This window comes from Pelobates fuscus, chromosome 3 (genome assembly GCF_036172605.1).
Source record: "Pelobates fuscus isolate aPelFus1 chromosome 3, aPelFus1.pri, whole genome shotgun sequence".
In the NCBI taxonomy this organism is placed as follows: Eukaryota; Metazoa; Chordata; class Amphibia; order Anura; family Pelobatidae; genus Pelobates; species Pelobates fuscus.
The window spans coordinates 17146570-17290748 of NC_086319.1; the positions used below are offsets into that span (position 1 = coordinate 17146570).

The following is a 144179-nucleotide window of genomic DNA, read 5'->3' on the forward strand; positions in this document are numbered from 1 at the left end:
GAAGGGAGATTGATCACCTCCAGATACACGGTAGAGACTTCTGCAGAGCCACCGGTACGTTCCGGCCCCTTTGATTGACCCGTCCACGTGTCTGTGACTGCTTCCCGGGAGGACATCAAAGACAGGTAATATCTTGCCCGGTGTCTCGTTACTCATTTGTTTACCTGCATTTTAGTCTATCTGTTGCCTGGGTGTGTTTGAATTGTGTTTGAATTGTTTGCCTGTTTCCCCATTTTGAGATAAAGGGGGGGTGGACCTGCAGGGGATTTGCCTGGGGTTCTGTCTTGCTTGTTTTCCCCTTTTTGGGATAAAGGGGGGTGGACCTGAGGGGATTTGCCTGGGTCTTCTGTTTTGTCTGTTTATCTGTTTGTATTTTACCTCTTTTGGGATAAAGGGGGGTGGACCTGAGGGGATTTGCCTGGGTCTTCTGTTGCCTGTTTTACCCCTTTTAGGAACCACGGTGCTGTGGTTGTAGGGAAAAAGGGGGGTTGACCTGTGGATGTGTTCCTGGGGGTCATCTTTTCCTGTTTAACTCTTTTAGGAGCCTCGTGGCTGGGGCTGTAGGGAAAAAGAGGTGTGTTGGATCTGTGGAGATTGTGTAGACTCATAGTTTCCTGGGGATCCTTCTTGTGTCACTTTGATAGCCTTGCTAGCTTCTCTGTGCACGTTACTCTGCTTGCAGAGTGGTGGTACCCTCCAGCTTTGAGCGCTGAGCTGGAGCTATTCCACTTTTTATTTTGTGGTGTGTGAATTCGGGCAGGCATTGCTGTCTTCATCACCACGGAGTAGTGGGACTTATAAAGTGGGTTTTTATAGGGGCACTACAAGGGTGAGGGTAGCGCAGACACCATTAGTGGGCTGCTGTGACGAGGGAGGCATATGGATTTCGGACCGGTGTTAGCTGTTATCCTTGGCCGTTGGTAGTAAGATACTACGGGATTGAGGGAGGTGACTTTGGAGTAAGCACACGAGTAAAGGAAAGGAATTACTGTTGATTTTATTTGAACTGTGATGCATGCACTGTATTTCAACTGTATTGTTGTCTTGGTTGTTTAATGAGGAGTCTCATGTACTCCTGTGTCTGTCTCTAAGGATTTTTCCTTGCCTTTCATCTTTTCTACACTTTCTATATTATTATACTATCCACTCCCATTCCTCTTAAAAGAGAAGTGATTGGTCACACACTTCTCACCTCGCTCCAATCCGTGTCTACCACCCCGGGTAGGCGGATTCAGTGACTAGTCTACGTTTTGGGAAGACGCACCTGAGAAAGTCCCACGATTCTCGGGTGGCAGTCGAGCATTGTAGACGTTCTTGTTCAAATTTCCCTCTCTCTCTCTATATCTAGGACGCTGGTATAGGGGTAAAGGGACTATGGGACAGGATTTAGATAAGCCCAGCAAGGGCTGGTTAGCATGTGATTTGGTAGAGAACAGAGAGGGTGAAGAGATGGTTAAAGGTGTTGAAAAGATTGCAAAAGTATGTAAAATTGCTGTACCGACATGTGGGAGATTGCAACCAGAAAGTTGGCGCAAGTTACTAGCAGAAATGAAAGGCAAGCTTACAGATAATGGTTTATTAAAGACTGCTGAAGCATGGTACAGAGTAGCGAAGGCTATTCAGTTAGAAGGTTGGGTTGAGGAAGAAGTAAATCACAAAGGTGTAAAATTGTTTGTGTATCATAAAAATTGTGTTGCTGGGGTTTACCCTCAGCCAGCGCCCCAAAATGGCGCCCAGGGGATGTCCGTCCCCAAGGTTCAGTCAGCCATAGGTGATAGCCAGCTGACTATGTTCCCCACTCCCGATCCTCCCGAATCCCATCCCATCACCTCCCCTGTCTGCCCGGTCCTGAATTCTGATGGATCTTTCTTTACCCCTTCCCTTTCTCTAACGGTCCCATCATCCTCAGCCATCCCCACGCTTCCTTCCATGCCTAATCCTAACATCTCATCTGCCGCCTCCTCCCTGCAATCCCTCTCTATGGTTAATCCCCTTCCATCAGCACCCGTCCAGCTAACTACCCCTCCCTCCCATGCTACGACTCCTCTTTCTGCATCCATCCCTACTAATCCTGTCCTGTCTCCTCCGATAACCAGCTCCGCCCCAGTCCAATATCCTACCTCCTTAACCGTACCTGCCCACCCTACTCTTTTGCCCTCCCCTGCCTGGCCCTACCCCTTCCCATATCCCATGGCCCTGCCCTACCCCGGTTACCCTCCCTTTCCCCAAGCCACTCCCCAGGTTCCGGTCATGCCCAGTCCGGCCCAATCTACCCCGGAAGTGCCCATATCAAATATGGCCGCCGCTCCTTCCCTTAATCCTGAAGCAACTCCTTTCCCCGCCTCCAATATGGCGGCTCCCAGTTCAGCCCTGATGCCAGTAATTCCCGGCGACTACCTGTCCCCAGGTTACGACTCGCTAGCCACCCCTGCATCTGGGGCTCATTCCCAGCCACCGACCCTTTCACCTCACGCGGGACCTGCACCGCGTAGAAGAGTCAATATCATAGAATTCGATGATGACGAGATGGACAGGGTGTCCCATGTCTCATCGGAACTTGCTGCGGGAGCCCCATCTCATCGTTCTATCGATGATCCCTTCGGCCACAAGGGTCGGGGAGAACAGGCCCCTCCTAAATATGTAGCTTTTAACCCCACTCAAGCTAGTGCTCTGATGAAATCACTCCCGGACCCAGAAAAGCAGCCCATGCCCTTCTACCGAGGGATAGTTCAAATTCAAAAGACTTATTCAGCCGCATGGCGTGATCTATTGAGCATTTGTGCTATTAAAGCAGGGGATGCATATTGGCCAAGTATGGCCCGACACCTCAGTACAGATCAGCTCAACAGTGATGTTGATTACCCCTCTGGAGTAACTTTTTGCACCCAATTAAAAGAATGGGCTAAGGACAAACTTGCAGATCAGGCTGCTGGCCTTACTGATGTTATTCAAGATAAAGGAGAATCAGTGGAAAGGTTTCATGCAAGACTGTATCAAATGTTTACAGATTTGGGGTTTGATCTTACTGACAAAATTCATTCACAAATGCTGTCAGGTGCGTTTGTCCAAGGTGTTAAGGACTCTATACGCAAGGGAATCATTGCTGCACGCCCTGAATATAAGGTTGTTCCCCTGGATACCCTACTTTTAGTTGCTAGGGGCTTAGAATCTGCCCAGACCCCCAGAAGGCCAAGCTCTGCCCCTCTTATGGTATCACGCAGTACCCCTGTCCCCAGGGGCACCAGACCAGAGGATGGTTTCTGCTTTAATTGTAAAGCCAAGGGACATTTTAAAAGTGACTGTCCAGAACCCAAGAGAGAGCCAAGAAAGCCATCCAGGCCTGCCCCGGCCCCTAAGGCCGAAAAAGAGGTTCCGATAATTGAGGAACCCGATGATTAGGAAATTGGCAAGCCTGTGTCTGTAACCCCTGTAATGGCAGTGTCTACAGGGGATAAAGGGGGGCCACTTGCCACAGTGACTTTGCCCATTGAAGGCCACCCTACCACCTTTCTAGTTGACACAGGTGCAGCCCGTAGTGTTCTCCGTGAACAAGACCTGCCAGATCCATCCTTTCTGTCAAATATTGATGTCTCTTGTGTCGGAGTGGATGGCCAGCCAAGACATAGCCCTTTAACAACTCCACTCCGAGTTGGCTCCAGCCTGCTAGCTCGCTTTGTGGTATCCTCCACATGCCCAATTAACCTGTTAGGTGCTGATGTTCTCTCACGCCTGCAAGCATCCATTACCTTCACCCCGGATGGGCAGGTAGAAATGTCCACACCTCTATCTGAATCAGACACCTCAGCCTTGTGCTCCTTGCCTCTAATGCTGCATTTAGAAAAGCCCCGTGAGAAAGCAGCAGAATTAAGGTCCAATTTCCCAGAGACATTAAAAACACAGGTGCCCGCCAAGTTATGGTCCTCAGGCCCAGAGGACATAGGTCACCTAAATGTTCCCCCTGTGGTGGTAAAGCTTATTCCAGGGGCTAAATTACCAAGAAAACCACAATATCCATTAAAACCAGCACAGGCTGCTGCCATTTCTACCCACATCAAGGCACTCTTGGAGAAGGGTGCCCTAGTGAAATGCAAATCTGAATGCAACACCCCATTATTCCCTGTGAAAAAGAAAACTCCAAAAGGTGAGCCAGAGAAGTACAGGATGGTTCAGGATCTCCGTGCTGTTAATGAAGCTACCGTCCTGGACACCCCTCTTGTACCAAATCCCCATACTCTGCTCTCTGGAGTCCCACCATCTGCAAAATTTTTCACAGTCATTGACCTAGCAAATGCCTTTTTCAGTGTTCCACTGGACCCATCCTGCCAATACCTGTTTGCTTTCACCCATGAGATGCAACAGTATACCTGGACTGTCATGCCCCAAGGGGCACAAAATTCACCAAGTCAATTTGCAAAGGCCATGGCCACCATCCTTGACCCATGGCAAGCCGAGCACCCAGAAGTTGTTCTGCTTCAGTATGTGGATGATTTGCTGCTCTGTGGAGATGATATACCCACTACTGAAAAGTGCTCAATTAGCCTGCTTTGTTATTTGGCAGAACAAGGATGCAAAGCTTCACTCATCAAGCTACAGTTCTGCCAACCCTCAGTAATTTTCCTTGGACATTGCCTATCTCAAGGTACCAGACATCTTACCCGGGACCGGGTAAGAGCCGTACTGGATATTCCAACTCCAAGAACTTCAAAATCTCTCCATGCCTTCCTAGGCCTCATTTCCTACTGCAGAGCATGGATCCCAGAAGCCTCCCTGCTCATGCAACCCCTCTATGACGCACTTAAGTCTGACCCTTTCTGTTTAACTAATGAAGCTCTGGACAATTTCAATGCTCTCAAGCGTGCCATTGCTTCTGCTCCTGCCTTGGGCCTACCTGATTACTCCAAACCTTTCAAATTATTTGTCTCTGAAAGACAAGGCCACGCAACAGGAGTTCTCACCCAAACTAATGACTTAAGAGGCCGCCAGAGGCCTATTGGATATTTCTCATGTCAACTGGACATTGTGGCCAGAGGGACTCCTTCCTGTCTCAGGGCTGTTTTTGCTGCAAGAGAGCTCATAGAAAGAACCTCAGACCTGGTCCTTGGCCACCCCCTGGTTGTTTTGGCCCCTCATGACATTTCTGCCATCATCAACCAAGTCCAGCTCAAGCACGTGTCTCCAGCCAGACACCTACGCCTCCAGTGCCATCTTCTTCTACCTGACAACATTTCCATCCAAAGATGTCAAGTTCTTAACCCATCCACTCTTCTTCCACTCCCTGAGGGGGTATCTATTATGGATTTATCACAGATGAAACCTACATTTACCTGCTTTGTGGATGTATCAAGAAAGTCATGCATCCACATTTGACATTTTATGAAGGTGAAAAGCCTCTCTGTGAAGGCCCAGATCACGCCTTCTGTACCATGTGGTACAAACCAGACATTACTCCCGAGCCTTGCTATGAAGATGAGCTCTACCATTGGACTGATGTTAAGCTCACTGCTCAAGATTTCTATTGTGACTCTGAAGGCAATAGCATGGTCTTGGTCCAACTACCTCAACAACTTAACTACCTCTACCGCCATTGGGATACTGCTATCCCACATATTCCTGTTACCAAATTGAAGACAAAGTCATGGAATGATCTTGGGCCCATGGCAAAGTTATGGGCCACCATGGATGAAGAACAGCTACAGGAAAATGGTATTGTCAAATACCCAACAACTGACCTTCTGGAAGCATGGCCACGCCACTTCCTAGAAAAAGAATTTCAAGATCTGGTCATAGTGAATGATTATGACCCCGAAACACCTCATGACTGTTTTGAACAGATGAAAATGGAGACAGTGCACCTACCAACCGTGCACGAGAATCCATTACCAGATCCGGATTTTACCCTGTTTGTGGACGGTTCAAGATATGCTGATGAAGAAGGAAGATACCATACAGGATATGCCGTAACCACAACAGATGAAGTTATCAAATCATCATCCTTACCACCAGCAATGTCTGCGCAAGAAGCTGAATTACAGGCTCTGACTTCAGCATGCAAAATTTCCGAAGGAAAACGTGCCAATATCTATACAGATTCAAGATATGCTCTAGGCGTGGCACATGACTTCGGCCTAATCTGGAAGACAAGAGGATTTCTTACCACCGCCGGTACGCCAGTCAAGCATAGTACTGCAATCAAGGAGCTAATGGATGCCCTCCTACTCCCTAAAGAAGTGGCCGTCTTGAAGGTAAAGGCCCATGGGAAGTTGGATACAGATGAAGCAATGGGCAACCATTTGGCTGATCAGGCTGCTAAGCTAGCAGCCAGGGATTTGCAGGAAGTGGATGAAGACGTGTCCGGACAAGAAGAAGAAGAAGAAGTCCCTATTTTTGCTCTGCAAACTCTTCCTACTGATTTGCGAATTTTGCGAGAACAGCAAGCTGCAGTCACTCCTGAAGAAATCCAGAAATGGAAAAAGAAAGGAGCTGTCCAAAAGGACGGAGTATATTACAACAACTTCAAATTCTGTCTCCCCAAAAATTTATATCCAGCAGTTGTCCAATGGGCACATGGGCCTGCACACTTGTCAAAGGAATTAATGGCCGCCCTCATACAGAAGTATTATGAAGCACCCGGAATCACAACATTGATCAGCAGCTTCTGTAAGGCCTGTGTCATTTGTGCAAAATGCAATCCAGGAAGACCAATCAAGGTGCCTGCAAAACACCTGGCAAAGCCCATGTACCCCTTCCAGCGAATTCAAATTGACCACATCCAGATGCCCAAGAGTGGGCCCCATGAATATGCACTAGTCATAGTGGACATGTTCTCAGGATGGCCAGAGGCCTACCCAGTGGCCAATATCACTGCGAAAACAACCGCAAGACGCCTACTTACAGAGATAGTATGTAGGTTCGGACTCCCAGAAGTCATTGAAAGTGATCAAGGCCCAGCCTTTACAGCAACAGTGACTAAAGAAATTTGGACTGCTCTAGGGGTGACCTTAGCCTTCCACACCCCTTACCACCCACAAAGTAGTGGTAAAGTAGAGCGCATGAATGGCACTCTAAAGGCCAGAATGTTAAAAATGTCACAAGAAACAAAGATGCCCTGGCCAGAAAGCCTGTCAATAGCTTTATTTAGTGTTAGGCACACACCTAGAGGGAAGCATTCACTGTCCCCATATGAGATTCTATTTGGGACAGCACCCAGACTAGGTTGTTATTATCCGCAGCAGTTACAGCTCCAATCAGATGTTTTAGTAGATTATGTAACTGAACTTGCAAGTGCCTTAAACAAAATACATGCCCAAGTTTTCTCTTCAATTCCAGATCCCGAATTGGATACAGGTGCCCATAACCTGCTCCCCGGAGATTGGGTTCTGGTCAAGAAGTTTGTGCGGAAAAATACCCTGGAACCAAGATTTGACGGTCCATTCCAAGTTCTCCTGATTACCGCAACTTCCGTCAAACTGGCCGGTAGGCCAAATTGGATCCACGCTTCCCACTGCAAGAAATCTCCTGCCCCAGAGGAAGCAGATACCGCACAAGCATGTACCTCTGGCACATCTTCTCCTTAATCAGCCTCATAAAGGCCCAACAAGTAGCCATCACCAAAGATATTAGTGGGTATACCTTCTGGTACAATTCATCATGCACCCATGTGGCTACTTACACCTTTGACTATTGTGATATTGTAGAATGCCCGTTCCCCACATCACAAATCCAGAGTATTTACAGAGATATCCCTCATTCAAAAGATCCATATGTTTGTGTAGTTGACAAGCAATGGGGGCACAATTGTAATCATTGGGGGGCGGCGGGATGGAATGCCGGGCCTGCCTGGGGTTACAAGCCAAAAAGTGCCTTATCTAAAGTAGATGATCAAGGTAGATCCCTTCTCCAGAGAATGACTTTGAGAAAGCCTGGGGGGGGTACACCAATGAAATTAATCCTTAACATTGAGCATCCAAGCCCAACGGATGCAGACCAGTATGTGATGGGAATGTATTGGAAAAAGGGTTCCTACCGTAAATTAGGGCATTTCTTCTTAAAAGATATGTGCAACTCTTCTGAGTGGCAAGGGGCCACCCATATGGTCCCTAACCCATTAAAACCTCACATCCAGACCTTTCAAGACATGATGGCCATTGCTAACCCCACCTTTGAAGATACCATGGCCGCTGAAACAGGTTTTAATGATGTAAATTTATGGTTAGAATGGATGAAATATAATGCTAATAAGCATAATAAGACTGCATGCTATGTGTGTGGTGGTGCCCGGCCTCACCTGGGTACTGTACCTCTAATCCTGCCAGTAGATATAGAGGAATGTGTTTTAAGCCTTTTTGCCTATCACTATGATTTTAACAGGTCCATATGTATTGCATGGACAAAGGAGTATCCTCTCCTAACCAAGGATGTCAAACCCCCAGATGGTATTACCGTGTATAAAGGTAATTACACTTGTTATGCTAATTATGATGGAATTGGTAAATTCTTGGGTAACTTCTCTAAGGGGTATTGTGCTACCTACAGGAGTGTCTCTATGAACTTGTTGCAGTTTCACACCAGGTCATTAGGGGATATCTACTGGTTGTGTGGGGATTTACAGCTAAGATCCAGAATGGACAAGGAATGGTGGGGGGAGTGTACTTTGGCTAAAGCTATTATGCCTATACATATCATCTCTGACACACACCTCGTCACCCATGAGTCCAGGCACACTAAGGTTAAGCGTGACGCCCCAGTAAAAGGAAGTTTTGATCCTCATGTTTATATTGATGCCATTGGGGTGCCTAGGGGGGTGCCCAATGAATTTAAAGCGAGAGATGAAGTTGCTGCAGGATTTGAATCACTTTTTGCCATAGTTACCACAAACAAGAATTTAAATTGGATAAACTACATTTATTATAATCAACAGCGTTTTGTTAATTATACCAGAGACGCCCTCCAGGGATTGGCCGAACAATTGCAGGCCACATCCCAAATGGCTTTCCAGAATAGAATGGCCCTAGATATGATCTTAGCCGAAAAAGGAGGGGTTTGTAAAATTTTGCCCGACACCTTGACATGTTGTACCTATATCCCAGAAAACACAGGCCCTAATGGTAAAGTTACATTAGCCATAGAAAAATTAAATGACCTGTCTATAGAGTTGAAAAGGAATTCTGGGATACAAGATCCCTGGGAAAGATGGTTTGGCTGGATGACGGGATGGCAAAAGGCTTTAATGCATATTGGTATGGCTATACTAATTTTTCTTTTTCTCTTTGCTCTTCTCTTTTGTTGTATTCTCCCATGTCTGAGAAAATCCCTCCTGAAGACTGTTGACCAAGCGGCACCCACTTTCGCCCATCTTGAAGTTGATGACCAAGATTTCCAAGACATCAACTCACCCTGTCTGCCGCTGCAAACAATCCCTTTTGTTGATAAAGTGCAGGAATTCTAGGAAGGGACTAGCTCAGGGACAGCATCTGTCAGTGAATGGTAAAGGCCCCATGTGGAGAAGTGGTGGGTTAGCTGCCATGGGATACCCTTGGGTGTGAAGTGTTCGAGAGCCATACTGACGGATGAGTTAGCCTATTAGGGTCAGATCTAGGGACAGCCTTGCACTTTGCATTAACACCTAGCTAGCGGCCACGGGGTTTCTGTGCCTTTGGGTTAACACGTCTTCCTGGTACTAACTTAATAAAGTTTTATCTCTTAGAATCTAACATTTCATAGGGGGGACTGATGTGGGATTATTTAAAAAACCTTATTGTATTTGTATTCAATTATTGCACTAACTCCATTTTAACTTTATACTGTGACAATCCTCCATTTTGTCCCCCTAACCTGACTTCTTCAATCCTCCATTTTGTCCTCATAACCTAACTTGTTCATTTTAAAATCACCTTACATGACAGAATTTCCCAGCACATCTAATACAATAGAACAAAGACTGTATTTTCTATAAAGATATGATTAACACAGGAATTGCTGACTTTTCCTTAGATTTGCAACAAAGTATAATTTGAAGGCCATGCGAACACAGTAGTAATGAAATGTTCTATTCATAAGAGACCTTGCACCTGGCCACGAGGCCTGAGATCACCGACCGTGTAAAATGACGCTCAAGACCCCTTGTCCCCCACCCGTGTCCAGAACAATCCCACCTCTTGGTGGGTGGACACGGGATTAACCACTTAGTCTTTTGAGCCAATTAATAATATTGATAGGTGGACACTAATCCCGACACTTGACAATTAATCCAATTAATGATGTTTATTTACTGATATTCTAATAAGCAATGATGACGTAAAATGTCTCTTAAAAGGACCTGCGTGTCCGCTTTTTAATCACTTGCCAATAAATTTTCTCGAAGTTATTTTAACCTGAACCTTGTGTGTCAGACTTAATTACTTCAGCGTATATACGCAATTTATTTTATTGATTTGGACAGGAACAGATAGACATTTAAACATTTTGGTTTACTGCAAAAAGTACCATAACAAAGGCTCCAGTTTGGGAGATTTTCAGAAAGCCGATGTTCGGGTTTTGATAAAATTTATGGTGCATGGTGTTTTTATAGTTAATTTTTTTTATTTTTTTATTATTACTTTAAAAGAAAATGGGACATCTCATAAAAGAAGGTTAGCACAGGTTCCAGGTAATGTATTTTTCCTCCCAATTCTTTATTGTCTGGTGTAAATTCCAGAAAATTTTTACTTTTGTGCATTCATAATGTGCATTTTAAAAGTAAGATATGGACCATATCGGTTTTAGTTGTCCTTAAAGGGCTAATCCAATGATGCTGTTTGAGTGGTTTGAGTAGTCATAGTGGTAAGAGTCTATATTTGCAGCATTTCTGCTTGAAACACTGCACTTTTGTGTGGGGGTGCTACTTTCACCTTTGATAGCTCAGAACTCCATTCCATAAAACCAAATGTCAATTCTGTGCAAAATTATCTGTCACCGCGCACTGCACGCTAGCGACAGACGTAACCGGTAACCTCCCTTTACCTAAATTTAAAAAATAAGCAAGGAATACTTCACATTTTGTCTTCTGCTTACTCCCTTCTGTAAATTGTAAAATGCTGCCATAACTATATAAGTTAATGAAGAGATTTATAGCGTATTCATTACATTACTGAAGAATCAATATCTAATTTCTATTCAACCTTCTGGCTCATCTCCAACTGCGACATCGACTCAATAACATATTATTGATAGTCCTATAATATCATGCACTATAAATAATTCAGTTATATAAAAATACTTCATTAGGTTCTTTCCAACATTTGAGGGCTGTCCAGAACAGTAAGAAAATAAAATATCTGTTAAACAATTGCTGATGCAGTGGCTGATGACCCTGTGCCAGCAGCCTCCTGTGTGAGATAAGATAAGGATCTCACTGGATATCTAGTACAAAGCCTGCAGACTCAGAGCTTATTAGTGCACAACAACATTGTATTATTTAAAATATTTGTAAAAGGTCAAATATGGTTCTAATTTTTAAGTTTATTTTCATAGCTTTCAGATGGGTTTGAGGTTTAAAATAAAAAAAAATATTTGCCTAAATATTGGTTTTATAGTGAGGCCACAATAGCCAGATAGAAATAATCCCCAGTAATGGAGTCAGTTCAGGGATTCTGGCCAAAAACATGACTTGATGTCAATGTCACTCAAAGTAAGGATTCTGGTCTTCGGCAATCTCCGTAACTCCGCTCCGGGTATCTACTTGAAAGGCACAGCCTTCGGCAATCTCCGTACCTCCGCTCCGGATATCTACTTGAAAGGCACAGCCTTCGGCAATCTCCGTAACTCCGCTCCGGATATCTACCTGAACGGCACGACCTTTGGCAATCTCCGTGTTACCCTGCGACCTTCGGCAATCTCCGTGACTCCGCCCCCTTGCAGCTTGTGTGCACAGGCTCAGTGCCCGGAACGGTTTTTCGTTCCCTGTGTTTCCCGCGGTCGGTGTTGCGGGTTGCACATTCCTCCCGGTGTGCGGTAGCTCGGTGACATTGAGCGGGCGGGATGCAGGCGGTGCGCCGGGTGGTGTGTGCCATGTCCGGCGGGGTGGATAGCTCGGTGGCGGCTTTTCTGCTTCACAGGCGGGGTGAGGACACCGTGACCCGGATATTGTATTAAATATTATATTATATACTGTATTAAATATTGTATTAAATATTATATTATATACTGTATTAAATATTGTATTAAATATTATATTATATACTGTATTAAATATTGTATTATATATTATATTATATACTGTATTAACCCCTTAAGGACACAACTTGTGGAATAAATGGGAATCATGACATGTCACACATGTCACGTGTCCTTAAGGGGTTAAATATTGTATATTATATTATATACTCTATTAAATATTATATATACTATGGGATCAATTATTATATACTTTATTAAATATTATATATAGTATGGGATCACTTATTATATATTATATACTCTATTAAATATTATATATAGTATGGGATCAATTATTATATATTATATACTGTATTATATATAGTATGGGATCAATTATTATATATTATATACTGTATTAAATATTATATATAGTATGGGATCAATTATTATATATTATATACTGTATTAAATATTATATATAGTATGGGATCAATTATATATAGTATGGGATCAATTATTATATATTATATACTCTATTAAATATTATATATAGTATTGGATCACTTATTATGTATTATATACTGTATTAAATATTATAGTATGGGATCAATTATTATATATAGTATGGGATCAATTATTATATATTCTATACTGTATTAAATATTATATATAGTATGGGATCACTTATTATATATAGTATGGGTTCACTTATTATATATTATACTGTATTAAATATTATATACTGTATTAAATATATGGGATCACTTATTATATATTGTATTATATTATATATTCTATTTAAATATAGTATTATATATTGCGTGGGTTCACTTATTATATATTGTGTGGGTTCACTTATTACATATTGTGTGGGATCACTTATTAAATAGATCCCTGGGTGACTGGCGCACGGTATGGGTTCACTTATTAACCCCTTAAGGACCAAACTTCTGGATTAAAAGGGAATCATGACATGTCACACATGTCATGTGTCCTTAAGGGGTTAAATAGATCCCTGGCGGGCTGGGCTCGCATTGTATGGGTTCACTTATTAATTAGATCCCTGGTAGGCTGGCACTGTATGGGTTCACTTATTAATTAGATCCCTGGTAGGCTGGGCTGGCATTGTATGGGTTCACTTATTAAATAGATCCCTGGTAGGCTGGGCTGGCATTGCATGGGTTCACTTATTAAATAGATCCTTGGTAGGCTGGCACTGTATGGGTTCACTTATTAAATAGATCCCTGGTAGGCTGGCATTGTATGGGTTCACTTATTAAATAGATCCCTGGTAGGCTGGCATTGTATGGGTTCACTTATTAAATAGATCCCTGGTAGGCTGGGCTCGCATTGTATGGGTTCACTTATTAAATAGATCCCTGGTAGGCTGGCACTGTATGGGTTCACTTATTAAATAGATCCCTGGTAGGCTGGGATGGCATTGTATGGGTTCACTTATTAATTAGATCCCTGGCAGGCTGGGATTGTATGGGTTCACTTATTAAATAGATCCCTGGTAGGCTGGGCTGGCACTGTATGGGTTCACTTATTAAATAGATCCCTGGTGGGCTGGCAATGTATGGGTTAACTTATTAAATAGATCCCTGGTAGGCTGGCACTGTATGGGTTCACTTATTAAATAGATCCCTGGTAGGCTGGCACTGTATGGGTTCACTTATTAAATAGATCCCTGGTAGGCTGGCATTGTATGGGTTCACTTATTAAATAGATCCCTGGTAGGCTGGCATTGTATGGGTTCACTTATTAAATAGATCCCTGGTAGGCTGGCATTGTATGGGTTCACTTATTAAATAGATCCCTGGTAGGCTGGCATTGTATGGGTTCACTTATTAAATAGATCCCTGGTAGGCTGGCATTGTATGGGTTCACTTATTAAATAGATCCCTGGTAGGCTGGCATTGTATGGGTTCACTTATTAAATAGATCCCTGGTAGGCTGGCATTGTATGGGTTCACTTATTAAATAGATCCCTGGTAGGCTGGCATTGTATGGGTTCACTTATTAAATAGATCCCTGGTAGGCTGGCATTGTATGGGTTCACTTATTAAATAGATCCCTGGTAGGCTGGCATTGTATGGGTTCACTTATTAAATAGATCCCTGGTAGGCTGGCATTGTATGGATTCACTTATTAAATAGATCCCTGGTAGGCTGGCATTGTATGGGTTCACTTATTAAATAGATCCCTGGTGGGCTGGCATTGTATGGGTTCACTTATTAAATAGATCCCTGGTAGGCTGGCATTGTATGGGATCACTTATTAAATTGATCCCTGGTAGGCTGGCATTGTATGGGTTCACTTATTAAATTGATCCCTGGTAGGCTAGCACTGTATGGGTTCACTTATTAAATAGATCCCTGGTGGGCTGGCATTGTATGGGTTCACTTATTAAATAGATCCCTGGTAGGCTGGCATTGTATGGGATCACTTATTAAATAGATCCCTGGTAGGCTTGGCTGGCACTGTATGGGTTCACTTATTAAATAGATCCCTGGTAGGCTGGCATTGTATGGGTTCACTTATTAAATAGATCCCTGGTAGGCTGGCATTGTATGGGTTCACTTATTAAATAGATCCCTGGTAGGCTGGCACTGTATGGGCTCACTTATTAAATAGATCCCTGGTAGGCTGGCACTGTATGGGTTCACTTATTAGATAGACCCCTGGTAGGCTGGCACTGTATGGGTTCACTTATTAAATAGATCCCTGGTAGGCTGGCATTGTATGGGTTCACTTATTAAATAGATCCCTGGTAGGCTGGGCTGGCACTGTATGGGTTCACTTATTAAATAGATCCCTGGTAGTCTGGGCTGGCACTGTATGGGTTCACTTATTAAATAGATCCCTGGTAGGCTGGCACTGTATGGGTTCACTTATTAAATAGATCCCTGGTAGGCTGGCATTGTATGGGATCACTTATTAAATAGATCCATGGTAGGCTGGGCTGGCACTGTATGGGTTCACTTATTAAATAGATCCCTGGTAGGCTGGCACTGTATGGGTTCACTTATTAAATAGATCCCTGGTAGGCTGGCACTGTATGGGTTCACTTATTAAATAGATCCCTGGTAGGCTGGCATTGTATGGGTTCACTTATTAAATAGATCCCTGGTAGGCTGGCATTGTATGGGTTCACTTATTAAATAGATCCCTGGTAGGCTGGCATTGTATGGGTTCACTTATTAAATAGATCCCTGGTAGGCTGGCATTGTATGGGTTCACTTATTAAATAGATCCCTTGTAGGCTGGCACTGTATGGGTTCACTTATTAAATAGATCCCCGGTAGGCTGGGCTGGCATTGTATGGGTTCACTTATTAATTAGATCCCTGGTAGGCTGGGCTCGCATTGTATGGGTTCACTTATTAAATAGATCCCTGGTAGGCTGGCATTGTATAGGTTCACTTATTAAATAGATCCCTGGTGGGCTGGCATTGTATGGGTTCACTTATTAAATAGATCCCTGGTAGGCTGGCATTGTATGGGATCACTTATTAAATAGATCCCTGGTAGGCTGGGCTGGCACTGTATGGGTTCACTTATTAAATAGATCCCTGGTAGGCTGGCACTGTATGGGTTCACTTATTAAATAGATCCCTGGTAGGCTGGGCTGGCATTGTATGGGTTCACTTATTAAATAGATCCCTGGTAGGCTGGCACTGTATGGGTTCACTTATTAAATAGATCCCTGATAGGCTGGCACTGTATGGGTTCACTTATTAAATAGATCCCTGGTAGGCTGGGCTGGCATTGTATGGGTTCACTTATTAATTAGATCCCTGGTAGGTTGGGCTCGCATTGTATGGGTTCACTTATTAATTAGATCCCTGGCAGGCTGGCATTGTATGGGTTCACTTATTAAATAGATCCCTGGTAGGCTGGCATTGTATGGGATCACTTATTAAATAGATCCCTGGTAGGCTGGCATTGTATGGGTTCACTTATTAAATAGATCCCTGGTAGGCTGGGCTGGCACTGTATGGGTTCACTTATTAAATAGATCCCTGGTAGGCAAGGATGGCATTGTATGGGTTCACTTATTAATTAGATCCCTGGTAGGCTGGGCTGGCATTGTATGGGTTCACTTATTAAATAGATCCCTGGTAGGCTGGGCTGGCATTGCATGGGTTCACTTATTAAATAGATCCCTGGTAGGCTGGCACTGTATGGGTTCACTTATTAAATAGATCCCCGGTAGGCTGGGCTGGCATTGTATGGGTTCACTTATTAATTAGATCCCTGGTAGGCTGGGCTCGCATTGTATGTGTTCACTTATTAATTAGATCCCTGGCAGGCTGGCATTGTATGGGTTCACTTATTAAATAGATCCCTGGTAGGCTGGCACTGTATGGGTTCACTTATTAAATAGATCCCTGGTAGGCTGGCATTGTATGGGTTCACTTATTAAATAGATCCCTGGTAGGCTGGGCTGGCACTGTATGGGTTCACTTATTAAATAGATCCCTGGTAGTCTGGGCTGGCACTGTATGGGTTCACTTATTAAATAGATCCCTGGTAGGCTGGCACTGTATGGGTTCACTTATTAAATAGATCCCTGGTAGGCTGGCATTGTATGGGATCACTTATTAAATAGATCCATGGTAGGCTGGGCTGGCACTGTATGGGTTCACTTATTAAATAGATCCCTGGTAGGCTGGCACTGTATGGGTTCACTTATTAAATAGATCCCTGGTAGGCTGGCACTGTATGGGTTCACTTATTAAATAGATCCCTGGTAGGCTGGCATTGTATGGGTTCACTTATTAAATAGATCCCTGGTAGGCTGGCATTGTATGGGTTCACTTATTAAATAGATCCCTGGTAGGCTGGCATTGTATGGGTTCACTTATTAAATAGATCCCTGGTAGGCTGGCATTGTATGGGTTCACTTATTAAATAGATCCCTGGTAGGCTGGCATTGTATGGGTTCACTTATTAAATAGATCCCTGGTAGGCTGGCATTGTATGGGTTCACTTATTAAATAGATCCCTGGTAGGCTGGCATTGTATGGGTTCACTTATTAAATAGATCCCTGGTAGGCTGGCATTGTATGGGTTCACTTATTAAATAGATCCCTGGTAGGCTGGCATTGTATGGGTTCACTTATTAAATAGATCCCTGGTAGGCTGGCATTGTATGGGTTCACTTATTAAATAGATCCCTGGTAGGCTGGCATTGTATGGGTTCACTTATTAAATAGATCCCTGGTGGGCTGGCATTGTATGGGTTCACTTATTAAATAGATCCCTGGTAGGCTGGCATTGTATGGGATCACTTATTAAATTGATCCCTGGTAGGCTGGCATTGTATGGGTTCACTTATTAAATTGATCCCTGGTAGGCTAGCACTGTATGGGTTCACTTATTAAATAGATCCCTGGTGGGCTGGCATTGTATGGGTTCACTTATTAAATAGATCCCTGGTAGGCTGGCATTGTATGGGATCACTTATTAAATAGATCCCTGGTAGGCTTGGCTGGCACTGTATGGGTTCACTTATTAAATAGATCCCTGGTAGGCTGGCATTGTATGGGTTCACTTATTAAATAGATCCCTGGTAGGCTGGCATTGTATGGGTTCACTTATTAAATAGATCCCTGGTAGGCTGGCACTGTATGGGCTCACTTATTAAATAGATCCCTGGTAGGCTGGCACTGTATGGGTTCACTTATTAGATAGACCCCTGGTAGGCTGGCACTGTATGGGTTCACTTATTAAATAGATCCCTGGTAGGCTGGCATTGTATGGGTTCACTTATTAAATAGATCCCTGGTAGGCTGGGCTGGCACTGTATGGGTTCACTTATTAAATAGATCCCTGGTAGTCTGGGCTGGCACTGTATGGGTTCACTTATTAAATAGATCCCTGGTAGGCTGGCACTGTATGGGTTCACTTATTAAATAGATCCCTGGTAGGCTGGCATTGTATGGGATCACTTATTAAATAGATCCATGGTAGGCTGGGCTGGCACTGTATGGGTTCACTTATTAAATAGATCCCTGGTAGGCTGGCACTGTATGGGTTCACTTATTAAATAGATCCCTGGTAGGCTGGCACTGTATGGGTTCACTTATTAAATAGATCCCTGGTAGGCTGGCATTGTATGGGTTCACTTATTAAATAGATCCCTGGTAGGCTGGCATTGTATGGGTTCACTTATTAAATAGATCCCTGGTAGGCTGGCATTGTATGGGTTCACTTATTAAATAGATCCCTGGTAGGCTGGCATTGTATGGGTTCACTTATTAAATAGATCCCTTGTAGGCTGGCACTGTATGGGTTCACTTATTAAATAGATCCCCGGTAGGCTGGGCTGGCATTGTATGGGTTCACTTATTAATTAGATCCCTGGTAGGCTGGGCTCGCATTGTATGGGTTCACTTATTAAATAGATCCCTGGTAGGCTGGCATTGTATAGGTTCACTTATTAAATAGATCCCTGGTGGGCTGGCATTGTATGGGTTCACTTATTAAATAGATCCCTGGTAGGCTGGCATTGTATGGGATCACTTATTAAATAGATCCCTGGTAGGCTGGGCTTGCACTGTATGGGTTCACTTATTAAATAGATCCCTGGTAGGCTGGCACTGTATGGGTTCACTTATTAAATAGATCCCTGGTAGGCTGGGCTGGCATTGTATGGGTTCACTTATTAAATAGATCCCTGGTAGGCTGGCACTGTATGGGTTCACTTATTAAATAGATCCCTGATAGGCTGGCACTGTATGGGTTCACTTATTAAATAGATCCCTGGTAGGCTGGGCTGGCATTGTATGGGTTCACTTATTAATTAGATCCCTGGTAGGTTGGGCTCGCATTGTATGGGTTCACTTATTAATTAGATCCCTGGCAGGCTGGCATTGTATGGGTTCACTTATTAAATAGATCCCTGGTAGGCTGGCATTGTATGGGATCACTTATTAAATAGATCCCTGGTAGGCTGGCATTGTATGGGTTCACTTATTAAATAGATCCCTGGTAGGCTGGGCTGGCACTGTATGGGTTCACTTATTAAATAGATCCCTGGTAGGCAAGGATGGCATTGTATGGGTTCACTTATTAATTAGATCCCTGGTAGGCTGGGCTGGCATTGTATGGGTTCACTTATTAAATAGATCCCTGGTAGGCTGGGCTGGCATTGCATGGGTTCACTTATTAAATAGATCCCTGGTAGGCTGGCACTGTATGGGTTCACTTATTAAATAGATCCCCGGTAGGCTGGGCTGGCATTGTATGGGTTCACTTATTAATTAGATCCCTGGTAGGCTGGGCTCGCATTGTATGTGTTCACTTATTAATTAGATCCCTGGCAGGCTGGCATTGTATGGGTTCACTTATTAAATAGATCCCTGGTAGGCTGGCACTGTATGGGTTCACTTATTAAATAGATCCCTGGTAGGCTGGCATTGTATGGGTTCACTTATTAAATAGATCCCTGGTAGGCTGGGCTGGCACTGTATGGGTTCACTTATTAAATAGATCCCTGGTAGTCTGGGCTGGCACTGTATGGGTTCACTTATTAAATAGATCCCTGGTAGGCTGGCACTGTATGGGTTCACTTATTAAATAGATCCCTGGTAGGCTGGCACTGTATGGGTTCACTTATTAAATAGATCCCTGGTAGGCTGGCATTGTATGGGTTCACTTATTAAATAGATCCCTGGTAGGCTGGCATTGTATGGGTTCACTTATTAAATAGATCCCTGGTAGGCTGGCATTGTATGGGTTCACTTATTAAATAGATCCCTGGTAGGCTGGCATTGTATGGGTTCACTTATTAAATAGATCCCTGGTAGGCTGGCATTGTATGGGATCACTTATTAAATAGATCCATGGTAGGCTGGGCTGGCACTGTATGGGTTCACTTATTAAATAGATCCCTGGTAGGCTGGCACTGTATGGGTTCACTTATTAAATAGATCCCTGGTAGGCTGGCATTGTATGGGTTCACTTATTAAATAGATCCCTGGTGGGCTGGCATTGTATGGGTTCACTTATTAAATAGATCCCTGGTAGGCTGGCATTGTATGGGATCACTTATTAAATAGATCCCTGGTAGGCTGGGCTGGCACTGTATGGGTTCACTTATTAAATAGATCCCTGGTAGGCTGGCACTGTATGGGTTCACTTATTAAATAGATCCCTGGTAGGCTGGGCTGGCATTGTATGGGTTCACTTATTAAATAGATCCCTGGTAGGCTGGCACTGTATGGGTTCACTTATTAAATAGATCCCTGATAGGCTGGCACTGTATGGGTTCACTTATTAAATAGATCCCTGGTAGGCTGGGCTGGCATTGTATGGGTTCACTTATTAATTAGATCCCTGGTAGGTTGGGCTCGCATTGTATGGGTTCACTTATTAATTAGATCCCTGGCAGGCTGGCATTGTATGGGTTCACTTATTAAATAGATCCCTGGTAGGCTGGCATTGTATGGGATCACTTATTAAATAGATCCCTGGTAGGCTGGCATTGTATGGGTTCACTTATTAAATAGATCCCTGGTAGGCTGGGCTGGCACTGTATGGGTTCACTTATTAAATAGATCCCTGGTAGGCAAGGATGGCATTGTATGGGTTCACTTATTAATTAGATCCCTGGTAGGCTGGGCTGGCATTGTATGGGTTCACTTATTAAATAGATCCCTGGTAGGCTGGGCTGGCATTGCATGGGTTCACTTATTAAATAGATCCCTGGTAGGCTGGCACTGTATGGGTTCACTTATTAAATAGATCCCCGGTAGGCTGGGCTGGCATTGTATGGGTTCACTTATTAATTAGATCCCTGGTAGGCTGGGCTCGCATTGTATGTGTTCACTTATTAATTAGATCCCTGGCAGGCTGGCATTGTATGGGTTCACTTATTAAATAGATCCCTGGTAGGCTGGCACTGTATGGGTTCACTTATTAAATAGATCCCTGGTAGGCTGGCATTGTATGGGTTCACTTATTAAATAGATCCCTGGTAGGCTGGGCTGGCACTGTATGGGTTCACTTATTAAATAGATCCCTGGTAGTCTGGGCTGGCACTGTATGGGTTCACTTATTAAATAGATCCCTGGTAGGCTGGCACTGTATGGGTTCACTTATTAAATAGATCCCTGGTAGGCTGGCATTGTATGGGATCACTTATTAAATAGATCCATGGTAGGCTGGGCTGGCACTGTATGGGTTCACTTATTAAATAGATCCCTGGTAGGCTGGCACTGTATGGGTTCACTTATTAAATAGATCCCTGGTAGGCTGGCACTGTATGGGTTCACTTATTAAATAGATCCCTGGTAGGCTGGCATTGTATGGGTTCACTTATTAAATAGATCCCTGGTAGGCTGGCATTGTATGGGTTCACTTATTAAATAGATCCCTGGTAGGCTGGCATTGTATGGGTTCACTTATTAAATAGATCCCTGGTAGGCTGGCATTGTATGGGTTCACTTATTAAATAGATCCCTTGTAGGCTGGCACTGTATGGGTTCACTTATTAAATAGATCCCCGGTAGGCTGGGCTGGCATTGTATGGGTTCACTTATTAATTAGATCCCTGGTAGGCTGGGCTCGCATTGTATGTGTTCACTTATTAATTAGATCCCTGGCAGGCTGGCATTGTATGGGTTCACTTATTAAATAGATCCCTGGTAGGCTGGCATTGTATGGGTTCACTTATTAAATAGATCCCTGGTAGGCTGGGCTGGCACTGTATGGGTTCACTTATTAAATAGATCCCTGGTAGGCTGGCATTGTATGGGTTCACTTATTAAATAGATCCCTGGTAGGCTGGCACTGTATGGGTTCACTTATTAAATAGATCCCTGGTAGGCTGGCATTGTATGGGTTCACTTATTAAATAGATCCCTGGTAGGCTGGCACTGTATGGGTTCACTTATTAAATAGATCCCCGGTAGGCTGGGCTGGCATTGTATGGGTTCACTTATTAATTAGATCCCTGGTAGGCTGGGCTCGCATTGTATGTGTTCACTTATTAATTAGATCCCTGGCAGGCTGGCATTGTATGGGTTCACTTATTAAATAGATCCCTGGTAGGCTGGCATTGTATGGGTTCACTTATTAAATAGATCCCTGGTAGGCTGGCACTGTATGGGTTCACTTATTAAATAGATCCCTGGTAGGCTGGCATTGTATGGGTTCACTTATTAAATAGATCCCTGGTAGGCTGGCATTGTATGGGTTCACTTATTAAATAGATCCCTGGTAGGCTGGCATTGTATGGGTTCACTTATTAAATAGATCCCTGGTAGGCTGGCATTGTATGGGTTCACTTATTAAATAGATCCCTTGTAGGCTGGCACTGTATGGGTTCACTTATTAAATAGATCCCCGGTAGGCTGGGCTGGCATTGTATGGGTTCACTTATTAAATAGATCCCCGGTAGGCTGGGCTGGCATTGTATGGGTTCACTTATTAATTAGATCCCTGGTAGGCTGGGCTCGCATTGTATGTGTTCACTTATTAATTAGATCCCTGGCAGGCTGGCATTGTATGGGTTCACTTATTAAATAGATCCCTGGTAGGCTGGCATTGTATGGGTTCACTTATTAAATAGATCCCTGGTAGGCTGGGCTGGCACTGTATGGGTTCACTTATTAAATAGATCCCTGGTAGGCTGGCATTGTATGGGTTCACTTATTAAATAGATCCCTGGTAGGCTGGCACTGTATGGGTTCACTTATTAAATAGATCCCTGGTAGGCTGGCATTGTATGGGTTCACTTATTAAATAGATCCCTGGTAGGCTGGCACTGTATGGGTTCACTTATTAAATAGATCCCCGGTAGGCTGGGCTGGCATTGTATGGGTTCACTTATTAATTAGATCCCTGGTAGGCTGGGCTCGCATTGTATGTGTTCACTTATTAATTAGATCCCTGGCAGGCTGGCATTGTATGGGTTCACTTATTAAATAGATCCCTGGTAGGCTGGCATTGTATGGGTTCACTTATTAAATAGATCCCTGGTAGGCTGGCACTGTATGGGTTCACTTATTAAATAGATCCCTGGTAGGCTGGCACTGTATGGGTTCACTTATTAAATAGATCCCTGGTAGGCTGGCATTGTATGGGTTCACTTATTAAATAGATCCCTGGTAGGCTGGCACTGTATGGGTTCACTTATTAAATAGATCCCTGGTAGGCTGGCACTGTATGGGTTCACTTATTAAATAGATCCCTGGTAGGCTGGCACTGTATGGGTTCACTTATTAAATAGATCCCTGGTAGGCTGGCATTGTATGGGTTCACTTATTAAATAGATCCCTGGTAGGCTGGCATTGTATGGGTTCACTTATTAAATAGATCCCTGGTAGGCTGGCATTGTATGGGTTCACTTATTAAATAGATCCCTGGTAGGCTGGCATTGTATGGGTTCACTTATTAAATAGATCCCTGGTAGGCTGGCATTGTATGGGTTCACTTATTAATTAGATCCCTGGCAGGCTGGCATTGTATGGGTTCACTTATTAAATAGATCCCTGGTAGGCTGGCATTGTATGGGATCACTTATTAAATAGATCCCTGGTAGGCTGGCATTGTATGGGTTCACTTATTAAATAGATCCCTGGTAGGCTGGGCTGGCACTGTATGGGTTCACTTATTAAATAGATCCCTGGTAGGCAAGGATGGCATTGTATGGGTTCACTTATTAATTAGATCCCTGGTAGGCTGGGCTGGCATTGTATGGGTTCACTTATTAAATAGATCCCTGGTAGGCTGGGCTGGCATTGCATGGGTTCACTTATTAAATAGATCCCTGGTAGGCTGGCACTGTATGGGTTCACTTATTAAATAGATCCCCGGTAGGCTGGGCTGGCATTGTATGGGTTCACTTATTAATTAGATCCCTGGTAGGCTGGGCTCGCATTGTATGTGTTCACTTATTAATTAGATCCCTGGCAGGCTGGCATTGTATGGGTTCACTTATTAAATAGATCCCTGGTAGGCTGGCACTGTATGGGTTCACTTATTAAATAGATCCCTGGTAGGCTGGCATTGTATGGGTTCACTTATTAAATAGATCCCTGGTAGGCTGGGCTGGCACTGTATGGGTTCACTTATTAAATAGATCCCTGGTAGTCTGGGCTGGCACTGTATGGGTTCACTTATTAAATAGATCCCTGGTAGGCTGGCACTGTATGGGTTCACTTATTAAATAGATCCCTGGTAGGCTGGCATTGTATGGGATCACTTATTAAATAGATCCATGGTAGGCTGGGCTGGCACTGTATGGGTTCACTTATTAAATAGATCCCTGGCAGGCTGGCATTGTATGGGTTCACTTATTAAATAGATCCCTGGTAGGCTGGCATTGTATGGGTTCACTTATTAAATAGATCCCTGGTAGGCTGGCACTGTATGGGTTCACTTATTAAATAGATCCCTGGTAGGCTGGCATTGTATGGGTTCACTTATTAAATAGATCCCTGGTAGGCTGGCATTGTATGGGTTCACTTATTAAATAGATCCCTGGTAGGCTGGCATTGTATGGGTTCACTTATTAAATAGATCCCTGGTAGGCTGGCATTGTATGGGTTCACTTATTAAATAGATCCCTTGTAGGCTGGCACTGTATGGGTTCACTTATTAAATAGATCCCCGGTAGGCTGGGCTGGCATTGTATGGGTTCACTTATTAAATAGATCCCCGGTAGGCTGGGCTGGCATTGTATGGGTTCACTTATTAATTAGATCCCTGGTAGGCTGGGCTGGCATTGTATGGGTTCACTTATTAAATAGATCCCTGGTAGGCTGGGCTGGCATTGCATGGGTTCACTTATTAAATAGATCCTTGGTAGGCTGGCACTGTATGGGTTCACTTATTAAATAGATCCCTGGTAGGCTGGCATTGTATGGGTTCACTTATTAAATAGATCCCTGGTAGGCTGGCATTGTATGGGTTCACTTATTAAATAGATCCCTTGTAGGCTGGCACTGTATGGGTTCACTTATTAAATAGATCCCCGGTAGGCTGGGCTGGCATTGTATGGGTTCACTTATTAATTAGATCCCTGGTAGGCTGGCATTGTATGGGTTCACTTATTAAATAGATCCCTGGTAGGCTGGGCTGGCACTGTATGGGTTCACTTATTAAATAGATCCCTGGTAGGCTGGCATTGTATGGGTTCACTTATTAAATAGATCCCTGGTAGGCTGGCACTGTATGGGTTCACTTATTAAATAGATCCCTGGTAGGCTGGCATTGTATGGGTTCACTTATTAAATAGATCCCTGGTAGGCTGGCACTGTATGGGTTCACTTATTAAATAGATCCCCGGTAGGCTGGGCTGGCATTGTATGGGTTCACTTATTAATTAGATCCCTGGTAGGCTGGGCTCGCATTGTATGTGTTCACTTATTAATTAGATCCCTGGCAGGCTGGCATTGTATGGGTTCACTTATTAAATAGATCCCTGGTAGGCTGGCATTGTATGGGTTCACTTATTAAATAGATCCCTGGTAGGCTGGCACTGTATGGGTTCACTTATTAAATAGATCCCTGGTAGGCTGGCATTGTATGGGTTCACTTATTAAATAGATCCCTGGTAGGCTGGCATTGTATGGGTTCACTTATTAAATAGATCCCTGGTAGGCTGGCATTGTATGGGTTCACTTATTAAATAGATCCCTGGTAGGCTGGCATTGTATGGGTTCACTTATTAAATAGATCCCTTGTAGGCTGGCACTGTATGGGTTCACTTATTAAATAGATCCCCGGTAGGCTGGGCTGGCATTGTATGGGTTCACTTATTAAATAGATCCCCGGTAGGCTGGGCTGGCATTGTATGGGTTCACTTATTAATTAGATCCCTGGTAGGCTGGGCTGGCATTGTATGGGTTCACTTATTAAATAGATCCCTGGTAGGCTGGGCTGGCATTGCATGGGTTCACTTATTAAATAGATCCTTGGTAGGCTGGCACTGTATGGGTTCACTTATTAAATAGATCCCTGGTAGGCTGGCATTGTATGGGTTCACTTATTAAATAGATCCCTGGTAGGCTGGCATTGTATGGGTTCACTTATTAAATAGATCCCTTGTAGGCTGGCACTGTATGGGTTCACTTATTAAATAGATCCCCGGTAGGCTGGGCTGGCATTGTATGGGTTCACTTATTAATTAGATCCCTGGTAGGCTGGGCTCGCATTGTATGGGTTCACTTATTAAATAGATCCCTGGTAGGCTGGCATTGTATAGGTTCACTTATTAAATAGATCCCTGGTGGGCTGGCATTGTATGGGTTCACTTATTAAATAGATCCCTGGTAGGCTGGCATTGTATGGGATCACTTATTAAATAGATCCCTGGTAGGCTGGGCTGGCACTGTATGGGTTCACTTATTAAATAGATCCCTGGTAGGCTGGCACTGTATGGGTTCACTTATTAAATAGATCCCTGGTAGGCTGGGCTGGCATTGTATGGGTTCACTTATTAAATAGATCCCTGGTAGGCTGGCACTGTATGGGTTCACTTATTAAATAGATCCCTGATAGGCTGGCACTGTATGGGTTCACTTATTAAATAGATCCCTGGTAGGCTGGGCTGGCATTGTATGGGTTCACTTATTAATTAGATCCCTGGTAGGTTGGGCTCGCATTGTATGGGTTCACTTATTAATTAGATCCCTGGCAGGCTGGCATTGTATGGGTTCACTTATTAAATAGATCCCTGGTAGGCTGGCATTGTATGGGATCACTTATTAAATAGATCCCTGGTAGGCTGGCATTGTATGGGTTCACTTATTAAATAGATCCCTGGTAGGCTGGGCTGGCACTGTATGGGTTCACTTATTAAATAGATCCCTGGTAGGCAAGGATGGCATTGTATGGGTTCACTTATTAATTAGATCCCTGGTAGGCTGGGCTGGCATTGTATGGGTTCACTTATTAAATAGATCCCTGGTAGGCTGGGCTGGCATTGCATGGGTTCACTTATTAAATAGATCCCTGGTAGGCTGGCACTGTATGGGTTCACTTATTAAATAGATCCCCGGTAGGCTGGGCTGGCATTGTATGGGTTCACTTATTAATTAGATCCCTGGTAGGCTGGGCTCGCATTGTATGTGTTCACTTATTAATTAGATCCCTGGCAGGCTGGCATTGTATGGGTTCACTTATTAAATAGATCCCTGGTAGGCTGGCATTGTATGGGTTCACTTATTAAATAGATCCCTGGTAGGCTGGGCTGGCACTGTATGGGTTCACTTATTAAATAGATCCCTGGTAGTCTGGGCTGGCACTGTATGGGTTCACTTATTAAATAGATCCCTGGTAGGCTGGCACTGTATGGGTTCACTTATTAAATAGATCCCTGGTAGGCTGGCATTGTATGGGATCACTTATTAAATAGATCCATGGTAGGCTGGGCTGGCACTGTATGGGTTCACTTATTAAATAGATCCCTGGTAGGCTGGCACTGTATGGGTTCACTTATTAAATAGATCCCTGGTAGGCTGGCACTGTATGGGTTCACTTATTAAATAGATCCCTGGTAGGCTGGCATTGTATGGGTTCACTTATTAAATAGATCCCTGGTAGGCTGGCATTGTATGGGTTCACTTATTAAATAGATCCCTGGTAGGCTGGCATTGTATGGGTTCACTTATTAAATAGATCCCTGGTAGGCTGGCATTGTATGGGTTCACTTATTAAATAGATCCCTTGTAGGCTGGCACTGTATGGGTTCACTTATTAAATAGATCCCCGGTAGGCTGGGCTGGCATTGTATGGGTTCACTTATTAATTAGATCCCTGGTAGGCTGGGCTCGCATTGTATGTGTTCACTTATTAATTAGATCCCTGGCAGGCTGGCATTGTATGGGTTCACTTATTAAATAGATCCCTGGTAGGCTGGCATTGTATGGGTTCACTTATTAAATAGATCCCTGGTAGGCTGGGCTGGCACTGTATGGGTTCACTTATTAAATAGATCCCTGGTAGGCTGGCATTGTATGGGTTCACTTATTAAATAGATCCCTGGTAGGCTGGCACTGTATGGGTTCACTTATTAAATAGATCCCTGGTAGGCTGGCATTGTATGGGTTCACTTATTAAATAGATCCCTGGTAGGCTGGCACTGTATGGGTTCACTTATTAAATAGATCCCCGGTAGGCTGGGCTGGCATTGTATGGGTTCACTTATTAATTAGATCCCTGGTAGGCTGGGCTCGCATTGTATGTGTTCACTTATTAATTAGATCCCTGGCAGGCTGGCATTGTATGGGTTCACTTATTAAATAGATCCCTGGTAGGCTGGCATTGTATGGGTTCACTTATTAAATAGATCCCTGGTAGGCTGGCACTGTATGGGTTCACTTATTAAATAGATCCCTGGTAGGCTGGCATTGTATGGGTTCACTTATTAAATAGATCCCTGGTAGGCTGGCATTGTATGGGTTCACTTATTAAATAGATCCCTGGTAGGCTGGCATTGTATGGGTTCACTTATTAAATAGATCCCTGGTAGGCTGGCATTGTATGGGTTCACTTATTAAATAGATCCCTTGTAGGCTGGCACTGTATGGGTTCACTTATTAAATAGATCCCCGGTAGGCTGGGCTGGCATTGTATGGGTTCACTTATTAAATAGATCCCCGGTAGGCTGGGCTGGCATTGTATGGGTTCACTTATTAATTAGATCCCTGGTAGGCTGGGCTCGCATTGTATGTGTTCACTTATTAATTAGATCCCTGGCAGGCTGGCATTGTATGGGTTCACTTATTAAATAGATCCCTGGTAGGCTGGCATTGTATGGGTTCACTTATTAAATAGATCCCTGGTAGGCTGGGCTGGCACTGTATGGGTTCACTTATTAAATAGATCCCTGGTAGGCTGGCATTGTATGGGTTCACTTATTAAATAGATCCCTGGTAGGCTGGCACTGTATGGGTTCACTTATTAAATAGATCCCTGGTAGGCTGGCATTGTATGGGTTCACTTATTAAATAGATCCCTGGTAGGCTGGCACTGTATGGGTTCACTTATTAAATAGATCCCCGGTAGGCTGGGCTGGCATTGTATGGGTTCACTTATTAATTAGATCCCTGGTAGGCTGGGCTCGCATTGTATGTGTTCACTTATTAATTAGATCCCTGGCAGGCTGGCATTGTATGGGTTCACTTATTAAATAGATCCCTGGTAGGCTGGCATTGTATGGGTTCACTTATTAAATAGATCCCTGGTAGGCTGGCACTGTATGGGTTCACTTATTAAATAGATCCCTGGTAGGCTGGCACTGTATGGGTTCACTTATTAAATAGATCCCTGGTAGGCTGGCACTGTATGGGTTCACTTATTAAATAGATCCCTGGTAGGCTGGCATTGTATGGGTTCACTTATTAAATAGATCCCTGGTAGGCTGGCACTGTATGGGTTCACTTATTAAATAGATCCCTGGTAGGCTGGCACTGTATGGGTTCACTTATTAAATAGATCCCTGGTAGGCTGGCACTGTATGGGTTCACTTATTAAATAGATCCCTGGTAGGCTGGCATTGTATGGGTTCACTTATTAAATAGATCCCTGGTAGGCTGGCATTGTATGGGTTCACTTATTAAATAGATCCCTGGTAGGCTGGCATTGTATGGGTTCACTTATTAAATAGATCCCTGGTAGGCTGGCATTGTATGGGTTCACTTATTAAATAGATCCCTGGTAGGCTGGCATTGTATGGGTTCACTTATTAATTAGATCCCTGGCAGGCTGGCATTGTATGGGTTCACTTATTAAATAGATCCCTGGTAGGCTGGCATTGTATGGGATCACTTATTAAATAGATCCCTGGTAGGCTGGCATTGTATGGGTTCACTTATTAAATAGATCCCTGGTAGGCTGGGCTGGCACTGTATGGGTTCACTTATTAAATAGATCCCTGGTAGGCAAGGATGGCATTGTATGGGTTCACTTATTAATTAGATCCCTGGTAGGCTGGGCTGGCATTGTATGGGTTCACTTATTAAATAGATCCCTGGTAGGCTGGGCTGGCATTGCATGGGTTCACATATTAAATAGATCCCTGGTAGGCTGGCACTGTATGGGTTCACTTATTAAATAGATCCCCGGTAGGCTGGGCTGGCATTGTATGGGTTCACTTATTAATTAGATCCCTGGTAGGCTGGGCTCGCATTGTATGTGTTCACTTATTAATTAGATCCCTGGCAGGCTGGCATTGTATGGGTTCACTTATTAAATAGATCCCTGGTAGGCTGGCACTGTATGGGTTCACTTATTAAATAGATCCCTGGTAGGCTGGCATTGTATGGGTTCACTTATTAAATAGATCCCTGGTAGGCTGGGCTGGCACTGTATGGGTTCACTTATTAAATAGATCCCTGGTAGTCTGGGCTGGCACTGTATGGGTTCACTTATTAAATAGATCCCTGGTAGGCTGGCACTGTATGGGTTCACTTATTAAATAGATCCCTGGTAGGCTGGCATTGTATGGGATCACTTATTAAATAGATCCATGGTAGGCTGGGCTGGCACTGTATGGGTTCACTTATTAAATAGATCCCTGGTAGGCTGGCACTGTATGGGTTCACTTATTAAATAGATCCCTGGTAGGCTGGCATTGTATGGGTTCACTTATTAAATAGATCCCTGGTGGGCTGGCATTGTATGGGTTCACTTATTAAATAGATCCCTGGTAGGCTGGCATTGTATGGGATCACTTATTAAATAGATCCCTGGTAGGCTGGGCTGGCACTGTATGGGTTCACTTATTAAATAGATCCCTGGTAGGCTGGCACTGTATGGGTTCACTTATTAAATAGATCCCTGGTAGGCTGGGCTGGCATTGTATGGGTTCACTTATTAAATAGATCCCTGGTAGGCTGGCACTGTATGGGTTCACTTATTAAATAGATCCCTGATAGGCTGGCACTGTATGGGTTCACTTATTAAATAGATCCCTGGTAGGCTGGGCTGGCATTGTATGGGTTCACTTATTAATTAGATCCCTGGTAGGTTGGGCTCGCATTGTATGGGTTCACTTATTAATTAGATCCCTGGCAGGCTGGCATTGTATGGGTTCACTTATTAAATAGATCCCTGGTAGGCTGGCATTGTATGGGATCACTTATTAAATAGATCCCTGGTAGGCTGGCATTGTATGGGTTCACTTATTAAATAGATCCCTGGTAGGCTGGGCTGGCACTGTATGGGTTCACTTATTAAATAGATCCCTGGTAGGCAAGGATGGCATTGTATGGGTTCACTTATTAATTAGATCCCTGGTAGGCTGGGCTGGCATTGTATGGGTTCACTTATTAAATAGATCCCTGGTAGGCTGGGCTGGCATTGCATGGGTTCACTTATTAAATAGATCCCTGGTAGGCTGGCACTGTATGGGTTCACTTATTAAATAGATCCCCGGTAGGCTGGGCTGGCATTGTATGGGTTCACTTATTAATTAGATCCCTGGTAGGCTGGGCTCGCATTGTATGTGTTCACTTATTAATTAGATCCCTGGCAGGCTGGCATTGTATGGGTTCACTTATTAAATAGATCCCTGGTAGGCTGGCACTGTATGGGTTCACTTATTAAATAGATCCCTGGTAGGCTGGCATTGTATGGGTTCACTTATTAAATAGATCCCTGGTAGGCTGGGCTGGCACTGTATGGGTTCACTTATTAAATAGATCCCTGGTAGTCTGGGCTGGCACTGTATGGGTTCACTTATTAAATAGATCCCTGGTAGGCTGGCACTGTATGGGTTCACTTATTAAATAGATCCCTGGTAGGCTGGCATTGTATGGGATCACTTATTAAATAGATCCATGGTAGGCTGGGCTGGCACTGTATGGGTTCACTTATTAAATAGATCCCTGGTAGGCTGGCATTGTATGGGTTCACTTATTAAATAGATCCCTGGTAGGCTGGCACTGTATGGGTTCACTTATTAAATAGATCCCTGATAGGCTGGCACTGTATGGGTTCACTTATTAAATAGATCCCTGGTAGGCTGGGCTGGCATTGTATGGGTTCACTTATTAATTAGATCCCTGGTAGGTTGGGCTCGCATTGTATGGGTTCACTTATTAATTAGATCCCTGGCAGGCTGGCATTGTATGGGTTCACTTATTAAATAGATCCCTGGTAGGCTGGCATTGTATGGGATCACTTATTAAATAGATCCCTGGTAGGCTGGCATTGTATGGGTTCACTTATTAAATAGATCCCTGGTAGGCTGGGCTGGCACTGTATGGGTTCACTTATTAAATAGATCCCTGGTAGGCAAGGATGGCATTGTATGGGTTCACTTATTAATTAGATCCCTGGTAGGCTGGGCTGGCATTGTATGGGTTCACTTATTAAATAGATCCCTGGTAGGCTGGGCTGGCATTGCATGGGTTCACTTATTAAATAGATCCCTGGTAGGCTGGCACTGTATGGGTTCACTTATTAAATAGATCCCCGGTAGGCTGGGCTGGCATTGCATGGGTTCACTTATTAAATAGATCCCTGGTAGGCTGGCACTGTATGGGTTCACTTATTAAATAGATCCCCGGTAGGCTGGGCTGGCATTGTATGGGTTCACTTATTAATTAGATCCCTGGTAGGCTGGGCTCGCATTGTATGTGTTCACTTATTAATTAGATCCCTGGCAGGCTGGCATTGTATGGGTTCACTTATTAAATAGATCCCTGGTAGGCTGGCACTGTATGGGTTCACTTATTAAATAGATCCCTGGTAGGCTGGCATTGTATGGGTTCACTTATTAAATAGATCCCTGGTAGGCTGGGCTGGCACTGTATGGGTTCACTTATTAAATAGATCCCTGGTAGTCTGGGCTGGCACTGTATGGGTTCACTTATTAAATAGATCCCTGGTAGGCTGGCACTGTATGGGTTCACTTATTAAATAGATCCCTGGTAGGCTGGCATTGTATGGGATCACTTATTAAATAGATCCATGGTAGGCTGGGCTGGCACTGTATGGGTTCACTTATTAAATAGATCCCTGGTAGGCTGGCACTGTATGGGTTCACTTATTAAATAGATCCCTGGTAGGCTGGCACTGTATGGGTTCACTTATTAAATAGATCCCTGGTAGGCTGGCATTGTATGGGTTCACTTATTAAATAGATCCCTGGTAGGCTGGCATTGTATGGGTTCACTTATTAAATAGATCCCTGGTAGGCTGGCATTGTATGGGTTCACTTATTAAATAGATCCCTGGTAGGCTGGCATTGTATGGGTTCACTTATTAAATAGATCCCTTGTAGGCTGGCACTGTATGGGTTCACTTATTAAATAGATCCCCGGTAGGCTGGGCTGGCATTGTATGGGTTCACTTATTAATTAGATCCCTGGTAGGCTGGGCTCGCATTGTATGTGTTCACTTATTAATTAGATCCCTGGCAGGCTGGCATTGTATGGGTTCACTTATTAAATAGATCCCTGGTAGGCTGGCATTGTATGGGTTCACTTATTAAATAGATCCCTGGTAGGCTGGGCTGGCACTGTATGGGTTCACTTATTAAATAGATCCCTGGTAGGCTGGCATTGTATGGGTTCACTTATTAAATAGATCCCTGGTAGGCTGGCACTGTATGGGTTCACTTATTAAATAGATCCCTGGTAGGCTGGCATTGTATGGGTTCACTTATTAAATAGATCCCTGGTAGGCTGGCACTGTATGGGTTCACTTATTAAATAGATCCCCGGTAGGCTGGGCTGGCATTGTATGGGTTCACTTATTAATTAGATCCCTGGTAGGCTGGGCTCGCATTGTATGTGTTCACTTATTAATTAGATCCCTGGCAGGCTGGCATTGTATGGGTTCACTTATTAAATAGATCCCTGGTAGGCTGGCATTGTATGGGTTCACTTATTAAATAGATCCCTGGTAGGCTGGCACTGTATGGGTTCACTTATTAAATAGATCCCTGGTAGGCTGGCATTGTATGGGTTCACTTATTAAATAGATCCCTGGTAGGCTGGCATTGTATGGGTTCACTTATTAAATAGATCCCTGGTAGGCTGGCATTGTATGGGTTCACTTATTAAATAGATCCCTGGTAGGCTGGCATTGTATGGGTTCACTTATTAAATAGATCCCTGGTAGGCTGGCATTGTATGGGATCACTTATTAAATAGATCCATGGTAGGCTGGGCTGGCACTGTATGGGTTCACTTATTAAATAGATCCCTGGTAGGCTGGCACTGTATGGGTTCACTTATTAAATAGATCCCTGGTAGGCTGGCATTGTATGGGTTCACTTATTAAATAGATCCCTGGTGGGCTGGCATTGTATGGGTTCACTTATTAAATAGATCCCTGGTAGGCTGGCATTGTATGGGATCACTTATTAAATAGATCCCTGGTAGGCTGGGCTGGCACTGTATGGGTTCACTTATTAAATAGATCCCTGGTAGGCTGGCACTGTATGGGTTCACTTATTAAATAGATCCCTGGTAGGCTGGGCTGGCATTGTATGGGTTCACTTATTAAATAGATCCCTGGTAGGCTGGCACTGTATGGGTTCACTTATTAAATAGATCCCTGATAGGCTGGCACTGTATGGGTTCACTTATTAAATAGATCCCTGGTAGGCTGGGCTGGCATTGTATGGGTTCACTTATTAATTAGATCCCTGGTAGGTTGGGCTCGCATTGTATGGGTTCACTTATTAATTAGATCCCTGGCAGGCTGGCATTGTATGGGTTCACTTATTAAATAGATCCCTGGTAGGCTGGCATTGTATGGGATCACTTATTAAATAGATCCCTGGTAGGCTGGCATTGTATGGGTTCACTTATTAAATAGATCCCTGGTAGGCTGGGCTGGCACTGTATGGGTTCACTTATTAAATAGATCCCTGGTAGGCAAGGATGGCATTGTATGGGTTCACTTATTAATTAGATCCCTGGTAGGCTGGGCTGGCATTGTATGGGTTCACTTATTAAATAGATCCCTGGTAGGCTGGGCTGGCATTGCATGGGTTCACTTATTAAATAGATCCCTGGTAGGCTGGCACTGTATGGGTTCACTTATTAAATAGATCCCCGGTAGGCTGGGCTGGCATTGTATGGGTTCACTTATTAATTAGATCCCTGGTAGGCTGGGCTCGCATTGTATGTGTTCACTTATTAATTAGATCCCTGGCAGGCTGGCATTGTATGGGTTCACTTATTAAATAGATCCCTGGTAGGCTGGCACTGTATGGGTTCACTTATTAAATAGATCCCTGGTAGGCTGGCATTGTATGGGTTCACTTATTAAATAGATCCCTGGTAGGCTGGGCTGGCACTGTATGGGTTCACTTATTAAATAGATCCCTGGTAGTCTGGGCTGGCACTGTATGGGTTCACTTATTAAATAGATCCCTGGTAGGCTGGCACTGTATGGGTTCACTTATTAAATAGATCCCTGGTAGGCTGGCATTGTATGGGATCACTTATTAAATAGATCCATGGTAGGCTGGGCTGGCACTGTATGGGTTCACTTATTAAATAGATCCCTGGTAGGCTGGCACTGTATGGGTTCACTTATTAAATAGATCCCTGGTAGGCTGGCACTGTATGGGTTCACTTATTAAATAGATCCCTGGTAGGCTGGCATTGTATGGGTTCACTTATTAAATAGATCCCTGGTAGGCTGGCATTGTATGGGTTCACTTATTAAATAGATCCCTGGTAGGCTGGCATTGTATGGGTTCACTTATTAAATAGATCCCTGGTAGGCTGGCATTGTATGGGTTCACTTATTAAATAGATCCCTTGTAGGCTGGCACTGTATGGGTTCACTTATTAAATAGATCCCCGGTAGGCTGGGCTGGCATTGTATGGGTTCACTTATTAATTAGATCCCTGGTAGGCTGGGCTCGCATTGTATGTGTTCACTTATTAATTAGATCCCTGGCAGGCTGGCATTGTATGGGTTCACTTATTAAATAGATCCCTGGTAGGCTGGCATTGTATGGGTTCACTTATTAAATAGATCCCTGGTAGGCTGGGCTGGCACTGTATGGGTTCACTTATTAAATAGATCCCTGGTAGGCTGGCATTGTATGGGTTCACTTATTAAATAGATCCCTGGTAGGCTGGCACTGTATGGGTTCACTTATTAAATAGATCCCTGGTAGGCTGGCATTGTATGGGTTCACTTATTAAATAGATCCCTGGTAGGCTGGCACTGTATGGGTTCACTTATTAAATAGATCCCCGGTAGGCTGGGCTGGCATTGTATGGGTTCACTTATTAATTAGATCCCTGGTAGGCTGGGCTCGCATTGTATGTGTTCACTTATTAATTAGATCCCTGGCAGGCTGGCATTGTATGGGTTCACTTATTAAATAGATCCCTGGTAGGCTGGCATTGTATGGGTTCACTTATTAAATAGATCCCTGGTAGGCTGGCACTGTATGGGTTCATTTATTAAATAGATCCCTGGTAGGCTGGCATTGTATGGGTTCACTTATTAAATAGATCCCTGGTAGGCTGGCATTGTATGGGTTCACTTATTAAATAGATCCCTGGTAGGCTGGCATTGTATGGGTTCACTTATTAAATAGATCCCTGGTAGGCTGGCATTGTATGGGTTCACTTATTAAATAGATCCCTTGTAGGCTGGCACTGTATGGGTTCACTTATTAAATAGATCCCCGGTAGGCTGGGCTGGCATTGTATGGGTTCACTTATTAAATAGATCCCCGGTAGGCTGGGCTGGCATTGTATGGGTTCACTTATTAATTAGATCCCTGGTAGGCTGGGCTCGCATTGTATGTGTTCACTTATTAATTAGATCCCTGGCAGGCTGGCATTGTATGGGTTCACTTATTAAATAGATCCCTGGTAGGCTGGCATTGTATGGGTTCACTTATTAAATAGATCCCTGGTAGGCTGGGCTGGCACTGTATGGGTTCACTTATTAAATAGATCCCTGGTAGGCTGGCATTGTATGGGTTCACTTATTAAATAGATCCCTGGTAGGCTGGCACTGTATGGGTTCACTTATTAAATAGATCCCTGGTAGGCTGGCATTGTATGGGTTCACTTATTAAATAGATCCCTGGTAGGCTGGCACTGTATGGGTTCACTTATTAAATAGATCCCCGGTAGGCTGGGCTGGCATTGTATGGGTTCACTTATTAATTAGATCCCTGGTAGGCTGGGCTCGCATTGTATGTGTTCACTTATTAATTAGATCCCTGGCAGGCTGGCATTGTATGGGTTCACTTATTAAATAGATCCCTGGTAGGCTGGCATTGTATGGGTTCACTTATTAAATAGATCCCTGGTAGGCTGGCACTGTATGGGTTCACTTATTAAATAGATCCCTGGTAGGCTGGCACTGTATGGGTTCACTTATTAAATAGATCCCTGGTAGGCTGGCACTGTATGGGTTCACTTATTAAATAGATCCCTGGTAGGCTGGCATTGTATGGGTTCACTTATTAAATAGATCCCTGGTAGGCTGGCACTGTATGGGTTCACTTATTAAATAGATCCCTGGTAGGCTGGCACTGTATGGGTTCACTTATTAAATAGATCCCTGGTAGGCTGGCATTGTATGGGTTCACTTATTAAATAGATCCCTGGTAGGCTGGCATTGTATGGGTTCACTTATTAAATAGATCCCTGGTAGGCTGGCATTGTATGGGATCACTTATTAAATAGATCCCTGGTAGGCTGGCATTGTATGGGTTCACTTATTAAATAGATCCCTGGTAGGCTGGGCTGGCACTGTATGGGTTCACTTATTAAATAGATCCCTGGTAGGCAAGGATGGCATTGTATGGGTTCACTTATTAATTAGATCCCTGGTAGGCTGGGCTGGCATTGTATGGGTTCACTTATTAAATAGATCCCTGGTAGGCTGGGCTGGCATTGCATGGGTTCACTTATTAAATAGATCCCTGGTAGGCTGGCACTGTATGGGTTCACTTATTAAATAGATCCCCGGTAGGCTGGGCTGGCATTGTATGGGTTCACTTATTAATTAGATCCCTGGTAGGCTGGGCTCGCATTGTATGTGTTCACTTATTAATTAGATCCCTGGCAGGCTGGCATTGTATGGGTTCACTTATTAAATAGATCCCTGGTAGGCTGGCACTGTATGGGTTCACTTATTAAATAGATCCCTGGTAGGCTGGCATTGTATGGGTTCACTTATTAAATAGATCCCTGGTAGGCTGGGCTGGCACTGTATGGGTTCACTTATTAAATAGATCCCTGGTAGTCTGGGCTGGCACTGTATGGGTTCACTTATTAAATAGATCCCTGGTAGGCTGGCACTGTATGGGTTCACTTATTAAATAGATCCCTGGTAGGCTGGCATTGTATGGGATCACTTATTAAATAGATCCATGGTAGGCTGGGCTGGCACTGTATGGGTTCACTTATTAAATAGATCCCTGGTAGGCTGGCACTGTATGGGTTCACTTATTAAATAGATCCCTGGTAGGCTGGCACTGTATGGGTTCACTTATTAAATAGATCCCTGGTAGGCTGGCATTGTATGGGTTCACTTATTAAATAGATCCCTGGTAGGCTGGCATTGTATGGGTTCACTTATTAAATAGATCCCTGGTAGGCTGGCATTGTATGGGTTCACTTATTAAATAGATCCCTGGTAGGCTGGCATTGTATGGGTTCACTTATTAAATAGATCCCTTGTAGGCTGGCACTGTATGGGTTCACTTATTAAATAGATCCCCGGTAGGCTGGGCTGGCATTGTATGGGTTCACTTATTAATTAGATCCCTGGTAGGCTGGGCTCGCATTGTATGTGTTCACTTATTAATTAGATCCCTGGCAGGCTGGCATTGTATGGGTTCACTTATTAAATAGATCCCTGGTAGGCTGGCATTGTATGGGTTCACTTATTAAATAGATCCCTGGTAGGCTGGGCTGGCACTGTATGGGTTCACTTATTAAATAGATCCCTGGTAGGCTGGCATTGTATGGGTTCACTTATTAAATAGATCCCTGGTAGGCTGGCACTGTATGGGTTCACTTATTAAATAGATCCCTGGTAGGCTGGCACTGTATGGGTTCACTTATTAAATAGATCCCTGGTAGGCTGGCATTGTATGGGTTCACTTATTAAATAGATCCCTGGTAGGCTGGCACTGTATGGGTTCACTTATTAAATAGATCCCCGGTAGGCTGGGCTGGCATTGTATGGGTTCACTTATTAATTAGATCCCTGGTAGGCTGGGCTCGCATTGTATGTGTTCACTTATTAATTAGATCCCTGGCAGGCTGGCATTGTATGGGTTCACTTATTAAATAGATCCCTGGTAGGCTGGCATTGTATGGGTTCACTTATTAAATAGATCCCTGGTAGGCTGGCACTGTATGGGTTCACTTATTAAATAGATCCCTGGTAGGCTGGCATTGTATGGGTTCACTTATTAAATAGATCCCTGGTAGGCTGGCATTGTATGGGTTCACTTATTAAATAGATCCCTGGTAGGCTGGCATTGTATGGGTTCACTTATTAAATAGATCCCTGGTAGGCTGGCATTGTATGGGTTCACTTATTAAATAGATCCCTTGTAGGCTGGCACTGTATGGGTTCACTTATTAAATAGATCCCCGGTAGGCTGGGCTGGCATTGTATGGGTTCACTTATTAAATAGATCCCCGGTAGGCTGGGCTGGCATTGTATGGGTTCACTTATTAATTAGATCCCTGGTAGGCTGGGCTCGCATTGTATGTGTTCACTTATTAATTAGATCCCTGGCAGGCTGGCATTGTATGGGTTCACTTATTAAATAGATCCCTGGTAGGCTGGCATTGTATGGGTTCACTTATTAAATAGATCCCTGGTAGGCTGGCATTGTATGGGTTCACTTATTAAATAGATACCTGGTAGGCTGGCATTGTATGGGTTCACTTATTAAATAGATCCCTGGTAGGCTGGCACTGTATGGGTTCTCTTATTAAATAGATCCCTGGTAGGCAAGGATGGCATTGTATGGGTTCACTTATTAATTAGATCCCTGGTAGGCTGGGCTGGCATTGTATGGGTTCACTTATTAAATAGATCCCTGGTAGGCTGGGCTGGCATTGCATGGGTTCACTTATTAAATAGATCCCTGGTAGGCTGGCACTGTATGGGTTCACTTATTAAATAGATCCCCGGTAGGCTGGGCTGGCATTGTATGGGTTCACTTATTAATTAGATCCCTGGTAGGCTGGGCTCGCATTGTATGTGTTCACTTATTAATTAGATCCCTGGCAGGCTGGCATTGTATGGGTTCACTTATTAAATAGATCCCTGGTAGGCTGGCACTGTATGGGTTCACTTATTAAATAGATCCCTGGTAGGCTAGCATTGTATGGGTTCACTTATTAAATAGATCCCTGGTAGGCTGGGCTGGCACTGTATGGGTTCACTTATTAAATAGATCCCTGGTAGGCTGGGCTGGCATTGTATGGGTTCACTTATTAAATAGATCCCTGGTAGGCTGGCATTGTATGGGTTCACTTATTAAATAGATCCCTGGTAGGCTGGCACTGTATGGGTTCACTTATTAAATAGATCCCTGGTAGGCTGGCATTGTATGGGATCACTTTTTAAATAGATCCCTGGTAGGCTGGGCTGGCACTGTATGGGTTCACTTATTAAATAGATCCCTGGTAGGCTGGCACTGTATGGGTTCACTTATTAAATAGATCCCTGGTAGGCTGGGCTGGCATTGTATGGGTTCACTTATTAAATAGATCCCTGGTAGGCTGGCACTGTATGGGTTCACTTATTAAATAGATCCCTGGTAGGCTGGCATTGTATGGGTTCACTTATTAAATAGATCCCTGGTAGGCTGGCATTGTATGGGTTCACTTATTAAATAGATCCCTGGTAGGCTGGCATTGTATGGGTTCACTTATTAAATAGATACCTGGTAGGCTGGCATTGTATGGGTTCACTTATTAAATAGATCCCTGGTAGGCTGGCACTGTATAGGTTCTCTTATTAAATAGATCCCTGGTAGGCAAGGATGGCATTGTATGGGTTCACTTATTAATTAGATCCCTGGTAGGCTGGGCTGGCATTGTATGGGTTCACTTATTAAATAGATCCCTGGTAGGCTGGGCTGGCATTGCATGGGTTCACTTATTAAATAGATCCCTGGTAGGCTGGCACTGTATGGGTTCACTTATTAAATAGATCCCCGGTAGGCTGGGCTGGCATTGTATGGGTTCACTTATTAATTAGATCCCTGGTAGGCTGGGCTCGCATTGTATGTGTTCACTTATTAATTAGATCCCTGGCAGGCTGGCATTGTATGGGTTCACTTATTAAATAGATCCCTGGTAGGCTGGCACTGTATGGGTTCACTTATTAAATAGATCCCTGGTAGGCTGGCATTGTATGGGTTCACTTATTAAATAGATCCCTGGTAGGCTGGGCTGGCACTGTATGGGTTCACTTATTAAATAGATCCCTGGTAGGCTGGCACTGTATGGGTTCACTTATTAAATAGATCCCTGGTAGGCTGGCACTGTATGGGTTCACTTATTAAATAGATCCCTGGTAGGCTGGCATTGTATGGGTTCACTTATTAAATAGATCCCTGGTAGGCTGGCATTGTATGGGTTCACTTATTAAATAGATCCCTGGTAGGCTGGCACTGTATGGGTTCACTTATTAAATAGATCCCCGGTAGGCTGGGCTGGCATTGTATGGGTTCACTTATTAATTAGATCCCTGGTAGGCTGGGCTCGCATTGTATGTGTTCACTTATTAATTAGATCCCTGGCAGGCTGGCATTGTATGGGTTCACTTATTAAATAGATCCCTGGTAGGCTGGCATTGTATGGGTTCACTTATTAAATAGATCCCTGGTAGGCTGGCACTGTATGGGTTCACTTATTAAATAGATCCCTGGTAGGCTGGCATTGTATGGGTTCACTTATTAAATAGATCCCTGGTAGGCTGGCATTGTATGGGTTCACTTATTAAATAGATCCCTGGTAGGCTGGCATTGTATGGGTTCACTTATTAAATAGATCCCTGGTAGGCTGGCATTGTATGGGTTCACTTATTAAATAGATCCCTTGTAGGCTGGCACTGTATGGGTTCACTTATTAAATAGATCCCCGGTAGGCTGGGCTGGCATTGTATGGGTTCACTTATTAAATAGATCCCCGGTAGGCTGGGCTGGCATTGTATGGGTTCACTTATTAATTAGATCCCTGGTAGGCTGGGCTCGCATTGGATGTGTTCACTTATTAATTAGATCCCTGGCAGGCTGGCATTGTATGGGTTCACTTATTAAATAGATCCCTGGTAGGCTGGCATTGTATGGGTTCACTTATTAAATAGATCCCTGGTAGGCTGGCACTGTATGGGTTCACTTATTAAATAGATCCCTGGTAGGCTGGCATTGTATAGGTTCACTTATTAAATAGATCCCTGGTGGGCTGGCATTGTATGGGTTCACTTATTAAATAGATCCCTGGTAGGCTGGCATTGTATGGGATCACTTATTAAATAGATCCCTGGTAGGCTGGGCTGGCACTGTATGGGTTCACTTATTAAATAGATCCCTGGTAGGCTGGCACTGTATGGGTTCACTTATTAAATAGATCCCTGGTAGGCTGGCATTGTATGGGTTCACTTATTAAATAGATCCCTGATAGGCTGGCACTGTATGGGTTCACTTATTAAATAGATCCCTGGTAGGCTGGGCTGGCATTGTATGGGTTCACTTATTAATTAGATCCCTGGTAGGTTGGGCTCGCATTGTATGGGTTCACTTATTAATTAGATCCCTGGCAGGCTGGCATTGTATGGGTTCACTTATTAAATAGATCCCTGGTAGGCTGGCATTGTATGGGATCACTTATTAAATAGATCCCTGGTAGGCTGGCATTGTATGGGTTCACTTATTAAATAGATCCCTGGTAGGCTGGGCTGGCACTGTATGGGTTCACTTATTAAATAGATCCCTGGTAGGCAAGGATGGCATTGTATGGGTTCACTTATTAATTAGATCACTGGTAGGCTGGGCTGGCATTGTATGGGTTCACTTATTAAATAGATCCCTGGTAGGCTGGGCTGGCATTGCATGGGTTCACTTATTAAATAGATCCTTGGTAGGCTGGCACTGTATGGGTTCACTTATTAAATAGATCCCTGGTAGGCTGGCATTGTATGGGTTCACTTATTAAATAGATCCCTGGTAGGCTGGCATTGTATGGGTTCACTTATTAAATAGATCCCTGGTAAGCTGGGCTCGCATTGTATGGGTTCACTTATTAAATAGATCCCTGGTAGGCTGGCACTGTATGGGTTCACTTATTAAATAGATCCCTGGTAGGCTGGGATGGCATTGTATGGGTTCACTTATTAATTAGATCCCTGGCAGGCTGGGATTGTATGGGTTCACTTATTAAATAGATCCCTGGTAGGCTGGGCTGGCACTGTATGGGTTCACTTATTAAATAGATCCCTGGTGGGCTGGCAATGTATGGGTTAACTTATTAAATAGATCCCTGGTAGGCTGGCACTGTATGGGTTCACTTATTAAATAGATCCCTGGTAGGCTGGCACTGTATGGGTTCACTTATTAAATAGATCCCTGGTAAGCTGGCATTGTATGGGTTCACTTATTAAATAGATCCCTGGTAGGCTGGCACTGTATGGGTTCACTTATTAAATAGATCCCTGGTAGGCTGGCATTGTATGGGTTCACTTATTAAATAGATCCCTGGTAGGCTGGCACTGTATGGGTTCACTTATTAAATAGATCCCTGGTAAGCTGGCATTGTATGGGTTCACTTATTAAATAGATCCCTGGTGGGCTGGCATTGTATGGGTTCACTTATTAAATAGATCCCTGGTAGGCTGGCATTGTATGGGATCACTTATTAGATAGATCCCTGGTAGGCTGGCACTGTATGGGTTCACTTATTAAATAGATCCCTGGTAGGCTGGCATTGTATGGGTTCACTTATTAAATAGATCCCTGGTAGGCTGGGCTGGCACTGTATGGGTTCACTTATTAAATAGATCCCTGGTAGGCTGGGCTGGCACTGTATGGGTTCACTTATTAAATAGATCCCTGGTAGGCTGGCACTGTATGGGTTCACTTATTAAATAGATCCCTGGTAGGCTGGCACTGCATGGGTTCACTTATTAAATAGATCCCTGGTAGGCTGGGCTGGCACTGTATGGGTTCACTTATTAAATAGATCCCTGGTAGGCTGGCACTGTATGGGTTCACTTATTAAATAGATCCCTGGTAGGCTGGGCTGGCATTGTATGGGTTCACTTATTAAATAGATCCCTGGTAGGCTGGCATTGTATGGGTTCACTTATTAAATAGATCCCTGGTAGGCTGGCATTGTATGGGTTCACTTATTAAATAGATCCATGGTAGGCTGGCACTGTATGGGTTCACTTATTAAATAGATCCCTGGTAGGCTGGGCTGGCATTGTATGGGTTCACTTATTAAATAGATCCCTGGTAGGCTGGCATTGTATGAGTTCACTTATTAAATAGATCCCTGGTAGGCTGGCATTGTATGGGTTCACTTATTAAATAGATCCATGGTAGGCTGGCACTGTATGGGTTCACTTATTAAATAGATCCCTGGTAGGCTGGCATTGTATGGGTTCACTTATTAAATAGATCCCTGGTAGGCTGGGCTGGCACTGTATGGGTTCACTTATTAAATAGATCCCTGGTAGGCTGGGCTGGCATTGTATGGGTTCACTTATTAAATAGATCCCTGGTAGGCTGGGATGGCATTGTATGGGTTCACTTATTAATTAGATCCCTGGCAGGCTGGGATTGTATGGGTTCACTTATTAAATAGATCCCTGGTAGGCTGGGCTGGCACTGTATGGGTTTACTTATTAAATAGATCCCTGGTGGGCTGGCAATGTATGGGTTAACTTATTAAATAGATCCCTGGTAGGCTGGCACTGTATGGGTTCACTTATTAAATAGATCCCTGGTAGGCTGGCACTGTATGGGTTCACTTATTAAATAGATCCCTGGTAAGCTGGCATTGTATGGGTTCACTTATTAAATAGATCCCTGGTAGGCTGGCATTGTATGGGTTCACTTATTAAATAGATCCCTGGTAGGCTGGCATTGTATGGGTTCACTTATTAAATAGATCCCTGGTAGGCTGGCATTGTATGGGTTCACTTATTAAATAGATCCCTGGTAGGCTGGCATTGTATGGGTTCACTTATTAAATAGATCCCTGGTAGGCTGGCACTGTATGGGTTCACTTATTAAATAGATCCCTGGTAGGCTGGCATTGTATGGGATCACTTTTTAAATAGATCCCTGGTAGGCTGGGCTGGCACTGTATGGGTTCACTTATTAAATAGATCCCTGGTAGGCTGGCACTGTATGGGTTCACTTATTAAATAGATCCCTGGTAGGCTGGGCTGGCATTGTATGGGTTCACTTATTAAATAGATCCCTGGTAGGCTGGCACTGTATGGGTTCACTTATTAAATAGATCCCTGGTAGGCTGGCATTGTATGGGTTCACTTATTAAATAGATCCCTGGTAGGCTGGCATTGTATGGGTTCACTTATTAAATAGATCCCTGGTAGGCTGGCATTGTATGGGTTCACTTATTAAATAGATACCTGGTAGGCTGGCATTGTATGGGTTCACTTATTAAATAGATCCCCGGTAGGCTTGGCTGGCACTGTATGGGTTCACTTATTAAATAGATCCCTGGTAGGCTGGCACTGTATGGGTTCACTTATTAAATAGATCCCCGGTAGGCTTGGCTGGCACTGTATGGGTTCACTTATTAAATAGATCCCTGGTAGGCTGGCATTGTATGGGTTCACTTATTAAATAGATCCCTGGTAGGCAAGGATGGCATTGTATGGGTTCACTTATTAATTAGATCACTGGTAGGCTGGGCTGGCATTGTATGGGTTCACTTATTAAATAGATCCCTGGTAGGCTGGGCTGGCATTGCATGGGTTCACTTATTATTAAATAGATCCCTGGTAGGCTGGCATTGTATGGGTTCACTTATTAAATAGATCCCTGGTAGGCTGGCACTGTATGGGTTCACTTATTAAATAGATCCCTGGTAAGCTGGCATTGTATGGGTTCACTTATTAAATAGATCCCTGGTGGGCTGGCATTGTATGGGTTCACTTATTAAATAGATCCCTGGTAGGCTGGCATTGTATGGGATCACTTATTAAATAGATCCTTGGTAGGCTGGCACTGTATGGGTTCACTTATTAAATAGATCCCTGGTAGGCTGGCATTGTATGGGTTCACTTATTAAATAGATCCCTGGTAGGCTGGCATTGTATGGGTTCACTTATTAAATAGATACCTGGTAGGCTGGCATTGTATGGGTTCACTTATTAAATAGATCCCTGGTAGGCTGGCACTGTATGGGTTCTCTTATTAAATAGATCCCTGGTAGGCAAGGATGGCACTGTATGGGTTCACTTATTAAATAGATCCCCGGTAGGCTTGGCTGGCACTGTATGGGTTCACTTATTAAATAGATCCCTGGTAGGCTGGCATTGTATGGGTTCACTTATTAAATAGATCCCTGGTAGGCTGGCATTGTATGGGTTCACTTATTAAATAGATCCCTGGTAGGCTGGCATTGTATGGGTTCACTTATTAAATAGATCCCTGGTAGGCTGGCATTGTATGGGTTCACTTATTAAATAGATCCCTGGTAGGCTGGCATTGTATGGGTTCACTTATTAAATAGATCCCTGGTAGGCTGGCATTGTATGGGTTCACTTATTAAATAGATCCCTGGTGGGCTGGCATTGTATGGGTTCACTTATTAAATAGATCCCTGGTAGGCTGGCATTGTATGGGTTCACTTATTAAATAGATCCATGGTAGGCTGGCACTGTATGGGTTTACTTATTAAATAGATCCCTGGTAGGCTGGCATTGTATGGGTTCACTTATTAAATAGATCCCTGGTAGGCTGGGCTGGCACTGTATGGGTTCACTTATTAAATAGATCCCTGGTAGGCTGGGCTGGCATTGTATGGGTTCACTTATTAAATAGATCCCTGGTAGGCTGGCATTGTATGGGTTCACTTATTAAATAGATCCCTGGTAGGCTGGCACTGTATGGGTTCACTTATTAAATAGATCCCTGGTAGGCTGGCATTGTATGGGATCACTTTTTAAATAGATCCCTGGTAGGCTGGGCTGGCACTGTATGGGTTCACTTATTAAATAGATCCCTGGTAGGCTGGCACTGTATGGGTTCACTTATTAAATAGATCCCTGGTAGGCTGGGCTGGCATTGTATGGGTTCACTTATTAAATAGATCCCTGGTAGGCTGGCACTGTATGGGTTCACTTATTAAATAGATCCCTGGTAGGCTGGCATTGTATGGGTTCACTTATTAAATAGATCCCTGGTAGGCTGGCATTGTATGGGTTCACTTATTAAATAGATCCCTGGTAGGCTGGCATTGTATGGGTTCACTTATTAAATAGATACCTGGTAGGCTGGCATTGTATGGGTTCACTTATTAAATAGATCCCTGGTAGGCTGGCACTGTATGGGTTCTCTTATTAAATAGATCCCTGGTAGGCAAGGATGGCATTGTATGGGTTCACTTATTAATTAGATCCCTGGTAGGCTGGGCTGGCATTGTATGGGTTCACTTATTAAATAGATCCCTGGTAGGCTGGGCTGGCATTGCATGGGTTCACTTATTAAATAGATCCCTGGTAGGCTGGCACTGTATGGGTTCACTTATTAAATAGATCCCCGGTAGGCTGGGCTGGCATTGTATGGGTTCACTTATTAATTAGATCCCTGGTAGGCTGGGCTCGCATTGTATGTGTTCACTTATTAATTAGATCCCTGGCAGGCTGGCATTGTATGGGTTCACTTATTAAATAGATCCCTGGTAGGCTGGCACTGTATGGGTTCACTTATTAAATAGATCCCTGGTAGGCTAGCATTGTATGGGTTCACTTATTAAATAGATCCCTGGTAGGCTGGGCTGGCACTGTATGGGTTCACTTATTAAATAGATCCCTGGTAGGCTGGGCTGGCATTGTATGGGTTCACTTATTAAATAGATCCCTGGTAGGCTGGCATTGTATGGGTTCACTTATTAAATAGATCCCTGGTAGGCTGGCACTGTATGGGTTCACTTATTAAATAGATCCCTGGTAGGCTGGCACTGTATGGGTTCACTTATTAAATAGATCCCTGGTAGGCTGGCATTGTATGGGTTCACTTATTAAATAGATCCCTGGTAGGCTGGCACTGTATGGGTTCACTTATTAAATAGATCCCTGGTAGGCTGGCATTGTATGGGTTCACTTATTAAATAGATCCCTGGTAGGCTGGGCTGGCACTGTATGGGTTCACTTATTAAATAGATCCCTGGTAGGCTGGGCTGGCATTGTATGGGTTCACTTATTAAATAGATCCCTGGTAGGCTGGCATTGTATGGGTTCACTTATTAAATAGATCCCTGGTAGGCTGGCACTGTATGGGTTCACTTATTAAATAGATCCCTGGTAGGCTGGCATTGTATGGGTTCACTTATTAAATAGATCCCTGGTAGGCTGGCATTGTATGGGTTCACTTATTAAATAGATCCCTGGTAGGCTGGCATTGTATGGGTTCACTTATTAAATAGATACCTGGTAGGCTGGCATTGTATGGGTTCACTTATTAAATAGATCCCTGGTAGGCTGGCACTGTATAGGTTCTCTTATTAAATAGATCCCTGGTAGGCAAGGATGGCATTGTATGGGTTCACTTATTAATTAGATCCCTGGTAGGCTGGGCTGGCATTGTATGGGTTCACTTATTAAATAGATCCCTGGTAGGCTGGGCTGGCATTGCATGGGTTCACTTATTAAATAGATCCCTGGTAGGCTGGCACTGTATGGGTTCACTTATTAAATAGATCCCCGGTAGGCTGGGCTGGCATTGTATGGGTTCACTTATTAATTAGATCCCTGGTAGGCTGGGCTCGCATTGTATGTGTTCACTTATTAATTAGATCCCTGGCAGGCTGGCATTGTATGGGTTCACTTATTAAATAGATCCCTGGTAGGCTGGCACTGTATGGGTTCACTTATTAAATAGATCCCTGGTAGGCTGGCATTGTATGGGTTCACTTATTAAATAGATCCCTGGTAGGCTGGGCTGGCACTGTATGGGTTCACTTATTAAATAGATCCCTGGTAGGCTGGCACTGTATGGGTTCACTTATTAAATAGATCCCTGGTAGGCTGGCACTGTATGGGTTCACTTATTAAATAGATCCCTGGTAGGCTGGCATTGTATGGGTTCACTTATTAAATAGATCCCTGGTAGGCTGGCATTGTATGGGTTCACTTATTAAATAGATCCCTGGTAGGCTGGCACTGTATGGGTTCACTTATTAAATAGATCCCCGGTAGGCTGGGCTGGCATTGTATGGGTTCACTTATTAATTAGATCCCTGGTAGGCTGGGCTCGCATTGTATGTGTTCACTTATTAATTAGATCCCTGGCAGGCTGGCATTGTATGGGTTCACTTATTAAATAGATCCCTGGTAGGCTGGCATTGTATGGGTTCACTTATTAAATAGATCCCTGGTAGGCTGGCACTGTATGGGTTCACTTATTAAATAGATCCCTGGTAGGCTGGCATTGTATGGGTTCACTTATTAAATAGATCCCTGGTAGGCTGGCATTGTATGGGTTCACTTATTAAATAGATCCCTGGTAGGCTGGCATTGTATGGGTTCACTTATTAAATAGATCCCTGGTAGGCTGGCATTGTATGGGTTCACTTATTAAATAGATCCCTTGTAGGCTGGCACTGTATGGGTTCACTTATTAAATAGATCCCCGGTAGGCTGGGCTGGCATTGTATGGGTTCACTTATTAAATAGATCCCCGGTAGGCTGGGCTGGCATTGTATGGGTTCACTTATTAATTAGATCCCTGGTAGGCTGGGCTCGCATTGTATGTGTTCACTTATTAATTAGATCCCTGGCAGGCTGGCATTGTATGGGTTCACTTATTAAATAGATCCCTGGTAGGCTGGCATTGTATGGGTTCACTTATTAAATAGATCCCTGGTAGGCTGGCACTGTATGGGTTCACTTATTAAATAGATCCCTGGTAGGCTGGCATTGTATAGGTTCACTTATTAAATAGATCCCTGGTAGGCTGGCACTGTATGGGTTCACTTATTAAATAGATCCCTGGTAGGCTGGCACTGTATGGGTTCACTTATTAAATAGATCCCTGGTAGGCTGGCATTGTATGGGTTCACTTATTAAATAGATCCCTGGTAGGCTGGCACTGTATGGGTTCACTTATTAAATAGATCCCTGGTAGGCTGGCATTGTATGGGTTCACTTATTAAATAGATCCCTGGTAGGCTGGGCTGGCACTGTATGGGTTCACTTATTAAATAGATCCCTGGTAGGCTGGGCTGGCATTGTATGGGTTCACTTATTAAATAGATCCCTGGTAGGCTGGCATTGTATGGGTTCACTTATTAAATAGATCCCTGGTAGGCTGGCACTGTATGGGTTCACTTATTAAATAGATCCCTGGTAGGCTGGCATTGTATGGGTTCACTTATTAAATAGATCCCTGGTAGGCTGGCATTGTATGGGTTCACTTATTAAATAGATCCCTGGTAGGCTGGCATTGTATGGGTTCACTTATTAAATAGATACCTGGTAGGCTGGCATTGTATGGGTTCACTTATTAAATAGATCCCTGGTAGGCTGGCACTGTATAGGTTCTCTTATTAAATAGATCCCTGGTAGGCAAGGATGGCATTGTATGGGTTCACTTATTAATTAGATCCCTGGTAGGCTGGGCTGGCATTGTATGGGTTCACTTATTAAATAGATCCCTGGTAGGCTGGGCTGGCATTGCATGGGTTCACTTATTAAATAGATCCCTGGTAGGCTGGCACTGTATGGGTTCACTTATTAAATAGATCCCCGGTAGGCTGGGCTGGCATTGTATGGGTTCACTTATTAATTAGATCCCTGGTAGGCTGGGCTCGCATTGTATGTGTTCACTTATTAATTAGATCCCTGGCAGGCTGGCATTGTATGGGTTCACTTATTAAATAGATCCCTGGTAGGCTGGCACTGTATGGGTTCACTTATTAAATAGATCCCTGGTAGGCTGGCATTGTATGGGTTCACTTATTAAATAGATCCCTGGTAGGCTGGGCTGGCACTGTATGGGTTCACTTATTAAATAGATCCCTGGTAGGCTGGCACTGTATGGGTTCACTTATTAAATAGATCCCTGGTAGGCTGGCACTGTATGGGTTCACTTATTAAATAGATCCCTGGTAGGCTGGCATTGTATGGGTTCACTTATTAAATAGATCCCTGGTAGGCTGGCATTGTATGGGTTCACTTATTAAATAGATCCCTGGTAGGCTGGCACTGTATGGGTTCACTTATTAAATAGATCCCCGGTAGGCTGGGCTGGCATTGTATGGGTTCACTTATTAATTAGATCCCTGGTAGGCTGGGCTCGCATTGTATGTGTTCACTTATTAATTAGATCCCTGGCAGGCTGGCATTGTATGGGTTCACTTATTAAATAGATCCCTGGTAGGCTGGCATTGTATGGGTTCACTTATTAAATAGATCCCTGGTAGGCTGGCACTGTATGGGTTCACTTATTAAATAGATCCCTGGTAGGCTGGCATTGTATGGGTTCACTTATTAAATAGATCCCTGGTAGGCTGGCATTGTATGGGTTCACTTATTAAATAGATCCCTGGTAGGCTGGCATTGTATGGGTTCACTTATTAAATAGATCCCTGGTAGGCTGGCATTGTATGGGTTCACTTATTAAATAGATCCCTTGTAGGCTGGCACTGTATGGGTTCACTTATTAAATAGATCCCCGGTAGGCTGGGCTGGCATTGTATGGGTTCACTTATTAAATAGATCCCCGGTAGGCTGGGCTGGCATTGTATGGGTTCACTTATTAATTAGATCCCTGGTAGGCTGGGCTCGCATTGTATGTGTTCACTTATTAATTAGATCCCTGGCAGGCTGGCATTGTATGGGTTCACTTATTAAATAGATCCCTGGTAGGCTGGCATTGTATGGGTTCACTTATTAAATAGATCCCTGGTAGGCTGGCACTGTATGGGTTCACTTATTAAATAGATCCCTGGTAGGCTGGCATTGTATAGGTTCACTTATTAAATAGATCCCTGGTGGGCTGGCATTGTATGGGTTCACTTATTAAATAGATCCCTGGTAGGCTGGCATTGTATGGGATCACTTATTAAATAGATCCCTGGTAGGCTGGGCTGGCACTGTATGGGTTCACTTATTAAATAGATCCCTGGTAGGCTGGCACTGTATGGGTTCACTTATTAAATAGATCCCTGGTAGGCTGGCATTGTATGGGTTCACTTATTAAATAGATCCCTGATAGGCTGGCACTGTATGGGTTCACTTATTAAATAGATCCCTGGTAGGCTGGGCTGGCATTGTATGGGTTCACTTATTAATTAGATCCCTGGTAGGTTGGGCTCGCATTGTATGGGTTCACTTATTAATTAGATCCCTGGCAGGCTGGCATTGTATGGGTTCACTTATTAAATAGATCCCTGGTAGGCTGGCATTGTATGGGATCACTTATTAAATAGATCCCTGGTAGGCTGGCATTGTATGGGTTCACTTATTAAATAGATCCCTGGTAGGCTGGGCTGGCACTGTATGGGTTCACTTATTAAATAGATCCCTGGTAGGCAAGGATGGCATTGTATGGGTTCACTTATTAATTAGATCCCTGGTAGGCTGGGCTGGCATTGTATGGGTTCACTTATTAAATAGATCCCTGGTAGGCTGGGCTGGCATTGCATGGGTTCACTTATTAAATAGATCCTTGGTAGGCTGGCACTGTATGGGTTCACTTATTAAATAGATCCCTGGTAGGCTGGCATTGTATGGGTTCACTTATTAAATAGATCCCTGGTAGGCTGGCATTGTATGGGTTCACTTATTAAATAGATCCCTGGTAAGCTGGGCTCGCATTGTATGGGTTCACTTATTAAATAGATCCCTGGTAGGCTGGCACTGTATGGGTTCACTTATTAAATAGATCCCTGGTAGGCTGGGATGGCATTGTATGGGTTCACTTATTAATTAGATCCCTGGCAGGCTGGGATTGTATGGGTTCACTTATTAAATAGATCCCTGGTAGGCTGGGCTGGCACTGTATGGGTTCACTTATTAAATAGATCCCTGGTGGGCTGGCAATGTATGGGTTAACTTATTAAATAGATCCCTGGTAGGCTGGCACTGTATGGGTTCACTTATTAAATAGATCCCTGGTAGGCTGGCACTGTATGGGTTCACTTATTAAATAGATCCCTGGTAAGCTGGCATTGTATGGGTTCACTTATTAAATAGATCCCTGGTAGGCTGGCACTGTATGGGTTCACTTATTAAATAGATCCCTGGTAGGCTGGCATTGTATGGGTTCACTTATTAAATAGATCCCTGGTAGGCTGGCACTGTATGGGTTCACTTATTAAATAGATCCCTGGTAAGCTGGCATTGTATGGGTTCACTTATTAAATAGATCCCTGGTGGGCTGGCATTGTATGGGTTCACTTATTAAATAGATCCCTGGTAGGCTGGCATTGTATGGGATCACTTATTAGATAGATCCCTGGTAGGCTGGCACTGTATGGGTTCACTTATTAAATAGATCCCTGGTAGGCTGGCATTGTATGGGTTCACTTATTAAATAGATCCCTGGTAGGCTGGGCTGGCACTGTATGGGTTCACTTATTAAATAGATCCCTGGTAGGCTGGGCTGGCACTGTATGGGTTCACTTATTAAATAGATCCCTGGTAGGCTGGCACTGTATGGGTTCACTTATTAAATAGATCCCTGGTAGGCTGGCACTGCATGGGTTCACTTATTAAATAGATCCCTGGTAGGCTGGGCTGGCACTGTATGGGTTCACTTATTAAATAGATCCCTGGTAGGCTGGCACTGTATGGGTTCACTTATTAAATAGATCCCTGGTAGGCTGGGCTGGCATTGTATGGGTTCACTTATTAAATAGATCCCTGGTAGGCTGGCATTGTATGGGTTCACTTATTAAATAGATCCCTGGTAGGCTGGCATTGTATGGGTTCACTTATTAAATAGATCCATGGTAGGCTGGCACTGTATGGGTTCACTTATTAAATAGATCCCTGGTAGGCTGGGCTGGCATTGTATGGGTTCACTTATTAAATAGATCCCTGGTAGGCTGGCATTGTATGAGTTCACTTATTAAATAGATCCCTGGTAGGCTGGCATTGTATGGGTTCACTTATTAAATAGATCCATGGTAGGCTGGCACTGTATGGGTTCACTTATTAAATAGATCCCTGGTAGGCTGGCATTGTATGGGTTCACTTATTAAATAGATCCCTGGTAGGCTGGGCTGGCACTGTATGGGTTCACTTATTAAATAGATCCCTGGTAGGCTGGGCTGGCATTGTATGGGTTCACTTATTAAATAGATCCCTGGTAGGCTGGGATGGCATTGTATGGGTTCACTTATTAATTAGATCCCTGGCAGGCTGGGATTGTATGGGTTCACTTATTAAATAGATCCCTGGTAGGCTGGGCTGGCACTGTATGGGTTCACTTATTAAATAGATCCCTGGTGGGCTGGCACTGTATGGGTTCACTTATTAAATAGATCCCTGGTGGGCTGGCATTGTATGGGTTCACTTATTAAATAGATCCCTGGTAGGCTGGCATTGTATGGGTTCACTTATTAAATAGATCCATGGTAGGCTGGCACTGTATGGGTTCACTTATTAAATAGATCCCTGGTAGGCTGGGCTGGCATTGTATGGGTTCACTTATTAAATAGATCCCTGGTAGGCTGGCACTGTATGGGTTCACTTATTAAATAGATCCCTGGTAAGCTGGCATTGTATGGGTTCACTTATTAAATAGATCCCTGGTAGGCTGGCATTGTATGGGTTCACTTATTAAATAGATCCCTGGTAGGCTGGCATTGTATGGGTTCACTTATTAAATAGATCCATGGTAGGCTGGCATTGTATGGGTTCACTTATTAAATAGATCCCTGGTAGGCTGGCATTGTATGGGTTCACTTATTAAATAGATCCCTGGTAGGCTGGCACTGTATGGGTTCACTTATTAAATAGATCCCTGGTAGGCTGGCATTGTATGGGATCACTTTTTAAATAGATCCCTGGTAGGCTGGGCTGGCACTGTATGGGTTCACTTATTAAATAGATCCCTGGTAGGCTGGCACTGTATGGGTTCACTTATTAAATAGATCCCTGGTAGGCTGGGCTGGCATTGTATGGGTTCACTTATTAAATAGATCCCTGGTAGGCTGGCACTGTATGGGTTCACTTATTAAATAGATCCCTGGTAGGCTGGCATTGTATGGGTTCACTTATTAAATAGATCCCTGGTAGGCTGGCATTGTATGGGTTCACTTATTAAATAGATCCCTGGTAGGCTGGCATTGTATGGGTTCACTTATTAAATAGATCCCTGGTAGGCTGGCACTGTATGGGTTCACTTATTAAATAGATCCCCGGTAGGCTGGGCTGGCATTGTATGGGTTCACTTATTAATTAGATCCCTGGTAGGCTGGGCTCGCATTGTATGTGTTCACTTATTAATTAGATCCCTGGCAGGCTGGCATTGTATGGGTTCACTTATTAAATAGATCCCTGGTAGGCTGGCATTGTATGGGTTCACTTATTAAATAGATCCCTGGTAGGCTGGCACTGTATGGGTTCACTTATTAAATAGATCCCTGGTAGGCTGGCACTGTATGGGTTCACTTATTAAATAGATCCCTGGTAGGCTGGCATTGTATGGGTTCACTTATTAAATAGATCCCTGGTAGGCTGGCATTGTATGGGTTCACTTATTAAATAGATCCCTGGTAGGCTGGCACTGTATGGGTTCACTTATTAAATAGATCCCCGGTAGGCTGGGCTGGCATTGTATGGGTTCACTTATTAATTAGATCCCTGGTAGGCTGGGCTCGCATTGTATGTGTTCACTTATTAATTAGATCCCTGGCAGGCTGGCATTGTATGGGTTCACTTATTAAATAGATCCCTGGTAGGCTGGCATTGTATGGGTTCACTTATTAAATAGATCCCTGGTAGGCTGGCACTGTATGGGTTCACTTATTAAATAGATCCCTGGTAGGCTGGCATTGTATGGGTTCACTTATTAAATAGATCCCTGGTAGGCTGGCATTGCATGGGTTCACTTATTAAATAGATCCCTGGTAGGCTGGCATTGTATGGGTTCACTTATTAAATAGATCCCTGGTAGGCTGGCATTGTATGGGTTCACTTATTAAATAGATCCCTTGTAGGCTGGCACTGTATGGGTTCACTTATTAAATAGATCCCCGGTAGGCTGGGCTGGCATTGTATGGGTTCACTTATTAAATAGATCCCCGGTAGGCTGGGCTGGCATTGTATGGGTTCACTTATTAATTAGATCCCTGGTAGGCTGGGCTCGCATTGTATGTGTTCACTTATTAATTAGATCCCTGGCAGGCTGGCCAGGCTGGGTTCACTTATTAAATAGATCCCTGGTAGGCTGGCATTGTATGGGTTCACTTATTAAATAGATCCCTGGTAGGCTGGGCTGGCACTGTATGGGTTCACTTATTAAATAGATCCCTGGTAGGCTGGCATTGTATGGGTTCACTTATTAAATAGATCCCTGGTAGGCTGGCACTGTATGGGTTCACTTATTAAATAGATCCCTGGTAGGCTGGCATTGTATGGGTTCACTTATTAAATAGATCCCTGGTAGGCTGGCACTGTATGGGTTCACTTATTAAATAGATCCCCGGTAGGCTGGGCTGGCATTGTATGGGTTCACTTATTAATTAGATCCCTGGTAGGCTGGGCTCGCATTGTATGTGTTCACTTATTAATTAGATCCCTGGCAGGCTGGCATTGTATGGGTTCACTTATTAAATAGATCCCTGGTAGGCTGGCATTGTATGGGTTCACTTATTAAATAGATCCCTGGTAGGCTGGCACTGTATGGGTTCACTTATTAAATAGATCCCTGGTAGGCTGGCACTGTATGGGTTCACTTATTAAATAGATCCCTGGTAGGCTGGCACTGTATGGGTTCACTTATTAAATAGATCCCTGGTAGGCTGGCATTGTATGGGTTCACTTATTAAATAGATCCCTGGTAGGCTGGCATTGTATGGGTTCACTTATTAAATAGATCCCTGGTAGGCTGGCATTGTATGGGTTCACTTATTAAATAGATCCCTGGTAGGCTGGCATTGTATGGGTTCACTTATTAAATAGATCCCTGGTAGGCTGGCATTGTATAGGTTCACTTATTAAATAGATCCCTGGTGGGCTGGCATTGTATGGGTTCACTTATTAAATAGATCCCTGGTAGGCTGGCATTGTATGGGATCACTTATTAAATAGATCCCTGGTAGGCTGGGCTGGCACTGTATGTGTTCACTTATTAAATAGATCCCTGGTAGGCTGGCACTGTATGGGTTCACTTATTAAATAGATCCCTGGTAGGCTGGGCTGGCATTGTATGGGTTCACTTATTAAATAGATCCCTGGTAGGCTGGCACTGTATGGGTTCACTTATTAAATAGATCCCTGGTAGGCTGGCATTGTATGGGTTCACTTATTAAATAGATCCCTGGTAGGCTGGCACTGTATGGGTTCACTTATTAAATAGATCCCTGGTAGGCTGGCACTGTATGGGTTCACTTATTAAATAGATCCCTGGTAGGCTGGCACTGTATGGGTTCACTTATTAAATAGATCCCTGGTAGGCTGGCATTGTATGGGTTCACTTATTAAATAGATCCCTGGTAGGCTGGCATTGTATGGGTTCACTTATTAAATAGATCCCTGGTAGGCTGGCATTGTATGGGTTCACTTATTAAATAGATCCCTGGTAGGCTGGCATTGTATGGGTTCACTTATTAAATAGATCCCTGGTAGGCTGGCATTGTATAGGTTCACTTATTAAATGGATCCCTGGTGGGCTGGCATTGTATGGGTTCACTTATTAAATAGATCCCTGGTAGGCTGGCATTGTATGGGATCACTTATTAAATAGATCCCTGGTAGGCTGGGCTGGCACTGTATGGGTTCACTTATTAAATAGATCCCTGGTAGGCTGGCACTGTATGGGTTCACTTATTAAATAGATCCCTGGTAGGCTGGCATTGTATGGGTTCACTTATTAAATAGATCCCTGATAGGCTGGCACTGTATGGGTTCACTTATTAAATAGATCCCTGGTAGGCTGGGCTGGCATTGTATGGGTTCACTTATTAATTAGATCCCTGGTAGGTTGGGCTCGCATTGTATGGGTTCACTTATTAATTAGATCCCTGGCAGGCTGGCATTGTATGGGTTCACTTATTAAATAGATCCCTGGTAGGCTGGCATTGTATGGGATCACTTATTAAATAGATCCCTGGTAGGCTGGCATTGTATGGGTTCACTTATTAAATAGATCCCTGGTAGGCTGGGCTGGCACTGTATGGGTTCACTTATTAAATAGATCCCTGGTAGGCAAGGATGGCATTGTATGGGTTCACTTATTAATTAGATCCCTGGTAGGCTGGCATTGTATGGGTTCACTTATTAAATAGATCCCTGGTGGGCTGGCATTGTATGGGTTCACTTATTAAATAGATCCCTGGTAGGCTGGCATTGTATGGGATCACTTATTAAATTGATCCCTGGTAGGCTGGCATTGTATGGGTTCACTTATTAAATTGATCCCTGGTAGGCTAGCACTGTATGGGTTCACTTATTAAATAGATCCCTGGTGGGCTGGCATTGTATGGGTTCACTTATTAAATAGATCCCTGGTAGGCTGGCATTGTATGGGATCACTTATTAAATAGATCCCTGGTAGGCTTGGCTGGCACTGTATGGGTTCACTTATTAAATAGATCCCTGGTAGGCTGGCATTGTATGGGTTCACTTATTAAATAGATCCCTGGTAGGCTGGCATTGTATGGGTTCACTTATTAAATAGATCCCTGGTAGGCTGGCACTGTATGGGCTCACTTATTAAATAGATCCCTGGTAGGCTGGCACTGTATGGGTTCACTTATTAGATAGACCCCTGGTAGGCTGGCACTGTATGGGTTCACTTATTAAATAGATCCCTGGTAGGCTGGCATTGTATGGGTTCACTTATTAAATAGATCCCTGGTAGGCTGGGCTGGCACTGTATGGGTTCACTTATTAAATAGATCCCTGGTAGTCTGGGCTGGCACTGTATGGGTTCACTTATTAAATAGATCCCTGGTAGGCTGGCACTGTATGGGTTCACTTATTAAATAGATCCCTGGTAGGCTGGCATTGTATGGGATCACTTATTAAATAGATCCATGGTAGGCTGGGCTGGCACTGTATGGGTTCACTTATTAAATAGATCCCTGGTAGGCTGGCACTGTATGGGTTCACTTATTAAATAGATCCCTGGTAGGCTGGCACTGTATGGGTTCACTTATTAAATAGATCCCTGGTAGGCTGGCATTGTATGGGTTCACTTATTAAATAGATCCCTGGTAGGCTGGCACTGTATGGGTTCACTTATTAAATAGATCCCCGGTAGGCTGGGCTGGCATTGTATGGGTTCACTTATTAATTAGATCCCTGGTAGGCTGGGCTCGCATTGTATGTGTTCACTTATTAATTAGATCCCTGGCAGGCTGGCATTGTATGGGTTCACTTATTAAATAGATCCCTGGTAGGCTGGCATTGTATGGGTTCACTTATTAAATAGATCCCTGGTAGGCTGGCACTGTATGGGTTCACTTATTAAATAGATCCCTGGTAGGCTGGCACTGTATGGGTTCACTTATTAAATAGATCCCTGGTAGGCTGGCACTGTATGGGTTCACTTATTAAATAGATCCCTGGTAGGCTGGCATTGTATGGGTTCACTTATTAAATAGATCCCTGGTAGGCTGGCATTGTATGGGTTCACTTATTAAATAGATCCCTGGTAGGCTGGCATTGTATGGGTTCACTTATTAAATAGATCCCTGGTAGGCTGGCATTGTATGGGTTCACTTATTAAATAGATCCCTGGTAGGCTGGCATTGTATAGGTTCACTTATTAAATAGATCCCTGGTGGGCTGGCATTGTATGGGTTCACTTATTAAATAGATCCCTGGTAGGCTGGCATTGTATGGGATCACTTATTAAATAGATCCCTGGTAGGCTGGGCTGGCACTGTATGGGTTCACTTATTAAATAGATCCCTGGTAGGCTGGCACTGTATGGGTTCACTTATTAAATAGATCCCTGGTAGGCTGGGCTGGCATTGTATGGGTTCACTTATTAAATAGATCCCTGGTAGGCTGGCACTGTATGGGTTCACTTATTAAATAGATCCCTGGTAGGCTGGCATTGTATGGGTTCACTTATTAAATAGATCCCTGGTAGGCTGGCACTGTATGGGTTCACTTATTAAATAGATCCCTGGTAGGCTGGCACTGTATGGGTTCACTTATTAAATAGATCCCTGGTAGGCTGGCACTGTATGGGTTCACTTATTAAATAGATCCCTGGTAGGCTGGCATTGTATGGGTTCACTTATTAAATAGATCCCTGGTAGGCTGGCATTGTATGGGTTCACTTATTAAATAGATCCCTGGTAGGCTGGCATTGTATGGGTTCACTTATTAAATAGATCCCTGGTAGGCTGGCATTGTATGGGTTCACTTATTAAATAGATCCCTGGTAGGCTGGCATTGTATAGGTTCACTTATTAAATAGATCCCTGGTGGGCTGGCATTGTATGGGTTCACTTATTAAATAGATCCCTGGTAGGCTGGCATTGTATGGGATCACTTATTAAATAGATCCCTGGTAGGCTGGGCTGGCACTGTATGGGTTCACTTATTAAATAGATCCCTGGTAGGCTGGCACTGTATGGGTTCACTTATTAAATAGATCCCTGGTAGGCTGGCATTGTATGGGTTCACTTATTAAATAGATCCCTGATAGGCTGGCACTGTATGGGTTCACTTATTAAATAGATCCCTGGTAGGCTGGGCTGGCATTGTATGGGTTCACTTATTAATTAGATCCCTGGTAGGTTGGGCTCGCATTGTATGGGTTCACTTATTAATTAGATCCCTGGCAGGCTGGCATTGTATGGGTTCACTTATTAAATAGATCCCTGGTAGGCTGGCATTGTATGGGATCACTTATTAAATAGATCCCTGGTAGGCTGGCATTGTATGGGTTCACTTATTAAATAGATCCCTGGTAGGCTGGGCTGGCACTGTATGGGTTCACTTATTAAATAGATCCCTGGTAGGCAAGGATGGCATTGTATGGGTTCACTTATTAATTAGATCCCTGGTAGGCTGGGCTGACATTGTATGGGTTCACTTATTAAATAGATCCCTGGTAGGCTGGGCTGGCATTGCATGGGTTCACTTATTAAATAGATCCTTGGTAGGCTGGCACTGTATGGGTTCACTTATTAAATAGATCCCTGGTAGGCTGGCATTGTATGGGTTCACTTATTAAATAGATCCCTGGTAGGCTGGCATTGTATGGGTTCACTTATTAAATAGATCCCTGGTAAGCTGGGCTCGCATTGTATGGGTTCACTTATTAAATAGATCCCTGGTAGGCTGGCACTGTATGGGTTCACTTATTAAATAGATCCCTGGTAGGCTGGGATGGCATTGTATGGGTTCACTTATTAATTAGATCCCTGGCAGGCTGGGATTGTATGGGTTCACTTATTAAATAGATCCCTGGTAGGCTGGGCTGGCACTGTATGGGTTCACTTATTAAATAGATCCCTGGTGGGCTGGCATTGTATGGGTTCACTTATTAAATAGATCCCTGGTAGGCTGGCATTGTATGGGATCACTTATTAAATAGATCCCTGGTAGGCTGGCATTGTATGGGTTCACTTATTAAATTGATCCCTGGTAGGCTGGCACTGTATGGGTTCACTTATTAAATAGATCCCTGGTGGGCTGGCATTGTATGGGTTCACTTATTAAATAGATCCCTGGTAGGCTGGCATTGTATGGGATCACTTATTAAATAGATCCCTGGTAGGCTTGGCTGGCACTGTATGGGTTCACTTATTAAATAGATCCCTGGTAGGCTGGCATTGTATGGGTTCACTTATTAAATAGATCCCTGGTAGGCTGGCATTGTATGGGTTCACTTATTAAATAGATCCCTGGTAGGCTGGCACTGTATGGGCTCACTTATTAAATAGATCCCTGGTAGGCTGGCACTGTATGGGTTCACTTATTAGATAGACCCCTGGTAGGCTGGCACTGTATGGGTTCACTTATTAAATAGATCCCTGGTAGGCTGGCATTGTATGGGTTCACTTATTAAATAGATCCCTGGTAGGCTGGGCTGGCACTGTATGGGTTCACTTATTAAATAGATCCCTGGTAGTCTGGGCTGGCACTGTATGGGTTCACTTATTAAATAGATCCCTGGTAGGCTGGCACTGTATGGGTTCACTTATTAAATAGTTCCCTGGTAGGCTGGCATTGTATGGGATCACTTATTAAATAGATCCATGGTAGGCTGGGCTGGCACTGTATGGGTTCACTTATTAAATAGATCCCTGGTAGTCTGGGCTGGCACTGTATGGGTTCACTTATTAAATAGATCCCTGGTAGGCTGGCACTGTATGGGTTCACTTATTAAATAGATCCCTGGTAGGCTGGCACTGTATGGGTTCACTTATTAAATAGATCCCTGGTAGGCTGGCATTGTATGGGTTCACTTATTAAATAGATCCCTGGTAGTCTGGGCTGGCACTGTATGGGTTCACTTATTAAATAGATCCCTGGTAGGCTGGCACTGTATGGGTTCACTTATTAAATAGATCCCTGGTAGGCTGGCATTGTATGGGATCACTTATTAAATAGATCCATGGTAGGCTGGGCTGGCACTGTATGGGTTCACTTATTAAATAGATCCCTGGTAGGCTGGCACTGTATGGGTTCACTTATTAAATAGATCCCTGGTAGGCTGGCACTGTATGGGTTCACTTATTAAATAGATCCCTGGTAGGCTGGCATTGTATGGGTTCACTTATTAAATAGATCCCTGGTAGGCTGGCATTGTATGGGTTCACTTATTAAATAGATCCCTGGTAGGCTGGCATTGTATGGGTTCACTTATTAAATAGATCCCTGGTAGGCTGGCATTGTATGGGTTCACTTATTAAATAGATCCCTGGTAGGCTGGCACTGTATGGGTTCACTTATTAAATAGATCCCCGGTAGGCTGGGCTGGCATTGTATGGGTTCACTTATTAATTAGATCCCTGGTAGGCTGGGCTCGCATTGTATGTGTTCACTTATTAATTAGATCCCTGGCAGGCTGGCATTGTATGGGTTCACTTATTAAATAGATCCCTGGTAGGCTGGCATTGTATGGGTTCACTTATTAAATAGATCCCTGGTAGGCTGGGCTGGCACTGTATGGGTTCACTTATTAAATAGATCCCTGGTAGGCTGGCATTGTATGGGTTCACTTATTAAATAGATCCCTGGTAGGCTGGCACTGTATGGGTTCACTTATTAAATAGATCCCTGGTAGGCTGGCACTGTATGGGTTCACTTATTAAATAGATCCCTGGTAGGCTGGCACTGTATGGGTTCACTTATTAAATAGATCCCTGGTAGGCTGGCATTGTATGGGTTCACTTATTAAATAGATCCCTGGTAGGCTGGCATTGTATGGGTTCACTTATTAAATAGATCCCTGGTAGGCTGGCATTGTATGGGTTCACTTATTAAATAGATCCCTGGTAGGCTGGCATTGTATGGGTTCACTTATTAAATAGATCCCTGGTAGGCTGGCATTGTATGGGTTCACTTATTAAATAGATCCCTGGTAGGCTGGCATTGTATAGGTTCACTTATTAAATAGATCCCTGGTAGGCTGGCATTGTATGGGTTCACTTATTAAATAGATCCCTGGTAGGCTGGCATTGTATAGGTTCACTTATTAAATAGATCCCTGGTAGGCTGGCATTGTATGGGATCACTTATTAGATAGATCCCTGGTAGGCTGGCACTGTATGGGTTCACTTATTAAATAGATCCCTGGTAGGCTGGCATTGTATGGGTTCACTTATTAAATAGATCCCTGGTAGGCTGGGCTGGCACTGTATGGGTTCACTTATTAAATAGATCCCTGGTAGGCTGGGCTGGCACTGTATGGGTTCACTTATTAAATAGATCCCTGGTAGGCTGGCACTGTATGGGTTCACTTATTAAATAGATCCCTGGTAGGCTGGCACTGCATGGGTTCACTTATTAAATAGATCCCTGGTAGGCTGGCACTGTATGGGTTCACTTATTAAATAGATCCCTGGTAGGCTGGGCTGGCATTGTATGGGTTCACTTATTAAATAGATCCCTGGTAGGCTGGCATTGTATGGGTTCACTTATTAAATAGATCCCTGGTAGGCTGGCATTGTATGGGTTCACTTATTAAATAGATCCATGGTAGGCTGGCACTGTATGGGTTCACTTATTAAATAGATCACTGGTAGGCTGGGCTGGCATTGTATGGGTTCACTTATTAAATAGATCCCTGGTAGGCTGGCATTGTATGAGTTCACTTATTAAATAGATCCATGGTAGGCTGGCACTGTATGGGTTCACTTATTAAATAGATCCCTGGTAGGCTGGCATTGTATGGGTTCACTTATTAAATAGATCCCTGGTAGGCTGGGCTGGCACTGTATGGGTTCACTTATTAAATAGATCCCTGGTAGGCTGGCATTGTATGGGTTCACTTATTAAATAGATCCCTGGTAGGCTGGCACTGTATGGGTTCACTTATTAAATAGATCCCTGGTAGGCTGGCATTGTATGGGATCACTTTTTAAATAGATCCCTGGTAGGCTGGGCTGGCACTGTATGGGTTCACTTATTAAATAGATCCCTGGTAGGCTGGCACTGTATGGGTTCACTTATTAAATAGATCCCTGGTAGGCTGGGCTGGCATTGTATGGGTTCACTTATTAAATAGATCCCTGGTAGGCTGGCACTGTATGGGTTCACTTATTAAATAGATCCCTGGTAGGCTGGCATTGTATGGGTTCACTCATTAAATAGATCCCTGGTAGGCTGGCATTGTATGGGTTCACTTATTAAATAGATCCCTGGTAGGCTGGCATTGTATGGGTTCACTTATTAAATAGATACCTGGTAGGCTGGCATTGTATGGGTTCACTTATTAAATAGATCCCTGGTAGGCTGGCACTGTATGGGTTCTCTTATTAAATAGATCCCTGGTAGGCTGGCACTGTATGGGTTCACTTATTAAATAGATCCCTGGTAGGCTGGCCTGGCATTGTATGGGTTCACTTATTAATTAGATCCCTGGCAGGCTGGCATTGTATGGGTTCACTTATTAAATAGATCCCTGGTAGGCTGGCATTGTATGGGTTCACTTATTAAATAGATCCCTGGTAGGCTGGGCTGGCACTGTATGGGTTCACTTATTAAATAGATCCCTGGTAGGCTGGGATGGCATTGTATGGGTTCACTTATTAATTAGATCCCTGGCAGGCTGGCATTGTATGGGTTCACTTATTAAATAGATCCCTGGTAGGCTGGCACTGTATGGGTTCACTTATTAAATAGATCCCTGGTAGGCTGGCATTGTACGGGATCACTTATTAAATAGATCCCTGGTAGGCTGGGCTGGCACTGTATGGGTTCACTTATTAAATAGATCCCTGGTAGGCTGGCACTGTATGGGTTCACTTATTAAATAGATCCCTGGTAGGCTGGGCTGGCATTGTATGGGTTCACTTATTAAATAGATCCCTGGTAGGCTGGCATTGTATGGGTTCACTTATTAAATAGATCCCTGGTAGGCTGGCATTGTATGGGTTCACTTATTAAATAGATCCATGGTAGGCTGGCACTGTATGGGTTCACTTATTAAATAGATCCCTGGTAGGCTGGGCTGGCATTGTATGGGTTCACTTATTAAATAGATCCCTGGTAGGCTGGCATTGTATGAGTTCACTTATTAAATAGATCCCTGGTAGGCTGGCATTGTATGGGTTCACTTATTAAATAGATCCATGGTAGGCTGGCACTGTATGGGTTCACTTATTAAATAGATCCCTGGTAGGCTGGCATTGTATGGGTTCACTTATTAAATAGATCCCTGGTAGGCTGGGCTGGCACTGTATGGGTTCACTTATTAAATAGATCCCTGGTAGGCTGGCATTGTATGGGTTCACTTATTAAATAGATCCCTGGTAGGCTGGCACTGTATGGGTTCACTTATTAAATAGATCCCTGGTAGGCTGGCATTGTATGGGATCACTTTTTAAATAGATCCCTGGTAGGCTGGGCTGGCACTGTATGGGTTCACTTATTAAATAGATCCCTGGTAGGCTGGCACTGTATGGGTTCACTTATTAAATAGATCCCTGGTAGGCTGGGCTGGCATTGTATGGGTTCACTTATTAAATAGATCCCTGGTAGGCTGGCACTGTATGGGTTCACTTATTAAATAGATCCCTGGTAGGCTGGCATTGTATGGGTTCACTTATTAAATAGATCCCTGGTAGGCTGGCATTGTATGGGTTCACTTATTAAATAGATCCCTGGTAGGCTGGCATTGTATGGGTTCACTTATTAAATAGATCCCTGGTAGGCTGGCACTGTATGGGTTCACTTATTAAATAGATCCCTGGTAGGCTGGCACTGTATGGGTTCTCTTATTAAATAGATCCCTGGTAGGCTGGCACTGTATGGGTTCACTTATTAAATAGATCCCTGGTAGGCTGGCCTGGCATTGTATGGGTTCACTTATTAATTAGATCCCTGGCAGGCTGGCATTGTATGGGTTCACTTATTAAATAGATCCCTGGTAGGCTGGCATTGTATGGGTTCACTTATTAAATAGATCCCTGGTAGGCTGGGCTGGCACTGTATGGGTTCACTTATTAAATAGATCCCTGGTAGGCTGGGATGGCATTGTATGGGTTCACTTATTAATTAGATCCCTGGCAGGCTGGCATTGTATGGGTTCACTTATTAAATAGATCCCTGGTAGGCTGGCACTGTATGGGTTCACTTATTAAATAGATCCCTGGTAGGCTGGCATTGTACGGGATCACTTATTAAATAGATCCCTGGTAGGCTGGGCTGGCACTGTATGGGTTCACTTATTAAATAGATCCCTGGTGGGCTGGCATTGTATGGGTTCACTTATTAAATAGATCCCTGGTAGGCTGGCATTGTATGGGTTCACTTATTAAATAGATCCCTGGTAGGCTGGCACTGTATGGGTTCACTTATTAAATAGATCCCCGGTAGGCTGGGCTGGCATTGTATGGGTTCACTTATTAATTAGATCCCTGGTAGGCTGGGCTCGCATTGTATGTGTTCACTTATTAATTAGATCCCTGGCAGGCTGGCATTGTATGGGTTCACTTATTAAATAGATCCCTGGTAGGCTGGCATTGTATGGGTTCACTTATTAAATAGATCCCTGGTAGGCTGGGCTGGCACTGTATGGGTTCACTTATTAAATAGATCCCTGGTAGGCTGGCATTGTATGGGTTCACTTATTAAATAGATCCCTGGTAGGCTGGCACTGTATGGGTTCACTTATTAAATAGATCCCTGGTAGGCTGGCACTGTATGGGTTCACTTATTAAATAGATCCCTGGTAGGCTGGCACTGTATGGGTTCACTTATTAAATAGATCCCTGGTAGGCTGGCATTGTATGGGTTCACTTATTAAATAGATCCCTGGTAGGCTGGCATTGTATGGGTTCACTTATTAAATAGATCCCTGGTAGGCTGGCATTGTATGGGTTCACTTATTAAATAGATCCCTGGTAGGCTGGCATTGTATGGGTTCACTTATTAAATAGATCCCTGGTAGGCTGGCATTGTATGGGTTCACTTATTAAATAGATCCCTGGTAGGCTGGCATTGTATAGGTTCACTTATTAAATAGATCCCTGGTAGGCTGGCATTGTATGGGTTCACTTATTAAATAGATCCCTGGTAGGCTGGCATTGTATAGGTTCACTTATTAAATAGATCCCTGGTAGGCTGGCATTGTATGGGATCACTTATTAGATAGATCCCTGGTAGGCTGGCACTGTATGGGTTCACTTATTAAATAGATCCCTGGTAGGCTGGCATTGTATGGGTTCACTTATTAAATAGATCCCTGGTAGGCTGGGCTGGCACTGTATGGGTTCACTTATTAAATAGATCCCTGGTAGGCTGGGCTGGCACTGTATGGGTTCACTTATTAAATAGATCCCTGGTAGGCTGGCACTGTATGGGTTCACTTATTAAATAGATCCCTGGTAGGCTGGCACTGCATGGGTTCACTTATTAAATAGATCCCTGGTAGGCTGGCACTGTATGGGTTCACTTATTAAATAGATCCCTGGTAGGCTGGGCTGGCATTGTATGGGTTCACTTATTAAATAGATCCCTGGTAGGCTGGCATTGTATGGGTTCACTTATTAAATAGATCCCTGGTAGGCTGGCATTGTATGGGTTCACTTATTAAATAGATCCATGGTAGGCTGGCACTGTATGGGTTCACTTATTAAATAGATCACTGGTAGGCTGGGCTGGCATTGTATGGGTTCACTTATTAAATAGATCCCTGGTAGGCTGGCATTGTATGAGTTCACTTATTAAATAGATCCATGGTAGGCTGGCACTGTATGGGTTCACTTATTAAATAGATCCCTGGTAGGCTGGCATTGTATGGGTTCACTTATTAAATAGATCCCTGGTAGGCTGGGCTGGCACTGTATGGGTTCACTTATTAAATAGATCCCTGGTAGGCTGGCATTGTATGGGTTCACTTATTAAATAGATCCCTGGTAGGCTGGCACTGTATGGGTTCACTTATTAAATAGATCCCTGGTAGGCTGGCATTGTATGGGATCACTTTTTAAATAGATCCCTGGTAGGCTGGGCTGGCACTGTATGGGTTCACTTATTAAATAGATCCCTGGTAGGCTGGCACTGTATGGGTTCACTTATTAAATAGATCCCTGGTAGGCTGGGCTGGCATTGTATGGGTTCACTTATTAAATAGATCCCTGGTAGGCTGGCACTGTATGGGTTCACTTATTAAATAGATCCCTGGTAGGCTGGCATTGTATGGGTTCACTCATTAAATAGATCCCTGGTAGGCTGGCATTGTATGGGTTCACTTATTAAATAGATCCCTGGTAGGCTGGCATTGTATGGGTTCACTTATTAAATAGATACCTGGTAGGCTGGCATTGTATGGGTTCACTTATTAAATAGATCCCTGGTAGGCTGGCACTGTATGGGTTCTCTTATTAAATAGATCCCTGGTAGGCTGGCACTGTATGGGTTCACTTATTAAATAGATCCCTGGTAGGCTGGCCTGGCATTGTATGGGTTCACTTATTAATTAGATCCCTGGCAGGCTGGCATTGTATGGGTTCACTTATTAAATAGATCCCTGGTAGGCTGGCATTGTATGGGTTCACTTATTAAATAGATCCCTGGTAGGCTGGGCTGGCACTGTATGGGTTCACTTATTAAATAGATCCCTGGTAGGCTGGGATGGCATTGTATGGGTTCACTTATTAATTAGATCCCTGGCAGGCTGGCATTGTATGGGTTCACTTATTAAATAGATCCCTGGTAGGCTGGCACTGTATGGGTTCACTTATTAAATAGATCCCTGGTAGGCTGGCATTGTACGGGATCACTTATTAAATAGATCCCTGGTAGGCTGGGCTGGCACTGTATGGGTTCACTTATTAAATAGATCCCTGGTAGGCTGGCACTGTATGGGTTCACTTATTAAATAGATCCCTGGTAGGCTGGGCTGGCATTGTATGGGTTCACTTATTAAATAGATCCCTGGTAGGCTGGCATTGTATGGGTTCACTTATTAAATAGATCCCTGGTAGGCTGGCATTGTATGGGTTCACTTATTAAATAGATCCATGGTAGGCTGGCACTGTATGGGTTCACTTATTAAATAGATCCCTGGTAGGCTGGGCTGGCATTGTATGGGTTCACTTATTAAATAGATCCCTGGTAGGCTGGCATTGTATGAGTTCACTTATTAAATAGATCCCTGGTAGGCTGGCATTGTATGGGTTCACTTATTAAATAGATCCATGGTAGGCTGGCACTGTATGGGTTCACTTATTAAATAGATCCCTGGTAGGCTGGCATTGTATGGGTTCACTTATTAAATAGATCCCTGGTAGGCTGGGCTGGCACTGTATGGGTTCACTTATTAAATAGATCCCTGGTAGGCTGGCATTGTATGGGTTCACTTATTAAATAGATCCCTGGTAGGCTGGCACTGTATGGGTTCACTTATTAAATAGATCCCTGGTAGGCTGGCATTGTATGGGATCACTTTTTAAATAGATCCCTGGTAGGCTGGGCTGGCACTGTATGGGTTCACTTATTAAATAGATCCCTGGTAGGCTGGCACTGTATGGGTTCACTTATTAAATAGATCCCTGGTAGGCTGGGCTGGCATTGTATGGGTTCACTTATTAAATAGATCCCTGGTAGGCTGGCACTGTATGGGTTCACTTATTAAATAGATCCCTGGTAGGCTGGCATTGTATGGGTTCACTTATTAAATAGATCCCTGGTAGGCTGGCATTGTATGGGTTCACTTATTAAATAGATCCCTGGTAGGCTGGCATTGTATGGGTTCACTTATTAAATAGATCCCTGGTAGGCTGGCACTGTATGGGTTCACTTATTAAATAGATCCCTGGTAGGCTGGCACTGTATGGGTTCTCTTATTAAATAGATCCCTGGTAGGCTGGCACTGTATGGGTTCACTTATTAAATAGATCCCTGGTAGGCTGGCCTGGCATTGTATGGGTTCACTTATTAATTAGATCCCTGGCAGGCTGGCATTGTATGGGTTCACTTATTAAATAGATCCCTGGTAGGCTGGCATTGTATGGGTTCACTTATTAAATAGATCCCTGGTAGGCTGGGCTGGCACTGTATGGGTTCACTTATTAAATAGATCCCTGGTAGGCTGGGATGGCATTGTATGGGTTCACTTATTAATTAGATCCCTGGCAGGCTGGCATTGTATGGGTTCACTTATTAAATAGATCCCTGGTAGGCTGGCACTGTATGGGTTCACTTATTAAATAGATCCCTGGTAGGCTGGCATTGTACGGGATCACTTATTAAATAGATCCCTGGTAGGCTGGGCTGGCACTGTATGGGTTCACTTATTAAATAGATCCCTGGTGGGCTGGCATTGTATGGGTTCACTTATTAAATAGATCCCTGGTAGGCTGGCATTGTATGGGTTCACTTATTAAATAGATCCCTGGTAGGCTGGCACTGTATGGGTTCACTTATTAAATAGATCCCTGGTGGGCTGGCATTGTATTGGTTCACTTATTAAATAGATCCCTGGTAGGCTGGCATTGTATGGGTTCACTTATTAAATAGATCCATGGTAGGCTGGCACTGTATGGGTTCACTTATTAAATAGATCCCTGGTAGGCTGGCATTGTATGGGTTCACTTATTAAATAGATCCCTGGTAGGCTGGGCTGGCACTGTATGGGTTCACTTATTAAATAGATCCCTGGTAGGCTGGCATTGTATGGGTTCACTTATTAAATAGATCCCTGGTAGGCTGGCACTGTATGGGTTCACTTATTAAATAGATCCCTGGTAGGCTGGCATTGTATGGGATCACTTTTTAAATAGATCCCTGGTAGGCTGGGCTGGCACTGTATGGGTTCACTTATTAAATAGATCCCTGGTAGGCTGGCACTGTATGGGTTCACTTATTAAATAGATCCCTGGTAGGCTGGGCTGGCATTGTATGGGTTCACTTATTAAATAGATCCCTGGTAGGCTGGCACTGTATGGGTTCACTTATTAAATAGATCCCTGGTAGGCTGGCATTGTATGGGTTCACTTATTAAATAGATCCCTGGTAGGCTGGCATTGTATGGGTTCACTTATTAAATAGATCCCTGGTAGGCTGGCATTGTATGGGTTCACTTATTAAATAGATCCCTGGTAGGCTGGCACTGTATGGGTTCACTTATTAAATAGATCCCTGGTAGGCTGGCACTGTATGGGTTCTCTTATTAAATAGATCCCTGGTAGGCTGGCACTGTATGGGTTCACTTATTAAATAGATCCCTGGTAGGCTGGCCTGGCATTGTATGGGTTCACTTATTAATTAGATCCCTGGCAGGCTGGCATTGTATGGGTTCACTTATTAAATAGATCCCTGGTAGGCTGGCATTGTATGGGTTCACTTATTAAATAGATCCCTGGTAGGCTGGGCTGGCACTGTATGGGTTCACTTATTAAATAGATCCCTGGTAGGCTGGGATGGCATTGTATGGGTTCACTTATTAATTAGATCCCTGGCAGGCTGGCATTGTATGGGTTCACTTATTAAATAGATCCCTGGTAGGCTGGCACTGTATGGGTTCACTTATTAAATAGATCCCTGGTAGGCTGGCATTGTACGGGATCACTTATTAAATAGATCCCTGGTAGGCTGGGCTGGCACTGTATGGGTTCACTTATTAAATAGATCCCTGGTGGGCTGGCATTGTATGGGTTCACTTATTAAATAGATCCCTGGTAGGCTGGCATTGTATGGGTTCACTTATTAAATAGATCCCTGGTAGGCTGGCACTGTATGGGTTCACTTATTAAATAGATCCCTGGTGGGCTGGCATTGTATTGGTTCACTTATTAAATAGATCCCTGGTAGGCTGGCATTGTATGGGTTCACTTATTAAATAGATCCCTGGTAGGCTGGCATTGTATGGGTTCACTTATTAAATAGATCCCTGGTAGGCTGGCATTGTATGGGTTCACTTATTAAATAGATCCCTGGTGGGCTGGCATTGTATGGGTTCACTTATTAAATAGATCCCTTGTAGGCTGGCACCGTATGGGTTCACTTATTAAATAGATCCCTGGTAGACTGGCATTGTATGGGTTCACTTATTAAATAGATCCATGGTAGGCTGGCACTGTATGGGTTCACTTATTAAATAGATCCCTGGTAGGCTGGCATTGTATGGGTTCACTTATTAAATAGATCCCTGGTAGGCTGGGATGGCATTGTATGGGTTCACTTATTAATTAGATCCCTGGCAGGCTGGCATTGTATGGGTTCACTTATTAAATAGATCCCTGGTAGGCTGGCACTGTATGGGTTCACTTATTAAATAGATCACTGGTAGGCTGGCATTGTACGGGATCACTTATTAAATAGATCCCTGGTAGGCTGGGCTGGCACTGTATGGGTTCACTTATTAAATAGATCCCTGGTAGGCTGGCACTGTATGGGTTCACTTATTAAATAGATCCATGGTAGGCTAGCACTGTATGGGTTCACTTATTAAATAGATCCATGGTAGGCTGGCATTGTATGGGTTCACTTATTAAATAGATCCCTGGTAGGCTGGGCTGGCATTGTATGAGTTCACTTATTAAATAGATCCCTGGTAGGCTGGCATTGTATGGGTTCACTTATTAAATAGATCCATGGTAGGCTGGCACTGTATGGGTTCACTTATTAAATAGATCCCTGGTAGGCTGGCATTGTATGGGTTCACTTATTAAATAGATCCCTGGTAGGCTGGGCTGGCACTGTATGGGTTCACTTATTAAATAGATCCCTGGTAGGCTGGGCTGGCATTGTATGGGTTCACTTATTAAATAGATCCCTGGTAGGCTGGGCTGGCACTGTATGGGTTCACTTATTAAATAGATCCCTGGTAGGCTGGGCTGGCATTGTATGAGTTCACTTATTAAATAGATCCCTGGTAGGCTGGCATTGTATGGGTTCACTTATTAAATAGATCCCTGGTAGGCTGGCATTGTATGGGTTCGCTTATTAAATAGATCCCTGGTAGGCTGGCATTGTATGGGTTCACTTATTAAATAGATCCCTGGTAGGCTGGCATTGTATGGGTTCACTTATTAAATAGATCCCTGGTGGGCTGGCATTGTATGGGTTCACTTATTAAATAGATCCCTTGTAGGCTGGCACCGTATGGGTTCACTTATTAAATAGATCCCTGGTAGGCTGGCATTGTATGGGTTCACTTATTAAATAGATCCCTGGTAGGCTGGCATTGTATGGGTTCACTTATTAAATAGATCCCTGGTAGGCTGGCATTGTATGGGTTCACTTATTAAATAGATCCCTGGTAGGCTGGCATTGTATGGGTTCACTTATTAAATAGATCCCTGGTGGGCTGGCATTGTATGGGTTCACTTATTAAATAGATCCCTTGTAGGCTGGCACCGTATGGGTTCACTTATTAAATAGATCCCTGGTAGACTGGCATTGTATGGGTTCACTTATTAAATAGATCCATGGTAGGCTGGCACTGTATGGGTTCACTTATTAAATAGATCCCTGGTAGGCTGGCATTGTATGGGTTCACTTATTAAATAGATCCCTGGTAGGCTGGGATGGCATTGTATGGGTTCACTTATTAATTAGATCCCTGGCAGGCTGGCATTGTATGGGTTCACTTATTAAATAGATCCCTGGTAGGCTGGCACTGTATGGGTTCACTTATTAAATAGATCACTGGTAGGCTGGCATTGTACGGGATCACTTATTAAATAGATCCCTGGTAGGCTGGGATGGCATTGTATGGGTTCACTTATTAATTAGATCCCTGGCAGGCTGGCATTGTATGGGTTCACTTATTAAATAGATCCCTGGTAGGCTGGCACTGTATGGGTTCACTTATTAAATAGATCACTGGTAGGCTGGCATTGTACGGGATCACTTATTAAATAGATCCCTGGTAGGCTGGGCTGGCACTGTATGGGTTCACTTATTAAATAGATCCCTGGTAGGCTGGCACTGTATGGGTTCACTTATTAAATAGATCCCTGGTAGGCTTGCATTGTATGGGTTCACTTATTAAATAGATCCCTGGTAGGCTGGCATTGTATGGGTTCACTTATTAAATAGATCCCTGGTAGGCTGGCACTGTATGGGTTCACTTATTAAATAGATCCCTGGTAGGCTGGCATTGTACGGGATCACTTATTAAATAGATCCCTGGTAGGCTTGCATTGTATGGGTTCACTTATTAAATAGATCCCTGGTAGGCTGGCATTGTATGGGTTCACTTATTAAATAGATCCCTGGTAGGCTGGCATTGTATGGGTTCACTTATTAAATAGATCCCTGGTAGGCTGGCATTGTACAGGATCACTTATTAAATAGATCCCTGGTAGGCTGGGCTGGCACCGTATGGGTTCACTTATTAAATAGATCCCTGGTAGACTGGCATTGTATGGGTTCACTTATTAAATAGATCCATGGTAGGCTGGCACTGTATGGGTTCACTTATTAAATAGATCCCTGGTAGGCTGGCATTGTATGGGTTCACTTATTAAATAGATCCCTGGTAGGCTGGGATGGCATTGTATGGGTTCACTTATTAATTAGATCCCTGGCAGGCTGGCATTGTATGGGTTCACTTATTAAATAGATCCCTGGTAGGCTGGCACTGTATGGGTTCACTTATTAAATAGATCTCTGGTAGGCTGGCATTGTACGGGATCACTTATTAAATAGATCCCTGGTAGGCTGGGCTGGCACTGTATGGGTTCACTTATTAAATAGATCCCTGGTAGGCTGGCACTGTATGGGTTCACTTATTAAATAGATCCCTGGTAGGCTGGCACTGTATGGGTTCACTTATTAAATAGATCCCTGGTAGGCTGGCATTGTGTGGGTTCACCTATTAAATAGATCCCTGGTAGGCTGGCATTGTATAGGTTCACTTATTAAATAGATCCCTGGTGGGCTTGCATTGTATGGGTTCACTTATTAAATAGATCCCTGGTAGGCTGGCATTGTATGGGTTCACTTATTAAATAGATCCCTGGTAGGCTGGCACTGTATGGGTTCACTTATTAAATAGATCACTGGTAGGCTGGCATTGTACGGGATCACTTATTAAATAGATCCCTGGTAGGCTGGGCTGGCACTGTATGGGTTCACTTATTAAATAGATCCCTGGTAGGCTGGCACTGTATGGGATCACTTATTAAATAGATCCCTGGTAGGCTGGGCTGGCACTGTATGGGTTCACTTATTAAATAGATCCCTGGTAGGCTGGCACTGTATGGGTTCACTTATTAAATAGATCCCTGGTAGGCTGGGCTGGCACCGTATGGGTTCACTTATTAAATAGATCCCTGGTAGACTGGCATTGTATGGGTTCACTTATTAAATAGATCCATGGTAGGCTGGCACTGTATGGGTTCACTTATTAAATAGATCCCTGGTAGGCTGGCACTGTATGGGATCACTTATTAAATAGATCCCTGGTAGGCTGGGCTGGCACTGTATGGGTTCACTTATTAAATAGATCCCTGGTAGGCTGGCACTGTATGGGTTCACTTATTAAATAGATCCCTGGTAGGCTGGGCTGGCACCGTATGGGTTCACTTATTAAATAGATCCCTGGTAGACTGGCATTGTATGGGTTCACTTATTAAATAGATCCATGGTAGGCTGGCACTGTATGGGTTCACTTATTAAATAGATCCCTGGTAGGCTGGCACTGTATGGGTTCACTTATTAAATAGATCCCTGGTAGGCTGGCATTGTATGGGTTCACTTATTAAATAGATCCCTGGTAGGCTGGCACTGTATGGGTTCACTTATTAAATAGATCCCTGGTAGGCTGGCACTGTATGGGTTCACTTATTAAATAGATCCCTGGTAGGCTGGGCTGGCACTGTATGGGTTCACTTAAATATATCCCTGGTAGGCTGGCATTGTATTGGTTCACTTATTAAATAGATCCCTGGTAGGCTGGCATTGTATGGGTTCACTTATTAAATAGATCCATGGTAGGCTAGCACTGTATGGGTTCACTTATTAAATAGATCCATGGTAGGCTGGCATTGTATGGGTTCACTTATTAAATAGATCCCTGGTAGGCTGGGCTGGCATTGTATGAGTTCACTTATTAAATAGATCCCTGGTAGGCTGGGCTGGCACTGTATGGGTTCACTTATTAAATAGATCCCTGGTAGGCTGGGCTGGCATTGTATGGGTTCACTTATTAAATAGATCCCTGGTAGGCTGGGCTGGCACTGTATGGGTTCACTTATTAAATAGATCCCTGGTAGGCTGGGCTGGCATTGTATGAGTTCACTTATTAAATAGATCCCTGGTAGGCTGGGCTGGCACTGTATGGGTTCACTTATTAAATAGATCCCTGGTAGGCTGGCACTGTATGGGTTCACTTATTAAATAGATCCATGGTAGGCTGGCACTGTATGGGTTCACTTATTAAATAGATCCATGGTAGGCTGGGCTGGCATTGTATGGGTTCACTTATTAAATAGATCCCTGGTAGGCTGGGCTGGCATTGTATGGGTTCACTTATTAAATAGATCCCTGGTAGGCTGGCATTGTATGGGTTCACTTATTAAATAGATCCCTGGTAGGCTGGCATTGTATGGGTTCACTTATTAAATAGATCCCTGGTAGGCTGGGCTGGCATTGTATGGGTTCACTTATTAAATAGATCCCTGGTAGGCTGGCATTGTATGGGTTCACTTATTAAATAGATCCCTGGTAGGCTGGCATTGTATGGGTTCACTTATTAAATAGATCCCTGGTAGGCTGGCACTGTATGGGTTCACTTATTAAATAGATCCCTGGTAGGCTAGGCTGGCACTGTATGGGTTCACTTATTAAATAGATCCCTGGTAGGCTGGGCTGGCACTGTATGGGTTCACTTATTAAATAGATCCCTGGTAGGCTGGCATTGTATGGGTTCACTTATTAAATAGATCCCTGGTAGGCTGGCATTGTATAGGTTCACTTATTAAATAGATCCCTGGTAGGCTGGCACTGTATGGGTTCACTTATTAAATAGATCCCTGGTAGGCTGGGCTGGCATTTTATGGGATCACCTATTAAATAGATCCCTGGTAGGCTGGCACTGTATGGGTTCACTTATTAAATAGACCCCTGGTAGGCTGGCATTGTATGGCCAGCAGGAGTCAGGACGGTACCTCTCTAACCTGTCTTATAGCTTGAAAAAAATGAAATGTGTCCAATAGAACCAGGTGGACCTAGGATCCCTACCAGCAATTTTGCTGCAGAATGAGGAAATGTTTTACAACCATAAAAAAAACTTTATGGCTCGTTAAGCCATTTACCATTCTTTAATGGTACAATGACCCTATCTCATTGGAACAAATTATATTAGTCAACTTCAAACCCTGTTTTCGAGAAGTCGGTATCAATCAGTAGCAACATTCGTAAAACATGTAAATGCTTAAAGGACCACTATAGTGCCAGGAAAACAAACTAGTTTTCCTGGCACTATAGTATTAATAGGTCCCACCCCACCCTCATGGTCCCCCTCCCGCCATGCTCTAGGGGGAGGAAGGGGTTAAACACTTACCGTTCTCCAGCGCCAGGCTCCCTCGGCGCTGGGGACTCTCCTCCTCCTTCCGACGTCATCGGCTGATTGCGCATGCGTGGCAAAGCCGCGCGCGCATTCAATCAGTCCATAGGAAAGCATTCTCAATGCATTCCTATGGACGGTCCTGCGTCTTCTCACTGTGATTTTCACAGTGAGAAGCGCGGAAGTGCCTCTAGCGGCTGTCAGTGAGACTAGAGGCTATGTTTACAGCAGGCAGGGTTAACCCTAGATGGATCTGGCACCCAGACCACTTCATTAAGCTGAAGTGGTCTGGGTGCCTATAGTGGTCCTTTAATTCCTTTATGTTTTAAGATTATTTTAAGTGGTACTTTTACGGTGCTTATAGTGTGTTAATGTTAATTTCGTCAGTAAATGGCTGCAAATAACGGACCTTTGTAATTATGTTAGTGCTCCAATATTAAATGGTCCTGATATAACCAAGTGCTCCAATATTAAATAGTTATGATATAACCAAGTGCTCCAATATTAAATGGTCCTGATATAACCAAGTGCTCCAATATTAAATGGTCCTGATATAACCAAGTGCTCCAATATTAAATGGTCCTGATATAACCAAGTGCTCCAATATTAAATGGTCCTGATATAACAAAGTGCTCCAATATTAAATGGTCCTGATATAACCAAGTGCTCCAATATTAAATGGTTCTGATATAACCAAGTGCTCCAATATTAAATGGTTCTGATATAACCAAGTGCTCCAATATTAAATGGTTCTGATATAACCAAGTGCTCCAATATTAAATAGTTATGATATAACCAAGTGCTCCAATATTAAATAGTTATGATATAACCAAGTGCTCCAATATTAAATGCTTTTGATATAACCAAGTGCTCCAATATTAAATGGTTCTGATATAACCAAGTGCTCCAATATTAAATGGTTCTGATATAACCAAGTGCTCCAATATTAAATGCTTTTGATATTGCCCCGTTTCCACTGAGCAGATCGGTTCAGTTCGGTACGGTTCGCTATTTTGGGTGTTTCCATTATGAAAGTGGTCCATACAAGCGAACCGTACCGATCCATTCAGGGTCCTGCTTCAGATGTAGGGCCATAGGAAATGGAACGGTTCGGTTAGGGCGGAGCTACTATACAATCCATTGATTGGTTGACAGGAAGAGCATTTTTTCTAAACCATGCATGGCCATAAAAGGTCTGACTTGCAGTGGAAACGCTCGCCAGAACGGGCTGGTCCATTCTAAACCTTCCAAACTGTAACAAACCGATCCGCTCAGTGGAAATGAGGCAATAGTGAAATCAACATAGAATTATAGAATCCTGTGGTCACCGGGCTCCCCTAGTGTTCTAGGGGCGGGGTGTAAACACACTTAGTGGGGGGGTATCTAAAGGTAAAATTGCCAGGAATTTCCCAATTTCAGGCTAAAATAGACTTACTGAAAGCATAGCTCGCTTTAAATTCCAATTCATCTATTTTGTCCTTAAATTTTCTCTTTGAATTCCCAACAATTCTGACATTAGTAAATGAGTCTGTGTGTAAGCAGAAATGTTTTAAAGTGGCTCTGTCACCCAAATTTACCTTTCATTTATTGTTTACTCTTCTCCTCCTCCGTCAGAATCTGTTTTGTTTTTTTTTTTTGTTTTTTTTTTACTCTATATCTCTTTAAATCATTAGACACAGTTGGGACTACTTTTTGTCTTGTATATTTCTCCTACACTTGACAAATCTCGACACAGGGTGGAGCTTAAGACAGGATAACAGAGAGTGGAGCTTGCCTTAAGCTCCACTCTGTGTCAAGATTGTCACATGTAAGAAAATATACAGTATTTATAGTCCCTGCTTTGCCGTATCTTTTAAAGAGAAATCAGTCAGAAAAGAACAGATTCCGAGAGAGGAAGAGAAGGCGAAAACATAGGAGAAATATGTTTGAGGTGACCGAGCATCTTTAATGTGTGTCACCTAGATTTAATTAAAGGACCACTCTAGTGCCAGGAAAACATACTCGTTTTCCTGGCACTAGACTACCCTGAGGGTGCCCCCACCCTCAGGGACCCCCTCCCGCCGGGCTCTGGAGAGAGGAAGGGGTTAAACTTACCTCTTTTTCCAGCGCCGGGCGGGGAGCTTTCCTCCTCCTCTCCATCTTCCGCGCTCGCATTCAGCCGGTCGCATAGGAAAGCATTTACAATGCTTTCCTATGGACGCCTGCGTGCTCTCACTGTGATTTTCACAGTGAGAAGCACGCAAGCGCCTCTAGCGGCTGTCAATGAGACAGCCACTAGAGGATTTGGAGGCTGGATTAACCCTCATTATAAACATAGCAGTTTCTCTGAAACTGCTATGTTTATAAAAAAAAGGGTTAATCCTAGAGGTACCTGGCACCCAGACCACTTCATTAAGCTGAAGTCGTCTGGGTGCCTAGAGTGGTCCTTTAAAACCCATCTATTTTTTACCACTTGTGCTTCTTACATAGGCTACAGTTCCAGACCTCACCAATCTGTTGTTTGCTGAGATAGTTTATGGCACTGACATGTATCGTAATGTAAATTTATAAATGGATCGAGTTTAAGCCCAATTCTCTCATACAAGTCCCTGCTTCTTCCTAATGGCTCCTTTTATAAAGATGCATGAAGAATCCAGTGCTGAAGCTGAACACAATCATAATCCCATCCCTAGCTTCATTCATGAAAAAGCAGGAGTAGAGATACTAGTTTGCTGAACGAAGCCAAACATGGCTGCCGTCCGCTTGGGCTGAAGTTTCATTCATAGCTTTGTCCACAAAAACTTGTTTCAAAGATAAACAATGTATCCCTTAAACTCTGGCTGGCCATCTGGGCTGTGCTCTGCTTTCAAACAATATAATTAGAATCCCAGGATTGGCTGAAGGCCATGCAGAGCTCACTGCAGCTGCTGTAAATCTTGGGATTTGCAGCAAATGCAGAAATGAAAACAAGGGGAACATTTTTTAGACATACATTTATTTCTTTATCCGATTTTTTTTTTTTTTTTTTTTTTTTTTTTTTTTTTAATACACTGTCTATAACGCATTCAAAATATGGGTTAACTCCTGTCCGTTTTGTTTGTGGAATATATGTGTTAAAGCTATAAGATTCTACTACAGAATGTGCCCCTGGCAATCGTAGCTGCCATCTTTATTGCCTCTTAGGGTGTGTATATATAATATATATTTCTTTTCCAAATCCGTTTTGTTTTGTTAAATGTTAATAGTGAGTTTGAGTGCCAGAGATTTATTCTTTCTTCCTGTTTCACTGACAGGCTATGATGTTATTGGTGTATATATGAATAACTGGGACGTGGTAGATGAGAACGGCATGTGCAGCGCAGAGCGAGATTGCGAGGACGCCTACCGGGTCTGTAAAAAGTTGGATATTCCTTTCCACCAAGTATCCTATATCAAGGAGTACTGGCATGACGTATTTAGGTAATATATCATCATTTTTGTTTAATTACTTGTTTTGCTGTTCTGCATTTGAATTGGATTGGTTTCTCTGCCATTAAAATAATAGCTAGACTTTGTTACATACAGTAATCAGAAATTTGATTGGCTGTTGACTACAATTCTCATCACACTCGGCCGTGTGTCTTTCGTGATATGCAGAAGGGATAAAGAGCGAAACCAGTCTCTTTCAAGGAGCCAGACTCTGCACGAGAACTATCATAGTCCTCATGGTCTATGTGCATTCCCCGACAATGTGTATTCATCTCTGAACCATTTATTACAAGACGCTAATATTAATCCTGTGCGTACACTATTTGCATTTTTAATGTTGAGTTTAAATTCCAATGCGACTTTAGAAATGTTTGCCTACTCCTCTCCATCGGTTACTGCTGTGTAAATGGTAAGACATCGATGGCAATATTGGTGATTACATGTGTAGCCACTGCATCCCTAGTAGCAGCCATCTTGATTTAGAAAGAACCAATCGTCAGGTGAGGTATATCTTTTAACCGATACATTTTGACATTTATTTCACTTCCACCGTGTATAAATGTATATACCTACCTGAAGGTGAACTTGCCACGCACGTGTTCTGTGGATGACAGGTCAATGTTAATAAATGCATAATGTCTTGAATTTAGCAGCCAGTATAATAATGTATCACAGCGTCTCCCTGCAGCCAATCAGCTGGAGTCGTGTGTAGGAAGACGCAGTAATCAGATGCAGTAAGCGTCTCCTCACTGCCCATATAGTGTGAGATGGTTTAGCTTAGATGAACTCACTAGGTTCCCCTCTATCCGTGTCTCAGTTTGTGAACAGTCACAGTCCGCATCAGCATTTTCCATTTTATTTTATAAATGATTGTATTTGTAACTTCACTTTTATTAAATATTTAACCTGATTACAAATTGTCATTGTATTAGGGGCGATAAGCTGATTGAGGTGTGGGAGATGGAACTGGGTGATGGTGAAAAGTCTGTTTTGGTGCTGTGGCAAAACAGAAGGCTCACCGGAGTCGGTTACGGCTTATTCTATGCATTGATACAATGTATTTGATGTTGTGACTGGCCACTATAAGAGGTGTGAACTATAATCTCTGGCATTTATAATTTAATTCCTGCCATGCGTTACGTGTGATGGAATTTATAAAATTGAAACCACTACATCGTGAACAAGCTGGGATTTTACTTTTTGGCTTCTTTTTCAGTAAATTCTTAAATGAATATGAGAGAGGTAGGACTCCAAACCCCGACATCCTGTGCAACAGGCATATCAAGTTTAATTACCTGCTGAGCTACGCCATAGATAATTTAGGTGAGTCTCTGGTAACCGGGCCGTTTCACATCATAAACCGGTGGTTTATGCCAGTTTCCCTTTGATAGCGTTTACCAGTCATTAGCCGTGACTTGGCACCAACGCTTTGCTGAACATAATAAACATCTTTGTTAGAATTGTAATTGTGTTTTCCTGGCTTTCAAACCAGGGTTTAGAATTTAATTATTTCTGTTTTTACCAGCCGTTACAAATGCTTCAATAAGTAACCAAGCACAGAAACTGGTGACCCATACCGACTAGGTCATTACTAATTTATACCGGAATACAGATCTTCATTCATTTTTAGTATATTTAATTCTTTAAATGTCCCTGTTTGAAAAGAAAATCACTATCCTTACTGTAATACAGAAATGTAAAAATGGGTCGTTTTTATTATTTCGCACACATTTACTTTTTCATTAAAAGTTGGGGAGTCCTACACTGCTGCAATATAATGGGCCAGTGACTGCAGACTTTCTTGAATAAATATTGAGGTTATCGAATAAACAGGGAATTGCCAAGTATTGACAAGTCAATTGCAATTTATAGGTTAAAATATCAGATATAGAAAAACTATCCCACTTCGCCATCAGCTTTTTATTTGCAATTCTCTTGCCATCTGTACAATTCCTGTATTAGTGATAACTCCAAATGATGTTGGCACTGCACATAAAAAATCTGGGCTTTCCTGTACCCTCACAGTGGAGAAATAAAACTGGGGATATAATGGATCCTCTAAGCACCAAAACAACTTTATCTTAATGAAGCAGTTGTGGTGTATAGATCACGTCCTTGCAGTCTCACTGCTCAATATATGCCCAATAATTGTATCTTTGCAATTATGAAATATTTATTTGAAAAGAATGTTTGCTTAAAATGGCACCGTCACAAGTCATCTTACAAAGGGGCACTTTAAAAGGAAATGTGGGGGCAGATATGGGGTTCCTTTGCTCCTCTTTGCTGCCATTTTCTTCTCTGCCATGAGTCACTTTTGTAATCACGCGTGTGTGCGATAAGATTTCCTATTCACGGGAAGTGACCGGGTGTATTGGAGGAAATGGTCTATTGCCACATTTTTCTAGAAATCAGTCCTTACTATATCCCATGTATATCTTTTGATTGCTTGCAATTTCAATGAAATGTATTCTTTTTAAAAAAAAATATATATAGTGTGTGTGTGTGTGTGCGCGCGTGCGTGTGTGTGTGTGCGTGCATGCGCGCCCACACACTAAAGATAGTAAAGTTCCACATTCAAGCTGAATATCATACCACTTAATCCTTTTGGCATATGGTAATGGATAAAAGAGACATATCCTCTTCCACTGAGAGCAAACACATAGCGAAGTATATTTTATTCATTTTTACTTTTTGTTTTACACACAGGAGCTGATGGTATTGCCACTGGTCATTATGCAAGAACATCCCAAGATGACGAAGAGGCATTTCAGCAGAAATATATTCCGAACCCTCCCAGTCTGTTTAGGAACAGATTTGAAGTTCGGAATGGTGGGTTTCGTTGTTTATTATTATTGTTGCCATTAAAGACGGTGGGGGTGTTATTTATTAAAGTGTCTGTTCTAAAAAGTGGTGCAATATTGCAGAAGGAAAGGAGTCCCCAATGTATTGCCTGCTGGTTTCACTACTTTGCATGGCTATTGTCCAACTTTTAGAACTATACAAAGCTCCCAATACTTCTTTAACCTGTAATTCATAACTCGGACCTCTGTGATCAACTAAAAAATGATTATTGTATTTATGGAAAGCCCAGTGTTGTAAATAATTCACTCTCTAACACATGGGAGACTTTATGCTAAAATAGTAATAGTAGCTGTACTCTGGCTGTAGAATGTCATTAAACTGGTATATTCTAAAAAGGTTGTTTTTTTTCTATTTCTTCCTGTGTTTGAGAACAAACCATCTGACTTTATTTACCATACAAGATCTTGGGACAACATCCCTAATCCATTTAAAACTATCCCCAATAGATCTTGTCATCTTGCCAGTCATGAAAACTCTGAGAACTTAGTACTTTGTATTTTCATGTGATAAGCTAGGACACTCTGCTGCCCAAAAATAAAATGAAAAATCTTTGTTTACTAGATATATTTCAAATGAAAACATGCATGCGTTTAATTAATTGGATGCATAGCTAAAACAGCTTGCAAAAGCTGTAGATCTCTTCTCTGCAGCCTTTACAAGCCCTCCCCTTTTAACCACGCCCAGACCTTCTGCGGCTGTCCAATCACAGACTTCCCAATGCAGCTTAATAAGAAGTTCTTGGCAATTTCTGTCTCTTGAAGATTAATTTATAAAAGAGACAATTTCACTTTTTTTTCACTTAATTTTTGTGTGAAATGAAACAGACACATTCGTCGCACACAAAGCATTTAAGCAAGCTAAACTGCTTTAGGGGTCTGTAGTGACCTTTTAAATGTATTGAAGATGGCAAAAATAACTGTGCTGCCATGAGCTAAGCAGAGTCTGTAAACGCACACTGCTGGATTTAGGGGTCTTCAGGACTATGTCTTCATTCAATTTCATGAAAAGTGTAGTATGGGTCATCAGCGCTGGCTGCTAATGTAAACTGACTTTTATCCACTTGTTTTCAGATGTACGGCTCCTACAAGCAGCTGACCGGATAAAAGACCAGACTTTCTTTCTGAGTCAGATCTCACAATATGCGTTAAGGAAAACCATCTTTCCCATCGGAGGGCTAACAAAGGACTTTGTAAAAAAGATGGCTGCTGAAGCTGGGTTTCACCATGTTTTACAGAGAAAAGAGGTGCACAAACAATATGTACTTTTGTCACATGTATTCCATTTGATCTGATTTTGCACAAGCTCTGATCTGGTCACCCAGAAAATATTGGTAAAATCTTGGCTGCCTGTAGCCTGAGCATGTTTAATACCTTATCGGGATTTGTGGGATCAGTACATATTCTAGTGATTTTAGAGTATTTCCTCCTACAGTAAACAACGTATTTGTTTGTTTGTTCCTTAAGGGGAAACTATAGTTTAAAATTGATAATCTTTGCAGCCGCTCTCTTCACCTCCCACTTGATTTTCTCTCCTTTCATTTGTCTCCTTTCATTTCTCGTTCAATTGTGGATGAGAAGCACATTCGCAGCAAACCCTGCACTTCTCCCTGAGAAGCACTGAGTCAATGCAAAGCATTTACAGAATGCTCAATGTTGTCATTCAATGCGTGAGAATGTTGATTGTCAAGAACAGTCTCACTCTGTTCTCACAGCAGAAGCACCATCTAGTGGCTGTCAACGTAACAGCAACTAGAGGGTTAGCCCCACAGTGCAAACATTGCCACATCTCCAAAACAGGAATGTTTTACATTTTGGGAGAGAAGAGCCTGGGAGTGGGTCACTACACAAAGACCACTTCATTGAGATGAAGATGACTAGGTGTCTATAGTTCCCTTTTTATAGTCCCAGCATTTTGAACACCGTTTAATAATTTCTTGAGCCAGTGTTTCATATACCTTAGTGAACCATGCAGCCACGACTCACGACTCTGCATTGTTGCAGCCTTGTTTCCAATGTATTTGTGTATTAAAACACATTGTACGAGCATAAAACAATACGGGTCTCCGATTCCCAGCATTGGAGCAATATGAGTAACATTAACATTTTATTTTTGTCATAGAGCATGGGGATTTGCTTTATCGGAGAACGGAATTTTGAAAAATTCATTCTCGAGGTATGATCCAAAAACAATTTCTTGCCGAGAACGGCTTTAAATGTTGAATGCAGTTCTTGTAATTCTTTGTCTTTTTTTTAAGTACTTAGAACCTCAACCTGGAAACTTTGTATCAATAGAGGATGGAAGAATCATGGGAAGGCACCAGGGTGAGAATCATGTTTTGTATCTTTTCCTCAAAGTATTTTTAATTTTCTATTACTCACTGTTTGCTTGTCCGCCCATATGTTCAAGGTTTGCTTATTTTGTAGATGTTCTCAGTTTTGTTCTGTAGCTTTGATGACGTGGATAACAAGGTGAGATTTAGGTAGGTACACAAGTGTAATCTGCGTACAGTGCTGTCCGGATCATCAGCAAACGTCCACAGCATAGTTTATATCTAACAGCTATTCTCCAAATTGTCTGTCTGAAAAGCTGTGCTCGCATTGTCCATCTGTGTCTGCCTTATTAGCAGCCCAGCAGTACACAGAAATGGTGCAAATTCACAGGATTTTAATACTTTTTGCATCATATCAATCAGGTATTGAAGAATTAGCTAAAATGAGCTGCACTGGTAGCACTGTGATTTTAGCCCCTTCACGACAGATGATGTAGTAAACACATTCTTATATTATTTTATTATTTATATAGCGCCAGCAAATTCTGTAGCGCTGTACAATGGGTGAACTAACAGCCACGTAATTGTAACCAGACAAATGGTCGCACAGGAACAGAGGGATTGAGGGCCCTGCTCAGTGAGTTTACATGCTAGAGGGAGTGGGGTATAGTGACACAGTAACAGAGGGATTGAGTTTACATGTTAGAGGGAGTGGGGTATAGTGACACAGTAACAGAGGGATTGAGGGCCTGCTCAGTGAGCTTACATGCTAGAGGGAATGGGGTATAGTGACACAGTAACAGAGGGATTGAGGGCCCTGCTCAATGAGCTTACATGCTAGAGGGAGTGGGGTATAGTGACACAGTAACAGAGGGATTGAGGGCCTGCTCAATGAGCTTACATGCTAGAGGGAGTGGGGTATAGTGACACAGGAACAGAGGGATTGTGGGGCCTGCTCAGTGAGTTTACATGTTAGAGGGAGTGGGGTATAGTGACACAGTAACAGAGGGATTGAGGCCCTGCTCAGTGAGTTTACATGTTAGAGGGAGTGGGGTATAGTGACACAGTAACAGAGGGATTGAGGGCCCTGCTCAATGAGCTTACATGTTAGAGGGAGTGGGGTATAGTGACACAGTAACAGAGGGATTGAGGGCCTGCTCAATGAGCTTACATGCTAGAGGGAGTGGGGTATAGTGACACAGGAACAGAGGGATTGTGGGGCCTGCTCAGTGAGTTTACATGTTAGAGGGAGTGGTGTATAGTGACACAGTAACAGAGGGATTGAGGGCCCTGCTCAGTGAGTTTACATGTTAGAGGGAGTGGGGTATAGTGACACAGTAACAGAGGGATTGAGGGCCTGCTCAGTGAGTTTACATGTTAGAGGGAGTGGGGTATAGTGACACAGTAACAGAGGGATTGAGGGCCCTGCTCAGTGAGTTTACATGTTAGAGGGAGTGGGGTATAGTGACACAGTAACAGCGGGATTGAGGGCCCTGCTCAGTCAGTTTACATGTTAGAGGGAGTGGGGTATAGTGACACAGTAACAGAGGGATTGAGGGCCCTGCTCAGTGAGTTTACATGTTAGAGGGAGTGGGGTATAGTGACACAGTAACAGAGGGATTGAGGGCCCTGCTCAGTGAGTTTACATGTTAGAGGGAGTGGGGTATAGTGACACAGTAACAGAGGGATTGAGGGCCCTGCTCAGTGAGTTTACATGTTAGAGGGAGTGGGGTATAGTGACACAGTAACAGAGGGATTGAGGGCCCTGCTCAGTGAGTTTACATGTTAGAGGGAGTGGGGTATAGTGACACAGTAACAGAGGGATTGAGGGCCCTGCTCAGTGAGTTTACATGTTAGAGGGAGTGGGGTATAGTGACACAGTAACAGAGAGATTGAGGGCCCTGCTCAGTGAGTTTACATGTTAGAGGGAGTGGGGTATAGTGACACAGTAACAGAGGGATTGAGGGCCTGCTCAGTGAGTTTACATGTTAGAGGGAGTGGGGTATAGTGACACAGTAACAGAGGGATTGAGGGCCCTGCTCAGTGAGTTTACATGTTAGAGGGAGTGGGGTATAGTGACACAGTAACAGATTGATTGAGGGCCCTGCTCAGTGAGTTTACATGTTAGAGGGAGTGGGGTATAGTGACACAGTAACAGAGGGATTGAGGGCCCTGCTCAGTGAGTTTACATGTTAGAGGGAGTGGGGTATAGTGACACAGTAACAGAGGGATTGAGGGCCTGCTCAGTGAGTTTACATGTTAGAGGGAGTGGGGTATAGTGACACAGTAACAGAGGGATTGAGGGCCCTGCTCAGTGAGTTTACATGTTAGAGGGAGTGGGGTATAGTGACACAGTAACAGAGGGATTGAGGGCCCTGCTCAGTGAGTTTACATGTTAGAGGGAGTGGGGTATAGTGACACAGTAACAGAGGGATTGAGGGCCCTGCTCAGTGAGTTTACATGTTAGAGGGAGTGGGGTATAGTGACACAGTAACAGAGGGATTGAGGGCCCTGCTCAGTGAGTTTACATGTTAGAGGGAGTGGGGTATAGTGACACAGTAACAGAGGGATTGAGGGCCCTGCTCAGTGAGTTTACATGTTAGAGGGAGTGGGGTATAGTGACACAGTAACAGAGGGATTGAGGGCCCTGCTCAGTGAGTTTACATGTTAGAGGGAGTGGGGTATAGTGACACAGTAACAGAGGGATTGAGGGCCCTGCTCAATGAGCTCACATGCTACATTGTATTTCTGCAACCCCATATGCTGAACGGGTTAATGTCTAATACTGTGTCGGTCTGCCCCTATATATTAGCGTCTGGAGTATGAATAATGCCCAGTGATCAAATAACTTTCTTTAATCAATAGGCAATCCTTCTGGGAATTTATTTTGCCGGCAAATCATATGCTGGCTGCACAAACTCTATAGAGCAAGCTGTTCAATATAACAATGGAAAGTATAGGAGCAAAGTAACTTAATATCTCTCCAAAGCAACAATTAATTTCTTTAGTTTTTATTGTTAGTGATGTTTGTATTATTTATATATATATATTATTAGACCTTTAATTATAGTTCAGTAGCCCAGATAATTATGGATGTGTATCGGCATATTTAAATATGTGTATATCCTTTTACTTGCTCAAGGCACGGATTGGAAGCCTTTTTAAATGGGTTAACGATGACCTGTCACTTTTAGGGTTTCTGCCTTTTTTACAGTAGCCCCCCACAGGTTACACGTTGGTTGCGTGATGGTCCCTGTATGGTGCATGTGATGTACGCCCCTCCATAGCTTCCTCCCTTGATGCTGTATTTTCTTCCTAACTCCTGGCATGCCAAGGGGTTGCTGCAGGGTTGTACTGGCTCATGCGCAGGGGTCCCACGTGGCATTCATTGCACATCAAACAAGAAGATACAATCAAACAAGAAGATTCATATCATCCATCAACCATCACTAAACAATGTGGCTTTTTCCATAAAAGTACACGATGACAATTTCAGTGTTTTTCCATAAAGTTTGTGCCTTATGACAGCACGGTCTTATATAGTTACATTTCATCCATTAGCTGTGAAGTATTAATAACAATATTCTCTAAATGCAAATGAACCTAAATCCCACTGACTATTTTCAGATATATTCCATATGCCGTACTTTTCATAGTGCTTTCAAAGTGCCTACAAAGCTCAGAAAGTGATTAACCATTTCCTTCCAGGATACTGTATGAACATGATTTACTTCCATGTGCTTTGCAGATAAATATTTCACCAATAAGGCTTTGCTCATACTTACGTATACCCTAGGAATGATTACCAGGCTGCAGAGAAACCAAATGATGTGTAATGTAAAAATCAAAAGTCATTTATTTTCCCCAAGACCCGTTCCTTGTGGTTTATACTGTTTGTAATGTTTTGTAGGCTGGTTTCTGTATACGTTGGGCCAAAGGGCGAGAATAGGAGGCCAGCGAGATGCTTGGTTTGTTGTGGATAAGGACGTGTCCACAGCGACTGTTTATGTGGTATGTATCCTGGACTAAATCCATGTGGGCCTTAAAACAGGAGATTTCGAAATTGTCGCTGACACTATTCGATCGAATTGTCTGCAAATTTTTGGTGCAATTTATGAAATCTTTAGGTGTTTTTTTTTTTTTTACCTGTTGCATTCTGTTAATTTTGAGCTTGTTCAGTGACGTATACATTATTCTGCCTCTTTATAAAAAAAAAAAAATCCCATTTCTCTTTTCTCTCTATATTTTTTTTTTTTTTTTAACAAAGTCCATGTTTTGTCGTTTTTTTTAAATAGAAATTCATGCAAAAACTGACTGATTTTATTATGGGAAAAACTGTCCCTTTTTAGATTACTTTTAGAACACTTCAATAAAAGCAATCAAAATAATGGTGACATTTAACTTTTTGGCACTTTGATAACTATCCCCTTTGTGTTTTTTGGAGGTGTTTAATGCAAACTTTTTTTGTATTCATCCGGGATCTGAGCAGCTAGTCACACCAGAGTCCTCGTATGATGGGAACCTCTTCTAAACTCTCCTTCTTTGCCCTGTTCTTTCTAAGTGTATCAGTCAGGCTTTACATTTTCATTAGTTTCAAGATTAGTTTTAAAACGGAAAGATTGGGTGTGTTTTGTTTATGTCGTTTTTTTATTTTGTTTATAAGCAGTTTCTCCGTAGATGGGATCCTGGCTAAATCATTAAGTATTGGAAGGTGGAGTTGCACACATTATGGAGATTTAAACCAGTGTTGCTGTCGGGTCCAGTGGTTTCCATGGCGATTACTCACCATGTCATTTAGAACTTTTACTCTATTTTTCTGTTATTACAGTAATTTACTACATTAAAGCCTATAATATTATTGTCATGTGCTTACTTCCTGTCTACATTATACGACAAGCTCATGTCTTTGAAAGTAACATTAAAAATATAATTTGCTCCTTTGAAGGGTTAGCAGTGTATAAATATATAGGTGTGTTAAATAGTGCAGTCCTTCTATTAATCTAAAACTGCGTCATTGACACTAATAGATGGGAAAAGTTGGATCTGACAGTGTACCCCACCTCTCATCTTTTTTTTAAAAATAATGAGCGAACGTCTTCTTTGTACATAGCTGCTTTAAGAATTATTGCTATAAATTTAGGCTCTAACTTTCTGACACCAAGGGAACATCCTCACCCCATTTGCATTAATACAGAATTAACATTTTCTCCAACCTGGGCTACACTGTCTGGCTAGGATTGCTGGATTGTTCTAGCCACTTTCTAATGGCGCTTGTTAACTCAAAGGCTATTCACTAAGCAGTTAAATATACATGTATATTTCCCCCCCGAACGTTGCAGTTTGCGTTTTGGTTCTTTACTGTTCACTGTCGAGTCTCCGTGAATGCACTAAATGTAGTTACTGCCTGTCACAATAAAAGCATGGCGCATTCTCGTTTTGTATCTGTTTTGAAGTGTTGAGTGCTGGGTAATGATTTCCTATATACTTGTGATGACCTTTTATTATTATGTGTTTGGTAAATGACATCCACTCAGCAATTCGAGCATGTGATGTACTGCTTTGATGATATAACTGCTTTGGGAGTATCGTATCAGCTGTGAGTAATGGGGCAAAGCATTGATGTTTTGTGCTCTTTCTATCCAGCGATGTATGATGACACGGTTTATCCTGCGTTTGTTCATTCTAATCCTTTCCTGCCAGGTTATACTCTCTCCTGCTCTCCACTATATTCGGGGATAGAAGGTTTAATAGATTACACAAATTTATTTTCCTGTTTGTCCTATTTCATTTGAATTATAGATATTCCATTTAATTTGTTTACTACAAATAGTCACTGAATTCCTGGATTCATCTTTTAATCTCCTACAAACAAATCTACACACAAGTCCAGTTCCTATATCTCGCCTCTGTCTTCCCATTTCATCACTTAAAGAGACACTAGGCACCCAGACCCCTTCAGCTCATTTGGTATGGGTGCTGTGTCCTTATTGCACTTGGTGTGCTGCAATGTAAAACTTTGAAGTTTTAGAGAAACTGAAATGTTTACATTGCAGCACTAAGCCTGCCTCTAGTGGCTTTTTCCCAGACAGCCACTGCAGGGGCTTCCTGGATCCAAACAGACCTTTGAAATACAAAACAAGGTAGCGCTTGAACATTGTGTAAGCTGGACTGATATACCAAAAAAGGTGTTTATATACCTTAAGGAAGTTCTGACAGATATTAACAGTCTCTGGTTTATTTACCTTTAAAAACAAAAATATACAGTAGTGCAAGACCTCAAAATAATTTCTTATAAAAAAAAAAATTGTGTTACGGAAACACTCACATATTAATGAGCTATAGACTATAGCTCAAGTGACAACAACCTTGGGGTCAGTAAAGGCGACCCTTCCCTTATATAGTGGGTCCTTCAATTTCTGTATTAAAGAAGACAAGATATGGTGCAATATCGTAGTGCACACATTGATATCTATGTAGCAATAGGATCAATACTCACAAACATGGAGCCAAAGGTTAGGCTCTGATCTTAGTACATTGTGTAGTTAAGGACTATACTCCTCCTTTTGATATAGCAGGAAGTAAAATGCCTCGCGTGACCGTAAAATAACAATTTATTAATAAAATAAAATCTATATTATTAAAATCAAATCTCTCTATAAAACTGTTTGCATCTACTGTTTTGAAGTGATTTTTAGTTTTAAAAGATCCTTCATCTATATAAATATTAAGATCTTAACATACGACTTCTTGTTGGCTCCCCGTACTCGTTAGTTTTATACCCCATGTGTTATCGTTTAAGGATGTTAAAAAAATGTTCAGATCCTCTTTGTCCTTTCCATATAAAGAATATCATCTATATATCGGCCATTACGGACCCCAAGGCTGTTGTCACTTGAGCTACCGTTTATAGTTCATGAATATGTGAGTGTTTCTGTAACACAATTTTTTTATAAGAAATTATTTTGAGGTCTTGTGTATATCTATTTTTGTTTTTAAAGGTACATGAACCAGACTATTAAAATGTCAGAACTTCCTTAAGGTACATAAACAGCTTTTTTTTGGTATATCAGTCCAATTTCCACAATTTTCAAGCACTACACTGTTTTGTATGTTGTGTGTATATAGAAAATATTGCACACCGTGTTATAGCAGCTTAGTGATCAAATCAAGCACTTGCACTGTCTTAAATTTTTGGGATATTACACCTAGCGCTAGTACATTAGACATTATGTATTTCCAAACAGACCTTTGGTTTTGTAAATGACGCTGGACGTCCTCACGCACTCTTGGGGGGCGTGAGAGAGGGGGAGGCAGAGGTAGCTATATAGTACCAGAAATATGGCTTTGTATTCCTGGCACTTATAGAATCCCTTTAATTGCATTCCTTCAGTGTGACCTTCTGTGTTCCCTGAGTATTCTACAGACAGTTACTATAAGCACCATGACCTCTTAAGTAATTTGAAGTGGTCGTGGTGCCTGGAGTCTATGTGCAGTGCACATACTGCATTTAATCCCTATGCTGCTTTAGGTGTAACTCCACCTCCAGCGGCGTCATTTGCGAGCCTTGAACACGAGCGAATGTCGAACTACTCGCATATTTCTGTGTTCAGAATGTCAATCATTGGCTGAGAGTGTTGGGCTCTGCTTCTGGCTCCTTCAGAGCAGACCTAGGTAAGCTGCTTCCTTGTTGCTATTCAGACCATTCGAGTAATGCGGAGTAGACTGTGTTATGTATATAGACCGCACTATAAAGCAATCGATTATTTACTGATCTGTTGTTGTTTGTCTGATTGCTGTGAGATTGCTGGCATTTTAGAGCTTCTCATTCTGACACAATGTTCCTATCACTGTGTTGAAGGCCCCATGTACCAATCACCCCGCTCTGTTCAGAGACTTGCTGCGGACCGATCGCGTACACTGGTTCTCAGAAGACCCTCCTCCAGAGCTAATAGAGAATAAGATGATGGATTGCTATTTTAGATTCCAACACCAGATGGCGCTAGGTGAGTGCTATAATTTGTAGCATCTTTTTGAGTTGAGAAGAAGTTAAAGCTCCGATATGTGTAGATGCAGCTTTTTTTTTTGCTAATTTTTTTCTGTCTTATAATCAAAATAGATTTTCATAAAAAATGTGACTTTGCTCCACTTTAGTGAGGGAGTCGTTTCTCTAGACTGTGTATAGAATTATATTTAATGCTGTGTATTTAGATCTACCTGTAGTCTCCCTCTCTGAGTGTATGTTCTCTCCCTTGCACCATCCCCCTATTTGCATAAATTCTCCCCTGGTCATAGAAGTACTAATAAGACCAATCTATGAAGGCTGCCTCTCAGTGTGTGTCTATACCTGTCTGAATTGAGCTGTCAGAAACCTACTAAATCCACAATGGCTTCGATTTAATCGTTTAAAGGGACACTATAGGCACCAAAACCTCTTCAGCTTAATGAAGCGGTTTTGGTGTATAGATCATGTTCCTGCAGTCTCACTGCTCAATTCTCTGCCATTTAGGAGTTACATCACTTTATACAGCTTCAGTAAGATAAAGATAAAGGTGTTTTGGTGCCTATTGTGTCTTTTTAATGGTTTAAGTCACGTCTTTTCCTGGGAGACAGAGTGATGTACTGTATATCCCATCAACTCCTCCTTCTCTACCTGTCCTAATGTGTTTTATATCCCACCTCCTATAGACCATAAGCTTGTTTGAGCAGGGCCCTCTTCAACCTATCGTTCCTGTACATAGATTGATCTTATTAGTACTTCTATGACCAGGGGACAATTGATCGCTGCAAATAGGGGGATGGTGCAACCTATCGTTCCTGTAAGTTTTCTTGTAACTCTTCAACCTATCGTTCCTGTAAGTTTTCTTGTAACTCTTCAACCTATCGTTCCTGTAAGTTTTCTTGTAACTCTTCAACCTATCGTTCCTGTAAGTTTATTTGTAATTGTCCTATTTATAGTTAAATCCCCTCTCATAATATTGTAAAGCGCTACGGAATCTGTTGGCGCTATATAAATGGCGATAATGATAATAGATGTTCCAGAAACATCCTAGTACACAGCAGAAGCAGTGAATCCTATGGTGTGTGTTTTTATTTTTCTTTGTCAGTATAGTGCTTTAACCTGAAGTGTCATTTTTAATCTGCCCCCGCCCCTTAAATAATGATACAATCAAATCAGACTTAAATACACCATATAACCCCCTACATGTTTTGTTTTGGCTTAGATTGTCCTCCACATCACAGGAGCTTTTGTGATGAGGATGTCCCAACCTATTTAGTATGAAACATGTCTGTATTTTAAACACTACGGTTCTTCGTCTTAAAACTGCTTTCGTGGCACTTTCTAGAATTGTACGCCTTGTTTATATCAATCCTCGTTCCAATGTATCATTTCAGCCTCTTCTTTAGACAGATCTGTCTCATACCATGCAGTAAAGTAAACATGGGTTTCACTTTGTGTATATATTTAAATGTTTCTGAAGTTTTTCCAAATGCTAAATAACATGTTTTGCTTACCGTACGATAAGGCGCTGTCTGCAATTAGCTTTTGTCTTAGGTAATGGCAGTTGAGTTTGGCTGGCATTTCAATGTGATTATAGCAGCTCGTGTTAACTTCATGTATCATGTTATTGGACGAACGCACCCTCAGTGCACTCTAATCCCCGAGAAATGCTCAGCCTGTCACGTCTTGTTGCCAGCTCAGAAATCATGTTGGAGGCGCTGGATTTTCAATGGTTACATTGTTCTGAGTTTGAGTTAAGTTACTATTGCCATGAGCTTGACAAGGGGTGCGAACCGTAATTAACCCACTCATTGCTGTGAGCTAAAACACGCTGCAGATTCCCATCGCCATACAATGTTTGTCTTATTTTACTTGTTATCTTACCGGTTATTGCTGTTGTGATATGTTACTGCCCATAGACTGTGTATGTTGTTGGATAGATTAAAGTAAACTTTCTGAGTCTGTTTGCTTAAAAAGACGAATCCAAATTAAAGACACCTTTCAGTGGATTACAAAATACCTGCGTCTGATTTCTCAGACTCCAACTTTAACGTCCAAGCTCTGTTTGTGTAGCATATCTCTGTTTTCCAAGTGGCACCAGCGAATCAGCCAGCCTTTGCCGCAGCTACGACCTGCGTATACTGACGAGGAAGAAATAATAAATGGACACTGACCTTTTATATCCATATTGTGTCCGTGGCATTCGCTCACTGACCCATTCTTTAGTTGTAATATCCACTCAGTGCCCCGATTCTTCAATCATAATTCAGTTAACATCAAAATATTTTTTTCCAAAACTCCCACATTTGAATCTAATCTGCATCATCAAAGGGGTCTCTGCTGAAATCCTCCTACAGTAAGCTATTAATTGTTTCAGTTTATGTTTTATCTGATAAATAAAATGCACCTTTTCTAAAACACATGATCTAACTAAGAACGGTGTGTATGTACAAACATCTGCTTATTATTGAAACGCTTCCTTGTCTTCTAGTGCCATGTGTTCTAACACTAAACCTAGATGGCACAGTATGGGTGACGCTGGCGAAGCCATTGCGTGCCCTGACACCCGGGCAGGTGAGTTCTTTATACCTTGTTACTGCTGCTGTAATCACGAATGTAATGTTCAGGCCCAACATTAAAGGAACCTGCTCAAGCGTAGGAAAACACAAGACAAAGCCGTCATAAGTGATCGAGATGCTTTAAACAAAAACTGCATTTTTATTCATGTCCAATAAGCCCTGGTTATTCCTGGCATCAGCATGCTTATCTGCTCAACAGGCCTCGATAGTGGGTTTTTTTAGTCAGAGCGGAACTATTATGTCTACAGTATATAATTGTGCAATCAATTTAGGTTTCCTCCCCAAGCAATTTAATTAAGAGAATTTGTGATATTGCAGGAAGCCTATCCTGTAATTATGCCACATTCACAGTCTTGTTCAGCAATGAACCATTGCCTGTCGAAGCACCTGTTTTACATCTTTTTCTCTCTATGTACCTAGGGGAGAGCTGAAAAGTAAGTTTCCCAAAATAATTTGTGCTAAATGGTTTTAATCGACTGGGAAAGGGGAAAATGGTCACTGGTCATTCGATATACCTTAACTTTGCAATTCTGAAGCGTTGGTAAATTAATGTAGCAATGTAGGATAGAAGATTTTGTCTAAGGCAAATACGTTTTTTTTTACTGTAAGAACAATCAGGATGTGGAATTCTCTGCCTGAAGAAGTGGTTTTTATCAGATTCCATACAGATGTTCAAACAGCTACTAGATGCATACTCTCAAAAACAGAATATTCAAGGATATAATCTTTCAATGTAGGGTAATAACTGCTTGAACCAAGGATAAATCTGACTGCCATTTTGCGATAAAGAAGGGATTTTTCTCCTAGTTTGTTATACAATTGGAAGTGCTTTAAACTGGGGTTTTTTTTTGCCTTCTTTTGTGAGGAAGGCTGAACTTGATGGACACAAGTCTCTTTTCAGCTATGTAACTATGTAACGCCTTTATGCACTTATGGCAATCCCCTGTTTAGTTGCATAGGCTGAAAAGAGACATCTATATAACAAGTTCAGTCTTTCTCACATCTGTTTTTGCTGTTGAGTCAAAAGAAAGTAAAAAACCCAGTTTGAAACACTTCCAATTTTGCAACAAACTAGGAAAAAAAATCCTCCTTGACCCCAGAATGGCAGTCAGATCTCTCCTTGGATCGAAATAACTATTACCCCTCAATTTAAAAATGATATCCCTGTATATTATGTTTTTGCAAGTATGTATCCAGTTCCTGTTTAAACATCTGCATAGACTCTGATAAAACCACCTTTACAGGCAGAGAATTACACATCCTTATTGTAAAAAACCTTGGACTGAATCTCCTTTCTTCCAGTCTAAAAGTGTGACCTCGTGTCCTATGTATTGTCATGTCTATGAATAGATTTCCAGACAATGGTTTGTATTGGCCCCGAATAGATTGTACATTGTTATCATATCCCCTCTGAGGTGATGTTTTTCTAAACTAAACAGATTTAAATTTGTTAACCTTTCTTCAGAACTAAAATGTTAAATTTCTTGTATTATTTTACATATAATATTATCATAAAACTCTTGTACTTTACATGAATTTGTATTACCATTACAAACCTCCCCTGTTTTGACCTTGCCCTCACCCCCCACTCCCTTTTTGTCCCCTCTCTCCCCTTCTCCATTTTGTAGGATTCTGTGTGTGTCCCACTAGTTTAAAATGTCCTCCGACCTTCTAGCCATACTATCCCCCAGCACAGCAGATATTCTTCTATTAAGGTGCAGTTCACCATGGCTATAAAGATTGTTACCCAAGCACAAATTCAGCCCAGTGCTTTAAAAAGCCAAAACCCTCTTTCCTACACTATGACTTTAGCCACAAATTATTATTCCTAATCTCCTCCTACCTATATTTCAAAAAATACTACCTTGAAGGTCCTTTTCTTCAGTTTACTTCCCAATTCCCTAAACTCATTTTTTTAGGACCCTCCATTTTACTCTGACATTCTGTCTCAAACTGTCCGCTTGAGACTATCAGATCGGCAGATTACATATTCTGCTCTCTTAATAATAAAGTGCCCTACCATCACAACCTGTCTAGCCTTTCTTACGTTCACAACCCCACCCATAGTAGAGTGTCTGTTCCCTCAACGGTTAGAAGGAACCGCTTCCTCCAGTACAGCTACTCCTGAGCTGATGCAATCAAGTTGCCCAGCTACGTGCCTGTTCCCCAACTGTTTTATCTCCTCCCCCTCCACTAGAGGCCACCACTAGACTCTGCTCAGTGAGCAGTAGACCACATTCAAGATTATCAAACTGTCTCAAAGTTGCAATTCACTTCTCCAGATCTCCAATGTGAGCTTCCAGAGAAGCCACCTGTTAACACCTGCCACTGAGGTGTGGACCAGATTAATCCAGGCTTGCATACTACATGTAGCAAGATATGTAGTCAAACCTTCAATTTTGCTAATAAACCATTTCCACAGCTACCAAAAACAAGTATGGGACAGTAAAACAATAATTACCTTGTTGGTTTGAACACCTGGTTTTGAACTCCTACTTTAAAAGAGACTACTTTTTAAAGCCACTCCAAGTGAGCAAGCTCAGTTTACTTGTTATTGTTTGACAACATTTTTTCTCTCTTTTTTTTTTTTTTTAAATAAAAAATGTAAATTTTTTTTATCTTTATTGCCCATAAAAATAACAACCAGTTCTTGTCGCTTTACATTCTGTTTGTATGTAATTAGTGTGTTCTTTTCTGAAGATCTGATAGAAGGCATTGTCACAGTGGATTATATCACTTTGTTCTGCTTCTCATATTATGGTCAGCAAATATAGTTTTTATTGAAATCTGGATAATGAAGCTTCACATACTGCTTGCAGATATCGGACAGATTAATGGACTTGCTGATACCTTGACCAAGTCGCTCTGGGTTTCAGTAAGATGTTATTTTGTGATTTTCCTTAATCCTCTTGTTCCGTTTCAGCCTGTCTATGTATCGTGGGTCATGCTCGCACTGTAACCTAATTTGTCCATTCTCTGCCAGTTTGCAGTGTTCTACAAAGACGAAGAATGTCTTGGAAGTGGCAAAATCATGAGACTGGGTCCATCACAGTACACCTTGCAGCAAGGCCGGGAAAAGCTGAAATCTGCAGCAAGAGTGACGACAGAGCCTGTTAAAGAGAAGGATCCGGTGTCCTAAATGCTGCTATTCTCCTGTCTAATAGGACATATCCAGTGAAATCGGAGCCATCAAATTAGGAGGGAAGGGAAGCATTCAGTGCTTCAGCCTTAATTAGGGGACAAGTTCTGACAGACTGTGACTGGCATGCTACCTCAGGCGCTTTTATACACAATAATAGATTGTATTCAGGAGACGCTGTGGTCGTTCATACAAACCGTGGCACGTAAAACAAATATATATTTATATTGTAGAGATTGAATTGTGATTTTAAAACTTTTTTTTTATTTTGATAATATTGATTGTTACATTTGGCAAATAAAGCTATTTTTTATAGAACTAAATCTTTTATTATTACAGGTGTTTAACCCCTTTATGACAAGGGCTTCGGCACATCCTACTAGCATGGTATACGTGGTGGCTATGAAAGGGTTAATCTGCAATTTTTTATATTAAATACTGCACTTTGCATATTCCCTTTGTTTAAATGTACACGTTTTAATATCGTCACTACCAAGCTATTCACAAATTAAATCCAAATGGCAAAGCCGAGCCTAAAATAGCCAAGTTATATGTGGCGGACCGCCTTGTACCCCACCTGCATACCTCAACCAAGCACAATTCCTAGCTATTGCCGGGATAAGCACTTCAGCCCCTAGCCGCCGCAGCTTGTCTGGGGTCTCGCCGTCTCTTACCACCCTGGACCAGGGTCCTGGAGATCCAGCTCCAGTGGTCAAAGCTCTCCTACAGAAAGTATAGCTCTATAGTAGTAATTATAGCTAATATAGAATTCCCCCACACATATTAGCTGAGACTTAATACTGGGAGTAGACTTGTTTTATTCAGGCATGCACTCTCAATTTATACATACAGTAAACTCCTCCCCTGTGCCTGAGAGATAGTCAGGAACTGTACAAACTCAATTATCTCCAAGTACAGAAAAACACACCTTTTCACAACACCCCAAAATCCATGAAAACCCCTCAAGAGTCCCATCCCCAGAGAGCCGAGAGTGCTAGCGGTCGTTCAATCTCGGGAGTCAAAAACCTAACAAAATACTGAACCGATCCTCTAGCTCCTAGATAGCGATTGTTCGCCTAGTTCATGCGAACAATCCTACCGAATGTCACTCTCCTGACATAAATAGCAACGAAGCAGGCGTTCGTCAAAGTTCAGCGGTGTTCGCGAGTTAGTGTCCGATTTTAGTTCCATACACTTGACCAAACTGCTGCCTGCGTTTGTGCGAGCAACACCCATAGTGTGAAAACAATGATGGAGGTGTCAGGTCAATAGGGGTTAACATGCTCAGAGGTGGTCTGCAGTTCGTGGGTTTGTTCGGTTCCCGTACAATACAGGGAAACCACACGAACCTAGTCTTTTAAAGGTTAGTTTCAGGGCCCATAGTCCTTGACCAGGAGGCTAGCCAGCAGGCTCATCCAGGAGCTCGTGGCAGAGGCATTTTAACTGTGCCTGAATTGGAGAAACTTATCAGATTTCATTCACAAACATTTGGGTTTAGGAAATGACCCTAAAGTCCATGGCATGCCATTAAGTGTTACATAGTTACATAGCTGAAAAGAGACTTGCGTCCATCAAGTTCAGCCTTCCTCACATTTTTTTTGATGTTGATCCAAAAGAAGGCAAAAAAACCCAGTTTGAAGCACTTCCAATTTTGCAACAAGCTAGGAAAAAATTCCTTCTTGACCCCAGAATGGCAGTCAGATTTATCCTTGGATTCAAGCAGTTATTACCCTACTTGAAAGATTATATCCTTGAATATTCTGTTTTTGCAAGTATGCATAAGTGTGGGTGCATATCGAGTCATGGGCGGTAATAATAAAAACTCCTTTATAATGTAAACAGAGTTTAGGTATAGCAGATCAATGTTGGCTGTCTGGACACAGTGTACATTACATTATATCCACAGGAGGAACACAATACGATTGCACCTTTAATGATACAAGTACCTTTTTCTTTTTTGTGTAAAACCTGATTATATTTGGTCACAGTACGGTTTGTTTTTTCCCTTTTGTATATGATTCATACAAGAACCACTGATGCTGGGCTGCTACCATTAAATTCTAGGATTGGAACCTTGGATTTTATAGTATTTTATATCAATAAATATCTATATCTTGAAGAATCGCTGTAATCGATAACTGCAGCAATCGCTTACTTTATGTTCCATTGTTAACCATTTATTTCATTGGTTTTTATTCACGGAACAGATCGTTTGAGAATTAAGAATGGTGTTTAAATTTTTAGGCCAAATAACCAAAGCAGGAAAATTGGGAAAATCTTATTAAAGTTTAAGAAATCATATCAATTTGGAACTTCCCTCTTAGCTCTCCAGTGTTTACAATTCAGTGTAAATGCTCCCCTAGGGTTAAAGAGGCACTATAGGCAGCATAACACTTTATCTCCTTGATATGGTTATGTCCTGAGTCCCCTGGAACCGTCATGTTCAATCCATTTGATGCTGAATGGTTATTCGGGAACCAGGCTAATGTTTTTGCATTATCCAGTCTACTGCTGGGCAGCAGTGAAATCAATGCCAACTTTCTCTGGTATAAAGGGGTGTTACTAATTTCAGCACCAGCTATACCTTCCAGCTTACTCCGTGTCAGACTGGTCGAAAACCTTCTAATATTGAGACTTCGCCAGGGGACTCCAGCCATCACTTCTATTAGATGAAGTGGTGATGGTGCCTAAAGTGTCCCTTTAATTAACTAAAATCTGTTGTGTACTGAAAGCCAAGTTGTATCTTTTGGTCAAAATAACTGCAGTGGATTAAATTCTCTAAATCGATTTTTATTTTTTATTTTTTTGGTTTATATTTTGCAAATAGTTTCTCAAGTCACCAACATTCACTGTGTTTTAAAGAACCCTAAGCTAAGCAAGGGGTCAGCAAACTATGGCCCATGGGTTTACCAAGCCCAGCCCCTGCACAATACTGGCCCGCTATTGAACTCTTCAAAATAATTGCCATTCGGCACCAGGCTTTATGCTGCTGCTGTACTACCTGCAATGGTAGAGCCACACGGAGTTTAGAGATGGTTCTACTCATTGCTCCAGGCAGCTTGCACCGTGGTGATGTCACAACAGAGCCACCTACAATGGATGCATAGAACTTTTTTTTTTTTTTGACAATCTTTATTTATTCATTTTTTCCTTTTTGTCAAGTAAAGGAGGTGTTTACAGGTCCGTGCTTGGTATAGGGATAGAATTTCTATCGCCTGACATCAGGAACATTTAGTTATGGCTGCCGGGCAGTTTATTTTTTTTTTTTTTTGCATTAAGCCCTGCTGTGGGAAAGCAACAGGGCTGCTACAGAGGACGTGAGGATTGTTCGTGCTGGTACATGTAGCATCTGTTCTGCACCTCCGGTGGATGCAAGTGTGTAATATTTTCTGACAGTCTAATGTGGGAACATGGGGTCTGCACCTTCAGCGTATGCAGGCCACAGAAATCACTCCTCTCAGTCCGCCATTCAATAAAATGTCAGAGCACAGCTGCAGAGGTTCCAAGCATGCACTCTGACATGTGAGCACTGGACTGCAAGGGAGTGGTTACTGTGCTCTGTATCCACCAAAGGTGCAGACTGCATGTTCCCACACTAAACCGCCAGAAAACATTATTCTTATTATTGAGTATTTATATAGCGCCAGCTTATTCCGCAGCGCTTTACAATAAGAGGGGAATTTACCAAATGAGACAATAACAAAATGTAACAGGAACAATAGGTAGTTGAGGACCCTGCTCAAACGAGCTTACAGTCTAGAGGAGGTGGGGTATAAAAACACAATAGGAAGGGTATTGAGGGAGACAGCAAATCAACATGGTGGGAAAGTTGCAGAATGGTGAGAGTGGAGTGTGGCCCCATAGGAGAGAGCTAGAGGAAGATGTGAGACATGACACAGTCAAATACACACAGCAGGTACATACCAGACACACATTACACACAGCCTGCACATACAGACACATTAAGGGAGTCCAGAGGGTGAAACACTCAAGGTTATTCACTAAACTCTGATTTTACTTTGGCAAAAGTCTGAATTTAGTAAATAACTCTGCAGGTGCACCAATCTGAAATTATTGTGAACTCCCTCGCACCACAGGACACAAGCAAGCCAGACGGTCCACCCAACGAAGGTAGTTAATTTAATAAAGAAGTAAGAATTAAATTGAGAGAAAGGTGGTACTGGTGGACCCAACTAAAGCAGAACAGCAATGAAAGTGAGACCTTTAGACAGCGTTTCCTGCATTGGTTCTTACCATTACTAGATTACATTTCTTAGCTCTATAGAATGCACAGAGAGGTTGCAGAGTCCTGCTCTGAGCTAAACTATGGATACGTTCTACTAGAAGCTGGATGTTTGGGTTACATATATCCAATATACTTTGCAAACAATTAGAATTGCTTAACATTGTATCTCACGTAGATTTTACAATAAATGACCTGAATATTTGAAATTTAGTATTGTGCACAAAATATCTCCCAATTGTAATTCTAACAAGGAAAAAAAACTGAAAAATACAAATAATGTGGGGCAGCGGCAAGGTGTGTTATGCGGAGTATTCACAGCTACCAGAACTTCATTATGAAACATTCCTTCGTGTTATTTTCCAAAAAAAGAAAAAGAAAACCCCACATACAGGGCATTCCAAGTCTTGCAAAGCCTGCGAGGTCATGTACACATGAGTCTGTTAGCATTGTGAATTTACACAATAGCGGTATAGCCAAGAAACACACAAAATCCTCGTCCAGTAAAGGCCCTATTGTGTGCACTCCAGGCAGCAAGTCAATAGTAGGGAAAACCTGATACGGCTGATAATATTACAGCGACGTGTTATTAACCATACGAGGGATGGAACTGAAGTTATATGAATAGCCGTCTAGATGCCTTTGTTCCCACTGGCATAATGTCCGTTGCAACATAAAACATCAAAGTATCCCTCGAAAAGAAATTGCAATGAAAAAAATCGATAAATAATCTGTAACCTGGGTCTAGAAAATCCAGTATTTTCACCTTTGCTGAAACACTTGTGATGGCTGTGGCCTATGCAAATAGTGTACCTGGCAGGAACGATTTAAAACCTATTCTTTTCCTTAATCCGTGGAATATTTACTTTCCATGCCCTCGGTTAGACAAAAAAAAAAAAAAGAAAAAAGAAATAGGCGAGTCTATGGGTCACAATAAACAGTAAATATTTTCCCTTCACTGGGTCAAACAAGGGATATTCTATGGGATTCGTTTACATGCAGTGCACACAGTCTGCAACCATTTATTTGTCCTTTCTCTAGATGTCCCATTGTTTGCACTAACCGCAATAAATATTTATTTATATATTGGGTCACGTTCCAGTAGTAAACAAAAATCACGCAGGGGTGCACGTGAGACTAGCCATGAAATAACGAGTGTTACACTCCCCCTACAATCTGAAAAGCAGATTTCACTGCTGAAAATGAGTTTGCGTTAATCAATTAACGAAAATGATTAATCGTTTAGCGAATATGCCTGAAATGTTTACAACTATTTCCAAAGGCAAAAGGGACACAGTCCCCCAAATAGAATTTCCATTGTAAAATAGATACATCCATATGTGAATGTATATCTAATCTATGTAAAAAGTACATTATACTACTTGAAGAGGGAGAAACCTATAATATCATAAATAAGAAACTCTGGAGTTAGCAAGAATTGATGAAGTGCAACGAGCATGTTCCATTTCTGAACTATTGTTCTTTATAACCAAGAGTTTATAATTACACAGCTACTGGTGTGAAACAAATCGTATTCAATCTATGCTGTGTTTCCCAATTCCCTTTCTGTAGCTGTACGTTTTATTTGAATATTGAGTGATACACTTCTGGACTTTCAAACCATGTCATGCAATCTGAGCAAGGCAGCCATTTTGTATTTGATTTGTGTTGAGTATTGAAAAATAGACAAGAATGTGTGCAAGGTTGACCCTCGTGGTTCTGAGTTTGTTCCCAGGATAGATTACATGTAACTATGAGACCTAACAGGAAGGTTTCTCCCCTATATTGTGATTGGCCATATTTATTTAATCCAACTTTATCACTGAAAAGGCCATTATTAGTTACCCAATGACTTTGGATGCTCCAGGTCTGTGTATAAGTGATAGTTTTTCCTTAGGATTTTAACCACTAAATAAATGTGTTTACCCAGAATGTAGCACGACACCCCATCGATTTCCTTTTTTTTTTTTAACCCAATCTGTTATGATACCCCAATTCCAAACAGTTTTCCTCATACTGAATCGTGTTGTCATCCAGTTGTAGACAAATAGGCTTCTTCTAGTAAACTACTCTTTCCCCTGATTTTCATCATACGTTATGTACGTTATATTACAAGGTTACATATTGGCTACCCGAAGATACCAAGTTACAATTTCCGCTCAATGTCTAGATATTTTGTAGTTTATTCCAGGGGTGGTTGTTTGAGTATTTAATCTCCTTTAAAAGTTACTAAGTAACTCAGGGTGGTCCTACACATGCCAGTCACCCATGCACTTACATGGATTTCATCAAATATTTCAAGAGAACTGGATACATTTTTATCCAACCATAGTTATCGTTCAGACACTACTTAATCAGGTATCCTCACTCATAATTGAAAACCACAATTTACCTGCTCTTTGAACAGACTTTGGACTTTATTTTAGGTTTTGTATATTTATTACAAAATTGAATACCTGTCCTACGTCAGCATCTGCTGTGTCTCATGGACCTGTCGTAGTTAAATATGTAGGGCATTCCTTATTATATTATATAATTACACATTTTACCATAGATTTATCTAAGCTTGGGAAACTTACAACACATTTAAAATATTCAGTATATTACATTTTTTTCCTTGTGAGATTTTCAATACCATTTTAACCGAGGCAGTAGCTCCTCTTATTGAGTGACTGCACACATTAACACATTTATTGTCCATTCTGGAAAGCTTTTTAATTAAGTATTTTCCGATGACCACCCTCGCTAAATGTGATACATCTCCCCTCTCATGCCTATACCACATCTGGTTCACTTACCTTATTTTTCATCATATATTTCTGCCACATAGAACAATGAACATATATTTGTAAACAACTTTTTTTGTTCCAGAAAGCTAACATTTGGCCCATTTTAATAAATACAAAAAAAAATCCAACACAGTTTAAAAAAACAAAACAGCATTTTTAATTTACCATTCCATCTTCCATCTGTACTGCTTTTCCAGTGTTTTGTACATCAATAAATACAAGTTAAAACATATCCAGTGTCTATTTGTTATAAAAGGTTTATCTCAAAGATAATTGTAAAAAATTAAACAAAACAGACCTTTTTAACACTCCCCCCCCCACCCCCCCTCGAAATAATCAGAGGTGTATTGGGCAAAAGGTTCTCCGAATGAATTCATTCGTTAAAAACATTAAACGAAAGGAGAGTTTACCGAACGATTCAATTAGTTGTAAAACAAATCAACTATATCTGTATCATTAGGCCCCCAACCAGTCGTTCCTAACCCAGTCCTCAATTTGCACCAGTCCATTTGTATCCGTATTTCTATGGAAACAACAAATTAGTAAATGCTGAAATGCTAGACTGTTGGCATACCTTGATTTCTGGGTTAAGGATAACTAGAGTAGACAATATTAAGGAGTGGTTATTACAATACTTCTATGGAAGGAAAACATTTTTTCATTTCTAATCATTTCTAATTTTTTACGAGGTCATAGTGGTTTAAGATAAAATGAAAAGTACACAATGCTTTTAAGCTGAAAGTGAACATGTTGATAACAACTGCTGAACACAGTTTGATGGATTGTACAATTCTAATCTGGTGTTAAATATATAGATACTGACATACTTGCTAGCACAGACCTCAGTGCATAGAAACTGCCAAGGCTGGATAATTGTGCCTATTTGGTGAATGCTGATTACAGGGCACATAGGGATTTTAACTGCAGAGTACCACAGATATGTAATTTACAATACCGTGGGTTCCCATCCTCCTCTTTATAGACTTAGTGCTTTAATTAACAGTTTGGTACAGAAAGCTTGCGTCAACAACCCAACGGGTTTTCTTTCTAAATAACTAAAGTCCATTATTTTACTGTAGAATGGGGAAGCCAAGAAATAGACGATTATTCTGTTATGAAACTACACATCTCATCACGCTTTGTTGCCCAAAGGTCATAGAGCACAGGAGGACAACCAGGGTGCATTTTTAAGATAGAAAAGTACATAAACCGAAGACACAACGTGACAATACGCATTCTCTGGGTACAAAATTACACCACGAGTACAAAAGCCTTAAAAGTCATTTAAGTAAAATCAAACAGAAAAGAAAAGTTGGCAAATGTATTTTGACATCACTTTCATGCCGTAATCTGTGCAAAGATACCTTTAGCATGACCACCAATGCTTATCATACGTGACAAACACAGCAGTCCTTACAGGAGATTCAGTAGTAAATCAGGTAACACAACACAATACAATGTTTGCGAGTTTTGTCTTCATGATTACCCAGATGATGTGAGAAGGCCGGGCTAGTTATAAGCATGCCCGGTAGCCTCCTATAATCTATCTGATGCACATTTAGAATGTCATATTCTGCAAAAAGAAAAGCATTTGTGTATTGGACATCAAGAAGGGACCTTAGTAATTATACCAGAAATTGTGAGGAGTTGACATTTGCTCTAAACCAAAATAGCCGAGAAGGGAAGAATTACAATGATTAAGAAATTTTCCAGCTCGGCTGTTTGAATTTAAGGTTTGAAATCCTTTCGCCAATTCTTCACATTTCCCAGTTTAGTGAATAAATACACTGGAAGTTCAGTAGATGAAATTTATTGTGTATTAGAAAAACTACTAACTAAAAAATGTAAGGGGACACATTTGTTTCTACGGTAGAGGGTTATGACTAGATCCAGGATAAAGGGACCTTTTTTGCTAATAAGAGGCAGATTAGGGACTGATTTTGGAATGCACCCAGATTGGAATTAGCCAGCACTGGCCTTTGGATGGCAGTGCTTTTATGTGGGCCCCCTACTGGTGAAATTGTGTAATTGTGCTCGCCACAGACAATTGCAAATTCTGTACAAAACTGATTTTCAAATTTTAGAATTCAAATAAACATCTTGAATTTTCTGAAACCTGTGTAGCTCTCATGGGAATCTTAGTTCCAGTAACACACTAAATTCAAGTAACATTGTGCAATCATATTTAAAAAAAAAAAATCAAAGTAACAAAACTGGTAGTAATGAAGAAAACGAAATATAAAAAAAAAGAGCTTTTCTTTGTGAGAGTCGCTATACAAAATATATAATATATATATTTATATAAAAAATATCTACAATCTGTTTTGTTTTTTTTCCCCCATAGATTTATAAACGGATTCTTGTTAAGACAAATTGTGGTGAAATGAATTAAGGGCACTTGGTGTGATCGTCCCGTGTGCATTGTTCAGTAGGCTGGAAGGTCACATTGTGACAGACAAAATCAAATCAGCAAACTGGACCCCGCGGAAGAGGCATCTCCTATACAGCGCTGATTTCAACATAATACGTCCATTGTATTTACATGTTTTCAAAAGTCATTAGGGAAAGGCTTCAGTACAAAGCAGTCTCTTTAACAAATGTATGGCTCTGGGTATGTGCCAGTCTGTTCTGTTCCATCCATAGCTTTGACATCCTTTCCTCCATGGGAATGGAGTCTCGTTTGGCACTGGAGACAAGCATGGAATAATCCGGAGCGGAATTCCTCACTCATGTCGTAATCCCACCATCGGTTCATGGTTTGGAAGCAGTCACAAGTCTGCCATATAAATAAATTGCATTAAGCAATAACATATCCTCATTCTGGCACGTAAGCTCTTGCGTACAATCCGAGGTTCCGGAGGGAGCCCCATTCTTCGGACACGCGTTCCTGGCCTCCAGTAGCTTTTCACGGTTTCCTGATGATTCAAATTGAGGTTTCATTACTGCCGCTGTTCGTGAAAGAAGGGGGCATGCAGGGTTAGGGTTAGGTACACAAGACAGACGCTGGTTGCTCCGCGGTTAGTTGGCTGCCATGCTTAAGCAAAGAGACAGAGGAGGACACAAATTAACACACAGAGAGAGGATTCCCTTTAACCCTTTACTAGCTATCTGGGCGCTGTTAAGAATAGTGTATGCTACCCAGTATGGAAACAGTTTAAGAAAAAAAACAAAAAAACATACCCTTCAGTTGATATTGGAAAATTTTTGCAGACCAGAAAGATATGGTTCCACTATTCAACAGTTTAAGTGCTGGGTTGCAAACAGTGCTGGTGTTAGGTGGGTGAACAATACTATATATATCGCAGGAAGCAGCAGCAGGTATGTTTTAATCTGTCATTTCTTGCTGTCTTGGCTAAATGTATAGGTTATATTGTTATTTCTATCGAACATAGACCTTTAGATAAGTAGAGATTAGCACCGACAGGTGTGTTTTAAGGAATATAGAAATTGTAATGTATGCTATAGAAGCCGGCAGACATTCATCATGCTATACGTACTCGGAGTCTGAGGTCTCTCCATTCGCCGGTCCAACTTGCACGGTAAGGGCCATGCCATTGAGCTGCTCTCGCGACTGATCTCTCCGCACATTTTTAATGGTGATCCCGGAGTCTGTTACTGGATAGACACCATCATTTGAACACAACGAGGAGGGCTTCGATGAGATAGTGGTGCCTTGGTTGTAGTCTGATAATTTTTCACGTAGCCGATTTTTCATATTTTTGTCTGTCAGAGGGGGAGGGTATGTGACTTTGTTTTTTAAAATGCCTAAAATAAAAATGAAAAAAATATATATATTACATATTAACACAGTAAACTTATTTACAGTGTTTGCTAAAAATCACTCCTTGTGCAATCTGTAACAAAATACTTCCTTCCATCACTACCGAAGAGACTGTGCAAAGCAGATAAATAGAGATGTAATAACAATGTCATATAATTTCACAGCATGGGTCAGCATTGGACTCAACATTTGGTTTTGATCGAACTGAGATTCAGATGAATTTGGGCCGACTGGCTGTTAAGCCAAATTCTGTATTGCCAAAGTGACATGTAGATGTAAAACCGGGCAGACGACTGCGCAATACACGAAAATGTCTGTATGCTTGAGGATGGCAAGGGGACTACAACTAAATGTTGGCTTAATTCAAACATCAAGTGATAAGTGACCAACAGAGGGAAAAAGGGAGAAGCAGAAAAAATATATATATTATGTTTGTAATAAATACATATTAATATAGATTTTATTTCCTGGTTACTTTTTCTCATTTGTTCTGGGAACCAAATGGCAGGAAAATGTGCCTTGTCCGTGTACTGCAAAATATGTAGATAATATTTATACCATGTATATATTTTGCAATTCACCGATTGTCCATTCCCATACTCTTTTTGGTTTGTCTGAATGTTTCCCTGAATAATTTCATGAACAGAGTTCAGCCAAGCCGAGAAGTCACATAGACAGGCAGAGTACATCACAAACGAAAAATGTAAATTTCGGGAGAAATTGTTCGGCCACGCACAAGTCTATTCAGCATTTCATTACATTGCAGTGGGCTTGCAATGTAATAGAATATAATAGAATATTTTTCATAGAAAATATTCTCCAGGGGAAAGATTAATTGGACTTTAAAAAAAACAAAAAAACAATTTGTAACAAATAAGATGAATGTTTGAACTTTTAGAGATGGACCCAACTAGTAAATGTCAGCATGATTCAAGGAAACTAATTGCTAAGTTGTATACATTCTGTTTCAATGAAGACTCAGGGGAATAAAAGTTTGAAATAAATGGCTCACAGTACAATTGTGGGTTAGTATATGTCACTTCGTGTCTGGACCTGACAAATGGTGCATAAAGGGAAGGGATTGCCATAGGGCACAAGATTTGGCAGAAATACACACATTGTTCATTATTTTCTTTTATATTAAATAATGCATAAAATAGTTCAATGAAATGAATCTATTCATCCCCTTTGAAACAAACACACCTAATTCCAAAGTATATTAAAGTATGCAGTTATTTAGCCTGAATCTAACAGAATACTGAGAAAGGGAGGCTTTACATTTCTAATATAATATCACAGAAAAAAAACTGCACTTGCCATGTTATAGTGTATCGTAACAAATATTACCCTGTAAAGTTGTAATGTCCGTATTCCTTTAGTGTAAAAGATATTGGGGGTTTTGGTCATTGTCTCCCCTCCAGTGTGAGCTGCTGGGTTCCCTGAGTATTCTACAGACAGCAGTTACATTGTAATGTCCGTATCCCTTTAGTGTAAAAGATATTGGGGGTTTTGGTCATTGTCTCCCCTCCAGTGTGAGCTGCTGGGTTCCCTGAGTATTCTACAGACAGCAGTTACATTGTAATGTCCGTATCCCTTTAGTGTAAAAGATATTGGGGGTTTTGGTCATTGTCTCCCCTCCAGTGTGAGCTGCTGGGTTCCCTGAGTATTCTACAGACAGCAGTTACATTGTAATGTCCGTATCCCTTTAGTGTAAAAGATATTGGGGGTTTTGGTCATTGTCTCCCCTCCAGTGTGAGCTGCTGGGTTCCCTGAGTATTCTACAGACAGCAGTTACATTGTAATGTCCGTATCCCTTTAGTGTAAAAGATATTGGGGGGTTTGGTTAATGGCCCCCTCCAGTGTGAGCTGCTGGGTTCCCTGAGTATTCTACAGACAGCAGTTACATTGTAATTATCCGTATCCCTTTAGTGTAAAAGATATTGAGGGGTTTGGTTAATGGCCCCCTCCAGTGTGAGCTGCTGTGTTCCCTGAGTATTCTACAGACAGCAGTTACATTGTAATGTCCGTATCCCTTTAGTGTAAAAGATATTGAGGGGTTTGGTTAATTGCCCCCTCCAGTGTGAGCTGCTATGTTCCCTGAGTATTCTACAGACAGCAGTTACATTGTAATGTCCGTATCCCTTTAGTGTAAAAGATATTGGGGGGGGGTTTGGTTAATTGCCCCTCCAGTGTGAGCTGCTGTGTTCCCTGAGTATTCTACAGACAGCAGTTACATTGTAATGTCCGTATCCCTTTAGTGTAAAAGATATTTGGGGGGTTTTGGTTAATTGCCCCCCTCCAGTGAGAGCTGCTGTGTTCCCTGAGTATTCTACAGACAGCAGTTACATTGTAATGTCCATATCCATTTAGTGTAAAAGATATTAGGGGGGTTTGGTTAATTGCCCCCCCTCCAGTGTGAGCTGCTGTGTTCCCCGAGTATTCTACAGACAGCAGTTACATTGTAATGTCCGTATCCCTTTAGTGTAAAAGATATTGGGGGGTTTGGTTAATTGCCCCCTCCAGTGTGAGCTGGTGTGTTCCCTGAGTATTCTATAGACAGCAGTTACATTGTAATGTCCGTATCCCTTTAGTGTAAAAGATATTGGGGGGTTTGGTTAATTGCCCCTCCAGTGTGAGCTGCTGGGTTCCCTGAGTATTCTACAGACAGCAGTCGGTCGGTCTGACTGTTTGGATCAGTGGCAGCAATCTGATACACTGTGCTTAGAGAGGGACACTGACTCTCGCTCACTGACAATAGAGGGGCGGGGGGGGAGGGGGGGTGAGGGTAATAAAACCCACAAAATATTTTAAACTAAAGACAGAGACATTACAGAAATATATCACAAAACATACATATTTTTAAAGATATTTACTTACATATAGCTGTGCTAGGATTATTATTATTATTATTGCAATTTATATAGCGCCAACAGATTCCGTAGCGCTTTACAATATTATGAGAGGGGATTTAACTATAAATAGGACAATTACAAATAAACTTACAGGAACAATAGGTTGAAGAGGACCCTGCTCGATCGAGCTTACATTCTATAGGAGGTGGGGTGTAAAACACATTAGGACAGGAATTTGCAATCAAATAAGGTGGATTGCCCTTTAGGAGAGGGCAAGAGACAGGTATGTGAGGTAGGGGTTAGTGGAGGCCATAAGCTTTCCTAAAGAGATGGGTTTTAAGGCACTTCTTAAAAGATGCAAGACTAGGGGAGAGTCTGATGGCGGTAGGCAGGCTATTCCATAGGAAGGGAGCCGCCCGCGAGAAGTCCTGCAAGCGCGAGTTGGCCGTACGAGTGCGGACAACGGACAGGAGGTGGTCACGGGCAGAGCGGAGAGACCGAGAAGGGACATACCTATGGATCTGTGAGGAGATATAAGAGGGGCTAGAGTTGTTCAGTGCTTTATAGGTGTGAGCTAGTACCTTGAATTGACTCCTATAGCATACAGGAAGCCAATGTAAGGACTGGCAGAGGGGTGAGGTGTGAGAGAAACGACTAGAGAGGAAAATCAGTCTAGCAGCAGCGTTCATTATGGACTGTAGGGGTGCAGTACGGCTTTTGGGAAGACCAATCAGGAGAGGGTTACAGTAATCCATGCGGGAAATTACTAGAGCATGGACAAGCTCCTTGGTAGTATCTGGTGCAAGAAAGGGGCGGATGCGGGCTATGTTTTTAAGATGGAATCTACAGGATTTGGCAACATGCTGGATGTGAGGCTCAAAGGTGAGACCAGAGTCAAGTATGACGCCAAGACAGCGCGCTTGCAAGGATGGACTGATGTTGGTACCACAAACTTGAAGGGAGAGCGAAAGAGGAGGATCAGTATTAAGAGGGGGAAAGACAAGGAGCTCAGTTTTTGAGAGATTGAGTTTCAGAAAGCAGGAGGACATCCAGTCAGAGATGGAAGAAAGGCAAGCAGTGACATGTTGCAGGACGGCAGGGGAGAGGTCCGGGGAGGAGAGGTATAGCTGGGTGTCATCAGCGTACAGGTGGTAGTGGAATCCAAAAGAGGTAATAAGTTTGCCAAGAGAGGCAGTATAAAGAGAAAATAGAAGGGGACCAAGGACGGAGCCTTGGGGGACTCCAACCAAGACAGGGCGAGGGGAGGAGATATCATTAGAAAAGGAGACACTGAATGAGCGTTGGGAGAGATAAGAGGAAAACCACGAGAGGACAGAGGCACAGAGACCAGAGCAAGAGTTTGAAGAAGGAGAGCATGATCAACGGTGTCAAAGGCCGCTGAGAGGTCAAGAAGAATTAGTATGGAGTAGTGGCCTTTGGATTTAGCTGCGATTAGGTCGTTAGTGACTTTGATAAGGGCAGTCTCTGTAGAGTGGAGAGGGCGGAAGCCAGATTGAAGGGGGTCAAGGAGAGAGTTGGAATTGAGGAAATGAGACACACGGGTAAAGACAAGTCTTTCCAGAAGCTTTGAGGAAAAAGGGAGCAGGGATATGGGACGGTAGTTAGAGAGGGTGGATGGGTCGAGGGATGGTTTTTTTAGTATAGGTACTACAGTGGCATGTTTAAGGTCAGCAGGGACGATGCCAGAAGAGAGCGAGCAGTTGAAGATGTGTGTTAGAGAAGGCACGAGACACGTGGAGAGAGATCTGATAAGGTGAGATGGGACAGGATCGAGTGGGCAAGTGGTGGGGCGAGAGGAGCAAAGAAGAGCAGCCACCTCTTGGTCAGTAGCTGGGGAGAATGTCTGAAGGGTAGGAAAGGCATGATCTATGTGTGATTGAGAAACAGAGAGGCTGTTCAATCTTGTCAGTGAAGTAACATGCAAAGTTATCAGAAGTAAGGTTAGTTTTGGGGGTGGCCACAGCAGGGCGAAGAAGAGAATTAAAGGTGTCAAAGAGACGCCTGGGGTTGCGGGAACATGAACTAATGAGAGAGGAAAAATAGGACTGTTTGGCAAGGGCAAGGGCTGCACTGTATGAACACAATATGAATCTATAATGGAGAAAGTCTAATTGGGTACGAGACTTCCTCCAGGAGCGTTCAGCACAACGGGAGCATCTTTGCAGGTAGTGCGTTGATTTAGTATACCATGGTTGGGGGCGGGTCCTCCTCGAGGTGCTTGTTTGGAGTGGCGCTGCAGTGTTCAAGGCAGATGTAAGAGTAGAGTTATATATGGAGATGGCCAGTGAAGGACAGGAGAGGGAAGGGATGGACAGCAGTTGTGAATCAATGTCAGCTGACAACTGTTGGAGATCAAGAGAATTAAGGTCCCTCCTGAGTTGAGGGGGGTTAGGCTGAGGTTGTTGGGTGAGGGGGTACGCAAGAGCAAATGATAAGAGGTGGTGATCAGAGAGTGGATATGGAGTGTTGCAGATATTAGTTACTGTACATGCATAAGTGAAGATTAGGTCAAGGGTATTGCCAGCTACATGGGTGGGAGAATTTGCCCACTGCGATAGCCCGAGGGAGGAAGTCATTGAAAGTAGTTTAGTGGCTGCAGAGGTCAAAGGTGGGTTTATAGGAATATTGAAGTCCCCGAGAATTAGGGATGGAATGTTGGAAGAGAGGAAATAGGGTAGCCAGGCAGCAAAGTGGTCAAGGAAGAGAAGAGGGGAACCAGGGGAACGGTAAATAACAGCAATGTTAGCAGAGAAGGGTTTGAAAAGGCGAATTGAGTGTATTTCAAATTATGGAAAAGAGAGGGAAGGGGGGGTGGGAAGAGGTTTAAAAGAGCAGTGAGGGGAGAGGAGAAACCCAACACCACCACCTTTACATTCAGAGTTTCTTGGGTTGTGGGTAAGTTGGAGACCACCGAAGGACAAAGATGCAGGGGTGGCAGTGTCAGAGGGGGAGAGCCAGGTTTCTGTTAAGGCTAGTAAATCTATTGAACGAGAGATGAAGAAGTCATGGACAGCAGTGGATTTAGTTATATTGCAAACAGAGCGTGCGTTCCAGAGGGCAGTATTGAGGGAGGATCTAGAGGAACATGAGATGGGTATGAGATTAGTGTGGGTCCTTGGGTTAGTATGTGCTGTGTTTGTTGAGAGGGGACCGGGGTTTGGATTCACCATAGAGGACAGTTAAAACAAACAGTCGGATATTGACAGAAATGCACATTACACCACCCACTATGACATTACTGTCCATACACATTGTGCACTTAGTGGTTTGTACAGGAATGTGGGGATGGGGAATTAGATCTTTAAGGAAATCCAAGACCCCCAGGAATGTGATCTGCATTTGTCCAAGTTGGTGGCAATGCCTCCCTGCAGGACTCTTCCCCATCAACATAAACAGGGGTTATTCATTCAACCAGAAACTTTGGAAACGTTTAGGGCAATACTTTCAAAACTAGAAAATCGAACTAGAATTTTCCTGATTTGTCTATTTTAACGGAACATGAGCAATTCCCTGATCCCAGTATAGTGAAAAACATTGAGGGTATCTTGGTCAACAATCCATAAAGTAACTACCATTGTTTAATCGGCTTTGCCGTTACTGCCATTAATCTTCCTCGACACAGTTGGTGTATAATTAAGAGCCGGTCCACGTAATGCAAATGCACAAACTGGGCTCCCTTGCATATAAGGTAGTGGATGTGATGTACCCCAAGAAATTGTTCTTGTCCCTTGGCTTTAGAAAGAGTCTGTTCTTTCTGTGGGTCTGCTTACCTTTCCTCAGTTCCGGCTGATGGTTATTTTGGTTGGGGACAAGTTTTCCATCCTTTTGAATCTCGTTCTCTTTGTCGGGTGGGGTCTCCCCACAATGGTTTAACTTGTTTTCATTATGAAGCTCCACATTCACTTTGGTCTCCACTTTCAGTTTGCATTTCCCAGCCTGGTCTTCGCTGTCACTGGCCGTCATACATTCACCAGGCCAGTAAGGTTTCACGTGATTCGGTATCGAATCCACTGAAAAAAGACAAAAGAGAGAGACACATACACGTATTTATCTATCAGCTTTATAGACGGAACATTCACCACCAGAAAACCTTGATAGGAAGGAGATACGATATGTTTTCCATGCAAATCATCTTCTCAAATAGCCACAGATATACACAAAGAGAATTAAAGTATTTTTATATTTATAGCATTTGGTATACCCTGTTTTGTTGCATCTGATACAATTAAATCCTCCCGTAAGTTGGAAATGAAAATGCATTCCTTGAAATCTATTTAAAAAAAAAAAAAATAAGCAGAAAATATACAGCATGTCAGCGCTATTAAACAAACTGTGATTGGCGGAAATGTGGAGTCATGATACATTTGGTTTGTTATACCTTTAGGAGTACTGTGTACCGGGCCTCTCTGATTATTTTTGGGACTGGTGGGCTTCCATTTTTTATCACAATCAATCCCTTCTTCCTCGCTGTCAGAGGAGCGAGACGAAGCATAGGAGCTGCTGTGTTCATCAATGGAAAGCTCGCTATCCGAATCGGAGTCATGGCCTACGGACAAAACGAAAAGCATTAGAGGCGACCCAGGGGCAACAGAACAACTTCATAGCAGAAAATGAGATTCTATTCATAATGCGTTCAATTCTGATGAAGGTCTTTGCCAGTTGCTAATTCTTCACTATGTTTGTAGCATTCAGACTGAACCTATGCAGAGCAATATAAAAATCTAGAAAACTAGCAATGTGGAAAATGAATATGTATATGAATATGTAATCTTATATTCACCATGAGGAAGTACACTCACAAGAACCGAGACATTCTGCACATGGCGATATGTAAAAGCACCCGTGATTAAATTGAATAAATGTTAGAGCTATAATTCAGTAGAATGCCTGGATCTGATCTGATACTTTGCTACAGGCAGATTGTTGATCCGAGTGGCCCAGCAAGAAACAAAAGTAACTGGATTTGTTTAGCAAAAAAAGGGAAGAGAAGACACGCAGTTTGCTACCTGGTAAATACAAACGAAGAACATAATGTATGCAATATATTAATAGTAGTTATCGGTTAAAAGACACTCAGTGTTGCTGGCTGGCGCAATATTTGTCCATTTTGAATGCGTTAAGAGGTGAATAAATGTTGATTTTAGTACAGATATTTGTGATTTAAAGTTATCATTGAGGTTTGCCTTTATGTGTAGTTCTCTTATAACCCTGAATAACGTACCATTCGACCGCGTTCTCCGGAACAAGGAGGTATCCACCTCTGTGACCCCGGCACGCGTTTGTCCAGAAGACGTGCTAAGCTTCTGAGCAGCTTCATCTCTGAATGAAAACAGTCATGAAACTTCTTTATCAACAACAATTAAAATACAAACACTCGGCAGTAAATAGCAGAGCTCGCAGGCTGTCACGCACAATGTTTTGAATTTCAAGCCATAGCAGCATCAATGTTACTTGTTAAGCAGATGAAAAGAAGGAGCGATTACGTTCTCTTGATTGTGAATTAAATTAAAAGTAGCAAGGATTGACAGTGTAGGATGATCATTACTGAAAACCACAGCCCATTAAAGATAAGGTTTCATTCTAGATAATCTAATACTATTTTAAATGTTTGGATCATTCACAAAGACCTATAGCGGCTGTCATACGCACAGCCATGAAAAAGGGGGAGTCTCTGAAAAGAGGAGTGTGACATTCACAGGCGATTCCACAAGGGTTTCTATTCTAATAGATTTCACAGAATTTATCAGTAACATTATAGCTGCATGAATCAATGCCAAGACTATCTGTCAATGGGAAGAGAATGACTCGGGAAATAACAGTGAATATTAGAAAGCACACAAGGCAGAAATAAACCATGCCTCTACTTCAAATATTTATTTTTCTCCTTCTCGTTTCGGAGCAATAATATTTCCTTTACGATGTCTTTATGTTAAAGAATGTGTTTGAACAAAAAAGAAAATAGAATTTCCATTTTATAGCCAAAGACATAGAATTACAAATGGTGGTTTGAATTATGGATCTTCAGTAAGACCATTTAATTTCAGAAATCCCAACTTTTGCAAACTAATTTTAATTTGTGTAATTTGATGAGATCACTATGTGGAAATATTAAGAAGAATACATTAACCTCATCAGAAACACCATATCATAAGCTCATACCAAGATACAGGGTTTGTAAAGCAGATTGCTTCATGCAGTTATAATGTAAACATTATGAAATACATTTGGCCAAGTTTCATAATAAAAGACAGCACAGTCCCCAAGCGCCATGCACCCGCCACCTGATTACCTTAGAATAAAAGCAAGGTAGCTATTGTGGTTCTTAGCTGACCTGACAGTGCTATCTAAAGAGACAGTAGACTCTCCGATGGCCGTTCTGTACATGTTTGGCTCATCCATGTACGTGTTGTTACAGTTCAAGGTTCGCTTTAGGGGGGGGGGAAAAAAAAAAGAGTTAATCATTTCTTTCCACATTGTATTTATCCTTCAGTGCATCACATTTATCATTCAATGCTTCCTTTGCTGGATTTAGCATTTAATTATGCTTTACGGACCAAAAAAAACCAAAAATTGTACAGAAAAGCACTTTGAAATTTTGCTGAATATTTGAGATGTTTTGAAATTACTGTTGTCTCTTACAATGTTGTGTCATTTGTTATTGCTATCTTCTAATTATCCTCTTGGTTAAAAAACAAACAAAAAACAAACAAATTTTAGAGAAAAATAAAAATGAGATCAATCTTCTATATAACGGACACTATTACATTAGAATGCACCCACTGCTGAAGTATCTCTTAACGAAATAAATAAAAATCCAGCCTCGGCCCTTCTACATCTGAATTGGCAGTTTAAGTCACGTAAATATATCTGTTCAGCTATCCACTGTTTTGTTGCAGTTAAAATCATTGATGGACAGTGGAAATCCTCTAACCCTTTTCAGGAAACCTCCTTGATCAATCAAATTATATTCCAATTCACAATGGAAAAAGAGATCACTAAAAATTGGTTAGTAGTCTCAAAAAAAAAAGAGATTGGTATTCAACCTGGCTTCAAACTTTTTCTCAATTATATGGTTAACGTATTAATCTCAATTGATTAGATTAATTAGAGTTATAGAATTTATTAATTTTCTGTATATTATTTTTCCTGGCCAGATGAAAATAGCCCAGGGATAATTTAGTCTGTAAACAAATGAGCGCCTACTTCTATTGATACATTTTTATTCCTTGATATATATATATATATGTCTGTGATATTTTTAGGATTTGTTAAATAATATTTACATTTTTATTCAAAAATAACTTTTAATTCCTACAGAACATCTTTAAATTATCATGGATAGTTATTATTAATCATTGTTGAATATAGGAATTTATGCTGCAGTTATTTGGCTGCACCTATAGAGGGCAGCAGAAAGACAACATATATGTTCAAATTCAACATTAATTCACACTTTGACTTACCGTTAACAATGTAGCTCTTGTCATTGTAGAGTCATCTGCAAGGGATTTCTTCCCACTAAAAGCGTTTTTTAAGTGCTTCCGGACTTCCTTATTGAAGACGCAGTGGAAAAATAAAATGAATAGACCCTGGATCAAACAAAAAGTAAAGAGGAGGTGAAACAACTATTTTGGGTTTATTAGAAAACAATAATTTGCACGTTCAGCCCCAGACAGGTGAAACGCTCGATATGTTCGCAGTGGGTTTTCTGACAATCTTGAATAAATGGTTTAATGTTCTTTAATAACATTATTTCAATGGCAAGCCTTCGAATGGCTCACATTGCTGGCTCAGCTAATGGTAAGGAGCTGGTAAAGATTATTCTTAAAGGGACACTAGCCTAAAGAGACAACTTGGAATAAGTCAAAATATCTGTTGTTTTCTCAGCTCAACCATTGTGGCTTAAATGTTACAGTTTCCCGATTCCCTTGCCAATTGTCAATAATTCCAGTTTAATGATTAGTTCCAGCAATGTTTGTATTTATATTGTATGGTTTCCCCTAATACATCATTTTATTACAGATTTCATCCACAGGTTAAAGTGTGACAGGTTGATCAGCAATGCTCAGCTTACAATGCATTGTTAATATGACTATAGGTGCAATGTAGCGGAAGTCAATCTATTCATCTATCGATGTCTGGGCATTTCTTTTGGAACAAATGTTAGACACGGCAAAGTTTTCTTTAAAATACGGTTTTGGCCATATAACTGGTTCCTTTCACAGATTCTGTACGAAACCTCAAAATAAGGCGCAAACAGATTTACTGAAATAAAACTACTGGGTGAGACGTTTATACAAAAGACTCACAGCGCAAACAAATTCACTGCTCGAGGTCACACTGACAAATTAGATAACGAACAGTGTAACCATGTAATATCAGGGTGCCTTGTACATTAAATAATGATAATATTCTCTAGTGGAGCATTTTATTTACGTTCACAATGATTGTTTTATCTACTTGTCTACCTAATTTTATTATATAGGACCCAGGACTGGTGTTTAAAGGAGCAGAGCAATTAAACAGTAACATGGAATTAATGTTTTAATGTCTGGACAATTAGAGTGAGTTTATAAAATTAAAATGCTCTTAAAGAGTTCTCATAGAAAAAAAAGCATAAAAACGCAACAGAACCGTTTGCTTTTTCATGTAATAGCTGGTAACATGATATTAAATACATTCATAATGTAGTGGTTTTTTCAAACTAACCATTTAATTAATCTTTCTGTTCTTAATATAAATTGTGCTATGACAGATAACTGATATCGTAATAGACCCTGAGAACTGAGAAAAGCATTGTGTAAGTATTGATACTACATACTGATACTGTATAACATACACACGCAGGCACGCACGCGCACACACACACGCACACATTCTTTTGGAATACACGGACACTATGTAGTGATCGAGGAGCAATGTCCCACTGTTTATAAGGCAGGATGCGAGATCTCGGGAAAGGTTACCTGTAAACAGCTGAAGATAGCGAACAGGTAATGAAAGGTCATTACATCGCTATTGACCGCCATAAGTCCCAGTAGCCACGTGGCGCTAATTAATAAGAGCAATAGGAAGGCCGTCCTCAGGGCAGTGCTGGAAATGAAAAATAATTTAAAAAATATATTAAAAACAATTAGCAAAACAGACACATGAAAACACTAAAACCCAAACTACAGCAGTAGTGCCGTATTTCAAATCCTTGTCCTGGGAACTTTGTGGAGCACAGCTCTCACGGAGGGCGGCAATAGCCACGCAGGACACACAATGGCCCCGCTAATCATACCTAATACCCGCAAAACAAGTAACCAGAACGCAATCAATCAGAAACAGAGCACAAATAGCATCCAATCCCTTCCTTGCTATTGGTTATTGGAAAAACATCAATGATTCCGCTTGGTAAGGAAGTGCCCAGTATAGAACTGTTCTCCAATTCATCTTTTAACTGGATCACCATAGCTGTATAATTTTATAGAACTTTTCTACCCAAGGGAATACAAACACTTTTCTGCACATGCTCAGATTTTAACCAAATCAACAGTTTAATCTTCCAAGTTAAGGGATCTCACTTTAATCAATTTGAGAATAAAAAGGATAAACTGTGGTTTGAGCCTGTCGGTAATTCATCTTGGAATCCCCAATGCATTTTGTGCATTAACCATTTAAGCTATCTCACTGTATACCTATGTTTTTTTGTTTTTTTTAAATACTTTACAGAAATTCAACATTAACCCTAACGATTTCAGTATATATTGACAAATCTAAAAATGTTTATTATTTTTCTTTTAATATTCATAAAGTTCTCTGATTCTCAATTTTCCCTCTAAAGTGTAAAATGGGAATATGACATTAAGCTGTATATTCATTATTAGATGGGTTTAAACGTACATGACTCCAGTTTTATCGACTGCCCGCTGTCTGCGTCCACACGTTGCCTTTATGGCCAGTACAAAGATGATTGTGTTTATCTGCAGAGAAATTAAATCAATTGGTTACTTAACTGCAGAACTACTAATACATCGTTTATCATCAGCATTTTAATATATCCCACATCATGCAAGCCCTGATTTTAACAGAATCCGATAGATGTATTTATTTTGTTCCTTTCCTTTATTTGGTTAATTTTAAACCCTTTGGAAACCCTTGATGTTATAAATAACATGAGGGAACCTTTTAGTCTTTATACTGACTGACAAATGAAAAGGGAAAAATGTTATTTTCAGACCTTAGAACCAGGTATTTGCTAAAGACAGGGGATAAGTAAACATAATATTAAGACTCCTAGTGGTTGGTGATTATCCCTAAAGTGCTGTAACAACTTAAATAGTTACTCCAAACTTCATAGCCCCTTCGGTCCATTTGCCCTTACTAGGATGACTGCTCTCAGTCAATGTCAGAGTTTTTTTTTTTTCTCAAAACATTCCAAAATAATAACTGAAAATCCCCTCTTTGTGCTTTTGCCAATATGATTATTCAGTCATGCATTTTAGTTTGGTAAACGGACATCTAATAAAAGTGATAAACTTACTGCGACCACAACAACAATGGGCCCAGCAAAGCTCCAGATCAGCATATCGTGAACAGACAGCCAGCAAAAATCAGGGTTGCCATAGCCCTGAGGGTCCAGACCCACCGCCAGTCCTGGAATAAAGAGAATAATAAATATAAAGCAATTATACAGGGCTATCAGTAGGAGAACAGACGGACAATATATCAAAGCCTGGATTGATGGGACGTAGTGAGCAACAATGACTAGCCGGAATTAATTACACTAAACTGTGCTAAGACACGTTAACCCCTCAAGGACCCACACACCAGGCAATGGCATTTTATAGAAGGATTTGTAAACGTTAGATGCACTGTGTAGGTTAGGTTACAGTTAGTTATACTGGGTTGGTTTATATTATTAAGGGGACACTCCAGGCTCCCACACACGTTAGATGCACTGTGTAGGTTAGGTTACAGTTAGTTATACTGGGTGGGTTTATATTATTAAAGGGACACTCCAGGCTTCCACACACGTTAGGTACACTGTGTAGATTAGGTTACAGTTAGTTATACTGGGTTGGTTTATATTATTAAGGGGACACTCCAGGCTCCCACACACGTTAGATGCACTGTGTAGGTTAGGTTACAGTTAGCTATACTGGGTGGGTTTATATTATTAAAGGGACACTCCAGGCTTCCACACACGTTAGGTACACTGTGTAGATTAGGTTACAGTTAGTTATACTGGGTGGGTTTATATTATTAAAGGGACACTCCAGGCTCCCACACACATTAGGTGCACTGTGTAGGTTAGGTTACAGTTAGTTATACTGGGTGGGTTTATATTATTAAAATGACACTCCAGGCTCCCACACATGTTAGATGCACTGTGTAGGTTAGGTTACAGTTAGTTATACTGGGTGGGTTTATATTATTAAAATGACACTCCAGGCTCCCACACACGTTAGGTTACAGTTAGTTATACTGGGTGGGTTTATATTATTAAAGGGACACTCCAGGCTCACACACACGCTCGGTGCACTGTGTAGGTTAGGTTACAGTTAGTTATACTGGGTTGGTTTATATTATTAAGGGGACACTCCAGGCTCCCACACACGTTAGATGCACTGTGTAGGTTAGGTTACAGTTAGTTATACTGGGTGGGTTTATATTATTAAAGGGACACTCCAGGCTTCCACACACGTTAGGTACACTGTGTAGATTAGGTTACAGTTAGTTATACTGGGTGGGTTTATATTATTAAAATGACACTCCAGGCTCCCACACGTGTTAGATGCACTGTGTAGGTTAGGTTACAGTTAGTTATACTGGGTGGGTTTATATTATTAAAATGACACTCCAGGCTCCCACACACATTAGGTGCACTGTGTAGGTTAGGTTACAGTTAGTTATACTGGGTGGGTTTATATTATTAAAGGGACACTACAGGCTCCCACATACATTAGATGCACTGTGTAGGTTAGGCTACAGTTAGTTATACTGGGTGGGTTTATATTATTAAAGGGACACTCCAGGCTCCCACACACGTTAGATGCACTATGTAGGTTAGGTTACAGTTAGTTATACTGGGTGGGTTTATATTATTAAAGGGACACTCCAGGCTCCCACACACATTACCTGTAATAATGGCAGGGATACCATAGCCCACAACGTAGTAAAACCTCATGTGGCCAGAATTTATGTTCCTGACTTCGGTCAGCATGCGGTAGATATGAAGTCCTTCCACAAACATCCAGGCGAACGTGCACATGTAGAAGTAATGCAGGAGGATGGCAATCACCGTGCAAACAAACTGTGATGGAGACAGATCATTCAGTCATGAATGGGATCGCTTACACATATATTGACTGCTGGACATTCTATCTCATACACTTATAATGTAAAACACACATTGTAACTACCCGTGCTAGACCAATGGGTAATGCATTGCAAGCATGGCACTGAATGGGTAAATGTCACTGTTAATAGTAATTATAAATATTCCGTTACCATTCAGGTTAATTAGGATCTCTGATTCAAGCTGGAGCATGTGAATGCTACATACAAGCACAACTTTGTCAAAGAGTTAAAATAAGTTTCCAATTGCTTTACCGTCACCAATAGATTTAATGCACAATAGAACAACACTAATAATAACACAGCAATAACACATATATCTATATTGTATTTGTTTGAACATGAGTGGCTCGATTTCAGCCAATTCAGCCAAGCCCCCCCCCCCCCCCCCCCCCGCCCCCCACATGGTAACGTTAAAAAGAAAAACAGAACAATATTCATAATTAATCATCAGCATCTATCAGTAACGATGGGGGATTACGACCTCTCCCTAAAACGGCATTGTTTGCCAACGTCGGTAATGCAGGCTCTGAGCCAGGTGGCCATGAATTATTTCCATTCTGGCATTCTCAGGTTCAGCAGTGCGTTACGTATCAGGCAGGAGCTCAATTGCAGGTACACAGGTGATTAATCAAGTACCCGCTAGCTTCGCCAACCTGCTAAAATGTCCCATTTTATCCATAACCCGTGCACATGGAACAGGACAGAAATATTTGATGATCGTTCAGTACACTTTTCTACCTGTTCAATTGTTTTCCTGAAATGATAAAAGAACTGCTGCTTAAATGGATTGCTTGAACTTTTATAAAGAAATGTTAAATCTCCCAAAGGGTGTAAGATATTACTCTGTATAATAATTGGTCTCTGCTCTTATCTTTTCCAATACAAGTAGTTGCAATCTTCATGGCTTAATAACGAACTAGATCATGACTTGTGGAGAAATTACACGGTTATGGTAAAAAATGGTCAGAAATACCAGAGCTGAACAAAAGGGGGGAAAAAAATTCTGAACTTTTTAAATACAGTTTTGAATTCCTGGCAGTCACTACAGTATCCCTTTAACTGCTGCCTGTCTTAGGGCTGACATCTGCTTTGATTTAATTTACACTAAGAAGAGATATTAAATATAGAAAATTAACTAGAAACAGCAGCTTTTAAATGGAAAACATCAAAAAATAGCAAACAATAAATATAAAAGAAAGTTATTGTATGAAAAGCAGAAACATGACAGTGGTATTTATACTCCGTTTATATCACGTTCGGAGTGCACTTCGCTGTCATTCAAGGTTCTCTTTGTCAACATACAATAAGGAACGGAACTTTGAAACAAACAAAAAACAGGAACAACATGTAAAGTACGAAAGCGGACACTTGTAGGGAGGAATAAAAAGCCAAAGCAGATATTGGATATTACAGTATAATGCTTATCAGGGGCTGAAATGGCTTGTTAATTATATAAATGTTTCAAAGCCACGTGATAAAATATGTTTTGGGTTCGGACTTTAACCCCTTAAGGACCAAACTTCTGGAATAAAAGGGAATCATGACATGTCACACACGTCATGTGTCCTTAAGGGGTTAAGGAATCAATTCATCTGGTCCAATTTTCTGACTCACCGGATTTTCAGTCTGATTAATTCCGATGAGGAAGACCAGTTCGGAGAAGAAGAGAGCGGCCACCAGGTTCTTGTGGATATTGTGAATATTAGAACGTAGCGTTCTGATTAGAACTAATAGGATGAAGGTAACTAGCAACGCTACCATGGAGATTGACACGGAGGCAAACGTAATGATCTTCAGGGGCAGGACTTCACCATTCTGTAAAAGAAACATGGCGAATCCCATTATTATGAATATTCCGCAGTGCTGGACAATGTTATCATAGGTGGGAATTTAACAACAAATGAGACAAACTATTAGAACATCATCCAGGAAAGATAGGTTGATCTATATCAATCCATTACATAAAGGGATGGCTATACCGTATATATTATTCTACTATAATGATGCAAACAATGCATTACATTCACTCTGCAATTATTATTAATATTTTTTTTCTTTAACCAACACCCAATATTATTAAATGAATAATATGCCATTTACTTACATTTTCCATCCCCAAGGCTCTCTTGGAGCTGCTTCTTATGACATAATCGAGGAGATATGGTCTCCTCCGCCATATATCAATCCAATGCTTCTCATAGAGGAGCATTTGAGAACCTAATACGCAATCGCAGCAATCATCCCGCACAGATTCCAAGCTTCCAATAGGAAAGCATTGTATTAAGTGTTTTCTAATGAGTATCTATGTCACAATGCCAAGTTATTAATAGGTCAATTCTGTGGAAGTGCCTCTAGTGGCTGTAAGGAAGGCAGGCACTGGATGTGGATTTAACTTTGCGATGTAAACATTCAATGTTTTACATTGCAGGGTTAAACGGACAGGACCACTACACCCGGACCACTTTAATTGAGATGAAGTGTTGTGGATGACTATAGTGTCCCTTTTAATTGATTTCAAATCACAAAATGTCAGTCCATGAATAATAATTTTTATTTTAATAACTTTTTCAATTAACGAAAAATAAGTGTGTAAAGAAAAGTTGATAATGTAGTCACTATAATTCTATAGATTTGATTATCACACTTTTGGATCAAACTTTACTTGTAGCAGATTTAATAATGAAAGGCTTACCAGCCTACGTTTTTAAAAGTGTAAAATGCAAATGATTTTGAAAATCAAATGTATGAATATGCAAAAATATCACGGAAGCAACATAAATAAATAAATAAAACAAAACAAGGTATATACATCCGGGTATCGCCTTGTACACCTTTGCAACTGTGCCGAAAAGCTACCAACGCCAACTGGCCCCAGCCATCCACAGTCAGAATTTGATATAATCAATTGGAGCGGTCAGGCATGAATTTGAAATGTTAGTCCAAAATAGTCAGCAATGTTATTTGTTTCACTACAGGGGTAGGGCTTTAGGGGCAGTAATTCTGTGCCCTAAAATTTAGAATTCTATTTAAACATTACATTGCATTCTCAATTAACAGTTTTGTCAATAACCATTATTTGTATGTTTCAAGCATTTCCAATAAATGTAAACTTTTATAAATCACAGGGCGATCTTCCTTCCGCATCCAGTAAAATGGTCTATCCCGTTAAAAATCGACCTAGTAGGCTGAATCACTAATTTCCATCATTGCAGTATCCACCCTGTTATCATGTGACTGAATCTTTAATTGAGAAACCCTCCCATCCACAAAGACTTATCAGATGTTAAGCTTCATATTAGTCTTTTAAAACACATTCTTGGGAAAATCTAACATGCAATACACTCGTCGTGCTGTAGATAAGTGTTTGTCAGGTTCCCAGCTCTTATTTAACTGCAAGTTGAAAGCTTAAAGGGGAAAACAGTAATTAAATCATATTCTTGAAAATAAAACCAATGTATTTCTGTATGTAAGTGGTTTATCTTGTTCGGTCACATGTGAGGCCTTTTAAGTGGGTCGCACAAACCTGTTTAACCTGAATTCAGAATGCCCTATGTTATCCCTAAAGTAATGGATGCGACTAAATGGAACCTTCATCTGTGAGTATTCGAACTAAAGCACAGATTTAACGTCGCAACATCGCAAATATGTCTGCTTTAAGTGTCTTCTACTAAAAAGTGAAAATGTCTGACCAGTTACAATGATACAATGACAACAAAAATATGCACCGATTATTCTGTAACTGTAAAGCGTAAATGACAAATTTTCGAGGACAGAATAGAATATGTAGGGAGCATAATGTAGTTTTGGTTAGTAACGAGGTCCAACTTCCAAGGGGAAAAATATGTTCAATGTAAGCTTACACAAGCCGATACAAATTACTGGTAAACACAATCCAGTGCGGGGGCGGGGCCGGACCGCCATGCTGACCGGTCGCATGCAGGACAGGCTCCGCAGAAATCTGGCCTGTTAAGCCAACCTCTCAGCCCTGGTACTCGACATGAGCCCACAAGATATCCACACGGTGGTGGAAGAGGCGGTGGACCCCGAGATCGGGAGCTTTGGGTCCCCTGAAGGGGGCACAGGGCTTCGGGAGCTGCGGCCTACTCGGGAGGAGAGCGGGGTGGACGGCCGCCTCCCTGCCTCCCTCCCCAACTGCCACACACCGGCTTTTTGAGGGGCTTGCCGGTCCCGTTTCCCCCCCCTGTGGGCCGGGGGGGTCATCCCGGCCTGCCCCCCCCCTGGAAAGCTCAAGAGAGAGGAGAAGAGGCAGCACGAGACCCCCAAGGCCTACCTTACAAGATGGCGGCAACGGAAAGCGATGCACCATCACGCCATCCACCTCGACGACAGCCCGCAAAGCAAGTCCGGCGAGATATGCCGGGTACAGCATGGAAACATTCCATGCAGTCCTCGCAGCTACATCGCAGCTCAGGTTCACAACAAGCGAGGAGGGCTAGTCCGGGCAAATCCAGAGGGGCTCCAGCTGCAACACCCATGGAACCAAGGTACCCTGCCAGACTAACGAAGAGTCCACAAACTCGGAAACCTTGCTCTGCCCGTGCATGGCGCCGGACGAGGGGGAGAATGGGACTTGGTCTCTAGCATGGTGCCTGACTATCACCTCTGACTCAAACACCTACCGAGTACTTGTTTTGGCACTAGAGACTTTTATTTCACGTCCAGATCAACTGCACTTACTATTACTACAGCAGCAGGGGTGACAATGCCATGTAATTATCAACTGCCCTGTAACTAATCAGGCAATGGAGACGGGCAGGCTTGGGGGGCTAGTAATATGTTGTTCTTGCTTTATTCTCTAATGTTTTGCCTAATTATATGCATTCTCTGATCTGTCTGCCACCTCACGTTTAACATATATGCTATGGCCAGACTAAGCTTAGCCTTATGTTTCAGCTAGTCTAAGCGAGCACCAAATAGAAAAATAAAAAGCATTGATTTATAGATATATCAGCGAAGTTACCTTTTAGTTATGAGACAGAATTAGCTGTCCGACCCTCTACTGTTTACCACTTAAACAAGCGAGTTACTTAGCAAACTGTTTATTATAGTTCAGACATAACTGCCTAGCTTATCAATATGCTCTTCAAAACAAAATATGTGCAAATTCTCTATGCCACTGTTTCACCTATGTTCAAATATAAATGCACGCTGTTGTGGCGTATGACTATCCTATGTACTCACCTGCACAACAAAAATAAAGAATTATAAAAAAAAAAAAACACAATCCAGTGCTTCTGACACCAAAATCTATTATATTCCAATACATAATCACTCGCCACGGTCCATCCTAGAGGGATAAGATGCTATTAAATTGCTCATTGCTTGTAATAATTTGTACTAACAGATTAGTTCGCTGATAGCAGAGTGACGGTGGTGATCATTGCTACAGTTATGGGCTTCATATGAAATGGTGGATCACATAGATACGTAATGGTGGATCACATAGATACTGATACGTTTGTCCCAACTGATATTTACAAGTTTAACATTATTTTAATTACTTTATTTCTGGTGGGAGTCCATGACTTTTATTGATGGTGTCCAGTCTAGATTGTTAATTTGAAAGGTATTAGTGACTCTACCATGTCATACAGACTGATGTCCTCTGACAACAACCTCAAGCTCAATTCAACTCCCCAACCACTCGACATTGTAAGGCAGTATAAGCTGAGCTACAAAACATACTTCTCTTTTGGAGATGTCCATTAACACAGCAAAGCTTGTCATATGGTTGCATTGGCAGGTAATATGGCTTTTATTCCTGAATATAAGATCACAACCTCTGGAAGACCAGCCTCCGGTTCCACCAATTCTATTGAAAATGAAGAGAGAAGTGTCAAAAATATAATAAAAAAAAGAAATAAATAAAGACGAAAAATTCTGTACTTTTAATATCTACATGTTTCCTTTACTCTAATTTCAGGGTAATATGAATTCAATAATTTGGCATTCGACCAATTAGCAGAATGGTGGCGACTGGATTTAAAACAGTTAATAATTCTAGAGCAAGGTTCTACTGGTGGAGCAATCACCATGGAAACCAATAGAATGTTGAATCCAGTTTTAGAACACTGACCCAGAACTGCTCTGTATTCAGAACTCCCACGTAACCCGTGGTCTTACATTATTGAGTGGTTCCAGAATACACAGACAGGCTTGGTCCTCTCCTCAGTCTCCAGCATGTTATATTCCAGGATTATGGGTTTCTCCAGTTGTGCTGATGGTGCCTCCCCTTCAGTATGAACAGTTGTGCTCACTATAGGTGTGTTAATGATTGGGCGATTGGGAACCCTGTGAGGACGCAGAGAGAAATAATATTTACAAAGTGCATTATTCAAAAATAAGAGGAAGCAAAATGGTCTGTGTCCAGATTACCAGAGATAAATACGGTTTTATAAAAAAACTGGTCTGAAATAAATTAGTGTTGTTCCGACCACGGGCCATATAGCAAATGTTGGAACCTCAGCCTAATTCACAAAATAAATTAAATGATTCTCTAGCTCTGCAAAAAAAAAGCACAAACAAACTACATAGAAATCATTGACAATATTTTGTCTTTTAAAGAAGTGTATTTACTAATGTTTAGGTGATGTAACAATTGTATTTGTATGTTAATGACAATCATTCAATAAAATAGTGTTCAGGAATTCTGCAAAAATTCTTGGATGCTGAAATGTGAGCGTTGTCTTAGCTGATAAATCACAGATTTGCAGAACAGATAAGCTGTTGTTTACACCACAAAGGTCTTTGTAAAAACTGATAAAGATCAAATGTTTCCAGGCCCGCTTTGGGAGGTGCAAGGAAGATTCACATTAACATTTAGCCTTTAGTGATTCCATTATTTACATATATTCATTCATGCCATATACTGCCAGAGAACAAGATGACAAGTTCAGAAGGATCACGGTGCGTTACCTTAAACTACGACGGTCTGGGTCATAGCGTTCCGGTAACAGCTGCCCTAATGAACGGTAAACGATCACCATAGCAACAGCATGCTGGTCTGAGGAATCCGGTTGTCTCTTTTTCCTTTTTGAAAGACTGGCATCATACCCATTATCGTCACCGGCAAATTTCTGATTTGGAGATTTGACTGTTGGGAGCACTGCAAGCACAGGAAAAGGTAACAGTGTAAATAGGGGTTAAATATTATAATGGGTTACTCCAGGGATAGCAATCTTAATTCCGTTTCAATTCAAACAATCTGAATGCACCCCCTTAATTCATTGGTAAGTCCATGACATCTTGAGGTTTATGAATGTGTACATTAATTAAATATCCAATTAACAGCTCCAATGCATCTTTACATGTGTTTTAATGAAGCAGGTTTTAGCCAGATTCATTAGTTCTATAACATGTCAGCTGTACATTCCCTTTATCCATCTTTACATGTGTTATAGTAGCGATCCAAACCTGTCGTCCCTCCTGTTCACACACAATATGTACAGCATGACTCATTCTCTACAGACGTTAAGTATGAATGAACAAGATTCCTGATTTGCATATCTTGATATAATAAAATCGTTATTTTGTTTCTGGTTGGGTGGAATGTTCCGCAGGATTTTACTTGCTAACCAACTCAGTGGGTGGTAAAGTACATACAGATTACAGTGCGAACAGAAAAGGCAAAAATTGTCAAAACTGCTTAGCCAACAGAGACAGCGAACAAAGATCTGTGTCTGTTACGCGCGATGCCTTCTCGCTCGGAAACATGGAGTTAGAATTAATAGATTTTAAATGGAAAACAAGTCTTACAAATTAAACAACCTTGTATACACTGAAATATCATGTACTCTCGCCAATTTCTGTACAATAAATATTCAGCGGCTGTGGAAGGATTATGCAAATCAATGTGAAGGTAACAGTGGTTGCACACACAATCATTAATTTGCGAGTAGAGAGTGTAAAAAAAACATATACATATTAATGAAAAGAACATTAATGAACACCATTAACCAGAGCTGCTACATTATTACACATTGACAGGGGATATGCAATACTTGTACTAACCATAATAATAGATTTATCCAAGATCGATCCATTTAGCCTTTTGCTAATTTCAGAATGTTATCATTCAACTTAAGGCCTCGTTTTATATATTTAGGATACGCTTTTCAATATTTTTGGATAAACTTTTAAAAATGATTAAATATTTTGAAAAATGTTTTAATATTTTGATATCTTTGTATAGATTGATATATATTTTTTTTACCAGTATTTTATTTTGAGAGGAAAAAAAAATCATGTTAAAACTTTATGCAATGATTATTTTTTTTTTAATATTGCGGTTTCAAAATTGAGATGTTCCACGACGACTGCTCTACATTCTTTTGTGAAATGTCTCAAAAAACGAATAAAAAAAAAAATAAAACAAATAAGTTTATCCAAAAATATGAAATCATTTGAAAAGCGTATCCAAAAATATGAAACTGAGGCCGCGGTGGTAATTATTTTATTGACTTTAATAGTATGAAAGGATGAGTTACTTGCAGGAGCTAATCCTGTGACTATAAGATACTGCCGATGGAGACACATTCACTGAGCTATCTCACCATATTTAAAGTTCTGACAGGTTCCATTTCTTATTAGGATTCTTAAACGATTGAACGATGAAGGTATAGAGCGCCAATGGTCATTAAATGATAAAGACAACCGGTCACAGTCCCAGAATCCTACACTGTTTAGTGAAAAGCGTGCAGACCTGCATTTAACGTAAAACTGGCAAAAAGCAAGAATTAAAGGCTCAGAAGCCATGTTAAAACCATTAAAGCGCTAGCAACCTTCACACACGGCCCTGCGGAGAGGGCCCCTAATTATTCTGCAGTATTAGAGAGGTGGGGCCGCATCCTTGGATTAAAGGCATGCCCAAAGCTGTCAAGAAATGAATGGCGTTTGGTTTTCAGAGCTGCTGGTAATTACTTTTTCACATGGAAAATGCTTAACGCTTGGTGTTATATGAATGCACTTACCTTTTCTGTCGACAGGTTTAAACAACGTATCAGGGAATATGACGGACGACTCCAGATCTTTTGGATAATCCTCATAGATCTCGGTAAAGTCAGGGATCTTGGCACCAGTGAAATTAGCCTGATCGAATATGTCTACGGCAATGACTGTTGAGAGAGGAGATATTGTTTCTATAATCATTATGTCACATTAAATTATCAATCGAGGTACCTGAGAACAGAATATGATGTTTAGCGCGTGTATTTCGAAATTAAACTATTATCGCCAGAAATAAATAGCTGTGTGTCACTGTGCCAAGGTAAACAATGATCTGGTTATTAAAAGAACACTTTGGGCACCATAACAACTTCATCACTATGATGCAAGAAAGTCCCTGAAAGCCAGCTTAGCTTCAGGGATTAACCCATTAATGAACAGGTTAAACCCCAAAGTGTTGAAACCTGTGCTCAATCACTTTGTCCACGAACATCCACCACAGTCCGAGGCTCGAATCACGAAATCTCTGACATGGGCTTTCAGATTCAAGCCTTGGACTGTGCTGGATATTCGTGGGCAGAACGATTGAGCACCGGATTCAGCACTTTGGGGTAAACCGTTTCTTAACGCTTAAACCCCTTGAGTTAACCCGGGTCCCAGGGACCTACTTGCACCATAACAACCTCATTCTGATGCAATTTTTATGATTGCTCCTTTTAGGATTTTTTCTAAAAGAAAACCTTTTTGCACCACAATTCCATGCTGCATTGTATCTGCTTTTATCGGTTACCTTTGAGAATGTAAATTACAGACATGCACATTGCCCACTTACATGTACCCATGTGTTAGTTGACTTTTATCAAGCTTGGTATAAATAAAAATAAAAAAAAGCATCTTAAATTTTTTTTTTCCCTCTTTCTTTCTGTTCATCGGTACAGATCATGTTGGTGCTATACAAACAATAACCCCCCAAAAATCTGTAACATTAATTAAGTGTTCCTCTGTTTTAATTTTCATCACTGGTTTTCTTATTTACAATCCACTAAACTATATTTTTTAATGTCGTGGTCACGTTCTTTGTAAGTACCTACGGAGCCAAGAACTAAGTTTGGGTTTTATTTAACTTTTCTATGGCTATGAAATACACGGAATACCTATGACCCCCTCATACATATAATCAGATTATAAGCTGGTTGATTAATGCCAATACTCACTAATATTTGGAGATACGATGATAAAGGGCTTCATGTATGTCCTCTTCATGTTTTTAGCCACATTGTTGGCATAATCTTCATAATACTTTAAAAGTTGCGCCGTGCCACCCTCCGATCTCTGGATCTGATGCCAATGCTCTTTGTTTCCTTGATCTAGTATTGCGCTGCCAGCATATATAACATTCTGGGAAAATATAGAGAAATGTGTATTTATTAAAATCTGCGAGATACCATAACCACATGTGTACGCACACAGATTGATTCTTCTGAAAGTCCGGGATCGATTTTATGTGTTCCAAGTTTATATGATTTTTACCTTTCGCAGAATTAGAATATAGTAAGCCATTCTGTTGCTGGCATTTTATTATTCAAATCATTAACCCAAGTATCCCATTGAAGTTTTAATGCATCCGAAGGTGGAATAGGTTGTCGTAGTGCCTGTTCATATAGTTTATTATCAGGTATTATGTTATGACTTCTTAAATAGATGGAATAGTTGTAGACTTCCAATAGCACGGTATAATTGTTTTTGCAGCAACTCAAACATGACCGATTATAATTTTGTTTACCTTGTCTACTGTGTCAGGTCATTTTTTAAAATAATCCCAATTCTGGCAGAAATTCAACTCTAGCTGGTTCTATCCATTTGATAAATCTATGTATTTCCATCCTAAAGTCCCAAAGTTTCATACATTGCCACCATATATGTGTTAGAGTTCCCAGAGCACCACATGCTCTCCAACATCTATCCAAAAGATTTGTATCCATCCCGTGTAAGCGTGAGGGGGCTAAATGCCACCGATAAATGGATTTGTATTTTTCTACTTTTTATTTTTCTTAATTGTACGATGTTCGTTACTTGTCTGTTTTCAAAATTAAATTGTTATGTTTTATCAAAATGTATCAATAAAAACTATTTGAAAGAACAAACCATTATCTAAAAATATATCTGAAAGAAAAGACAAATACTCACAAGAAGCCCACTCCCCTTCAACCAACTACCCCTGAGATCATCCGCTAAAAACATCTCCCTGTGACCCAGGGATAAAAAATGCCTCGTTTAGCTGCACCTCCCCAGTTACTGGTAACCTAGACTCCGAGCTCTAGGGAAGAATTTCCATTGTGATGAAGAACCTAATTAACCCTTACTGCACCTGCACAAATGAATTAAACCTCATTAATTAATTGTGTCACTCCTGCACAGCCAGTGCGTGAATGCCCCATTATTTGTTTTAGTTATTTATTTTAAAGGGCTGGGAGGGTTTAGTGTGCTACAGGACAGATCCCATCCAAGGGGATCACACATTAATACGTGTGTTGGGGGCTGTTCTAGCAAAGCCCTCTTTGAACGTTTTAACATCCCTGGTTAATGAAGGCTATTGGGTGGATGTGTGCGAAGTCTACTAGGCAGAGGAAAGTTCCTGAGAATAAAAGATTATTAATCCTGCTTTCTTGAAAAACTTGGAAACTCTGCGTGCCTGGCTCAGTGCATGGTATCAACTCTCCTAGAACAGACCCCGGGGTCAAAAAACGCATTACTTACAAGTAATCCCTTAAGGCAGCTTTAACAAATCGGAGCCAAGTTCAGTGATTAGTATAATTATTAATCTGGAAACCCGACTCGGCCCCTGGCTTCAAATGTTACTACTGCTAAGAAATTAGGAGTCAGCTTCCAAATGCGGAGCTCGGAGAGAGGGGCTTAGAGAGCCAGGAAGCCAGCTCAGAAAACTATCTTCAAGGAAGGTTGATCGTATCGACAGAGCATCTATCAACAGGCCGCACTCTATCTCACCAGTGTATCTTCCACTTTAACGGCGTCCAGTTACCGCCAAGCCTCATGTCAGCAAGCTGAGGCCAGCATAAAGGAACCAGGACTCCGATTTTTACCATCATATATTCTAACCATTCATTTTGGCATCAGAATATGAACATTTTATGGCGATTGTCCAACAACTGAAATTAATACTGGAATTACACCAGACATTAAATATGCTGCTAGCACTGGGGAGTTAACTATAACATTGTCGTGCTGATAGTATAGACCTGACAAGATGTTCCAAAGGGAATATGAGCCAGAAAGTAAATAAAGAAGCTCTGAAAATGTATATTTTGTAATCATGGTAACGCAGGTAAACTCAGGCTCGAAGGCAAATCTATTCAAATATCGCTCTTTTTAAAACGTCTTCCTGCTGGTAAAAACTGCCCTTTGAGAGATGGGCAACACAATGTATCAAGCTAAGTCTAGACACAACAGTCACTGGCATGCATGAGATTTAAAGGGACAATAACTTCTTATAACAATCGTAGATATAATCTGAATGATATGTAGCCATGGATCTATTATAATACAAAAAAAGCAGTAGTTTGTTAGTTACAGCTAGAGTTGATTGTTGAGGCTAGTTTACTGTACTTTAAGTAAACCAATGGGGCATGAACGCAAAGCAAAATTCAATGACCCCTACCCAAAGGCTCCACCCTAGGATACAAACCTAGTTAATTATGAGAGGTGGGATGTCCATCGAAAAATAACCTGAAACAAGTAAATGTCGCATTCTCAGGTATTCAGCGCAATTCTGCTTAGCCACACTACTTAATATAAGCAAAAGGGTTAAAGTGCAACCCTAATGCATCACACCCCTCTCCCGTCACCTGGGGGCCATCACCTCCCCCAAAGTAGCCTGGAGAAGCACCATACTAGGGATATATAGATTTAATGTATTTTTTATATATACGAAGTGCCATTCTATGAGAATCAGCAGCCTGATGTAAAAAGAAAACAGAAAAAAAACTCATAATATCTTGTTGCCTTTCCACCACCGTAGAAATCCAGGGCTGAGGATAACCATACATGGGGCTTCAGCACCCACATCTCAAATGTATTGTACCATCTTTAACTAGAATAAAAAGTTCCTAATTAAAAGGATCTCAACCCAAAGTAATATGTCCACTTAGATATTGTCATCTGAAAGGAGAGGAGATAGGGAGAAATAATTACTAAAACCTCTTCCTCATTGGTGTCTCCTTTGGGTTGATGAAGACACCAGGATCGTACAAAATGTGACCTAGAAAAGACACCCTAGGATCTTCCAGAGATGATCTTCTACGTAGACACCTGTTTGTTGTATATTTTGAAACTGAATGATAATCTCAATGAAATCCCAACACTGAGGTTTAGGTAAAACTCAAAAGGTTGCATTCATTTTCCAAGGAAATGTAGGAAATAATTTAAAGACATCCGGTGAATTAATTAGTTAATTCCTGTTAAAACTTTGGGCACACCTTACAGAGTGGATAATTATACACAAGTTCTACATACCTCATTAAATTCCACATCCCTTGTTGCAGCCAAGTCAAAGCCCTGCTGTTGGCTCTCATGCTGCAAAACACGAACCAGCATCTGGTATCCTGTCCTGATATCGTTCCCATAGAAGGCCTTGGTGTGGTTGGTGGCATTGTGCAGCACACGGGCGATCAGGATGGACTTCTCGCCATCCAGAGTGGTCTCATTGCGATGTAACTTTTCATTCTAAAACACGAACAAATGAAAAGCAGTCAGTCTCTGCAAACAATTCATTTCGGATTAATGCAACCTCAGGAATGTGTATAAAAAAAACCCACAAACATCATGTTACCTTTTAGATACAATTCATCAGTCGTTATTTTAAAGGAACGAAGAATCATAACGGTTACAACCATTTCCTCTCAAATCTTTTTGAGGGTTTAACATAAATTAGGGCTGTAAATCTGGTTGATCAGCTGCCGACATAGAAGCTTCAAATCTGTCCAACATTTTTGTTTTGAGATATTTGGATTTAGTGCTTGCTGTAAGCAGGATTCTAGGTAATGTTTGCTGTAAATGTTGTATTCCATCTACACATACGGACACGGCTGTGTATGAATTCTGGTAACATATTTTAAAGCCGAATAATTCATAGGTTACTTGTTTGCTCCTTCCCAAAGCCTTGCTAGAACTACACACATTCTCACACCCAACCGCACAAATACTTTGAGGCAAACCGCAAAATGTGTTACAGTTGTGTGATGTCAGTTATATCATGTGACATCTTCTAGTGTACAACATCAGTAGCTGAAAAAGACATCCCGGATTCCAAACATTCATTAACACAGCCATGCGAATGGAGGAGACGCTACATAATCCCATAATTACTGGATATTCTGTGTGCAACATCCCCCTTCACACTGATACAGTGTTAACCGTGAATGTCAAATTGTGGAAGACGTACAGGCACATCAGAGCTTTAATAATGCACTCATTACAAAGTGTCTGGAAGAGACACTCTATGCACCATAACCACTACAGTTTATTGTACTGCTTAAGACGCAATGTGTCTATGTGGCAATTTTCAGCCTATACTGCTGTCCAGCTTGGAACGATGCGCACTCGATAATACAGATTATAATGAACTTTCCATTTTATCAATGTCACAGGCGGGGCAGGTCTATGGATACAGCTGAAAGCCTATGGTTTTTTAAAAAAACATTTATTTTTGTGTTTTGTTTTCAAACTAAAAAAGAAAAGAAAGCTCAAACCATACAAAAACAAATCGAGGGATGGCGTACAGACTTATAGCACTGTAACCACTATATTGATAAGCCAAGCTGCAGATGTTGTGGTTCTTAGAATGTATCAGAAACGTTCTTTTACATCACGTTGTGGGGACTATTTTTATCTGTTAAACAGAGAATAAAAGATTTCTAGCAGATATCTGGTACAATGAGCACACAGCTTCTTTAGACAAAAGTTTTTTGTTTTTTTAAATGTGGTATTTTCCTCTTGCTGCACGGTTTGAAGCTGTAAAATTTGTTTTTGTTTCATCACAGAGGTTTGAAATTTTGATGCGAAGCGTGGCTGAACATTCCAACACTCAATAACAGCACTGATTTAATTACTGGTGTCCTAATTAAAATGCACCGAGACCCCCATGCTAATTACAGGGTGCCTGGCACCCCCGAATTACACATTTAAAGTTTTTTTTTACATGCAACTTTTTTGAATGAAAACTCACCAAACTCTTTAGATCCAAGAAGGTTAGGGTGGTACAGTTGAAGAGTTCAGGAGGAAGCCAGCCTTTTTCCTCGCTGCAGTGTCGGATCGCGTTTCCTACACCAAACAAAAAACATAATCAGAAATCGGACACATACAGCTAGATCATGTTCATTTAGTCTCTGCGACTGCTCGAGCACAGCTCTACCTACCTGCCATCGGTAAGGATTCTAAAGGTAAGGGATAACCCATGGCAAGGATTTTATATTACAATATATTCCATTTCATAGACCATTACTAGGTAACACAGTCATAACAGTTGGCCTTTAAGGAGACTATTCCAAAATTAAATCCCTCATTCATTTAAAGGACTACAATAATCATCATAATCACTACAGCCCTCTGTAGTAGTTATGGTGCCAGGTATAACCTTGCCGAGTTACCCCATAATGGGGCAAACTAACAAGCAGCGATTCACATAGCAGTTTGGGAATTCAAAGTGAATTACAAATTTTAGGCACAAATAGCTCAAATTATATTTTTCAACTCCACTCTTTTGCCTCTAATTTGAAATTTACTTGAATACCAAAAATAAGAAATTAACAAAAATCTATATTGGTTCAGGTTGTAACAGGAGAATTCTAATAGAGGCATCCTGCGTCTTTAAATGTCTAAAACATACACTTTCTCACTGCAATTCAGCCATTGTGATTCACGGAGACTTGGATCTCACACTATCAGCACATTAAAACAAAAACATTTTCCACTTCTCTTTCCAAGCCATTAGCGCTGATTTATTTTGGTCTTTTGTTCAATCACAGTTTGTCCGTATAGAAACTCATTGTGACGTCCTATAAACCTTTATTCTGGTAATTATAAGGAGGATTTCTGGGAAGCCAGGTGAATCGGGGATTATAAAACCAGATTGACATCCTATAATATTCCACGACAAACAATAAATCCACGAAACTTGTTCAGGGTCAGCAACGACAAAACACCATTGTTACCGATATTACCTTTCAATAGCTCCTTTACGATCGAGCTCACATAAAAGAAGTCGATACTTTATAATCTTACAATCTTACATTTCTGCACAGACTAACAGAACATGGATGTACAAAAAGGAAATGACATATTAACACCGTAAACTCACGTAACTATTTAAATGCCAGGGCAGGTTAGAACGAATTGTGTTCCTTAGGGGAAGATTAGCGCCTGCTTACATAGACAAACCAATTCCACATACACAGAAAATGAAACAGGGAGTCTGGTACAAGACATACTGGCAGCACAGACAGGGCAGAGCATCACAAAAAGGATCTAGTTATGTAAAAAGGACTAAAAACTCCTCTGTGGTTCTATGAGGGACCGCAGGCAAAAAGATAATGATCCAAATTCTTCCTGACAAACCCGCAGGGTGCATTTACCTTGCCGCCCCACATATGCCCATTTTTGTACCCACAGTCCATTGACACAGTTTCTCACTAAAGTATGAAAATGAATTTAAATTTTTAGGCCAGAGTAGCCAAACTGCGGGGAAAAAAATGTCCTCTCCAAAACTTTTTTTATGATCTTAAAATAAATAAATACAAATCACAGCTTAATAAATAACCACACCAGTGATAGACGAGATAGACCTGCGTACTCCTGTGTTAAGCTTAATTGTTACAAATAAAAATAAATAATAATTTAAACAAGAGATAAGATATCCAGTCTTTATATAGTAAACTAAATTAAAATCAATGTAAAGCGGTAATGGTGAAGATAAGGAAATGGGTAATAATGCAGTAAATGGCTTCATGTCTCAGAGCTGCTTTGAGTTATCGATTATACCGCAATGATTTACATGGTTTAACTGACTGGAATTTCTCAAAGTTTGTCAGTTCAATGTTTAACCGTTACGACTATGGAAACGGACGTGGGATGTGTTTTAAAGGGTCTCCGTGCCCAGTGGAGCTTAACATTCTACTGGAGCAGAGACCCAGTCATTCGGATTATTTAATCTGTCTGTATGTATCAGACTGA

At 41.8% G+C, this 144179-nt stretch overlaps 2 protein-coding genes across 6 annotated transcripts in view; one reads left to right on the forward strand and one right to left on the reverse strand.

The window, feature by feature from the left end:
- Positions 1-11789: 11789 nt before the first annotated feature.
- On the forward strand, positions 11790-101202 carry TRMU (tRNA mitochondrial 2-thiouridylase). 2 transcript variants are annotated; one of them, XM_063446778.1, is made up of 11 exons: positions 11790-12097; positions 81918-82083; positions 83309-83415; positions 84799-84921; positions 86025-86197; positions 87073-87126; positions 87209-87275; positions 91134-91234; positions 95082-95226; positions 97714-97796; positions 100785-101202. In XM_063446778.1, exons 1-11 carry the CDS (start codon positions 12016-12018, stop codon positions 100938-100940), a joined length of 1257 nt encoding a protein of 418 aa, XP_063302848.1. In that variant the 5' UTR covers positions 11790-12015; the 3' UTR covers positions 100941-101202. The 2 variants fall into 2 exon arrangements, with proteins under 2 accessions (XP_063302848.1, XP_063302849.1); XM_063446779.1 differs by lacking the exons at positions 11790-12097; positions 83309-83415 and having other exon boundaries at positions 82004-82083.
- Positions 101203-110245: 9043 nt separating this feature from the next.
- CELSR1 (cadherin EGF LAG seven-pass G-type receptor 1) overlaps positions 110246-144179 on the reverse strand; it is a 160101-nt gene continuing 126167 nt past the window's right edge. The window contains exons 17-36 of one of the 4 annotated variants that reach the window (XM_063446783.1): positions 142177-142271; positions 140466-140675; positions 137150-137333; positions 135962-136105; positions 133908-134097; positions 133116-133283; positions 132678-132804; positions 128586-128786; positions 126750-126924; positions 125152-125264; positions 124512-124591; positions 123593-123719; positions 122090-122215; positions 120958-121052; positions 119848-119945; positions 119005-119172; positions 118828-118896; positions 118397-118636; positions 111470-111737; positions 110246-110887 (exon numbers count right to left, since the gene is read on the reverse strand). In XM_063446783.1, coding sequence (XP_063302853.1) covers positions 110878-110887; positions 111470-111737; positions 118397-118636; positions 118828-118896; positions 119005-119172; positions 119848-119945; positions 120958-121052; positions 122090-122215; positions 123593-123719; positions 124512-124591; positions 125152-125264; positions 126750-126924; positions 128586-128786; positions 132678-132804; positions 133116-133283; positions 133908-134097; positions 135962-136105; positions 137150-137333; positions 140466-140675; positions 142177-142271 — 2888 coding nt within the window. In that variant the 3' untranslated portion in view covers positions 110246-110877. Of the gene's footprint in view, positions 110921-110948; positions 111007-111469; positions 111738-118396; positions 118637-118827; positions 118897-119004; positions 119173-119847; positions 119946-120957; positions 121053-122089; positions 122216-123592; positions 123720-124511; positions 124592-125151; positions 125265-126749; positions 126925-128585; positions 128787-132677; positions 132805-133115; positions 133284-133907; positions 134098-135961; positions 136106-137149; positions 137334-140465; positions 140676-142176; positions 142272-144179 lie in introns of those variants that run through there. The other 3 variants (XM_063446780.1, XM_063446781.1, XM_063446784.1) reach the window with 3 other exon arrangements.

Bases quoted from the DNA above. Each gene is read 5' to 3' on its own strand.
- TRMU (XM_063446778.1), top strand. From the start codon at position 12,016: ATGCAGGCGGTGCGCCGGGTGGTGTGTGCCATGTCCGGCGGGGTGGAT. The intron at 82,084-83,308 runs GTAATATATCAT...CTTCTTTTTCAG, and splicing joins TACTGGCATGACGTATTTAG to TAAATTCTTAAATGAATATG. The intron at 86,198-87,072 runs GTGCACAAACAA...TTTTTGTCATAG, and splicing joins ATGTTTTACAGAGAAAAGAG to AGCATGGGGATTTGCTTTAT.